Consider the following 132,500-nt stretch of genomic DNA (forward strand, 5'->3'; position numbering starts at 1 on the left):
CACTTGCCATGCACTTAACCAACTTAGCCTAACTTAGAGTAGCCCATCTGTTGAACATCCTCTCATCTCACATATCTGTTAACAGCAGCACTTATGATAAAACATGATAAAGGTCATTTTTTGGCTGGTTTCAACTTGCATTTTTATTCGGTTCATTTGTGTGTGCTTGTTGACATCAGACAAAGTTGACAACACACAACACTTAAATCACTTTGAACACGACATATGACAAGGCACTTTGACGGCAAACCAAGGCAAGACATCCAACCAACCGTCAAACTGTATTATCAAAATCAAATGACATCTGCCCACAAACAAGACGAAAAAGCTTTACGGGAAATTATCTCTCGACGTGTTAAAGGCAAAAATGACCACAAAATAGACATTGTCATTTACTATTGTAATAAGAAAATATCGAACTTTCTTATGAGAAACAGCCCAGAAAAACCCAACAAACTAAAATGCACCAATGTAGTGTATCAATTCCAATGCAACACCGAAGGCTGCAAACTTCGTCCCATACACTACATTGGTGTGACCACAACGACACTCTCACGACGCCTGACAATGCACTTACGTGACGGGGCGCCTCTGGACCACATGCGACAGGAACACGACATGACATTGACACAACAACAACTGACAGACAGCACTGACATTTTACAGACGTGCAGTGACAGACGACGCCTTCAAATTTGGGAAAGCATATTCATTAACGAACTCTCTCCGGCCTTAAACAGACACAAATTCTTGCAGAACTCGTGAACTACTAGGTGGTGGGCGGTGAGCACTTCTGATGTAATTGTGGCAATAGTGTTCCCATTGTGTCTTTGTGGTGTTCCCATTATGAGTGTTTCTTACATGTGTAAAAATGAAAATAGGATTCCGTCTTACTTCAATTAGTTATGCTTCATTTATGTTCTCCGCACCAAAAGATGTTTTCCAACAGTAGTGCACAATTTTTCATCCTTTAAAACTCAAAACTTATTTCTTGTGCAATTTAGTCTTCTCCGACGATGAGATAGGATCTCGAAACGTTAGAATGGAAGGAGCGATGAATATATGAGTAATTTTGTGCGAACCATCTTTAATCTAAGCGATGACGCCAAGCCAAAGGCCCGAAAACTAGAACGATGCATAAAGAAACTCGTCAATGCTGAGTCAGCAGTTATTTTCAATCAAACATGTATCAAAGAAGGGATTCTGCCTATATATATGTATATATATATATATATATATATATATATATATATATATATATATATATCAAAATACACGTCTTCAATCACAAATGGATCATATCCAGTGCTTTTTGGGGGGGTTTTACTACAGGTGGCCCTTTGTCAACCCTGTGCCTCCCTCGGCAAGGCTCTGGCTGCGCCCCTGATCCCAAATGACCTGACACCACCCTAGGGTTAAGCACACAAGACATTCAGCACGCACATGTTGTCTTGTCGCATTCTGATTTCTTTCGTTTCATTTAACGTTCAATTTCCTTTCTTTCACATTCACATCTTCACGATCGCTAACCAGCAACCTCTAATTTCAACAAAGTTGCGTGACAGAAACAAAACTTGAACAATTTTAGCACCACAAGGCACTTGTTTCACACCTTTTTGAGATTCGCAAGAGTTTGGAGGCAACGTTGACCCCGTTACTAAATGGCATCACTGATATACGACGTCGAACGTCGCACGTTGAGCTTTAAACCCAACCTTTTTACCTCTGCCCATTTTGTGCTTTGTTGCGTGCTTTTTCGTACATCTTAAAATGTTTGCGGATAGAAGAAATACATTGTCGGGTGTTGTATCTGGCAAGTAAGTCACGCATCCCCATAGAACGGGAGGTGCTGCCATCCTGCCGGCGACGGAAGAAGCAAGAGAGGGCAGGCAAGCTAATGGTCGTGTCGGTATGAGTATGAACGAGTGGTCGTTTGGTTCTTTAGCGTGCGAGCGGCAGCCAGAACTGGCCTCGTGAAAAAGGAAAAATCCTGAATAATCTCTGGGTCAGACCCAAGAGGTTACGTCAGAATCAAAAGAGGCAGGGCCAGCGGTGCATATTGTAAGAGGTGTGACCTGGAATGATCCTCCCTTCGTGGCACTGGCAGTTATCCTTGATCCACATGCGACATTCCTCCCAAAGACCAGCTCCATCCATTTGTGCCTTACGCCAAGGCTGCTGACAATGTAAAGCGGACTTCTCAACTACATAAACGTTGGAAACCCATCCCCTCCGCTTTACCATACTGACCTGATCGCGAGGCGGCGTGTCCGCCGGCGCCGGGCTCCTCCGACTTGCACGTGCTGCCGCCTGGCGGCGCCGCCTGCCCGGATCGGGGGCGCCGTCTGCGCCGGCTGAGCAGACCGGAGCCGCCGGCGCCGCAGCTGGCCGACAGGGGCAGCAGCCGGGGCGGCGGGACGCCCGCGGGAGACGAGTCCCAATGCAGCTCAGCGCGGTGGCCTTTGGTCGGTGGGAGGCGCGGGGAGAGGGGCGGGGAGAGGGCGGCGGCGCCGCCGTCGCTCGGCGTCCTGGGCGGCCAGCCCCAGAGCTCGGAGCACGCCTCGGTTGGAGGGGAGAGGGTGGAGGACTCAGAGAACGGCCAGGAGGACCGACAGGTGGAGAGAGAAGAACTGGAGCCCGTGTGGGTGGGGGACGGGAGGTCGGATGCGGCGACAGTGGCCACGAGGCGGTGATCGGTTCCGATCGGATTATCTCGCAGCACAGGACGGCACTTCCTCGGCACGGACAGGGGACCAGCGTGGGCGCCTATCGGGGACAGGGGACGGCACCGCCTCGGCACGGACAGCTGACTGGCACGGGCGCCAATCGGGGGCAAGGGACGGCACTGCCTCGGCACGGACAGCGGACTGGCACGGGCGCCAATCGGGGACAAGGGACGGCACTGCCTCGGCATGGACAGCGGACTGGCACGGGCGCCAATCGGGGACAAGGACAGTGAGCAAGGCTGCCCGCTCCATGGCTCTGTCCGTCCTCTCAACGGACGCGCTGCATGGCAAAGATAAAATTAAAGTCTCTTGTTAGAGGGACTCACGGCGTACGTCGTCGTGCAACATACAATGGCGCGCAGTAGATGTGGCATCAGCGTCCCCTCCCCCCCCCCCGTCCCAGCGTCCCTGTTCACGGCCGTGTAAGTGGCGTATCACGCAAAAAGGGTTCTAGGAACAGCCAGGTACTCAGCACAAGAAAACTCTCCGAATCGTCCCGTAAAACACCATTACCACGCCGGAAAGCTGTCTTGTCAGTACTTAAACAAGGACACTGTCATATTTGTTTTCTGCAGTCATTTACGTCGATGACCCAGCACGGTTCAGCTAGTCCTGTAGCAAATGAAGAGCTTTCGGCGCTGCAGTGAACGCCTCGCTAGGCCAAGGCTTAACAAAAATCTGGCAAAAACGAGCACTACATGGAAACCGTAGCTGAAAAACAAAACGTTTTTTTTTAACCACGTACCGCATCACTAAAGCAGTCTGTAAGCTATGGGGGACCAAATACGAAGAAAGTATATTTTACACGTGTTTGACCAGTAGCGAAATTCTCTGTGCGCTACCATGGGACTGACAATTTCCTAGTGCGTCTGAAAGAACTGCTGGCCACGGGTCACGAATTTCTGGAACTGACAACGTACCAGAACAAGAACCTTTTAGTAGCTCTGAAACCAACGCACGACGCTTTGACTTAAAAATTACGAACTGGCGTATCTTCTTGTGCGAAACGCTTTCAGTCACACCAACCACACAAGAACCATGCAACTTCAACTATACTAAACGGTGTCAAATAAGACCAGCTGTTTGCATCAGCATTTGCCTGTCACTGAAAGAGGTCGCCACGCTGGCTCTGTTCTGTCAAACGTTCGTTAGGCTGGTGACAGGCTCGGGTTCATATTGAGATGGGTATTCACAATTTTGAACTGTTATCGGTCCCATAAAGCTGTATGCTGGTATCTGCTTTTGTGCTCGTGTTTAGTAGGCCAACATGAAATTTTGCAACAAATCTTCAAGTATTAGCATGTTTTGCAAGAACTGAAACGGTAAAAAACCGAAAACTTCTTCAATGATAACACTGTAAATCCCCTAAAACTCCGGAGTCGGTAAAGAAGTATGACCTATAGGGAGTTGTGCGCCTTACTTACTTTAATAATTATTAGAGGGAGTATTCCACAATCGTACTGGGGTTTGAACTTAAAAGACATCTTGAAGATAATTCAAGGCAGTTCTCAGACCTGTCTTTCTTAAGACCTTAACGCTTCTAGTTTCTGAGCTACACGTCCGTGAAGATGTGTAGAGTATTTCGGGGAGACTGTTTCAGGGTCACCCAAGCATCCATGAAACCATAATAACGTCATTCCAATCCTCCAATTTGATAGCCATCCGGTGATCAAGGCCAAAAAATATAATTGCCGAATCGTTCAAAGCCGGCGTTCGTGAGCACGATTTCCAGATAAAGCAATCGCCAATTGGCTCTCAATCAATGTCATGCGAGACAGGATGACGTAATCAAACAAAGACGTATTGAGGGCATTTTCACCAAACATAGAAATTACGAAATTACGTTTAGAGAAATTACGTAATTAGAGAAAACACGTCTTTGTTTGATTATATATATATATATATATATATATATATATATATATATATATATGCAGATTTTCAGGCAAATCAAAAACATTCTGCGGGACGGATATCGATCTGAACATAAGCCCGAATCCGTTACTAACATAACAAGCGTTCTATCATGTCAAACTCTTCATGGGCCTGTTGAGGTTAGAAAGTAGAGTAAGACTTTCCACAGCATCGATTCAAAAACACTTCTAACCCGCACATTGTCTTACGTGAGTAGCCCACCATCAACGTGTGACCGGTGGCCGACCTCACCCGTCACGCGACAGCGGGCACGATTCTCACCTGGTTTGTTCCGATGAGGCACACACTCCTGGCAGCCCGTGAGCAGCTCTGGCTCGTGCCGATCAGACGGCCGGTTGGGGCTGCGTGCACCCAAGGCAGGCCCGGATGGCACCGGGCCGTCGCCAGACCAGGGCGACCCACCAGGCCATCCGCGCCCGGCGATCGGACCAGGTCCGCGCGTCCCTGCGGCGAGCCCGGCTGGAGCGGAGTCGCCTCCACGCCAGGAGAGCCCACTAGCCGGGCCGGGCAGGTCAGCCCGTGGCCACCCTGTCGGCTGGTCCGCCGCGAACAGCCGGTCGATCTCCCGGCAGATCCAGTCCATGGTCGCGCCACGTGCGGTGCCCTTGCCTTCACCAGAAACGGTGGCGAAGTGTGCGCCCGGCGCCTCCGCTGCCAGAGCTGTCACCCGAAACGAGTGCGCGCTCGTCGCGGCCGTCCCCGGGCCGTCCGCGCCTCGGCCCCGGATCGAGTTCCGCACCGTCCCGACAGAGTGCCGGGGCAGGCGGATTCAAATTGGAGACGCATACCGGACGAAGCAGCGAGCTATATTTCATGCTTGATTGACGAGACGTACTGCCGTCATGAAGTGCTATGGCGATACTTTCCTGGCGGTTAGTGACGCAAGACCTGTAAGGTCATGAGCACTGCTGTTGCTTTTTCGTTTCATGCGGATACGTGCGCCACAAAACTATTTTCAAGGCGGTGAGGGCAAATGCAAATTTTTCGGAACTCATGCGGGTTGTGACCAATTCCCGCGATATCGCCCAGTATCTTGCATATTGCCAGATATCTTAACTAGATCGCCCAGTACCGGTGGCGCAGGCAGAAGGCAGGACTCAGACAGGGGAGCATAGGGGCCAAAGTCCCCTTCATTAGGTTCCGAGTGGCCCGAAGCGTCACTCGGGACCGTCGATTAAGGCCCGAAAGGCCGGTCGGAGGTCATATTCAGAGACCCCGACCCACAGGGCCGGGCATTCCAATGCCAACCAGAGGGCCTTTTGCGCTGATCGGGGGCCCCTGAGTCGATAACGGCCGACATGTCGGTTCGACACCATCAGGACCGCACAGTCGACTCCATATCGGCATGGGCCCGAGAGCCCATTTCCCAGGCGAGGAAAAAGCCGGGGCCAGCGTTTTTCACTGATCGGGGACCCCAGCCTCTCAGAAGCCTCTCAGGGGCTCACAGTGCATAACAGGGGTCTCTGTGTTGGATTCCGTATCGGCCAGAGCAGTGTTTGAGGAGGCCCGAAGAGAGCCTGGAGGGCCACCGGGACCAACAATCAAGGTCCCGATTGAAGGCCCTGAGTGCACGATGGGCAGGTCGGAGTCTTCTTCAGAGACTCCGGCCGCAAACCGGAGTCCGGGTCACATCATCAGATCCGGGGACGGATCATGAGATGACAGCCAGGGAGGAATCTCCGACCTTTGCGCCGGTCGGGGACTCCTGAGTCGATAAGGGCCTACGCGTCGGTCAGGCACCACCAGGTGCCGCACAGTCGGCTCCGTATCGGCATGAGCCCGAGGTCGTCCTGAGGAGATTGGGAAGTCGGCCACTTCCTAACCAGTGACAATGCCAGGGCCAGCGATTTATGCTGGTCTGGGCCCCTGGGGTGTCAGAGGCCCACAGTGCCTAACAGGGATTTCTGTGTTGACAAGGGACACGTGTCGACCAAGAGTAATGTTCAATGAGGCCCAAAGTGGCCGGGGTGGGGGGGGGGGGGGAATGTCACCGAAACTGGCGATAAAGAGCCTGGTTGAGTGGTACAAACAAGGATCTGAATGGCGAGCTGTAGGTCATATCAAAGATCCCGGCCCGTAGGTCCGTGCCCTAACCTGACATGATATCGGTCAGAGACCCTCTTGCATCGATTGATGACCCCTGAGACAAAACGTTCGCCCACACATCTCGGTCAGAGACCATCAACACCGAACGGTGAGGCTAAGGCTTCGTGTCGGTCGGATCGCGGGCAGCCCATTCCCCAAGCAGGGGCACGGCTAGCGCCCACGATCTGCATTGGTCTGAGTTCCTGGAACATTGATCGGAGGCCCTGTGTCGGTCAGGGGCCAATGTTGCCTAACAGGGAGTCATGTGCCGGCAAGTGGCCACAAGTCGGTCGCGGACTTTGTATGGGGAGGTCCGAAGAGGGGCCGAAGGCCCCTTCGAACCCAAGATCAAAGCCCGATTAGAAGGCTGAAGTGACTGAAGGGCCTGATTGGAAGGCTGAAGTGACTGAAGGGCCTGATTGGATGGCTGTAGGGACCGAACGGTCCTTATTGTCACCGACCGTGGGTCACAACAAGGACCGTTCCCACTCGTAGAGCCATGACCTCAGATGTCAGTCGGAAAGCCTCCTGTACCGATTGGGAACCCATGGGGCAGTGCAGGACTCTTTTCAGTCAGACGCCCTTAACATCGAACAGTCGGCTCCATTTAGGTCTGAGTCCTGGGGGCTCATTTTCCAAGCACGAGGAAGGCGAGGACCGCGATTTGCATCCGTGGGGGCTCCTGAAATGATTAGAGAATCGACCAGGGATTCATAGTGCCCACCAGGGCCCTGGGTCTGTAATTGGCCGCGAGTAGCAAGGAACCGTGTTTGAGGGGGCCCGAATAGGAGCCTAAAGGGTCTATAGAGATCAAACATCAAGTATCCTGTTTGGGAGGCTGCAGTGCCCAAAGGGCTCGCTAGTGATCGTACTAAGGGGCCCTATGTCGGTCAGGGCCTACCAGTACCGAACATTCGGCTCAGGGTCAGTCTGGGCCTGAGGGCCCATTTCCCAAGCAGGGAGAAGGTCAGGCCCGCGACTTGCATTGGACCGAGGCCCCTGCAACAATGTGAGGCCCCTGTGTCGGTCAGGAACCTACGTGCCTAGCAGAGTGTCCTGTGTCAACAAAGGGCCTCGAGTCGGCCAGGGAAACATTTGCTGACGGGGCGGAGACAGGACCCCGAATGCCAGAGGGCGTTGGTCCGAACCCTCTGACAATGGTGGGAAACCTGAGAACTTATGGACGAGAGATCACTTTGAGGCAATGGAAGGGCCCATATTGGTCAGGGCCCCCAGTACTGGACGGTGGGCCATCCAGCCCAATTCCAGCCATGGAGCCGTTAAAAGGAATGCTCCACATTTGAAAATATCGAAGCACGCATGAGGCATGATGAAGTTAGCTTATTTACAACTATCAGTATACTTTTAAGTCGAAAAAATCTTATCCAGGAACGCAATCTCCCTGTTTCGTAAGTAGATTACTTTTATATAATTTGAAGCGGAAAAGAGTAATTCAGCCCATACAATCTCTCTGTGTAGTAAATGTTCTACTTAAAACGTCAGTGTTGGATCATGTAATCGTACCTTGCAGCACATTGGTTCGGAACCGATTGGCGGCTGTTATATGTCGAAACTGTGTTCACGAACGCTAGATATGAACGATTCCACAATTTTATTTGCCTTGGCCTTGATCGCCGCACGCGCAATGGAATGACAAGATTTCAATGACGGTATTTTGACGCCGTGGACGCCTGAATGTACTTAGATATAGTCTCCCCGAACGTTTGCACATCTTCGCGGACGTGTAACTCAGAAACTAGAGCTGTGTAGGCTTTAAGAAAGGCAAGACTGAAAACTACGCGGAATGATCCGCAAGATGTCCATTACAGTTCAAAACCCCATACAAATGTGGAACACTCCCTTTGCAGGGAGCATCCACCTTTTTGTACTTTTCACTTATTATTACGTCATACGCGTACAATTTAAATAGCAACAACAGTTTTTCCGACGTTCTTCTGAATAGCTCAGAATTTTTATTCAAAGTAGCCGACCCTGCGGGAGAAATCCATTTGACTTCATGCTCACGATTATGAAAGTAATACATTGTATTTACCTTGATTCTTTCAACACATGTGTTCAGTAATATTTGCAACACACTATTATGTCAAAAGGTTTGGGCAACAAATGCTACAGAAGCTTTAACGGAGTAATGCACAAGGACGCGAGCACCGGTGGCAGTCAGTGCAACTCGCTTTCCCCCAACCCCAACTTGAAAGCTCGGGGGCGGCGACCCCCCAACTTGGAGATCCTGTGGAGGGCCCATACAGCCATGTTAAAGGGAGTGTCCCACATTCGTACAGGGTTTTGAAATGAAACAGACATCTTAAAGGGAGTGTTCCACGATTATATGGGGGTTTGAACTGAAATAGAAATCTTGAAGACCTTTCGGTGCTGTTCACCGTCACTTTCTTCCCAAAACCTTCTCAAGACCCCGCTAGTTTCTGAGACAAACACCCGCATAAAATGGGAAAGGGAGTTTTCAAAGCGCTTTTTCAAGTTTTCAATTGGAGAGTATTTCAAAGTCCTGTTGGCTTCACGACGTCATAATGACGTCATTGAGATCTTGTCATTTCAAAGCCATGCGGTGATCAAGGCCAAACAAAAATATAATTGTTGAGGCGTCTATACATACATATATATATATATATATATATATATATATATATATATATATATATATATATATATATATATGGCGTTCGTGAGCGCGATGTCCAGATATAACGGCCGTCAACTGGCTCTCAATCAGTGTTGTGCCAGGTACGATGACGTAATCAAACCGTGACGTATTGAAGAGCATATTTTCTAAACAGATAATTGTGCTGTCTGGAGCAGTCTTGCCATTTAAAAAGTATGCTGACAATTAAGTGAGATTGTTTCATCGTATCTGATGTTTGCCTCAATATCTTCAAATGTGAAACCTTCCCTTTAAAGATCATTCGGTGGAGTTCGCAGCCCGGCTGCACTAGAGCCTATGTGACAATTATTAAACCACCTGCTTTTGAAACACAATAACAGTTGTCACATGCTGATGTTGAAATGCTGTAAGTGTATACATGTGCTAAGTTCAATCCTGCTGGCAGATTATGAACCCCAGAGAATTCTTCCATGAGGAGACCTGAAGACCTACAAGTATTTTCTGTCACCCAGGCTCATGTCTGGATGAGCACACAGTTGTAGAAGTTTCAAACTGTCTCACTTAGAGGGCTTGGCTGCTAGGAGGGTATGTCCAACTTGAGTGCTACTCGTTTCAGATTCAGCCGAGGGGCCGCGATGGGCAGGGAGAGCGAGAAGGCGCGGCAGCTGAAGATGGCGCAGCACGACGAGAAAGAGCGGCTGGTCACCTCCGGTATCTTGATCAAGCTGGCCAACGGCGTGCCCGACCTGATGGTCGAGCTGGTCGCTTTCCGACGGTACGAGCGGCACGGTGTGAGCGTCGTCTTCTAGCACCGCAACGTCGGTGGCCTGAGCGAGGCCGAGCTGGACGCCATATTTGCCATCCGTAGCGACAGCACGCGCGCCCTCTACGCCCATGCTTATGAGGCTGGAGCGACGGGGAGAAGCGCGGTGAGATGACCGAGAGCATGGCCAAGTACTTGGTCGCGCGCGGACGGCGACGCCAAGATCTTGGCCTTCTGTCACTTCGCTTCGATCTCGACTATGACGACGAGGCGGTTTACTGCTAGGAGATGCACCTGACGAAGTCGTACCAGCGCAGCGGGCCCGGCAAGCATATGATGTCGATCCTGAAGCTGATGGAATTGAAGAAAGAGGTGCTGCATGTGTAGCCTATGATCATAAAGCACAATTACGAGCTTGATACCACGCAGCCAAGCAGCTTCTACACGTCCTGCGGCTACGTGTGTGGCAAAATATGCCCCGATGACAGTATATATTAGACATTCTGCCACAAAGTTATCAGGAAAAATAATCCGCGGAGGGACGATATCAATGTTGAAAACGTCCCACAGATGAGTATCACTAAAAGTCGGCAGCAGAGCTGCGCCTGAGCGGTCAGCGCTGCGCTGCTGAGCTCCTCGAAAGTTGTCTTTTGCCAAATGCTCTCATTTTCAGACATGATATATTCTCTCCCTTTTGCACTTTTGGGTCTGGCTGTCAAGGTGTTACGCGCGACACATTTCTTTTAACTTAAAAGTTCGTTTGCTTCGTTTGTTTCTGTCTGCCTCCTCATACGTCCCTGCTTTCATTCAGCTCTTAGGCTGCATCTTACATATGGTCACCATTATGTTACGCAAGGTTTCTTTATCTTTTCTAAGATTCTTACTTTCTCCTTTGCTTTCGGTTGTTTTCTTGTTCAATTCTTGGGCGGCATCCTCCATACTAGCCATCAATATATTACACGGGATTTCGCTATGTTAAGACTTGATTTGTTCCGTTTGTTCTGCTTCCTTTCTGCTTTCTCGTTAACACGCGCCCACCTGGGGATCTGAGACAACCGTGCCCGGCTGGGGAGGGGGGGGGGGGGGGGAGAAGTTGACTCTCCTTGGGATCTCCAACTTCCAGACGGCGTACGAGAACAAACAAATGCTGATGTAAATGTTAGTCAAATCATGAAGAATGCACACCAAACTGTTGACCTTATGTCAAATGTGAGGTCACCAGACGTCATGAAAAAAACATAGCTTTCATAGATGGAATTAAAACATATATTGACATGTCAAGATGGATATTGAGTGCACATAAGTAAGCGTTAAGACAGTGGGGAGTCCATTTCGACCACTTTGATCCCCAAAAGAATTAGGTCACTACCGCTTAAAATTGGGCTATTGGAAGCCTACACGAACGATGGTTTTTGTTTTCTTTCACAATATGCTTTTCAGTTCGTTTATTTTATTACGTGCAGGTGCGGGACAAAGTATCCTGGACACAAAAAGTAGCATTTTAGGCTGACTTAGAGGCCAAATGAAGTCAAATCAGGTCAAATTCGTAACGCATTCAAATAAAAAAGCTATTGCTTACCGGGCCTAAGCGATCAGTACAATGCTGTTTTTTTGGTCAGATAAACATCTGTGGGCGGTTCAAAATAGTATATTGCACATCTCCAGGTGCTCAATATCGCATAGCACTTGTGTACATTATACAAAGTCCTTTGGTGCTTGGTAATGTCTTTATAACAAAATGAGAACACACGCATTGCTACATGAACTTAAAAGTCACCAGTTTCACACACACGACATAGAGGCGGTTGCACGCGGTGCACTCGTTCATCTAGCCTTTCCGCTTCCAGGAACACACGTCATCCATCTTGGATGACCTCATATGGCTGCATATCCTCAAGTGACCAATTGTGACCTCGTGATGCATGAGAATGGCATCATAACATGTTTTCAGTGGAATGGTCGTGTTATTCACCGTAGTTGCCTAACCAAACCGCCTATTTTAAGCCCTGTATGTGTTTTGCAGACGGGCGGATCCAGCCTGGAGTTTGGGGGGGGGGGGGGGGAGGGCCAACCGTTCGTCGCCAGCTGGCTGGTGTGGGATCCGAGGTCCAGTGCACTTATCAAACACGTTGTTTGCGCCGAGTGTGACTAAGCCACGTCAACATGCGTTTTGTTTTGATATTCAAGGTGACTGGCAACTTTTTCATGAAGTTTTTTTCCGAAACGGAAAGAAATGTTTGATACCGCACCATCAAAGTTAAAACAGACGGTAACTACACGTGAACTTTTATGAAGTACTGGGAATGTTTTGGTGGGGCCAAAACATACTCTCAGAGTTTCTTTTGGGCGATCACGGCCCCGTGCCCCCCCCCCCCCTCCCAGGATCCGCCTATGTTTGCAGAAGGCACCCAAAGAGGTAGGTCATGACCTGGGTCAATTTCGTGTTCTCTGTGGTCATGTGATGTTTGCTCATGTGAGGTGATACTCTTTTTCTTATGTAGAACCACAAAAACTACACAAAAAGGTTGAATCAAGGAGGTTGACCTCCTTGAATCGACCTTGGTCACTGACCTTATAAGATTAATGGTGCAACTTTGCACAAAATATGACAAGTTGATAAATGACCAGGCATTAAAACGTGGTTTTGCTGCAAGCGTTTGTTTTTTAGCTGTTCTTGAAAGCCGCACAGGGAGGTCAACTTTCCCAGCCGGGTGCGGGTTGCCTCCCTGCTTCAACTCTAGGAGACATTCGTCATGCCAGCCAACAATAAATGACGAGGGTATTTTCTATATCGCTGTTCCTTCAACTTGATTTTTGTCCTCAGTGCAACTCGGAGCAAACGCTCCTTCCTCCTTTCCACGCCATATAATCATAATTACCCGATGGGTTCCTCACCTGCACAAAACGGCAATCGCAATATTTCCGGAGCTCAACCCGCATAAAAGCAACAAGAGCCATGACTAACTTAATAATTTGGATGGAGTCCCTGCATGCGTTTTAAGTTACATAATCACGTATAACGTCGTGTCATACATATTTCCAGTACGTTTACCAATACTAATCAGCTAGGTAATAGGGCCACTTCGTCGAAATGACGCGTTTATTATTTTAAATTTAGTTGGTTAGGCTAGCTGTGCATGTAGCTGTGCATGACGGGCGGCATTTGATCCTCTTTTTGCCTCTCGTGTTGATACTGTCATTGGGGACTTAACGACGCGCTCAGCTGCTCATACTATATGACGTCACCTGCCTGTTATCCTGGCGCGACGGACGGCCACCGCCGGCCCACACTAGTCTAGAGATAGTGACTGCACTCTAATAATTAACATAATAAAAAATGCTCCTGGTGAGTAATACGTCTGCTAGCAATAAGCGTACTTGTTTGGATCAATTGTACATATTGATGTTAGGGGCGGCTGTTGGTTAGTGTTCCCGCTGCATCGATTCGCAGGTAATTATCATCGAGGCAATTCCCTGTCATAAACTGACTATTTAGGGGGAACTGCAACTGACAGCGAAGATTTTGGCTCACCGGCTGTATGTGGGCTTTTACAAAATAAATGGTTTCGTCCTAGCGTGAGTAGTAAACTTCACTTTACTGGGATTTCGCAACTAACATTCATTCGTTCACACCGTCTCATGCCTGCTTCTTTACCGGTCACATTAAAGGGAAGTCTATAGGATGGTCACTATGCACAGTCTGCGGGGCATGCGCGACGACCAGACCCCATAGTTATAAGTGGAACAGTACAGCCATGCATCACTCACGCCTCGGAATCCGTCGCCATTAAAAAGCAGCCATCCGGTGAAAGGCTCACTGCGGCATCACCACGTGGCCGCCACTATCACCGCTAAATTATGTTGGTATCACTCGTCGGCCGGCCGGACGTTCTCATCGGCTCACAACACTCCACCGCTGACCGCCAGCAGTCTTGCCTGTGTGGAGCGGCGGTGAAGTCATTGAGTAAAGCTTTTGCGGCGCATTCGGACCGCATCGTGACAGAAAAAAACAGGGTCCCTGCACTTTACCGTCCACGTCGATTTTATGGTCCAGTAATTGGTCTTAACTTAAAATGCGGCTTAAAGAACGCCGTGGTGTTGTTTCACGAAGGTAACAGCACATCAACCATCATTCTGTATGTCATAAGGGGTCATTGGTCTTGCGTCATTGTGCTGGTACTTCATGTAGTTCAAGCAATGTATTGTTTTATTGTTTTTGAACTCCTTTCGACCCACTACGTTCAACAATGAGACCTCTATTTCCTCCCGGGCGAGGGACCCCTTAAGCAGAACGCTCGGGGCACATTGCTGTTCCCGGTCAAGTGCTGAAGGGTCATTCCGCCCCACTGCAGGGTGTCTTCCGGTCAACATTCTGGCGACACGGGGCGGGATCCCCTGATCGATTCGTAGACCCTTAGAGGGATACATCATATCACATTGTTCCCCTCCCTGGCGCGGAAGGCTCTCTGACCCGCGCAGTTGGCCACGGACGCGCCGAGCTTCGCCATCCCCGCGACGACCGTCGCCACTGATGTCCACAGTTCCCATGCTGCGTGCGCCTCTGCCGGAGACGTCTGCGACAGCCGCTGCGAGTATCTTGCCGATGACCTGTATCCTAACTCTGGGCTGTCTGGAGCCGATGAACGAACATCGCTGCCCCGGCAGATGGGTGACCGTACCGATCGCATCGAGCGGAGAGGGGGCGAGTGCCTCGGCTGTTCGCCGATCTGGGGGATCGAGGAAGCAAACTAGGTCTCAGGAAGCGGAGTATACCGTTAACGGGAGTGTAATTTCCTTTATCGTTTTCGTAGCAGGCAGTGTAGCGCACGTGCACTTTCCACCACGCCGTGGTGTGCTCCGTACGCGTACACCCCCACGCGGGCCGGTGATGCTGTGGCCGCGGACGTGTAGCCGGTGGTTTGCAACCGGTCGCGGCCGGTGACCCAGCCGCGTCCCGCAGTGCTTGCTGAGGTTCAATACAGCGAGGTCATGTTGCTCTGGCCTTAACAGCATGCATTTCAACATTGCCACGATTTATCTGGGTGTGCTGTGGCGAACCAGCAATGCAGACAGTAGATTCGAGCTTTTCGCATGCGCAAGGTTCTCTTCAGATAACCTCTCGTCGTGAATGCATCTGAGTAAAGAGCTATCAACTGTTGTAATTTGTCCCACGCTATCCCCGCGCGTTTTGTTACATGCTATGCCAGCCAGCCACGTGCTCTGTGGAGTTGGCGACAGAGATTGACATTGAGTGTGACAGAAACTCAGCAACGTGTATATAATCTTTTTAAGCTACGAAATATACACGCAATCCAAAAACATGGTCAACTGCGGCGACATCGTATGGCGCGTCATATGGATGAAAAATGTCACTAACGTGAAATATCACTCTCCAGAGGCATTTGAGCTTTTGGTAGCTTTCACGAAACACGTCAAACCAGCCCCACAGCAAAGCGGATCCTGCACAGCCGGTCGCCTCAGCCCAGCATAAGCCTCTTCCTGCCGCGCAGTCGCACCTCGTCCAGCTTCCTGAGCACGGCGTCGGCGCCCGGCCAGGCGGCGCGGTACGCCTCGTAGACCCTGCCGGTAATCGGCGCCGAGTCCGGATGCGTGCTGAGCACGGCCCGCTCCAGCACGTACAAGTCGACGGCGAGCTCCTCCGCGCCACCGCCCGCGCCGCTCAGACCGAAGTCGATCAGCGTCACTGTGCGCAGGTCAGGGTCCACCAGCAGGTTGGAGGTGGTCAGGTCGCCGTGCACCAGACCGGCGGCGTGCAACGCGGCCAGCAGGTGGCCGACGCGGCCGGCCAGCGCGAGCAGCGGCGCGCAGCCGGCGCCCTCGGACGCCGACAGCCGGCAGATCACCTCGCGCACCGTGGTCGCCTCCGGCAGGTCCTGCATGACGATGCGCCGCCGCGCCAGGTCCACGTGGTACACGGTCGGCGCGTGCACGCCTGCCGAGGAGGTGAGGTGTGAGGCCGATCGGGCAGCGGGTGCCACGGGGGACAGCCAATGGCACACAGCCCAAGTGGACCTGGGGAACGCTACCCTGAGAGTGGTTGATTATGTCACTATTGTGTCCCGGGAATGAGTCCTTGGAACTGCACAGCGCTGGAGTGGAGTCTGAATCACTATTACATCTTTGCAAGACCCTGACCAAGACCCTGACCCTGACATAGTGAGTAAGATTAATGCTTCCAAGCTTAAGTTTAAGTAGTATTCATTGCCACATGTCTGGAGATCAATGATGCCTTCCCGAACAAAGCATTCAGAGAGGGTGTTAGGTGATCAGCATAGATAACATTGACTTTGCTACAGTACAATACAGCACTGCTTACTCCGGAGCTCCTCACATCATCCCTCACCAAGTTTTCTGCATCGGGCCAGCGCCCTGGCCTCAGCCTTGATGCGGTCCACTGTGATGGCGTCGTCCAGCTCCGGATGCCGGTATGTCTTGCGGAACCGCTCCTTGACAATAGCAGGCCGGCCACAGAATGCTTGTGCGGTATATCTTCGCCTCTGCTCCCTGCTTCAGCAACTCTGATTCCTTCATTATGCTTCCCTCGGTCAGGTGGATCCTCGCAAACTTGCTCACAATTAGGCAGGCTTAGAGTCTGGAACTGATGGGATTGCTACAATTAAAAGTCTGCTATGCAAATAGAGCATCTTCAAATTCCTTCATGGCTGAACTTTCAAACAAATCACTCAATATCAAAAGTGTGAAACACAATAACCTTTCTGCACTCAAGCCAAATCAAGGTAAACTACATGCAGGTTTCTCAAAATGTATCTTGTGCATTGTGCATCACTGGACATGACAAAGCCAAATCCACCACATATTTGGATTCTACCAGACCCTGCAATGGACTCTACTTCAACTTTACCAGATCAGCCTGGTCACTCTACCACACCATTTCAATCAAAATGCCTCACTTCATATGACCAGCTGCTTGCCCACTAGATGTCTATGGTGGTGGACATAACTAAAATGATAAGAAATCAGTGACGACATTAGACATCTTGACAAATGTAGAGTATGCAAAGCATAGAGTGACAGTTCTAAGAAGAAGCAGAGGAACTGGTGAAAGCCATTGGTCTCCCTCAGGATTCATACAATTCAACATAAATCGCCATAAATCATAACATAATTCAACATAAATCGCAACATAAGTCGCCTCTGTGGTCTTGGGGAAAGATGCTGGACTCGTAATCCAGCGGCACTGGGTACGAGTCCCAGAGTGGGCGCATTGTTTGACCCAACTGAAACGGAAAGGCCAGCTGGCAACTGGCCAACGAGGCTCAACCCAGACCCGAGGCGGCCGTGTCGCAGCATTGTGCGGCACGTAAAACCCTCCGCATGCCTGTCCGGCGAAAGGGCGGAGGCAAAATTAGCTGTTGAACTGGACGGCACACTTGGGTGGTGGGTTCGGGGTACACGCAACAAGCTATGCTTGGCAGGTACTCTGAACCTGAAATCACCCATACAAACAATTTGGGACAAATTTATTTTTTTTTAAAAATCTATAGTAATGTATGAAGGAAATGGATTTCCAAGGATGTGTCATTTGCTACTTTCATAATGTTCTGATATGTGCAGACCTGCTAAAGTGCAATGTTTGAATAATCCAAGGAGCCTCTGCCTGAATACCCTAAATTCATGCAGAAGAAACATCCAACCCAACCACCTGACTGCTGCAAAGACAAGACGGTCAAGTGCATTCAGAGTTTATAATAGTGCTACCTATTATAATGCACATAATGTAACCATAATAGCAGGTGTGCAACTAAGGGATGAAGGTTAGGGGGTGGGGTGGCCTACCTCCCTTATACCCATATTTTCTCCATGTTTCAACATCGTCTCCTGATAGCAGAACAGAAACTAAAATGATGAATTTTCACTTAGACCTGGGCCTGCCTTTGGAAAAAATCCTGGCTGCACTCATTCCAACTGCATAAACTATATTCCATGCCTTCAGAAAGTGGACAGTTTATATCCAACCATTTGAAAGAATATTGGCATCAACACTTCTTGGGAAAAGGTCATGCCACATCAACTCTGTGGCATCAGAGCATGACTATACTGCATGAAAATTGCAGCTTAACAAATTTTGTTACCCATGGTTGTTTAACCCTTCATGATGAGCAACATCTCTCACCCATACCATGGCAGGAAGCTTGGTCTTTTTCAAGTCAACAGCCTGCTCCTCCATTCAACAGCCAGCACCATGCCATATTAACAGTCTTAAACAATCAAGTGCAGCATGGTTGTAACAGTGTTCCAGTGCTCTGGCAACAAGGATGACTACATGACATGGTTCAGCATGGAGGTCAGGTGGACACATTTTTGTTCACTTCCTTCCATGCACTATCAGAAGTAAAATGCAATGTTGATTTCTCATGCATTCAACCACTGATATTTCCCACCAAAATTACATTCAGTATGGATGCATGTGAAAAAATATGAACTTTTGAATTGCATAATGCAAATCTTGATACAGAATATTAAAATCATTGCAATGCAATGCTTTTCTACTATAGAACCTTCACTAAGCCCCAGCAACTCTGACCCAAACCTCACCAAATGCTATGGCCCCATAAAACAGCCCACATATGCCGAGGCTGCATTTCTTCAATCCCTACCAAGGTATGTTGGTAGACACAGAGGTGTGGTTTTGTGTAAACCAACTTGGATCCAGGGTAATCCGCACCAACAGAGAAGCTTTTCAGCAGAAGCAAGTTATGGTTGTATCAAAGCTAGTGCTACCACTTTTGAGCCCACAAGCCTACAAGGCTATGACTTAAAAAGCCTGCAGGGCTTCTACCATGCACTGTTGATCACAATGCCAGCATCGGCAGGTTTAATCCATCTAAAATTATGCTAGTTGCGTGCGTGCGTGCTAAGCCCAGCACTCTGATTTTCCAAACTGAGGCCTGGCTAAATGAAGCTAAATCTTCAATCATTTTTGCACGAAGAAAGTATAAAAAATTATTCCCTGCAGCAGCCTGCACCTTGCACATTGACAAGTGTTCTTTACCTTTCGGCCGACAATGTTCTGAGGAGGGGACGCGTCGGCCGGCTTAGATCTGTAGTGACGACCGGCTAATCAGCTGACCAAACACCGCTGCCAGACCGGGTAAATCATCCCAATGATAAGTTTTGTGCTCCTCTTGACATCACTGATACGCATGTAAAGACTGTACTTCTTTTACTTCTCACATCACAAGGATTCACAAGCTGCTTATGATGACAACATTGAAAACCAAGCATGTATTTGTAATGACACGGGTCTTGCATCCTACTGTTGACGTCGCTGGGACGAATGAATCAGTCATCAGTTGAAAACTTTCAGTGGGACACGTTTTTCGGCTGTGTTTTCCCGCTGCTCACCACGTTCGGAGAGACTGTTACGGTGTACGTGCATCTACCTACGTGCTCGTGGTTTAGGTTATCATGGTGGTGCCATTTGAAAAAATGAAGCAAAACAAAAAGCAGCGTTATACCTGCTGCTCATGGTGTCACGTGACACGAGTTATGGTTTTCATTTCGTATCACTAGGGAACCTGATAATGGCGGGAAAACACCTTTCCCAGCAGCCTTCCTTAAGAAACTACTGCAAGAAGGTCCAAGTGATCCATGAACAAACTGCATTCAGATATGTCCACGCTGAGTTGCCAATAGGGCCGGAGAGTGGCATGAACTGGCTGTATGTTTTCGGCTACCAGCATTATGTGTCTTTAACAAACATTCCAAAGCAGTATCCATCGGCGCAACCACTGCTGGACACCATTTTGACACGATTTGGATGGCGATGGTTTCTCCTGGACTTGATACATGGGTTCCGTGAGCGTTATGACACCCTCACCATTAGACACTTTCTGAGAATGTATGTAGGGTATTAGCGCTACGGCAATGGATGGGAAGAATCGATTACAATATGACTCTGAGCACCCTTACTTTCTGAGACGTTCGTCCGTCTATGATTCGGGTGCCAACGCCAGACCTTGTATTACATTTGCATCCCAGCTCTTCAATTTACCTTCCGGCTGTCCGCTATGAACTCTCCAATCTCAATGCGTGACGCTGCTTTGCTGCGTTTAAAAACAATTTCAATGCGTTTAAAATCATTCCTGAACAAAGAGCCTTTTAGGTGAGACTACTTCGAGTTAATATGGCTGTTGGTGGGCATAATAGTAGATTTCACCTTGCGGCCGCCAGCCTTATCCACGCATTTCAAATGCGCCGATATAGTTTCAATCTTCGTAACTGCCAACAACACCCTTTTAAGAATATGTAGATAATCTCCCTCATATGGTGGAGAAAATGACAATCATTTCCGAACAAGATTTCATTCGAGTAAGCCAATCCCAAATTACCAACAGAGTCGTTCATATACGTAAGCGGACTCCTCACGTTTCGGCCGCCAGCATCATCTGATCAGATCTACACACCACCACGGCCTACAAAGCCCATACAGCGCACATTGAGGCCGACGCAGGACCTAGTCCTTGCAAGGGTGAACAAACGTTATTTTGCAGCTATAGGCAGTATACCTCCCATGAAGCGTGCTTATCTGACAAATGAAGGACAATGGTTGCACATGGCGAAGCAGAGGAATATCCTATGGAAATGTGCGTATGGCTCCTATGCCGAGGAAGGCCTGAGTGCAACGGCATCTCCACTTTCTGAGAATGTAGAACATCAAACTTATGGAATTTGATGGGAAGAATCACCAACAATATGACTAGGGCGACCGCCCACCCTCTCTGAAACGTTCCTCTGTGTATGTTACGGGTGCCAGCGGCAGACCTTTCATCGCTTTTGCTGCCAAACTCCTCAACTTACCTTACGGCCGTCTGCTTTGAAATCTCTAATTGAACTGCATGAGATGGCTTTGCTGCATTTGGAAACTACTGCAAGGTGCTCCAAATGATTTCTGAACATAATGCCGCTAACGTGGCCTGGCCTCTGGGTTCCATTTTAAAAATAGGGGCATGGCTGGCACCTGCGATTTACACTGACTGGGGCCCCTTAAGTCAACTAGCGGCCTACTGCATCGGCCAGGGACTCACCGTGACGTACAGTGAAACACCGTTTCATGGTATATGCATAAAGCCGCATACACACCTTGTTGCAGGCCCGCGTGCGGTTAGGTGCTGCACCGGCCCAAATAAACGCTGTCGTTTCGTGTCCTATAAGCCGTGGCGCCCCCCGGCAATAATCGGCCGAGGGCCAAAATGTTGTTATTGCCCTGACCACGATGCCCGAGTTTCACATCAGCGCATGTCTCATGGTATCTGCACATAGCCGCATTCACAGCTTGTTCCAGTCTCGCATATAGTTACATACAGCGTCGGCTTCAACGCATGTTGCGATGTACCCAGTAGGTCGTGGTGCTCCCCGAGCACGACCTGCTAATGATGGAATGTTTTAATTACCCTTTTGAACAAAAATGGTTTCCGGTTATGATCGCACCGATAAAAACTAAACTGCAGTGTTTGATATGGATAGACCATGCTTGCCCCGAAACGTAAATAGCTGCGTTTCAAGCCTATGACCGGCCCTATTGGTAACTCTCGTTTTATTATGCTTGCTGGGATGTGTACCGCTTTTCCGCCTGCCATATATGATCGTTGGACTTGATTTTTCAGGTAAGCATACCTGTCATGGTATATACATTTAGCGGCATGCACATTGTGCCTCACGCTCGAATGCGCGTGGGTGTTGCGTATGTCTTATCGCACGCTCTGGCTATGTGCCCTGGAGGCCGCGGTACTGACCGTGAAAAGCTAAGCGGGGCTATAATATTTCAGATGCCGTTTAAATAGCTTTAGAAGGATGTCCACTAGCCGTTGCACCGATGGAAACTATATTGACACGTTTGAAATGGACAAAGAATACTGGCGGCCGAAACGTAGAGTTCGCTTTACGCCTATCATCGGCCCTATTAGTAACTCCGAGTGGGCATACCCGAACGACATTTTGTTCAGGAAGGATGGGTCCACTGTCTCCATGATGATAGCGAAATTGCATGCGTAGTTTTAAAATTGTGTTCCAAGTGATATCACCGATTTAAACTACTGGCACGTTTGAAATGGACAGACAATGGTAGCGGCGGAAACGTAAAGAGTCCACTTATATCTATCAATGGCCACTATTAGTAACATCGATTGGACTGATTTTAATGCAAGTTTGTTCATGAATCATTTGAACCACCAGTACTTTCTAAATGTGGCAAAGTTAGTTCATGGGGTCAAATTGAACATGTCATGGCAGGCGGTCGCCATGGAAATGAGCATTGTTTCGAGGTGGTGATTTGACGACCGGCGCTATCAGCCGGAAGTGGACTTCCTTATTCATTTTCCTGCACTGACGTGGCGTTTTCTCTGTTTTGTAATGTGTGACCAATGCGTTTATGGTATATACACATAACCGCATACAAACCGTGTATCAGGCTCGCAGGCAGTTAAGTATTGCGTTAGCCTTAACGTGCGCTGTGGCTTTGTGCCCAAGGGGTCATGGTGGGCCCCGGGGAATAGTCTCTGGAGGCTGCAATGCTTTCAGGGTCCTGACCATGATATCCGGCGTAATACCCAGGCTGTTTGGTATTACTTCGGACAACTGGGCACATGGCGCGCTGCTCCTATTTGCCCAGTTAGCATCGCTGGTCCCCGGGAATAGCCCGCCAACAATAACATATTAATTGTCATTTAGGCACTTTTGGAATAGTGTCGGCTAGTGATTTCACTGATGGAAAGTAAACTGACACACTTGAAATCGGCAGATAAATCGTAGAGTCCGCCGAATCGTAGAGTCCGCTCATACCTATCACGGGCCCTATTGTCAACTCTGCTTCTCTTGTGTGCTCGTTGGGATGTGTGCTTCGTTTCAACGTGTCACATGTGGCCGTGGGACTTAATTTTTCAGGTAAACATACCTTTCATGGTAAATACATTTAGCCGCATACACACCGTGTTTCACGCTCGAAGGCTCGTGTGGGTATTGCGTAAGCCTTAATGCACGCTCTGGTTACGTGCTGAGAGGCGGTGATACTGTCCGTGAAAAGCTAACCGGTGCTATAATATTTCAGGTGTCATCTAAACTACTTTAGACTTATCTCCACGAGTCGTTTCACCGATGGAAAATATGCTGACACGTTTGAAATAGTGTTGAAATAGTGGGTAGATAGTACTGGCGGCCGAAACGTAGAGTCCGCTCATGGCTTTCGCCAGCCCTATTGGTAACTCGGAGCGGACTTAGCTCAATGACGTTGTGTCCAGGATCCATTTGGAGCACCTTCCAGTGGTTTATAAATGCAGAAAAGCTATACCATGCAGTGAAATTCGAGATTTTACAGGAGGCGGCCGGAAGGTAAATGGAAGTACTTGGCTGGAAAGGTGATATGTGGACTGGCACTGCCTGCCGAAACCCAGGCAGAGGTACGGGTCAGAAAGAGTTGTCGCCCATGTCCATTTTGTATTTGATTTTTTCACTGGTTGCCATAGGGTAAATCTCAACAATCTTGGAAGGTGGGTGGGGCGGGGGGGGGGGGGGGAGGGGCGGGTTGCCATAAAATGTAGGGATCCCATGTTTCTACGCTTGCAGCCCAAAAGGCACAACGTGATTGATTTCCCCGTCCCAAATGTGATGGCTTCTCCCTCATGTCATGCGTGACTATTACACTAGATTTTTGAAACAAACACGCGTCTCATAACATTCATATATAGCTGCGTGCGAGCCTTGTGCCATGCTCACAATAGGGTAGATATTGCGTCGGCCTGAACGTACGCTGTGGGTTTGTGCCTAATAACCAGCGTTTGTCCGCGGTAGTGATCTGCTGAGCGATGCATATTGCATTTGTTCTCTAAGCATTTTTAAAATAATTTCAACATCACTCAACATCATTCAAAATAACGTAAGCTGTTCAGTGCATTAGCGAGAAACATTACTCATATAGAGAAGACAGAATTCGCCTTATTCCCCGGAGAAAAACCAGGACAATGGAAATATAGTTTGGTTGATATTTCGGCAACAAGCTTTATCGAAACAATAGCAGAAACAGCCTTCAAATAGCAACAGCAATAGCGATTCAAAAACAAGAGCAGTAGCAAACTTCTGCTATTGTTTCGATCGAGGCATGTTGCCGAAATATCAACCGAACTATGCATCCGTTGTCCTGGTTTTTCCGCGAGGAATAAGGCTAAAACTATTGTCTTATCACCATCATTCAACTCCGCGGATTAATGTTTTTTTTGTATATGTTTGCGGTTCCTCACTGAATGATGAATGGCGTATAAATTATAATCTGCCATCGAAACATGTGGTAATTTATATATATATATATATATATATATATATATATACATATATACATACATATATATATATATATATATATATATATATATGTATATCTGTATATATGTGTATATATTACTTCAACTTCAGATCGACGCAATACTTAACCGTCTGCAAGCCTACAACAAAGCCTGAGAGCGGTCATATGTGTGTGCTATAAAGCGAGTGTGTCCCCCCCAAAAAATCAAATATGATTGTTGCACATTATGTAGCAGAGAAAACAACAGACATTGGACGTGGGAATCAATAAAAATGTGCTTTGTCTCAAAGGGGAGGGAACGGCGGTTACATGGGTGATGTGTCCCACCCCCTTCCGATAATTTTTAGCACGAATCGTTCGAGAACAAAATAAGTTTGATCAACCCTTACCTTTCTGACACGTTTCCCCGCCCATGTGTCCGCTGCTAGCACAAGTCAAGAAATTACTTCCAACCAAACGTTTTTGTAACCTTACCAAATCTTACGACGCCTGCAATGAAATTCAAATTTTACCGCATGGCCAAACTTTGCTGCGCTTAAAAACTTTGGCAAATGGGTTCAAATGATTGAGGAACAGCTAAGTTCACTTTGAAATATCGGGGCCGGTGATAAGCATAGACGAACTATTTGCTATTCGACCGCCAGCATTATCTGTCCGTTTCAAACTGGTCAGTAAAGTTTCCTCCGGTGCAGTCATTCGAGGACACCATTTTAGAACTGTTTCAAAGTAAATGAAATATATACCTATATGCACACACACACACACACACACACACACACATATATATATATATATGTATATATATATATATATATATATATATATATATATATATATCTACATATATGTATATATATATATATATATATATATATATGTATATATCATCGTAGCTCGAGTGAATTACGTTCCGTATAGAAGCGTCCCCGTTAGCGAACGGTGCCAGCATTGTACTCTTGTGAAACTTCTCAAAAGTGCCTCTTCTTGCTGTGTCATGCACTTTATGTTATTGCCGCATTGGGTATCAGCAATGATGCCTCGTGACAAGCTAATTGTTATGCTGTTGATAATTGCAGTCATGGCAGGCGATATATCCGCTTCCCTCCATATTTGTTTGCCCCTTGCCTGACCTCACCTAGATCCACCTCCAAAAACCAACCCATGCGCCAAGGCGTGATCTGTTCGCGGTCCGGTCCGGTCATTGGCTTTGACGCTTTTGGAACTTCCCCCGCCCGGCCAATTAGAACAGCTTCATGCACGCGCCAAAATGCACACGTTTGACGACAGCCGAGTTGGCGCGAACGAAAATGGCGCGAACGATCAACTGATCGGCCAAGGCCGTTGGTCGCCGTAACAGCGTAGGCCAGACTGCGGTGAACCCGGCATCGCATAAGACTGAGGGATGTATAACAATGATGCAAGAATGTATAACGTGTATGAAATAACAAAGTCTTGCATAAGCACAGTTCGCTCCACTGTTTTACGAAGTCTTTAGTAATGGAGGTGCGCTCAGGGCAAGGGCAGCAGAGAGCAGCTTTGTGGTGTTTATTGCAAATTGTCTTGAAATAGGAACCGCGATAGAATACGCGTTAGGCGCCTAGCAGCGGACCGTATGTAGCAACACCGCGTCAGATGCCAGAGTATTATGATACTGTCGACATTAAACATCATGCGTCACGAGAGAGGGAGCGAATGGTGCGTTCCGTTAATTTTGAGGAAGCGTGCGCTTAGAGACTGGGTGGGGAGAGGGCAGAGACACCATAGGCCAGTGACGCACGTCTCGTGGCAAAGAGGCACCAGTTGCATAAAATGTAGAAATAACACTGCGGAATATGTAAAGGTGATTTCCAGCCATAGACCCAAATAGTACGCAATCAGATCCACACGGAAAAGCTAGCATATAAGGGCTCATGCATGGAGGCAAATGACGAATGACGAAAAAATGACTAGTTACGCATTGAGGCGGTGAAGCGCGCATTGTTAGCCGGCCTTGAATAAAGTTCTTAACTTTGATTTGATCTGTGGTGGGCAATTGCGAGTTCAGATGGCCCATCATGTGTCTAATAGCCTATATATATATATATATATATATATATATATATATATATATATATATATATATATATAGCCACAACCGAGCATCGGAATGACGAGAATGGCTGCACGGCTAAGGTTTGACGAATCGCCAAGTATTTGGGATTGCTCGTTGTGTACTGTTAATACGCTTTTGTAGTGTTGATATCCCATGTTGATGGTTGGACTGTCATTATGGAGTATTTTACCTTTCAGCACCCTTAGACTTCCAATGTAACGGCAGCAAAGATGAGGTTAGTCAATTGGCAACAACACTGCGAAGATCATTAGCATGTGTGATGGGCATACAGAGGCGTGTAGTCCGTGTTAAGTCCAGAGCACCATGAGAACACCATTTCCACTGACCACCTACAACACTTCAACCCGTATCGCACCAACGCACAGCGAAGCAAGTGCGAGTTCTGTGAGATTCGTCTGCCTGTCGTCAAAAATAAAACTTTACCTAGATATATACATATGCTTGTATATATATATATATATATATATATATATATATATATATATATATATATATATATATATATATCACTACATGCTACTACTACACTAATAAGTGCGCTAACATACATGTACATTTCATTATTTAATGGGTGGCCGTAAACATTTATGAACATGATAAATTATTAATTCACGGTCTTGAACGATGCTGAAATGTTGAATGATTTTGAAATCATTTTGAAAACGCTTAGATAACAAATACAATATGCATCGCTCAGCAGATCGCTACCGCGGACAAACACTGGTTATTAGGCACAAACCCACAGCGTACGTTCAGGCCGACGCAATACCTACCCGCCTGTGAGCATGACACAGTGTTCGCATACAGCTATATGCGAATGTCATGAAACATGTGCTTGTTTGAAAAATCTAGTGTAATAGTCACGCATGACATGAGAGAGGAGCAATCACATTTGGGACAGAGAAATCAATCACGTTGTGCCTTTTGGGCTGCAAACGTAGAAAGTGGGATCTTTACGTTTCATGGCACCCCCCCCCCCCCTTCCAAGATTGTTGAGATTTACCTTATGACAACCAATGAAAAAAATAAATGCCAAATGAGTATGGGCGACAACTCTTTCTGAGCCGTAGGTCTCGGCAGGCAGCGCCAGTCCACATATCACCTTTCCAGCCAAGTACTTCCATTTACCTTCCGGCTGTCCCCTGTAAAATCTCAAATTTCACTGCATGGCATAGATTTTTTGCATTTATAAACTACTGCAAAGTGCTCCAAATGGTTCCTGGACACAATGTCATTGAGCTAAGTCCACTCCAAGTTACCAATAGGGCTGGCGAAAGCCATGAGCGGACTGCTTACGTTTCGGCCGACAGCACTACCTACCCACTATGTCAGCACTATTTCAAACGTGTCAGTATAGTTTCCATCGGTGCAGCGACTCGTGGAGATAAGTCTAAAGTAGTTTAGATGACATCTGAAATATTCCAGCCCCGGTTAGCTTTTCACGGACAGTATCACGGCCTCCGGGCACGTAACCGGAGCGTGCGTTAAGACCTAAGCAATACCCACACGAGCCTTCGAGCGTGAAACACGGTGTGTATGCGGCTAAATGTATTTACCATGAAAGGTATGTTTACCTGAAAAATTAAGTCCAACGGCTACATATGGCACGTTGAAACGAAGCACACGTCCCAACGAGCACACAAGAGAAGCAGAGTTGACAATAGGGCTGGTGACAGATATGAGCGGACTCTACGATTCCATCGTCAGCATTATCTGCCGATTTCAAGCGTGTCAGCTCAGTTTCCATCAGTGAAATCACTAGCCGACACTATTCCAAAGCTGTCTAAATGGCGATTCATATATTATAGCTGGCGGGTTATTCCCGGGGACCAGCGCTGCTAACTAGGCAGATAGGAGCAGCGTGCCATGTGCCCAGTTGTCTGACATAATATCTAGCAGCCTGCCAGCCGAAGCTCGCTTGTTTTCGCTATACAATGTATCATAGAACGTGTGTTCATCTGAACTTCCATGCATCACGGTCAGGACCCTGAAAGCATTGCAGCCTCGAGAGATTATTCCATGGAGCCCACCATGACCTGGAGAGATTTTTCCTCGGGGCACAAAGCCACGACGTACGTTCAGGCCAACGCAACACCTCGACGGCGCGCCTGATACATGGCTTGTATGTGGTTATGTCTATATACCAAAAAACCCATAGGTCACACATTACAAAACAGAAAAAACGCTACGTCAAGTGCAGGAAAGTGAAAAAGAAAGTCCACTTCCAGCTGGTAGTGCCGGCCGCCAAATCACCACTTCCAACCAATACTCATTTCCATTACGACCGCCTGCCATGAAATATTCAATTTCACTCCATGGCCTAACTTTGCTACATTTAGAACGTACTAGAGTTCCAAATGATTCATGAATAAACTTGCATTAAATTCAGACCAATCGATGTCACCAATAGCGGCAATTGATAGACATGAGCGGACTCCTTACGTTTCAGCCGCTACCATTGTCCGTCCATTTCATACGCGCCAGCAGTTTAAATCCACGATATCACTAGCAACACCATTTTAAAAATACGCATGCAATTTCGCCTCTATCATGGAGACAGTGGATCCATCCTTCCTGAACAACATACCATTGGGGTATGCCCACTCGGAGTTACTAATAGGGCCGATGATAGGCGTAAAACGAACTCTTTATGTTTCGGCCGCCAGTATCCTTCGTCCATTTCAAACGTGTCAGTATAGTTTCCATCGGTGCAACAACTAGTGGACATCATTCTAAAGCTGTTTAAACGGCATCTGAAATATTCTAGCCCCGGTTAGCTTTTCACGGGCAGCACCGCGGCCTGTTGGGCACATAGCCAGAGCGTGCGTTAAAGCCTATGCAATACCCACACGCCTTCGAGTGTGAAGCACAATGTGCAGGCGGCTAAATGCATATACCATGACAGGTATGCTTACCTGAAAAATCAAGTACAACGATCATATATGACACGCGGAAAAGCGGTACGCATCCCAGCAAGCATAATAAAGCATAAGGAGAGTTACCATTAGGGCCGGTGATAGGCTTAATGCACAGCTCTTTACGTTTCGGCCGCGAGCACGGTCTGTCCATATCAAACGCTGCAGTTTAGTTTTTACCGGTGCGATCACAACCGAAAACCCATTTTGTTTAATAGGGTAATTGAAATATTCCATCATTAGCAGGTCGTGCTCGGGGAGCACCACGACCTACTGGGTACATTGCAATAACATGCGCTAAAGCCGACGCAATATGCAACCGTGTGCGAGACTGAAACAAGCTGTGTATGCGTCTATGTAAAGATACCATGAGACATGTGCTGACGTGAAATTCGAGCATCGTGGTCAGGGCAATAACAACATTCTAGCCTCGGCCGATTATTGCCGGGAGCGCCACGGCTTATAAAACACGAAACGGCAGCGTGTATTTGGGCCGGTGCAGCACCTAACCGCACGCGAGCCGGCGACAATGTGTGTATGCACCTTTATGCATATACCATGAAACGGCATTTCACTGTGCGTCACGGTGAGTCCCTGGCCGACGCAGTAGGCCGCTAGTTGACCCAGTCAATGTAAATCGCAGGCGCCAGTCATGTCCCTATTTTTAAAATGGATCCCAGAGGCCAGGCCACGTTAGTGGCATTATGTTCAGGAACCATTTGGAACACCTTGCAGTAGTTTCCAAATGCAGCAAAGCCATTTCACGCAGTTCAATTGGAGATTTCAAAGCAGACGGCCGTAAGGTAAGTTGAGGAGTTTGGCAGCAAAAGTGATAAAAGGTCTGCCGCTGGCACCCGTAACATGCACGGAGGGACGTTTCAGGGAGGGAGGGCGCCCCTAGTCATATTGTTGGCGATTCTTCCCATCAAATTCGATAAGTTTAATGTTCTACATTCTCAGAAGGTGGGGATGCCGATGAACTCGAGCCTTCCTCGGCATAGGAGCCATACGCACATTTCCATAGGATATTCCTCTGCTTCCCCATGTGCAACCATTGTCCTTCATTTGTCAAATAAACGCGCTTCGTGGGAGGTATATGGCTATAGCTGCAAAATAGCAATTGTTCATGCTCGCGGGCGATTAGGTTACTGTGTCGGCCTTAATGTACGCTGTGTATATGTGCCACACAGTTCGTGGTGGTGTGCAGTGGTAAACTGCCGAGGATTACCCATTTTAATTGCTTTTAAACACTTCTAAAAAGGCATCCGCCGATGATTGCACCGATGGAAAATGTACTGACATCTGAAATGATCAGATAATGCTGGCGGCCGCAATGTAAAGAGTCCGCTTATGCCCATGAGCAACTCTGTTGGTAATTCGGAATTGGCTTACTCGAAAAACATCTTGTTCAGGAATGATGACATTCTTTTCCACGAGATGAGGGAAAATATGTGCACATTTTTAAAATGGTGCTGCTAGTGGTTGCATCGATTTAAACTATATTGACACGTTTGAAATGGGTGGATAAGGCTGACGGCCGAAAGGTAAAAAGTGTGATTATGTCCACCATTGACCATATTATTGACTCGAGGTGGACTCGCCTAAAAAGCATTTTGTTCAGGAATAATTTAAAATATCCTGCAGTCGTTTCGATACGTAGCAAAGCAATATCACACATTGAAATTGGAGAGTTCATAGGAGACGGCCGGAGGGTAAATTGAAGAGTTGGGGTGCGGATGTAATACAAGACCTGGCGTTGGCATCTGAAACATAGACGGACGAACGTCTCAGAAAGCGAGGGAGCTCATAGTCATATTGTAGTCGATTCTTCCCATCCATTGCCGTAACGCTAATACTCTCCATACGTTCTCAGAAATTGTCTAATGGTGAGGGTGTCATAACACTCACGGAACCCATGTTTCAAGTCTAGGAGAAACCATTGCCATATCAATCGTGTCAAAATGATGTCCAGCAGTGACTGCACCGATGGAAACTGCCTTGGAATGTTTGTTAGAGACAGATAATGCCGGTGGCTGCAAACGTTGAGCCAGTTCATGCCTGCCTCCGGCCCCATTGGCAACTCAGCGTGGACATAGCTAAATGTGGTTTTTCATGGATCACTCGGACCTTCTTGTAGAAGTTTCTTCAGGAAGCCTGCTGGGAAAGGTGGCTTTCCGCCGTTATCAGGTTCCCTAGTGATAGGAAACGAAGACCATAACTCGTATCACGTGACGCCATGAGCAGCAGATAAAACGCGGCTAATTTTTTTACTTCATTTTTTTTCAAGTGTCATTACCATAATAACGTAAACCACGAGCACGTAGGTACATACACGAGCCAGAGCTGAATCAGATATTTGATTTTCCAGCCTGCATTAGTCGTGAGACAAATGATTCAACACAAGCATTGGGTCTGAACTGAGTCGAATTAAACTTTGGCACTAGACGTGTCCCATACCACGGCTGATCGACTGGACGTGCCCGACAACACGGCTGAACAAGTCCGACCCTGGTGCTAGACGTATCCGATACCACGGCTGGTCACGACTGGACGCGTCTGAAAACACGGCTGAACAAGTCCGACCCTGGCGCTAGACGTGTCCCATACCACGGCTGATCACGACTAGACGCGTCTGACAACGTGGCTAGACACGTCCGACCCTGGCGCTATACGTGTCCCATACCACGGCTGGTCACGACTGGAAAATCTCGGACGGATCTAGATAATTATTTCAACGTGAGGGTCGATGTCGAGTGTTTGCAATGATTTTCATTGTTTTTCAACTGGAATTATAAAAAAAACACATGGAATCGACTTTCATCAAATTCTTACCCAGTCGGTAAAACAGTGTTTTCCTTATCGGCATGGCTTATTTTCATGATTTCAACGTCTGCACACGTCATGCGGCAGCAGTTGTCCCGAAATTTTCATTGACTCAACCGTACCTTGTACCTCAAAACCGGCACCGGCCCGTACTTGTTGTTTAGAAACAATAAGACAAGGACAGAGCATGTTTCCAAAAACTCACACACAATGATAAAACGTCATCAGTCAGAATGATACTTCAGTTCACCAGCTTCTAGATGAGATGGCAGTGCAGATTAACCGGATCACCGTCCTGAACATGGTGACAGAAGTGATGTAAAAACGAATCTTGCGACAACAATGGAACAGATCACAAATGTGAAATAAAGACGCTCTCTGTTGCACCACGAGTTTCATACCGACAACAAAAAATTACGTCGGAAGGCAACCAAAAACCGCAAAAGAAATATGTGCGCGGCCACACGATCCACGGAGGCGTTGAGTAAGCGAATCGATGGAGGCTACACACAGGTCCGACACAGGTCGACTTCATGAGATGATCATTTCGAGAGACTTTGCCTGGGGCACGCTCCCGTTTCACCTTACTCGTCCCTACCTTTACGTCGCTTCTCAGTATGGGACGAACGTACATGATAGTGACCGCGCCGATACTCGAAACGGCATCCGGCCTGACATGCAGCGGCTCAGACACGCACGGGCGCGGCGCCGGGTGAAACCGGAGCTGGATCCGGGGTCGGAGTCGGCGCTGGATCCGGAGCCAGAGTCGGTGCTGGATCCGGAGCTGGAGTCGGTGCTGGATCCGGAGCCGGAGTCGGTGCTGGATCCCGACCCGGAGCTGAAGCCGTAGCTGGAGCTGGAGCTGGAGCTGTAACTGGAGCTGGAGATGAAGCTGGGCTGGAGCCGGAGCCGGAACCGGAGCGTCATCAGGGCAGTTTAGGCGCGCACCGTCGCGGCGCTGGGTGAGGCTGGAGTTGGAGCCGGAGCTGGAGCCGGAGCTGGGGCCGAAGCCGGAGCCGGGGACGGCGGCGATCCGGGTCTCGGACGCTCCGCCTGCCGGTAGACACACAGCTCTGCCAGAGGTTACAGGGAGGGAACTCCGGGGCGCCAGGCCACCCACACGGCGTCGACAGAGCGTCACGCCACAGCCGCCCAGCTGAACAAGCCGCGTCAGAGGCCCGACAGGACACGGGGCCCTTCTGGAAAGCAATCGCAACGTGGACAATGTTCAAGGTATTGCAGTCGTGATATCCAGCCATGCGACACCATAAACATGATCTCAGATGTCCGGTGATCTGAAGAACAAATCAGCCCGCTGTGTTGGTGATTGCAGCTTCCTCATTTATCATACAATCACCAAACTACATTATACTTCCACTGACTAGTTTCGCACTCATTATATGTTGCTATATCTTGGTATCAGGCACTTACATATGACGTCCGTTTCACAACATGATCTAAGTGGCGGTTTCTTGGCAGAAAATGATGATATAATAGGTAAGAGAGTCATAACTGTAATGGCTTTGTAATCTTAGATAAGCTAACTTATGTGCACAAGGCTCAGGCTATTCTTCACGGCGAAGACGGTTACGAAAAACTGAATAAGGATCCGGTCCCTCAGGTAGAGGCTAAAATAAAAAGATCTCTGAAGAGCACAGTTAGCGGAAAACTTTCGGAAAAAAACATCAAAGATCTAACACACGGTAGTGCGCCTGTGTGCTATGGGCTGCTGAAAGATACTAAACCTGCAGTGCCCCTTACACCCGTGATACCTGCTTCCCAAGCGTCTGTGGCACAGCAAGCCTTTTCAAGGGCTTCCAATCATTCACAGGTAGGAGGGCTGCCAAAGGGCAGCATTTTCTTCCGTGTAGATGTTGTCAATTTATATGGCAATATACCAGTCAATGAGGCTATCGCTGCCGTGAAAGCTACGGTACACGAACATTTCCATGAAACTGATGCTTCCGGTTATCAAAAGAGTATATCTGCGATCTTTTAGAGCAATATCTTCAGGATTATGTTTTCTCGTTCGGGGATGACTACTATGGACACAAAGTGCGCGTGCGCCCCTCCTCTGGCGATAACATTTTTAGACCGATCTGAAACGAAGGCCCGGGCCGCCAGCCCATTGGAGTCAACTAACCTAGCTTTAAACATCGATGATTACGCTGGAGTATGGACGCACGGACAGCGTGCTCTCGGATAATTTTTAGAGTTCATGAACAATCAGCATCCCAATTTAGCCTTTACGATGGAACATACCGGGGACGGAAAGTAGACACATATTTGGATATATTAGTGTCGGTAGAAAGGAGTAGCAACCGCACAACGTTAGAAACGGAGTTCTTTATCAAGCCCACCAACTCTGGTACAATTCTGCACTGCCAATCTGCGCATCCAACTTCCATTAAGCACAATTCAATTCGAAGCATGTTCCATAGGGCTCTTAACAATGCAAGTAGTGAAAAGAAGGAAACAACATATACAAAGCATGGACTTTGCTGTTGGCCGAGGAATGTTCTCCACAACTTTTAGGTAGAACGTTGGCAGAGGTCAAAACATCCAGAGCACGTGGGGGGAGGGGGAGGGCGGGACGGGGACGAGGACAAGTCCTGTCGAGCGACAGATTCCTCACATTGCATTACATAGGTGAGCAGTTGCTTTGGAAAATCAAACATACCGTTCGGGAGTCAAAACTGCGCGTACGCATAACTTGGAAGAACGATACGCTTGAAAAGCCTCTGATGAAATATTCTATCTCGGATCCTTAGTTAGTGTCGGGGGACGATAGGTGTCATTTATGCAAGTCCGGGTTTCAATGGGTTTACACGCAAAACACGTGGTTTACGAAAACAAGTGTTAACTGTGTGAAATACAGCGGAGGGATATGACAGAGGAGGTCTATGTCAGGAAGTCCATGCGCCCTGTTCGTCTGAAATATCATGAACACCTGCGAGATACTAAAAACAAAACAGCGCATACGCCTTTCGGCGACCCTTTTTGACAAAAAAAAACGTAGACTGAAATCCAGGGAGGTATGGGCGCGTCATCCCTTTTAGAGCTCAAAGCCGGCTACAGAGCACAGGACCATCCACACAAGAAAATAAATGAATCTGTTCTTATAAGAAGTCAGCCACCAGACCTTAACGTACAACATCAAGGCCGATTATACGAATGTGATTAGTGCCTTAATGTACAATGTGCGCTACTTGAGAATCGTTTACATGTATGGGCGATGCCTGGCGCGTGATACGCGATACCTGTTTAACTGAAATCGTTTACATGCATAACTGATGCGAGATGCCTAATGCCAGTTTACTTAAAATTGTTGTCTTGAAATCGCTTGCTTGCATGAATGTTGTGTTATGCGTGATGCCTGGTAAGCTGAATTCGTTTGCGTCTACACGTAATTTTCGCGTATTTTAATTCTTCGATGCGTACTTTATAATAGAAATGGCCGGCAATTGCTCCCTGTTAAATCACCCCAATGTTAGTTATCTATATGAACTGTGGCTCGCTGTCGAAAAAAGAAAAATCGAGCACGGTCGGCATGCAATTTTGAATTTACTGCTGCTGTTTGTCTCGATAAGGGCATGTAGCTGAAATATAGCATCTATCTCTTCATTCTCCCGTTCATTCTACGCGGAATAAGGCTATTAATACTGTCTCATCTATATGCATGCTCCTCGCAACTGCACTTAGCAACTTGGGCATCGAGATTATTACAAAATCAAACACTTGTTTTGCAATGGCCACTACATCACCCCAGTCGGCAGCACGTGCCGGCTTCAAAACATGAGGCACGAGGCCCAGAATGTCCCAACGGCGTCCAAGGGTGGCCGACAAGCGGCGGCCGGCTATGGCGCCATCCACAGCTGGAGCCAGCGGCGTCGCCGGGCCGGACGCCCTGGAGCTGCGCTCTCACCTGGCGCGTCGTCAGCAGGCCGACGCCCATGGCCTTGCGCAGCGCGGCGGGCGCGGCCACCCGGCCGGGCGGCGCCCGCCGCACCAGCTCCGCCAGACTGCTCGCCACGTCGTCGGCTGTAACGAAACAACCAGCGCCGGTTGATGCGCGTGCGTGCCGGGAGGGGCGCGCGCTTCGTAAACGTGTCACGGGCGGCGTGCTGGGAAGATCGGAACGGCGTCCAGGTGGGCGCAAAATGAGGCACAACTATTGGCGCAACTTGAAGCAACAATCACCCAACAATCAGCAACACGTGCCTGTCATTGGTGCGCATGCCAGACATATGCAAAAGTCAAGTTGAACTTCCAGCAAATCTGTCAAATCTGACCGAGGCACAAATAGCCAGCCTTGGGACAGTTTTGGCGTCTGCCCGTAAACCCTCGGCAAGATGTGTACTGAATGGCATGCAGCCCGAACGGTGGACATTCGGCATTTAACCCGAGAGCAATAGAGACCCCCATTTGCATGGGTCAGTTCAAACCAATCGCCAAAGCCGCTGGGGGAAAATGATATACAATTCAGGGTAAATACAAACCTTCCAGCCCATTGTCATGTGTCATTCCAGCAGGGCCAAGCCATCTGGCATTCGCCATAAGCGCAGTATTTGCTGATTTCGGTTTTGCCTCGGTCATATCTATATCACTCAAAATGTGTCTAGGGGTTCGAGACATCCCAAATTATCCGCGCGTGCGTCACTGTAGCGGCAGATGCCTGATATGATGCACAAATGACGAACCCGTTTTCTTCTGCCGTACATCTCCCACCGGTCTCGCACGGAACCGTGTGTGCTCACCGAGTTGGACCTCGTGCTGGGAGGGCGGCAGCGGTGCCGCCTCGGGCGGCTGGCTCAGCCGCCGCACCTGGACGGCGTTCAGCGAGCTCAGCAACTCGGAGGTCTGGTCTAGGCGGTCCTGCGTGTCGCGGTGGCGCCGCTCCTCTGCCTCTGTCGACCCAGCCAGCGCCCAGGCGGTCAGCGGCGGCGGGCGGCGGGCGGCGGCCAGCGGCTCCGCGCAACACTCGCGCTAACCGACCACGCGAGCCGACACGGCCCCTCGAACGGGCGTGGAGACAGACAGGGCCTTCTCTTGAGAAAGGAAGCGACCAATGGTGGTGAGGAGGCCGTGCCGGCTCATGGGCTGGGTGCGAACTAGCTGCAAACAAACGGCAGGAAGGGGGACTGACCACTGAACCGGGATGCAGAGACCAGTTTTTATCAGCTCTACCTTAATATTGAGCTCGCAGCAGATACCGCGATGGCTAAAAGGTATCACACCAGTGCTCGGCTCCCCTTTCCAAGCCCCTCTAGTACAGCTAGTTCACTGGGATCACGACCGGTGCACACTCAGCCCACGATGGCCGTCTGGCGGCCCGCTCTTCCCTGCAGGCCGTCCGACTCACCGAACTGGTCCAGAAAGCCGACGTCGATTCCGAGGTCAGTGAGGGAGCGCAGGGCCGAGAAGTCGACGGCGGGGCGGCCGGCGCTGGCGGCGGCGGCCGGCTGCCCGAAGGCCTGGTCCTGCTCGGCCAGACGGCGGCGCTGCTCCGAGCGCCGGTGCTGGCCGTCCGTCAGCGCGTCCAGCAGGCTGTCCACCATCTCCACGGCCACGTCGCAGTCGTCGGCCGCCTGGCGCACGCTGCAGACCGACGCGAAGCAGTGTCGGACGCGCCGGCCGCGACGGAGTACGGTGGCGACGGCGAGCAACGGGCGGGAACCGACGCCGGGACAACAACGCGGCAGCCACACCACATCGGGCCGGTCTGGCTGGTTCGGTGTTCGGCTGAGCACGCAAGACTGAGACACGGCTCCCGCTGCCGCGCATTGCGGCACCAGCTAGGAGATGGGCGCTCACTGGAAACCATCGCGTACAGGCCTAAGGGCCGGAGCATGGCCGGATCTGAGGCGAACATGGAGCGTAGCCGATACGGTGGTGGCGGCTGCAGCTGTCCCACCGAGTCACCTGCGTGCCAGTTCTCCAGTCTGACCGCCCGTCGGTTACCTGTGCGCCAGCTGTCTGGTCTGACCGTCGCCGCACGCCTCGAACAGCAGCTCCGACTCGCTGTAGCTGATCGTGGCGAACGTCGAGTCGTAGTTGGGCGCGAACGAGCTGTACGCACCGTAGTACAACGGCTTCACTGCCGGACGCACAGCAGATTTCCAGTCAGTGTCAGCCGGGCCAAAAAGATCGCGGGGACTGTCGCTGCCTCTCAGAACCACCCACCGCTGGCTGGCAAGCGTGCCAGGAATGGACAGGTGCACCCACATCCTAGGGTAGGGCTTTACGACCTGCGTGAGACCTTTAGACGCAATCAGCAAGAGATACACAGACTATCACTTTGTCCGAATGGTAGCCGTGCCATTTTTATTGGAATGGTGTAACAAATGGCCCAGTTCCCCTGCACCTGTGACGACAGAAGTCGTCCCACTGCAACATGCACATGTGACGACAGAAATCGTCACACTGCAACATGCACATGTGACGACAGAAATCGTCACACTGCAACATGCACATGTGACGACAGAAATCGTCACACCGCAACATGCCCATGTGACGACAGAAATCGTCACACTGCAACATGCACATGTGACGACAGAAATCGTCACACCGCAACATGCACATGTGACGACAGAAATCGTCACACTGCAACATGCACATGTGACGACAGAAATCGTCACACTGCAACATGCACATGTGACGACAGAAATCGTCACACTGCAACATGCACATGTGACGACAGAAATCGTCACACCGCAACATGCACATGTGACGACAGAAATCGTCGCACTGCAACATGCACATTCCCAACGCACATTGCTGCGGAGCAAACCCTAGACGGGGCCGGCCAGCGCCAGCACCACAGTCCGCCACCGTTCCAGCGACCGGAGGCCGAGACTGGGGGGGGGGGGGGCAACTCCTCTGAGCGACGCGGAGCCGACTCACCGGGCTTAGCGACGTTGCGTTTGTCGTCTCTGTAGGGAGGTAGATGGGGCGCACCCTGCGGCAGGCGGCCGGCCAGTGCGCCGACCGTCAGCACACGCTCGGCGCGCTCTCCGCCCACTGGCGTCACGATCGCTAGCGATGTGGTGCCATCTATCCGCTGGCGCAGGAAACCCAGCTGCAAACAGCGACCACCAGGGCGCGTAAGGACGCATTTCAGCCGGCGCAAGACGAAGTTGCAGAATTCATGCAGTTTCTAGTGCACTGTCTTGGCATTTGGGCCATCGAAAAAATTGTGACGACACGCCACAGACGCGCCGCAGACGCCGGGTGCCGTCCCGACAAACACACAACGCAAACAGACACACGGACACGGGGCGGGCAAATGCCAAAATATTTTGGACCCTCAGACTCTCGGATTTTGGTCCACCATGCTCAATTCCACAGCGTCTTCACTCAAACTAACGGTCGTACCTTGGCGGATGCGGCGGCTGTGGCGGCGGCGGTGGCTGTGGCGGCGACGGCAGTCCCGGCTGTGGTGGCAGTCCCGGCTGTGCTGGCAGTCCCGGCTGCGGTGGCAGTCCCGGCTGTGCTGGCAGTCCCGGCTGCGGTGGCAGTGCCGGCTGTGGTGGCGATGACCGAGGCGGAAACAGTGGCGGGGGCGGCGGCGGAGGCAGTAACGTTGGCGGTGGCGGCGGTGACGGCGGTGGCGGCGGTGGCGACAGTGACGGCGGGGGCAGCGGCGGCCGAGAGCTGGCACACGGACTCGACGGCGGACGGCGGCGGCGGCCGCGTCTGCCTCTTCTCAGGCGGCTCCGGCGGCTCCGGAACTGTCCTGGCCGCTCTGGTGGCTCGAGCCGGCCCCCTACACGACATCGACCGTCATCATGAGATCCAGCCTGACCGGTGACGAGCTCAGGCTTTACCTGCTGCCTAGCGCGCCATTTAGGAACCCGTCCTCACATGTCGCACATGGCTTGGTCAGGCGAGAGCCTTCCATCACCGGGTGTGGAAGAAGTTGCGGAGCAAACTCAGACTCTGGGTGCACCCAGCATCCCAAACATTCGAAACATCAGAAAACTTGTTCTCGAAAAAGCTACCTGAATAACGTGGATTTGTTGTGGTGAAGCCTACCAAAATGACCAGTCTGCCACCCACGTGGATGCTACGCGGTTGCAGTGGCACCTGGTTGTCTGTCGGAGGCTATCACTTCCGAGCTATGAGCGGCTGATCCAGTCATGGAATATTCCTGAATATCGATGCGATTTATGAGGCCTGACTTAAGGTTGATGATAATTTATACACTTAAGCATAACACGCATCTGTAATGGAATGAGTTCAGGAATGGATTGTGCATGTGCTGGAGTGAATGCACATGTGAATCACACTATTGCATATGCGCATGTGTTAGTGTGAACTGGTGTGCTGTGGCGTTGAGTTGATTTGCAGGAATTACATCTGCCACTGGTTGATGTTCGCATGATACAATTATGATCTATTTTCAGTGCAACACAAGTTTTATAATGAGACACTGCTGCCGATGTACTTCGACGTGATGTGATGATGGGACGAGTAGATGTGAGCTGCATCCACACGTCTTTTAATTGGCGCTCTCCGTGTGGTAGCTCTGATCCCGCTGTGGAGCCACACAGCAGGCCGGGGGCACCTGAAGTTGGCTACACTTTACTGATAGGTGTTTTGATGGACGAAAGGCGCAGACCTTATTATAGCATACAGGGAGGAGGGGGGGGGGGAGGGACCACGCCTTAAGGCGATTCCACACCTCATGTGCTCGCGCAACTCAGTAACATAGGGTGATAATTAAAGTTGGGAATTCGAATTCTCAGGATATGAATACACTATAATTCGTAAGTTTGAAAACAAGGAATCGAATCTTGAAAGCAAGGACATTAGGAGTACAGTCACGAAAATCACAGTTGAATCCTGACAGACGTCATTTAAATATGCTAACAAATGCAGCGAAATCTTTTCGGTGCTCAAATCTACTTCAGATGAACTGGATGGACTGGATATAATACGTATATGCCACATCGGACTGCCTCGCCCGTCCTACGTGTTATTATATTGAACGCCGCGGAAGTGGGGGGGGGGGGGGGGGGGACGCCTTTGAGCGACTAAAAATCTACATAATCGGTTTAAAACTGGAAGCTACACGACGTCAAAGTTCCGATACCATGAGGTAAGATGCTCGATTGTTATAAAAACAATCCGAATCTTTAAGCCCAACCAGAATCTACCCACTTGGAACCCACTTGCCTTGGGCTATCAAATTGTAGCGAGTCGTCATCTTAACTGGTAACCAAGGACGCCAAATACAGCTACTGATCACCGCCCACAATCTCCTGTAGCTGACCGTTAGGTGCACCAGATCCCAATTTATCCACATCAAATCATCAGTTCGCCCTCTCGAAATTAGCGGGATTCCAGCCGGATCTTCCGCTTACGAGCTCAGCATTCTGCCAGTGAGCTGACCGAGGAGACCCCGCCACGAAGCCAGCCAGGAAGCCTCCCCGCCTTCAGAGGCCTTCGCCGCCAGCTCAACAGTAGTCTGCCTAACTAGAAATCAGAATAACCCGGTTCGAACGCTGGCAATGCCAGCACAAAAATCTGGGCGCGTACATAATCGCAAACGAGACACCATACATTCAGTCCCAAGACTCAGCAGAATTTGAAGAAGCCCGATAATTAACTGGCCAAAACGTTGGACGATGGTCCCAAGACTTAACTCATCCGCAATGCTTGAATTCGCGTTCACTCGGTTAAGTGGTCGCCTGGATCCAGCTCCCCACTGCAAAACGCCATCTAGAAGTATTAACCTGCGACGTCATAGAAAAGTGCGTCACAACAGGTTCTACGCCTTGGATTGCAATCGTTCAGTGTATCGTCAGTGTAATCGTACAGTGACGTCAGTGTATGGTGTAGCCACTTGTGAACCCATAGCCCATAGGTGTCGTCGTAGCCCACAGGTGCCGTCGTAGCTCACAGGTGCCGTCGTAGCCCACAGGTGCCGTCGTAGCCCACATGTCCCGTCGTCGCCCACAGGTCGCGACCTCAGGCAGGTACTTTGCCAATGAAAAGTTGTCCCCCAAGTTTCGCCCAAAACTCAACGACTTCGTCTCTGGATGGCCTTGCACGCCAACCGGTCAAAGCACCCGCGGCGCTGCTACCAACCCGAATCGCCAATCGGAGGACCCTGCGCTCACAGTCCTCAGGCACGATTGTATCCGTATACCATAATAGGAGCTGCCGTTTGTGAGGTGTGCGAGACCCACCCTGGCGTGACCTCGACCTTCAATGACCCCTACATCACCGCTGACAAATCTCAGACAAACTGGTTCATAACGTGACGTTTTGGGAGAGAGGAGCGGGTCTACTTCCAGGTCTGATGAGATGTAAACTTCAACTGAAATTCCCTTACACACCCGCAGCACAGCGATACTGTTCCTGATGCACCTTCAGCGCAACTGGATAAGACGCAGTACACGCGGGGCGTCGCAGGCGCCGTTTCTTCCCAATTTTCACAGCGTGGATTCATGCGGACGAGGTCCTGGGTGCCTGACATGGCTAAAGCCTTCAACTTCCAGGTCACACGTAAAAGGTTGGAAGCTCGGATACCCAACATAGCAATCTAATGTTCCTAATAGTTTCTAACAGAGACCAGACAGCACAGCATCTGTGGGAACTGAACGGGTGTCTCCTCCCGCGCTAGCGAAGGTCGAAAGCAATGTACAGAGCGCAAGAAGCTTTCGTGTAAACACTCATGCCTATGGCAAGCCGATATATATATATATATATATATATATATACATATATATATATATATATATATATATCTACATATATATATATACATATATATATATATATACATATATATATATATATATATATATATATATATATGTACATATAAACACTACAATGTCCAGCGACGTGTTTCGCTATCATACCTTCGGAATGATCTCAAGCCAGCTCCAGCATCTATCTTTTCTAAAACAAGGTGCGGCTGTTTCATTGCCAAAGCGCTGAAATAGACAAGAAGCGCCCATCTCACACGACAGCCAAAATCAAACCAAGCAAAGGGAAGGAGCGCTCCACCACACCAGGCCTATCAACATGCAGTAGGAGGTCAACGCGCCACGAATACAGGGCGACCAAGGGAGAAACACGGGCAGCAATGGCATCAGTAAATGCATAGCGTAATATGCAGCTCGCAGTGGAAGCATAATTACACTAATCACAGGAGAAGCAAACAAAGATGTCCGCCTGTCGTCGGGAGACACGCGGACAATGTAATCCCCACAGCCCGCATAGCATAACCTGTTTCGTGGGTTGAGCTCTGACTGGGTCTGGCTGGTGATGGTTGCGGTAGCGGCGTGGGACAGGCGCTGCACATTCACTGCCGAACCCAACCGGCCGCCTGCCCGCCGAACTGACCTGGCGACGCTGTCGGACGGATCGAAAGTGTCCATCGGCTCCGGCTCCGGCTCCGGCACCGGCACCTGCTCCGGCTCCGGTCTCGGGCGCCGCTCCGGCTGCCGCCGCCGCAGCTCCACCTGCGTCATCGTCGGCTCATCCACCGGCGCGCCCGACGGCTCATCGGCCCCCCGCATGGGATCAAGCTCAGCCTGCTTCGGCCCCGAAGGCCGCTGCAACGGCTCAGGCTTTTCCTGCTGCACCTGTTCGGGCTTTGCTTGCTGCGCTGGCTGGGCCGACTGAGGCTCGGGCCGCTGGGTCGGCTCCGGCTTGCAGTACTGCTCCCGCGCAGAGCCGGCCCGCGTGGTGCGGGTCCCCCGCACAGGCCCCGAGGAGCGACGCTCGTCGGCCGCCAGCCTCGGGCCCGGTTCGGCCGGCTCTGGCTCGGGCCGCTGCGCCGGCGCCGCGGGCTCGGCTGCTATCGGTCGCGCCTGGCGAACCCCGTCCGCGCGCCGCTGCTGGGCAGTGTCCGCCCGCCGTGGCTGGGCAGTGTCTGCCTGCTGGTGCTGGGCAGTGTCCGCCCGCTGCTTCTGGGCAGTGTCCGCCCGCCGCTGCTGGACCGTGTCCGCCTGCTCCTGCTCCTGCCGCGGCGTGTCTGGCTGCAGCGGCTGCCGCTGTTGCTGCTCTTGCGAAGTGTCCGGCTGCTGCTGCTGCTGCTGCTGCTGGAGAGTGTCCGGCTGCAGCTGGGTGTCCGGCTGCAGTTGGTGCTGCTGGTGCTGCTGGTCGCGGTCCAGCAGGTCTGCTTCCACGCCCAGCACGTCAGGAGGTAGATCAGCCATGTAGGGCAGCATGGAGCGCAGCGCGATCACCTTGTCCGAGCTCATCATCTGCCAAGGGCCCAGATAGCGAGGCGTGGCATGACGTCGCTCGGCCGAACAGACGCCAGGGTACAGGCGGGGGGGGGGGGGGGGGGGCAGAGTCAGAAGGGCCCACGCCCGTCCCAGCAGCGCAGTAGCCAGCCAATGGCACGAGCGTCTCGCAAATACGCAGATTACGACAAAAGACGAAAGGGTAGCTGGTCGACTTGATGCAGTCCAAAAAACAGCGATTTTGGTCCACAAATATCCACAAATATGTATCATCCCCATGTATCCACAAATAAGAGGCAATCAGAAAGTCACAAACACACAGTGTACGTAGAAATACATCACTACGTTCAACTGAACTTGCTCGCATGCGGTCTCCCTGTAAGTGCATTTTTTTAGAGAGAGCGACCATTTTTCCAAGGGCACCAGACCAGCACCACAGCGTTTAAACCCAGTTGCTTAGGCAAGGACACCGACCTTGGAGCCGATGTGCAGCAGTCGCTTGGCGGTGCGGTAGTAGATGGTGTCCATGCGGTTGTAGGTCATGGCGTTACAGCACATCAAACGAAAGTCCTCCTGCCGAGCACACCACAAAACATTAGCTTTAACGCCGACACTGTGGAGGAACACGCGCAGGGGCCTAACCAACCACACACACGCACCCCCCCCCCCCCATATATATATATATATATATATATATATATATATATATATATATATATATATATATATATATGCACTATCAGTAGCATGTTTTTTGCGTCAGGCCACGGTGATCTGATCCCAGCAGTGAGTGTTATGGCCACGTCGATGAAAACAAAACTCACGCAAAGGTAGGCAGTCACCCCTTGAAGTAATGAAAAAAGGTTCGGTACTGGATTCGAACATGACTCTCTCATGAGTTTGGCTAGCACAGTCCAAAACCGTCCGTGATTTGTGGGTTGTACATACGCCTACACCACGCAGCAGGCTTCATGGCTTTATCTGCTGATTGTCAACATCTGACGAGAATCCCTAAACACGACAAAAACTCAGGCGCAGCCTGGGTCTGTGGCCGGCAGCGCGCACTGGTCCGCACACATCGGCCCGTAGTCGAGCCAGCACGAATTATCATTTTCTGGTCAGTTCTAGTCAACCTGGTGTCGCTGTGACGTCAGGCAAGCGAGATACGGACCTGTTCCTAGTCCGTGTAAGATCCAGCCCTGTTCCTAGTCCGTGTTAGATGCGGACCTGCTCCTAGTCCGTGTTAAATATGGACCTGTTCCTAGTCCGTGTTAGACCCGGGCCCGCTCCTAGTCCGTGTTAGATGTGGACCTGCTCCTAGTCCGTTTTAAATATGGACCTGTTCCTAGTCCCTGTTAGACCCGGGCCCGCTCCTAGTCCGTGTTAGATGCGGACCTGCTCCTAGTCCGTTTTAAATATGGACCTGTTCCTAGTCCGTGTTACATCCGGGTACGCTCCTAGTCCGTGTTAAATCTGGACCTGCTTCCAGTCCGTGTTAGATCCGGGTCCGCTGATAATCCGTGTTAAATCTGGACCTGCTCCTAGTCCGTGTGAGATCCGGGCCCGCTCCTAGTCCGAATTCTTCAGTCCTTTCAAAGTTTGGAAGTGTTTTCTTTCCATGTCAATGGAAGGGAAAGGTGAAATCGAGGTGATAGTTGAATGTTGCAGGGAAAATCGTCCTGATCAGACATCATGCATGCAAACGGTCAACGATCTGCGCATCATCACTTTCGACAAAAAATTACGCAGCCCATTAACTGCAAGCTGTGAATGACCAGTGGCTGCAAAAAGTAGCTCCCAGCAAACGCGACGGCTGGGCCGGCCCACTCCAGTTACAAAGTGTACCATAACCATTCCCTCTGCAATCCAAAAACATCCCCTGCCCTCTTCGTGCGCAATATATCGACAACCAAGATTTTCATGAACAAGCTGCGAGAAATCTACAGCAAGCCACTTAAGATTTTCTTCAACAAGCAGCAACATTGCTTAAACGCTGTACTTAAGTCTTTTCCAGGCGTTTCCATGCCAGCTTTTCCGTCAAGCTTCGTCTTCGTCCAATATTCCAGTATGGCACAAATTTATATTTAAAGAAGAAACAACGCACGTCGCTGTGAACCCTTTAGTGCTCGGCAACTCTAGGTTGATAAGTGTTCGGATGAATATATCGTAAATATCCGATTCGTGTTTATAAATACCGTACCAATGGCACCAAAACGTCGCCAATCAATCTAACGTCCCATCAAGGTCTTTCTGTCATATTGTAAAATGACATTTGATGCGTAGAGACCGGTTCATCTCACTTGATGTACCAACACCGACCATTGGACTAACGAACGGTCGCCACTGTCCCGGCCTGAGCTGCGCCCGAGAGGGCAGCGGACTGACCTTGAAAGCGGCCAGGCCGGCGTAGTGCCCGGCCTCCACATTGGCGGCGATGGTGCTGAAGTCCATGGGCGTGTCGATGATACTCGAGTAGCCTGGCGCTACGTCATCAGTAACCGGCACACTGAAGAAGCCCCGCGTGTCCTTCTCGCGCAGGCCGCGCAGCAGGTGTTCGAGGAAGCGGCGCAGCGGCGGCCGCCCGGCGCCCTCTTCCTCCTGCTCCTGCTCCTGCTGCACCGGCGGCGGCGGCGCCTCCTCGTCAGCGTCCATGGCCAGCGGGGGAGCCGAGCCGGCCGGCTCCGGAGACGAGGCGGTGCCCTGGCTGGGCGCCTCGGTGCCCGAGCTCTGGTCCTCCATGCCGGCCGGCGACAGCTCCTCCTGCGGCCGCCGCTCCGCCTGGTGGCACCAAAGGGAGGTAGCCTCGCGCCCCACAGGTGGAGTCACGCGCGCGCGTACCTGGCGGACTAGAATGACTGCGCCTCATGGACATCTCGAATTATGGACATTAGTCCCTAGGTCCCTACGCGCCGACTGGCAAGAAATAACAAACAAACAAAAGGTATATCAGCCCACCTACTTAAGGCGACTTCCAAGGCCCCTGGGTGGTCACGCACACGGCAATTACGTAACCGAGGGCAGGAGAGGGGGGGGGGGGGCATGATGATCAGTGTGATGTTTTCAGCTGTTTATACCGTTATCAAATAGCCTGCGAACTACACAACACTGCTGCATGCCCCTTACATCAAAGTCAAACCCATGGACAACGCAACAAACACAAAAGTACAGAGCAATTGGAAAACGTCAGATGAACATGCCATTGTTCGGACTATTCAACACCTCCACACTACATCGAAGCAGCGGTAGGAGCACACACACCTTCTTGTGTTTGTGCTTTTCTTTCTCCTTCTTTTTCTTCTTTTTATGGCGGCGCTCCTTATGGTGCGTCTCGGCCTCGCTAATGGCCGCCATGCTGAGCCGGAGCGGCGCCACGGACGGTGGCGGTGTCTGAACGCGCGGGTCGCCGCCCTCGGGCACCGGCGAGCTGCCCACCTTCAGCACCAGCTTCAGGCTTGGTGGCCGAGACACGGGCACCTCTGTCGCACACACCGTCCCGGTCACTCAGCCGCGGAACATAAGCCTTTGTCGCACGCACCGTTCCAGCAAGCCCATGACGCGGGCACCTCTGTCACACACACAGTCACGGCCATACAGTCACGACACGAGCAACTCTGTCGCACACACAGTCACAATCATACAGCCACCACACGGGCCCCTCTGTCGCACACATAGTCACGATACGGTCATACAGTCGCGAAACGGGCCCCTCTGTCGCACACACAGTCACGGCACGGTCATACTGTCGCGACACGGGCACCTCTGTCACACACACAGTCACAGTCATACAGCCACGACACAACAATTCTGTCGCACACACCATTCTGAAGCGAGGCTGCGACATGGGCAGCTCTGTTGTACGCACAGTCCCGGCCACACAGATGGGACACAGAACCACTGTTGCCCACACAGTTCCAGTCACAAGGCTGCGGCAATGCAGTGTAAAATCATGCATATATGCATTTTTATGGTGTTGTACACCCTAGATGTGGGTAATCATATATTAGATGTGATAAAAGCATTGACAATGAGGCTACTTTAAGATGCAACTTAAACAACATTACAAGGTTTCCTTGCCTTATAAGAATAGCAAGGAAACCTTACCAAATAAAGGTAAGTTTGGTTTCACTTAGTTCTTTTCTGCTGCTTGTAATGGAGAGGCTGTGACATACTAGGCTGGAAGCAGAGACAAAGACTGATTTCTACTGTTCCTCTTATGTCCATTGTCCTCCCCCTACTAATCTAAACATTCCTGTGGCTTCTCCATCCTCCTCTACATTCCTCAAAGCTCACCTCAAACCTTCTCCAGCCTCCTTCAAAATGAAAGCTGGTTTTCCAGAAAAGTTTGGGTGAGACTTCAGTAGACATCAGTAACATGGTTTACTCACATGCTATGCTGGTTCTATTTGTTACCGCAAAACAAAAATGGTGGACATGTGCCTAGACTGGTGGAGGTAGATTAATTCTTAAGTTATTTTTACAGACATGTGCATACATCTGAATGCCCACATACACAGTGTCATGTCTAAAGATGCATAGATGTGTATTTTGTCTAGATGTGTTCTAATAAGCTTAGCAAAAAACTATTTTACATAATCATCCTCTTTAAGGCAAAATATACAATGAGTGATATAATGGATTCACTTACACCTCTACCATCAAGCTTTACAAATTACAATAGCAACAGTCAGAACGCTCCAGAGATGCAGCACACCCGATATAGATGTCATTACAACAGTACAATTTAACCCACAATTCCCCCCAAAAATGTCCTAACTAGGCATATTCTATGCTTCTAAGTAATCTAGGTATCATCTCAAATAACCAGAGCTGGAGTCACAATATATATCCAGTGGAAAAAAATAACACTCCTAACCAGAAGCCCAATTTTAGCCTTCAATCTTACCTTCATAACGTTCCCGCTTATCAGGCTTATGTTCTTTGTGCTTCTTCTCCTTTCCCATTCTGAGCCACTGACCTGGTACATGGACACTGGGTTATCATGAGTGGCTCATTAAGTAACCAGAAGCCAGTTTGCATATACAATTGACCTAATTTACGTCTGTTCATTGCTTAGTTCATTAAGACACGAAATCCCAAACCGTTAATTCAACCCGTTTCATAGCATCAATTCAACCTCAGCCCGGAATATTCAAGGCACATCGCGAAACGCCGGCGTAGGCCTCGCATCTCTTCAAACGGCCTGAATAAACTCAAGGTACTGCGAAAACCGTACAACACTGCCATAAGTAAATACACCAGGCGTTTACGAAACCTTCAGCACCTTTATTCAATTCGATGTGTGATAAAATGTTCAAAAATAGCGTTTCCCCATAGACTTGTCGCACTAACTCCGCTCGCGTATGCGTATTTATTTCGGTATATAAAAACACCACTGGTGGATAAAATCTACGGCAACGCTACCAGTTATGAGAGATTTCCCTCGCTTGCGCCCTTTCTTTCGCTGGGCTATGCAGAAAACCTTTAGTATTTGGTAGCTTTGCAGTGTATTTTTGCCACAAAGGGCGTTTTTTTTCAACTGGAATAAACACGCGTTCCGTTTTCACCACTTCTAATCGCTCTGTGGTTGTGTACATGAGTGGGGTGCCGGACGGTGGGCCCGACAAATATATGGTAATGGATCGAGGAAAGGCTCAGAGAGACATAGAGATAATGTACGGTACAATATGTCACTTGTTATTATATTTGGTGGTTGGAATGTTACACTGGTACGAGGATATTCTTTGTTTGAAAGCCTGAAGGTTAAGGAAACAGTTGCCTTGCAAGTGGGAGCGTGGTACATCATCCAGAATTTGCGAGATGAGGATTCAGGGCATTTTGAGTTGTTTCTATGCGCTTTCATAAACCCGGTGCTGGTTTTTTTAAAAAAAACTACTGGAGGGTTAGTATGCTTCAGTAAATTGATGCATTCTTCAGCCAACATGGGCTCCAATTACAGTGACTGATAAGGGGATAGTTTGAGAGCTGACCAATCTGTAAAAATATTATCTGTGTTGCCTCCATGCCATCTGTTCACTGAAATAGGTGCAGGTGTGAGACAAGCTGAGGGCTGAGAATGCTGGGAGTGGGGCAAATGGAGGGAGTACTTAATGTATTTTGCATGAAAAAAATGTTTCAGGGTGTTTGTGCAGCTTTGGATTACCCTTGCAACACCATAATTTTCTGATACAGTGGCTCTCTGCATGCTGAAGTAAGTGGGGGTCATGGAGCTTGCAGATGGCAAAAGTTTATGGGTTGCATGGCCTGAAGTCATTGCAGCAGTTTTGTGGCCTTGCCATGCTGCACAATATGCATCATTTGCATTGAGTGTCCTGTGTCCACAACATAAGTGGCTACCACAGTCCATGTGTATTTAGGTTCTGATCAGAGCAAAATGTCTTCAATAAAACACGTGCATTGTAGGGGATTTTGATGTTAATGAATTGATGATAATAATTTTTAAAGTCAATTCCACTCATAATTGGAGAACCTGGTCTTCACCCCCTCCCAACATATGCTTAGGCAGGTGCCTTCCCATTGGTAATACCTTTCCCCTGCTCTTTTCAATAACCACAACTTGCAAGTCAGTTTTATGTCTGGGGGACACTGTTCCAAGTTGTGGTGCTGTTAAAGGGAAAGTGATCCTCACTCATTTCTTGCCCCTGCTTAGGAAATGGGCCCACAGAGCTTAGACCAATATGGAGCCAACTGTTTGGTGTTGGTGATCTGTGGTCGAAATAGATAAATGCTATACATGCTATATAAATGCTTCCAGGGTCCTCAACCAATACATGAGACCCTTTAACTGACATTTGAGATCACAGCCTTGGGGGGGGGGTTCTTTACGTGACCTAGAATCATCCCTTAAAGCTCTTTAGCCTGCCAAGTGGGCCCTTAATCTTTGGTTTTGAGGCCCTTTGCCCCTCTTTTCGGACCTCCTCAAACAAAGTCCGTGATCGACGGGGGGCCACTAGCCGACACACGACCCCTGTAGTAGGTACTGTGGGCCCCTGATAGCACAGGGGCCCAATGATTGTTCCAGTGACCCGGACCAATGCAGGTCGTGGCTCCTGGCCTTGCTCCTGCTCGGGAAATGAGCCCCAGGGTTCAGACTGACAGGGAACCAACCGTTCGGTGCTCGTGGTCTCTGGCCGACCGAGACAACTGCATTGTCTCAGGGGTCCTCAAACGCTGCGAGAAAACCTCTGACTGATAGGTCGCAATGGTCACAATGGTCATAGGTCACTGATGGGGCGTGATTCTTTGCGCGACCTACTGCCAGTCCTTTGGGCCCCTGTGCCTTCCAACCGAGTGCTTGATCATCGGTCTCGCTTGGCCGTCCGGGCTCCTCTTCTGGCCTCATCGAATACTGCCCCTTGGTCGGCTTGGGGCCCCTTGCGACTACAGAACCCTCTGCTAGGCACTGTGGGCCCCTGACGCCTGTAAGGCACTGTGGACCCCTGATACAGGGGCCCCGACCAGTGTGAATTGTGGGCCCGGGCTTTGTAGTTGATGGGAAGTGGACCTCCAGCTCCATACCGACACGGAGCCGGCTGTGCGGTACTGGTGGTGCCTGACCGACATAAGGTTCATATCGACTCAGGAGATCCCCGATCGGCGCAAGGGGCCGTCTGACTGTCATTTGGGGACCCGTCCCCGCAAGTTGGCGCCCCTGAATAAGACGACCATCCCTCCTTGCTCTTAAGCCCTCCAATCGGGCCCTTGATCTTTGTCCGCGGTGGGCCCTACAGCCTCATCGGGCCTCCTAGAACTCTGCCTAGGGCCGGCTCGCACCCCTTGCCATCACAGGGTCCCCTTTAAGGTGCTGTGGAGCACTGCAGACTCTGGGGCCCCAACCAATGTAAATCGCTGGCTCCTGTTCTGTCCCTGCCTGTGGATGAGCCCCCAGGCCCATGCGGACGCGGAGCCGACCATGCTTATTGGTTGTGTCTGACCGGCATATGGAAGCTTACCAACCCAGGGGCCCTGAGCAGCCCGCAGGACCCTCCGGATGGCATTGAAGTGTCCGGCGGGCCGGGACCCCTGACTACAACTTCCGGCCGGCTTTCTGGGTCCTTCGGGTCCACAAATCGGTCCCGTAACTTAAGGTCGCGAGGAGCCCTTCGGGCCCCTCGGTATCTAAGCGGGGGACGTGCCCCTGTGCCCCCTGCTTGCGCCGTCATGTGTGAGCCCTGACCCCTACCATCCAATTGCGCAATTCCAGGTTAACAGTAGAATTTGGTGGTGAAAGTTTGACGTGCTGCCGTGCTTGGGAATTATTGATTGCCAACATTTAGTCACGGATCTATTTATGTCATGCATTTGGTAATGCACGTGCCCCGTGGGTACTGTGCGTGCACGCCTCTGGCAATTTGAGTTTTCACCTTTCCCTGAGAAATGCGTAATGTCAGTGATGATGTAGGCACGTAATAATTTATGCACCTCCCTGCCCGGTGTTAAATGAGGTGCTCTACATTTGTACCGGGTTTTGAACTAAAATAGCCATCTTGAGAACCATTCGGTGCAGCTCACAACTCTGCCCTTCTCTGACCTACACCTCTCTAGTATCTGAACTGCACTGTAAAGCAAAAAAAGGTACTGGTTTTCCTGCATGCTCGTGTGCTTTTCCGCGACTTGTCAGACAAACAGTTCCATTTCCGATCTGGTTTGAAAGCTTATGTGACTGTGAAGGTTCCAAGTCTGCGATCAAATGGGTACGTAGGCCAGGGTCCATGGACTGTTGAAAATATAATAGGGCTTTCACTGGATTGTTCATCCAGGTCAAGTGTGATCACAGCAAATGGCATGTTTCAAGCCATCTTATTTTGAGGCAATGACATGCGTGATGTCATTCATTTGCTGTTTGGTATGGCATTACCACCGTGGTGCAATGATCAGACAGTGGCTGAGAATTAAGAAACCCTTGCCCTCCCCCCTTAAATGCCCCAGATGTTATGTTGCTGAAGTTTTGTACTACTTTAAAATGATTCACAAAACTAATTTTTAGGGAACCTACTAAGGACGCAAAATGTCGTTCCTTTGTTGCAGAGATGGCGGTTAACTTCAAGAAGTGCTCCGTTCAGCTGGTGCTACATCTCATCATCGGGATAGCATTGGTGTTGGTGCACATCTTCCAGTCATGCGTGCTGAATTACTACATCATCTCGCCTAAGAAGGACTCGCTGATCGCCTACTTTTGGTTCGCGGCCGACTTCGTCATTCTGTTTCTGTTTATCGGCTCTCTGGCGATCGCGCACCGGTACCTGCGCTTCAAGCACCGTGACCGTCAAGGCGAGTTCCCGTACTCGCCGAAGCGCCTAATCCGGCGCTATCCGCGATCCAAGCTGGGCATCCTGCCTCTTAGCTACGCGTCGTGGGTCGTCTACTCGACGGTGGTGGTAGCCAAGGTGGTGGTGATCTTTACATCAGAGATCCCGAACACGCTGCAGCCGACGGATCGCTGGGGCCCACAGCTGCTCAAGATCGCGATCGCCTCGTCTGGCGCTGTGTTCATGCTGCTGGTGGAGGGCCACCACGACGCCGAGCCAAACTCGGCGCGCAACACCTACATCCGCCTGCTCTGCGGCTCGACCGCGTACGAGATCATGGACTCGGTCCAGTTTCTCAGCCTGCTCATCCTCTCCGACAGCGGGATGATTCTGCCGTTCACGTTGGAGAACACAGTTCTCGTGCTGGCGGCGGTCAACTTCCTGTTGCCCACACTGACGCTCTACAAGCTGAGTCTGTCTGACTTCGGCCTGGAGACCGGCTCGCCATACATCGTGCTCACCTACAAACTGTTACACCTGGCGCTTGTCAACGTCGCGTACATGGTGATCCGCATCAAGCTGTGGGTGTCGCTGGGCGGTGACATCTCCCTCTTCCTCATGAAGAACATCCTGGGCGTGTTCACGGCACTGTACTCGCTGTACCCGGACTTGCTACGACTGTGCGCCGCCTGCCGCCGTGCGCCGCCGCAGAAAGCCGAGCCGGACGAGCTGGAACTGGACGACGTGCACAGCGTGCCGCTCAACCGCGGGGAGCACGCCACGCCGGCTCCGCTCTGAGCGCGCGCGGCCAGGTCGGGTGTGAGGCTGACGAGCGGGGCGCAGCGTTACTCCGAGCGCTAACTGGAGGAGACTGAGCGGGAAGCTGGGAGCGCAGCGTGCATTCGAGCACGAGCTGGGGTACATTGGTACTGAGAATGCAGGAAAGTGAAAATGCAGGAGTATGCAGTTCACACCGCGCCAAAGAACGGGAAGCTCTGAGTACATCCACCTGGGTTGGGTGATAGGCTCCGAGCCTTTCTTCTGACGTGAGTTGCGAACCTGAGAACGCACCTCACGCCGAGCTCGGGAGCGCTGACACAATGTGACCCTGAGCACAGGAGTTCGGAGCTCGCCATAGGGTATACGACCTGACGCTCGATGATCTGCAGTGACACCGTGTGACGGATCGCTGGTTTGTTGGTGACTCACTGCAATACTGTGATGAATGCAAGTGGACTTAGCTTTGTTTTAGGCATGCTTTGCATCCATAATTCTTTGTGGGTTAGTGTGCTGTTGGAGCTTATGCCAAGTGCTAGGGCGTGGATGGACGGCGAGTGAATTAGTTGAAGCTAGGTACCCTGTGGAATGCGGTCTGGATTTTAAGTGTCGTTGGAAGGGGGCAGGACGTCACAAGACATCAGACATCGGCGTGGCTCGTTTGTTGTCGAGACCTCATCTACGTGTTATCACACCTACGTGTCGGGCTAGTCAGCAGAGCGCAGATAATCAAAACGTCTCAGCCAGTTTGTCGTTGCCATGGACAGCACCGCGCAAGTGGTTTTGACCGCGGCAGGTTCATTGCGGCATCGTACAAACAGCACGTGCTGTCGCCGGGCAACGGACTGTCTGAGGCCCAGGTGCGTGTTCTCCGGCCCCGGTCGGAGAGCGCGTGCTGCCGCCGTCCGGGTCGGCATGGTTGAGGCTGTGGCGCGATCGTCTAGATCGCTGACGCAGCGCACAAACGTACTGGGCAGAGGCTGGTTTCCGACACTGCCGTCTCGGCCCGCGTGCTAGGCCGCTGATCACATGCGCTGATGGCGTGGACCTGGAGATACTGAGGTGCCGACCTACCTTTTTTTGCGCTTGCCCTTCGGTCTGAGATTATTTACGTTAGCGTGCAGTAGGAAGAGTAGAGTTGTTAAATCGTTAGCAAAGCTTGCCCATTCATACGTGTTCTTAACACGGAGCGCGGTCCATCTAGAAGTCTCACTTTATTCGCAAGTAATAGCGAATCTCAGGACGGTTCGCTGTGGCAAAACCTGGGGTGTGCATGTGGTTGAAACACGCCCGATCTGCTTAGACGCGTGAAGCTCGTAACGCTTGTGTGCGCATCTTGCACCGATTGTGGCGTTGTGAGGCGATCCACTGTTTTGCTGCCCGCGTTGGCTTTGTCGTGGCCTGGTGCTGTCGCTGCCGGCTCAGGGAAGCGCGCTCTACGCCGTGCTCACGTCGGTGGGACCAGCCGACAGCCAGCACAGCGATTCGAGATGACGTTCAGATGGCGGCGGGTCACAAGTTGATGCGTGGTGTGTCGTATGCAGAGTACGTCTGATGGCGACGTACATCTGTGGAGTGCGTGTTGCTGTGGTGCGCAGGAAACTGGCCCAGTCGTCGAACAAGATTTGTTACTCTGCTTGTCGAACCAAAGCTGGCGGAACTATCGCCGCCCTCTACTTTTGCGTATTGTTGAATTTGGAACAACATATATATATATATATATATATATATATATATATATATATATATATATAGTTGTCTTTTTTGCCCTCAGTCTTGCGGAGGCCAGATACGTCAAGCGCCTAATGCTCACACCCGGAAATCTGATGCTTCTTTTCTACGGGACGTAGTTTTATGTGACACATCTAGACCGCTGCCAGCTAAGCTATGTCAGGATTGTTTGTTCTCTGCGTACTATCTCTTTAATAGCATTGCTGAAGGTGTTGAATTTCTGCGCGACGTTCAGACGGTACGTTATTGGGTCTGACGAAGCATTGTTTTTTTTTTAATTCCGTTATAGATAGGGGGTTTCAGCGTCCCATGTGTCTATGGCGTCGTTACTATTCGCTTGCCCTCACTGTCACAATGACCGTTAAGTTTGACTTAATCATGCGAGGGACAGGGTACCGATCGTCACACTTCGCGTTAGTACTGATTCCTATCTAGCTCAAACCCGCTTTGCAGTGAATTGCGGCGGGCAGATCAGACTGGTGGCGAAAAGAAACAAGGCATGGGAATTACGAACGTGTCGCAACTCACCTTACCTGCAGCCAAAAAATCGTTTGTTGGTCGGCCGTATCCATTCGGTATACTTTATTTGCAAATTCGCTTGAGTCTGTGTGTTTCCGCTTTGCGTTGTCACACGTTGCTACTCTAATGCTATTCGTTTGATTTCTGCACGGTCTTCCACCGCTGTGGTGGCCTGTTCCGCGCACGGTTTTGTGTGACGCGGGGAGGGGCGGCTGCGACGCCGGCCAGCGACGGGCGCGGGCGCTTCCCTCGGGCGCGCGTTGCGCCCCCGTCCGCGTTCCGCGCCGCCGTCGCGCGACTGCTCGCCTGCTGTTCCGGCCATGTCTGCGCGGGCGATGTGCCGCGCATGCGCATGGAGATGTCTGGGCTCAAACTCGCCTGACAATGCATACCGACATCTATTGTTTACCTTGTCCATCGCGACCGCACGATGACCTGCGCACATTGCATTTCAGAAAATATACAGGAAAGAACGGCCTTGCAGCGTTTTATGGCGCCGAACGGCCCCAGTACTTGCCGCCGCGATAGTTATTTATAGCATCGTTTGCAGCATTATCTACAGGTGAGACGCCGTTGTATTTTGAACGCCACATGGGGAGCTACGGACACGTGTGCACTCACTTTTCCAGCGGTTCGGCGCGACGAAGTCGCTGTGCGGGTATGGTGTGATGGGATGCAGGACCAGCTGGTGGCATCGCATGCCCAGCGCTGTGCGGGTATAGTGTGATGGGATGGGGACCAGCTGGTGGCATCGCATGCCCAGCGCGGCGGTCCGATAAGCAGCTTACGATTGCTTTGAGACAGGGGTGTGGTTTCTTGTTCAGTTGGGGCTCCAGCCTGCCTCGCCCCGCCCAAAATTTGGAAGCCAAATAGACCAAAGTCCGGGAGAAACCAGTTTGCTGGCGCGTGCTGGTGGTAAGTTTTGTCATTTTTCACCACGTCCCATCCCCAGCTCGTTTTGTGAAACCACGCTCCCGCGTGAAGTTCTTTGGCAAAGGACCTACCTGAGGTAGCTACCCATGATGACGATAGCTGCTGACGTAGCTACCTATGACGACACAAATGCCGACGCCGCACACACGCCACTGTGCTCCAAGGCGAAGGAAGTTTGAGTTTGAGGAGCTGATGTGACGATTTGAGGAACTATTAGAACGGAGTGAGGAACGTAGGAGCAGTGATGCGATAGACGTTTTGCGGATAGCGACTGACAATGACGCCGTCCTTTGGACTTGGACAAGGACTTGCGTCATCATGAGATGACGTCTGGCAACGGCACCAGGTCCGCGTGGAGAAATAAGAGAAAGAAAAGTGTCTGTGGCTTGGACGCTCTTGTTGCATAGGAAACAATGAAGTGTCTGAGACAACATAGGAATTTATCCGCGAGTGCATGGGTGTAACAATCGGCGCAGGGGAGGGGGGGGGGGGGGGGCGGAAGGGACAGAGGGGGCATGTCCCCTACAATTTTTCCTTATTTAGATTTTGTCCAACACTGCAAGTTTTCACATTTTCCTGTTCAAAAATATTATTTTGGGCCAGGCTATTCCAAAGACTCTAATTTGGACCATCCAATCCTGACCTTGCCCTTACCCTTCCCCGACCCCGAATGTCAAGGGCGCAGCTACCCATGCTCTACTGGACGTCGCCACATCTTTAATATTGCTGCATCCATTTGTGCTTGATTGTATGTGATCACATCATGAAAATTGTCGAATCTGCTCAAACGTTATTGGGTTCTGGATCCCATCAAACCCAGTAGTACGTTCGCCCATGCCGAATGGGTGGCTGTATCAATGTTGACATCCCCCACCTGTCTTCTAACAAAACGACGGCACACAAACAATCCACCCACGAACCCAACATGTACACAAACCTGCCACACATGAGATCATAGGCACCCGACAAGCCTCACTGTACATCAACATGTTTATAAAGGGTTGTCTGGGAAAAGAAGGACGGATTCGGTGTCAACCCCAGCCTCGTGTGGACTCGCGTCCGGGTACGCAGACGTCGTCTTGTGCTTTTGTATGAATGCGTTGGTGTGCGTGTTTAGCGGAGTTGTCTATCATTGCTGTTGTCCCTATGATTGGACGTGATCAGTATTTGGCATGCTATGGAAATGTACTAATGCGGCTTTGTTTCTGTGTGTGTGTGCGTGTGTGTGTCTGGATATGAAGGACGGATTCGGTGCAGCCGAGTCTCACACTGGCAGTGCACCTGCCAGTGTCTGACTCCTGACATAGCGCCTCTAGCCTGGCGTTTTTCCATGAAACCGTGCGTGTCTTTCTCAAGCTGGCTGAACGTAACGACAGTCTGCCCAGACCCCCTCGTGTTCTGTCTGTGCCTACGCGTGTGTCTGATTCCCGATGGGTGGACGGAACAGGTGGAGCGTGCTGCCAGGCGCCCCCGCTGCTGGCCTCTCGGCTCCGGCCAAGGCCGTCTTTGCCGCCGATAGCTGCAGAAGCAGAAAGTGCGGTACCCCAAGTCCGACCACGTAAGGGCGACTGCGAGATGGTCGTAAAATGTCAGTCTGGACGCGACGCCAGCGCGCGGCGACGTCTTGCCTCCGCCTGATAGCACACGATGGAGACGTCGCCGATCATTTCTTTTTCTTGGCATCGTCCAGTCGAGATGTGGACGCTGCCTTCTTCATCTTTCCCCTGCAAAAATTAACAGGTGTTGTAAACCTATGCGTACAAGGGATCCATGCGCGTCATTTCCCGTCGGAAAATGCACTATGTTGAAGCAAGCAATCCACAGTTGCATGGAGTTTTGAACTGAGACAGCTATTCTTAAGGGCATTCGGTGCAGTTCACAGTCATGGCCTTCTCAAGACCTAAAATCCTTTAGTTTTTTAGCTACACGGCCACGAAGATGTGCAGACTATGCAGTTAACGTATTTCTTTTTATTACAGGTCTTAGAACATTTGGACACTTGTGTTTGAGGTCAGCGTTCATCTGCCTACCAAAACGTTTCCACAACAGCCCCTAAACACAAAGCCATTTCTACCAATTTCAGAATGACCCACACCTGTTACGGCTGCTAGTGTCGTGCAAATGGCGTGAGTAGCCGGTAAGCGCGGGGACGGAAGCCGGCGTCTCTAGTTCCCAGACCACAGTGATTGCGTGCAAGATACCAATCTAAATATCCGGCAGCTTTCAACACTTCTTGCCAGAAAGCGCGGCTTGACCTGTTTTGCTGCAATCTTTGCACTTTTAAAAGTGTCATTTTAATTAAAACACCCTGTAGCAACAGGGAACCGGGGCAGTACATCACATTGCTTCAAGCATGCAAATTAGGTAGACAAAAAAACAAGAAAATGAAAAGGAGGGTGAGTGGATGCGGACGATCATCGCGCCGAAGTGGAGGCGGATTATCTGTGGATGCGGGGAACGCGATCCCCACATCGTGTCTCTTTGTGCACAGCCATCGCTGATGCTAAATGTTTCCTGGGATTTGCGGTGGGGAGGGGGCAGCTGTCTCGCCGCTCGCGGGAAGCGCCACGGCTCGACTCACTGTGCCAGTTTCGTGGCCCGGTTCGGTGACGCACCGGCGCGTCTACGACCCGCGACGTCATTCTTGATGGCGTGAGACTTGGGCTTCTTGCCGTCCGCGCTTCGGGAGCCGGAGGTATTCCGATGCTGGATCTTGTCCTTGATGTCACTGCAAAGGGGATGTGGTCAGTTCAGCTCATCGGACCCTGCCGTAAGACATTCCTTTTCGCTCCCTTTTTAACATAATCATTATGGGCTGACAAACCTGGGTTTTTGCGTGAGCCTCAGTCCAGCCAGTACAACAGCAACGATCCGCATCTGTGCCTGTTGCTCAGGGCTGAGGCGCATATAGCCCGTCCTGCCGCTGCCATTGATGGCACGCGTGCCTGCGCAGCCACCCTGGTGGCGTTACGCACATGCGTTGCTTTTGCTGAGAGGTTTCGTCCCATAATCGTTTTCTACGGAAAGCTAGAAACGTGTGGAAATGGTGTTACAAATGAAACGCTTCGCTTGATATTGGGCAGAGTGCTTTACTTCCTTCGCATTACCATCACGTTAACTTACATCGAGGATCAAAGCTATGGCGGGAAAATGTGGAGTGGAGAAAAACGTCAGTAGTGGAGAAGCTAGGCGAACGAGTGCGGCGCACGTAACCTCTTCCTTCTCATGTTTGTGAAGCTGAGTACGTATAATTTCATGTACCAACGTGCTTGTTCTCAGTTTGTTACAAATTCACTGACAAATTTCGCTGGGACTATGCATAGTGTAAACAACAGCTATCCGATCTTGAGTACCTGTAGACGTACAACATGCTATTTTTAACCCACAGAAAAGCATTGTGCTGCTCGCATAGACCCGGTGAGCTCTTAAATTTTTCCGTTGGAATGGTTTATGAATTTGTAACTCTCCGATTATCTCTGGGTAGCTTAAAATTGTATTTTTATGTCTGGAATACTAAATAAAGTCGGGCGAGAGCACACCGTGAAAGTTTCATTCTGTAAGCCACTGGTAGACCAACTCTGAACGGTTACCTGACTTCTTGGACTCACTCAGTTCCTTTGGTGATTTGCCTCTTCTCAAGTTCCTTGTCGACAGACCTGGGGACTTTCTTGATGTTCGATGGCTTGGTCATCGCCTCCTTATTCTTGTCATCCTATAAGCAATGCACACCACCGTTTAAGCTTCAGGCCTCCTGCCGATTATAAATCGAATGCAAACACGCCAACCACTTAAAGGCGCTTCAGCTTTTGCGTTCACACCGTGGTACCCATCAGGCATTGTGAGGCAATTTTCATCACCACCACCTCTTGGTGTCATGGCTCTAACCACCGGTGGGGGGGGGGGGGGGGAGGAAAAATATCCTATCCAATTTTCGCAGTGACATTTGGCACCCTCCTACGTCAGACACGTGGTTACATTCATGTTAGTGTGGTTTTTAAATGGCGTAGTGTCCATGACATTGCTGACAACATGTGCTTTGTTGATGGCATATCCCGTCTAGTTTAATTTTCACGCCTTTGTTGGTCTCAAAAGACAACATCATAGGCCGATGGGGTGGAGCGTTAAATAGCCCTCCGTCCAAGCTGGTAAACCCCCATAATGATGTCTAGCACCATGGGTTCACCTTTATCAAAATTTGTAATGCGCCATCATAAACGCACGAGGATAACGCTAACTAAAACCTGAGCCAAACGCTTGCACGGCACGTACAGATGTCTTCCGATATGATTATGCGTCCAACCCTATGAGAAGCCAATCCGCGGCGGTACGGAAGGTCAGCATCGAATCATTCAAGACTTACAAGTTATAATGCACACTCCCGCGACGCACTCAGGGTTGGTCCAGATGTTGAGCAAACATCTGCACCAGGGGCGCGGACAGGGGCCTTGTGTAACGCCTGTTGCCAGCGGTGTTACCATGGTTTCACCGCCTTGGCCATCAAAATCATCGGTTTGTTTTCGGTTTGTATCGGTACCAGAAGAACCAGTCTCGTACCCAGGCGGGCTGGTTGGTTCACGAACAGGACTGTTTGGTACCCAAGCTATGAAACCTGGTGACGCACTGCTCAGCTCCATTCACGTAGGGCGGGGTCATCCGGAGTATGACCTGACCTAGCTGCACTCACGTATCGCGGGTTGGTCCAGACATTGACTTGGCCGGCAGCGGCGCGCTCAGGCGTGTTGGGCAGGGAGGAGGGCTGACTCACGCTCTGCAGCACCAGGTCGGCCGAGAAGGACGGACGCGCCGGCACGATTGGTGAGCGGCTGCACGTACTGAAACAGCGGTCAGTTGTTGGCGCGGGCTACTACGGGCTGCCAAAACGACCCTGTTTTGAATTTTCGGTTTTGTTACGACGATGAATTTTCTCTTTTGTCACAACCAATCACATATATCTCCGGCGCGATACCACTGATAGTTCTGAGTCCTAAGCATGTCCAGTGTCCTAATCAGGAGGTCCTGTGATGACGAAATCTTCGTGAAGTGCAGTTTTAAAGACCTTGAGAAAACATTCCATACCCGGCACTGTTCGACTACCGGTCACTAACTACCAACAGATATCGACCATGTATAATCTGGCAATGTGCGGTGGGTCATCCCTGACGCCGTACGGCGCCGCCATGCTGGCTGGTTGTGCTCGCTGCGAATGCTGCTGAAGACGCGGTCGGCGTCGCCAGGCCACCGCGGCAGACACACCTGTTGATCTCCTCCAGCTTGCGGAGGAGGCGCTCGTTCTCCTTAATGACCACGTCCTGGTCGCGCATCAGGGCGTCGCGCAGCGTGTGCATGTCCAGGTTCTCATCGCGCAGCGCTGTGTTGTTGGCCATGTACTCCTGGAGCAGCTCGATCAGCTCCTCCGTCTTCAGCTCCTGCAGCCGCTCCTTGTCGATCGCCAGCTTCTGCTCCGAACGACGCCGGCCTGTCGGGGGGATGGTCAGCATGACAGGGAAACAGGGCTATTTCTGCCAGACACGGGGTTCGTTGTCAGGCCGCACAAATAGCACCGCTGCGCCGACCGCGGAGTCGGGTCAGCTGTCAGTACGCGTGAGCGCGGGCAGACAGGCACTGCCAAACGGAGGTGGGTGAAATTGCAGTCGGGCTGAAGGTCGGGACAGGTCAAACAAACCCCGGGCTGCTGAATATAGCCCGTCTGCTTGGACCCACGCGGGCCGGTTTCCAAGGAAAAGAATGTCAACCCAACAGCTCAGCAGACACGGAAGAGAACCACGGAACTGTCAGCCGCTTCTCGCAGAAACGCAAAAGCTGCACGATGTTCTCAGTGGTGACTGGGATGGAACACCACGTCTGCAGTTAGAACGTTGCTTGCGTCCGTCCAATAAATTAGCAGTCACGCCAAAAGGCGATTGCAACATATCCCCGACTAAGGAGCTGGGTCGACTCGGTGTTTAGCTCCAGTGGCAACGCACAGTCCGGCTCGGGCGTCGCCCCGTGCGCTAAGAGGAGCCACCAGCGGGCAGGGGATCACTGACGGGCGGGGTCTCCGGTGCCGGGCGTGCCGCCGTTGGAGAGCGGAACCGTCTCGCCGTGGGCGCCGATTTTGACCAGTAGCTTCAGATGGTCATTCTCCTGCTGCAGGATGTGCACCTCGCGCTTCAGACTGAGGATGAGTGCCTCGCGCGGGTCCTGCGGCCGGCCAACGAGCAGCGTCAGCAGAGCCAACGCCCGCGCGGCCGCTGACCGCAAACAGCCGAGAGCCATGCGATCAGCGAGCACCAGTGCCCATACGCATACGGTTACCACACACTCGAAATGGGACAGATGCAGTAGCCAGGGAACAAGCATGGTACAGAGTTGCGCCCTCAGCGGCCTAAGTTAACAAGCACATATACACGTGAATGAAAGTCGGTCGGATTGCAGCTACACGGCTTGTCAGTTGCGTTCCGGACTGGGAGGACATCCAGGCAAGAAGACAGGCCACTGACATATAGCAACACAGGAAATCTGTAATTTTCCTTTGTGTGCGACTAAGTTAACCAGATAAAGGATTGAGTCAATTAGGAAACATTATGCTGGACATGGGCACATTATTCCAAAACGTCTCCCAAAATCACCCTAAGCGTCTCATAACGCAAACCTTTCAATTTTTGCACTTCAACATTTATATCCATTTTTCACATGGGTCCTGTCAGGCACTGTGGGGCCCCCAATCGGAGTCTGCTGCATCAGCGATGTACCGCCATAACAGAGCATTTCCTCCTGGAGCTCGAACCCGTGTCGATGGACCTAAGGAACTGGATCGCATTCTCTCGGACATAGAGATGCCGCTTACTTATGGGCATGGTCCGTCATTGTGTGTCTTTTGTAAAAGTTTGTTGTGCGTCTTTTGTAAATACCTCAGTCTCCTTCAGTCAATATTCCACGTATGGGTTGTTCAATGTTTGCCAAATCCCAAAATTCGGTTGAAAAACTGTTGCTCCACATGCAGCTGTGTTAACGCAGCTCATGTTTAGCCAGTTACGTTTATCCAGCAGACCCAGTAAAGCTATCTGCAGATATCTGATATCTCATATCGGTAGGGGTATCCGCAAAACATCGCGGAAGTAACACCTCGTATCCGTAGAACTGCACACACGCAACTCTCTACGTCGCATTTCTTCGTATTGTTTTTTTTTTGTACACGATTTTTCATCACATGTTTTCATATACGCAGGCCTTTGCATGAAATACGATGCACTGAGAACAAAATCAATGATGTACCACGAAATCACGAAAACTCTCCTTCCACAACACCAGAAATGGCACGCTCCTCAACCAAGGTTGGTGTTCTAGGCCAGGTGGAGACGTCCCTGATACAAGATTTCGACCCACTGGGAATCTACCAGGGAAAGTACTAGGAAATGTACCAAGAAAGTTTCTCGGGCGGGCGCCCACCTTCCCGACAGGGGTATCCCAATCGGTAAGGTGACCGGGTGCGGTGACCGCGATCAAGCCCATGTACAGCGCAAAACATCAACGGGAGGGGTTACTACTGCCTTATCTGCGAAAATATATCCGGCAGTGGTGGACATGTGCTCTGACCGAATCTGCGCGCCCTGTATTATGCCAGTGGGATGCAGAATGGAAGATTCAGTCTCCTAAGAGAAACGTGCAAAAAGCTTCCATATGCGCCTTAGCTGAGCACAATCGAGGACTTCCGTAACTTAGTCAAATGGATAAGGGCTCTGGAAGATTTAGTCCTCTACGAAAAACATACAAAAAGCTTCCAACTGCGCCTAAGCTGAGCCCAATCGAAAACTCCCGTGACTGAGTCAAAGGGAAGTGTTTGGGAGGCCGCCCCTAACCACCAGCTGGGACGCCGCGTTCGCCGGGTACTGCACGGCGTGGATAATAGGGCGTCACGCAGCAGGATGTGTGGTGGGGGAGCGTGTGCGTGCTACGGCACCGTATGCAGTGAATCGTGTTCTTTATTAATATGCCGCACTTCACATTGCTCTTCTTCGCGTACAGGACAAGCTTAACACGCGCTCGGGTGGGGGGGGGGGGGGGGGTCAAATTGATCCCCCCGAAGGTTTTTTCCAGAATGGTTTCCGAACGACGCTGCATAGCCGCGCCACATTTTGCGTAGCTGTAGACGACTGAATAGCGGCTCGTTTGGCATCAAAAATGGATACACCTTGTAAGGTCGCTGACCTATAGCAGGTCAAAGTCAGGTCATGGTTTCGGCGAAAGCAATTGCTAAGGAATCCTTCAATTTGATCCAACAACGGAGTGTTAGACGAAGTCATACATATCTGAGATGCTTTCTTAGGTAACAAAACAACTGAATAAGCAAATTACATTGACCTAAGGTCAGGTATGAAGGTCGCACCAAGGTTAAAACCAACCTGTTTTGTTACTCTAGGGCTTGCTGTGTGGGATAGTTTCCAGTGTTCATTTCGAGTTTATTTATAGCAGGAACCACATAATACGTCTTCCATGGACTTTTCAGAGGTCAGAATAGGTCATTGACCTAAAAAGATCCAGGTTAACATTTTGTTTTAGGAGCATATTGCCTGATGTAATCTTTGTCGCTTAGTCAAATACAAAACTCAAAGCAATCTTGTACGATTTTGGTCACCTTGACCTTCAAAAGGTCAAACAAGGTCACTGACCTTGAATGAGCATGTGACCTTTGCTTAGAAACGGTTATCTCCGTTCTGAGGCACTTTGGAGACCAACCTGGAACTTGACCTTGTTAAAGCTTTTTACCCGAAGGTCATGACCTAGGAACCTGAAACTTTGACCTAAGTAAATTCACATACAGGTCAACACACCCTGTACATTTGGTGTCTCTAGCTTTCTTAATTCTCGAGAGCTCAAGGGGGTCAAATTGACCCCCACCCGAGAGAAGGGCATCTAGCCGGCATCTAGCCTAGCGTGTTACTGACGGTGCTAAATACAGTGGAGATTCTGTTATTCGAACATTGTTCATAAAGTGACTGATGGCCTACATTTGCTTATTTTCCCTGTTGTTGCGTTGTTCGTTACCGCCGTCCCTTTCTTTTCCAATTCCGTAGTCATAATATTACAACCATACCTGGAAGAAATGATCTTGTAACCCTAACATGTTTATTATGATGCTATTTCTAAGCTAAACCATGCGTAGCTGATGCATGCTACAGTCAGTCCGTCGTCCCTGCGGGTATGCGAATGAGTTGGTAAAACGCCACTTGTGAGCCAATGCGTGATAATCGTTGTAGTTGGCCCCCTGAAACCTGCAAGATCCAAACGTCTGGTTGCTGCAGTTATGATTATCTGGAAACATTTCTTTCGATATAATGAGATTGCGTATGTCATCTTACCCAGTCTTACATCTGTGAATTTTAGGACTACGCACGACTTATACATTAACTTACTCACTGTGTGATCAAGCCCATTCCACTGGGGAGTGGTTAGTTCCGGCTAAAAGCTTGCAAACTGAAATATTTGCGATGGAAAGAACAGCGCGTACCAAAGACTGGACACAAGGAGATGCGTATCGGGAGAAATACGGCGCAAATAATTGTGTATGAGAACAATGGCGGTGCAAAGAAGTGCATGAACGAAGAAAAGCGTGAGCAGGAGAAAAATGGGGAAAAATGTGGATGCAAAGAAATGCGAAGCAAGTTATCATAAACGAATCAATATGAATGCGTATAAATGCGATGCAAAGCAATTCAAGTACGACGAAATGCGATATGAAGAACTATGTATAAGAAGTTTTGTGACTGCAAACTTTGCGGTTATGAATATCTGTCCACACACATGTTTGGGGTTTACGAAGATTTGTGCTCACGAAAATTTGCGCACAAGGAAATGCTATACAAATGTACACAATACGAAGGCATGCGCACAAAGTCTTGTGTTCGGACCCGAAACTCCCTGCTCGATGTCGGAGATCATACGCATACAACTAAGCAGCGCCAATGACCGTACGGGAGCCCGTCATGGCCAGTCATATTTCTACTTACCATGACGATGATAGGCTTGGTTTTGATCCGCTTAGCCCTGGATGCGTACCTCAGCGTGTTCAGGGACTCACTGATGTTACTCCGCGCCGGCGAAGCACACGCGATCTGAGGAAAGACGTTGCGATGTCAGACAGCTGTGCTTGGAGAAGGCTTTGTTGTAACCCTCTGACGATGCAAAACATTCGCAGATTTTCGGAGAAAGAAAAAAAAGAGAGACAGAGAGAGAGAGAGAGAGAGAGAGAGAGAGAGAGAGAGAGAGAGAGAGAGAGAGGAGAGAGAGAGAGGACGAGAGAGAGAGACGAGGAGGGAGAGAGAGAGAGAGGGGGGGGGGGGGGACAGAGGAGAGACAGGGGGACAGAGGAGAGAGACCGGGGACAGAGAGAGACAGGGGGACAGAGAGAGACAGGGGGACAGAGAGAGACAGGGGGGACAGAGAGATGACAGGGGGACGAGGAGAGACAGGGGGACAGAGAGAGACAGGGGGTCAGAGAGAGACAGGGGGACAGAGAGGAGACAGGGGGACAGAGAGAGAGAACAGGGGGACAGAGAGAGACAGGGGGACAGAGAGAGACAGGGGGGGGACAGAGAGAGACAGTGGGACAGAGAGAGGAGAGACATGTGACAGAGAGATTGAGAGACTGAGAGACTGAGAAAAAGAGATACAGAGAGACAGAGAGACAGAGAGACAGAGACAGGAGGACAGGACAACAGATAGAGGGTTAGGTTCACTGCCGACCGAATCGATCATCTATTGGAGCGAGGATATGGCGGCCAAGTTTGACCCATCAGTGTAACTCCGCTGCCAGCCAGACTGTCTGCCAACAGTTTGGTCAGCTTGCTGTCCCGGTACGGAATGTGGCCGGTCTTTTTCTTGGGGTCACTTAGGTTGGATATGCACGTTCCTGAAACGAACGAAGGGATTTGCGTGACGCCACGACCCAAATGCGCTTTACGGTATCCTCCACGTCTATACACACTAAAATGCGGTTGCTAGGTTGGTCGGAGAGGATAGGGGGAAACAGGCTGTTCAGTTTGCTTGCGGGTCCCAAAGTTTTAATTGTTCCCTATGCAAACCCACGAGCGAAGGTGAATATATGTCGACAATGCAAATTGCCATAACTTGCACCAAAAACTGCAACGCATCAATAATGTGGATACATTTGACGGCCTGTTAAAGCCGTCAAATGTATCCACATTATTGATGATATAAATTGATGAAAAGGCGCAAAGTTGGTAAACTCCAAACTTTGACAAAACTATGCACGATCCAATTCATTTGCTGCTGAGTAGTGGGCTGTAAGCCGCAATCCGTTCATAGCGCGAGTGGCTGCACCCTCACATATTAAGGACATGCTGTAATTAACAGCTGCCTGTGAAGGTCCGTGGGCATGAGCTGCGTTATAAGAGACAGGGGAAGAGAGGCGGGTGGTGTGTATGTCCGGATAGTAGCGGTTGCTCCTGCCCCGCGTAAGCGGGGAAGGAGCCTATCCATTGCTTTCAATAGCGATAGTTCTGCCCAGAGCCATGTGGGCTGGTGGGAAGACTGGCGATTGGTCTGCCCAGAGCCGTGTGGGCTGGCGAGAGCACTGGCGATTGGTCTGCCCAGAGCCATGTGGGCTGGCGGGAGAGCTGGCAGTTGGTCTGCCCAGAGCCATGTGGGCTGGCGGGAGGACTGGCGATTGGTCCGCCCAGGACCATGTGGGCTGGCGGGAGGACTGGCGATTGGTCTGCCCAGAGCCATGTGGGCTGGCGGGAGAGCTGGCAATTGGTCTGCCCAGAGCCATGTGGGCTGGCGGTAGGACTGGCGATTGGTCTGCCCGGAGCCATGTGGGCTGGCGGTAGGACTGGCGATTGGTCTGCCCAGAGCCATGTGGACTGGCGGGAGGACTGGCGATAGGTCTGCCCAGAGCCATGTGGGCTGGTGGGAGGACTGGCGATTGGTCTGCCCAGAGCCATGTGGGCTGGCGGGAGGACTGGCGATTGGTCCGTCCAGAGCCATGTGGGCTTGCGGTAGGACCGGCGATTGGTCTGCCCGGAGCCATGTGGGCTGGCGGTAGGACTGGCGATTGGTCTGCCCAGGACCATGTGGACTGGTGGGAGGACTGACTATAGGTCTGCCCAGAGCCATGTGGGCTGGCGGTAGGACTGGCGATTGGTCTGCCCAGGACCATGTGAACTGGCGGGAGGACTGACTATAGGTCTGCCCAGAGCCATGTGGACTGGTGGGAGGACTGGCGATAGGTCTGCCCAGAGCCATGTGGGCTGGTGGGAGGACTGGCGATTGGTCTGCCCAGAGCCATGTGGGCTGGCGGGAGGACTGGCGATTGGTCCGTCCAGAGCCATGTGGGCTTGCGGTAGGACCGGCGATTGGTCTGCCCGGAGCCATGTGGGCTGGCGGTAGGACTGGCGATTGGTCTGCCCAGGACCATGTGGACTGGTGGGAGGACTGACTATAGGTCTGCCCAGAGCCATGTGGGCTGGCGGTAGGACTGGCGATTGGTCTGCCCAGGACCATGTGAACTGGCGGGAGGACTGACTATAGGTCTGCCCAGAGCCATGTGGACTGGTGGGAGGACTGGCGATTGGTCTGCCCAGAGCCATGTGGGCTGGCGGTAGGACTGGCGATTGGTCCGCCCAGAGCCATGTGGGCTGGCGGGAGGACTGGCGATTGGTCTGCCCAGAGCCATGTGGGCTGGCGGGAGGACTGGCGATTGGTCCGCCCAGAGCCATGTGGCCTGGCGGGAGGACTGGCGATAGGTCCGCCCAGAGCCATGTGGCCTGGCGCGAGGACTGGCGATTGGTCTGCCCAGCACCAGCTGTGTTGGCAGTGGCGGGGTCCGTGCGGCGCCGGCGGGCTGCTCGGCGCGCCGGCGTCGGTATCGACAGCCAGTGACCGTCACCGGGCCGGTGGACGCCAGGTGTCCGGGCAGATCGATACGCCGACACCGCCGGCCGCCGCATGGTGGGGGAGCGTCACGGCCCGGGTGAACGGCCTGTCGCCGCCGAGCGTCACGTGACCCGCGTCGTTCGTGTCGGCCAGGGCGAGGAACGGGTTCGGGCCGAATGGGGGACGCCGGCTCTTATATTTCACGGCGAGTGCACCATCATTAAGATAATGAGTTGATAGCCTTTGGACGAAGGCTTGATTCACAACGTCCCAACAATTTTCCAGAACTGGTAAACGTTATAATTGAGTTGCACTACACGGCTGCCACGCCCAGCTCCCATGCGATAAACGAAATGACAAAGTTAGCATGCGATCGGGCGGAGTGGGGTGCATCCCCAGTAAGGTTCATCCTCATAAAAATTGAACGGAGCGGCGTGCCGACGCAAAATTTTGGGCAGTGGTACATAGTTGGCAGTCATGGTTCTCGTATCCAAAATAAGCGATAGCCTTTTAAGGTCGTTGACCAGGTCGATGCCAGGGCAGGTTATTACCAGGCCATGCTTGTCAACTAAGGTACAACGACGGAGAAACTAAGACATCTGCATCGTTTCTTGCACTCACAGTACCGCAACACAATGGGATGCAGTGTTATCATTACGTGGTAGCGCGGTCGTGTACTGGATTCCCAAATGGACCCACGTTACGGCCGAAAGTTAGCGGACATGTTGCAACATTTAGAACGAATGACGGGCAGACAGGAAGATTTGTCTTGGCCTCCTGTCCCGCCCTGTCCCTTCCAAAACATTTTCTCTGAGGATTTGTTTGTTAGGAGATGCTGCAGCCTTGCAATATGTAACTAAAACGCAAAAGCTCCACCATGCTCCATCAACTTTAAATCAGACTGACCAACAATAAAGCGTCAGTTATGGCCCAGAGGAGGGGAAAACCGATGGTTCGTGACGCACGGCCAATAGGCACCGACCCAGGACAAGCTTAGTTCATGTGGTGAAGTTTCAAGTGTCTGAAAGATGCATGACTTAAAAGGTGTTAAGCGATCCTGCTTTGTTGATAATGTGAACCACAAGAGATATCCCTAGTTACATCGAAGTTCTACCTGGCTTATTTTTTGCTTGCGCACAGAGCCAGATTGTAAATGACTAAGTACCGCCTCCCAGCCAATATGTTTATTCGCACTGTAAGATAATGGTGTACTCGGCATACTAAAAACACACTTGCCATTGATCCCATTCGGTTTTGACGTCCACTGCGCACATGACAGAGACGTCAGACGTACACAAAAGGCAAGCACACGAGCGCAGGTGACTGGAAGAGACACAAACTAGAGTGCACCCCGTGCACGACCAACCGTTAAACTGAGTGGGATGCGATATGCACCAAAGCCAGCAATCTGATTTCGCGAATGGCGCAAGATGTTCTGAGTCATTTCGTTAACGCCGATACCGAACACCAGGGACAAAAGGCAATATGTCTAAATGGTACAACTAACCGAGGACCATGAGGCTTTTGTTGATGTTGTTGGCTTCCTCAAGTGTCTTGCCCTCGCTGTTGGTCTTCTTCGTCATCTCGCTGCCGGCCAGGTCCACGAAGTTCAGCTTGCCCAGTTTGGATATGTAGACGTCCGAGTCATCTGCCGCCTGTGCTCGCACAGAGGAAACCCGGCGATGAAGTAGAACAGTGAATAACATGTGCAGACGTGCGCATGACGGGTCTTTATATGCAATCAATGGACCATGGCATGCTTCGATGCGAGGTCAGCAGTGGTGAACACAGCGCATTTTTACACCGGCACTGTTGCTTTGGAAGATTCGCATATCTTTGTCGGAGGTTAAATATAGCTTCCTGAGTATTAATCAATGAAACAAACGTACCACAGCCTGAGCTATTCCGGCGCAGTCCAAGACAATTCAAGAGAGCAACAAACCTTTGACCAAGTTTACTTCCATGAATTGGACATTGGAACCCACGAAGACAAGTTTAGAGCATTATTATGTAGGCTTTGAGGTTGAGATCTTAGAAATGCCACATCAGGAAAGTTATGGGATTAATGACGACATAAATTCAGCTGGTAAAGGGCGCTTTGCCACAAGAGCGTGGTTTGCTGAAGCGGATAATGACGAGCAATATTCTACTGTATCGACAGCACAGGGCCTCGACCATTAACCAGTAGAAGAGATCTCTTGGTCAAAGTGCCGAGACCGATTACCTTCTGCTCTGAAGTGATGTATACTGTGAGGATCGTGTGACTGCGACTGGAGAACTCGTTCATGTTGTGACTGGCGACTGCTCGGTTGCGAAGCCCTGTAACCAGGTGTGACAAATGCAGTCAGCTACAGCACAGCCCGGCTCGTGCCGATCAGTGCGAGGTGTGGACATTGGACAACCCTATCTTGACAGTGGGCAGCGTGATTATGCTGGTGTGCATTTGTAGAAGCCGTGGGCCCGTCATACTGATTTCAGTTCTGAGCACTGGTATTCATATTTTGGTAAATACACACACGCACACGCACGCGCCAGAAGCGAGTCCAGGAAAGGCAAAAAGGAGATGGGGTCGCAGTACACGGAGACTGTGGTCATCAACAGCGGGCGGTCAGCTGACGGTCGCGGCACCGAGGCACGCTCCAGTCACGTATCCGTACTTCCTTCCTCTAAAAAACTAGACAGGCGCATGGCACCTGCCCACATCACGTTATGTACGTGTCACAAAGTTCATTCAAGCACAACAGCAGTACATATAATATGAACTACTAAGCCGATAATTTCAGTGCGATTCTCGCCTGGATGTTCTGACCGTTTACTAATTTCCTGATTAGCGAATACTTAGGATCAGCTCCGACGACGAGGCATTTCAATTGTGCTTTTCAACCTGTTCACGATCAGTTCCCAACATGCCCCTGGTGGGTAGTTCCCAGAACTACCTGCGGCGACTACGCATTCAACAGGAACGCAATGAGGTTACGCAGTGCATAGGAACTCTGTTTTCGCGTATGACAAAATGTTGGGTTATCCCTCATTTTTAAACAATTTTTTCAGCACCTGGTTTCGCATCTCCTGGATACGCTTATGAATTTTCACTTTAGAAAATTTTCAACACATCAATGTTGAAATTCTTGTCCATCGATGTGCGTTGGTTGCGTTAAAAACGGTTGATAAACGTGGCAACTGTGTCCGATGAGAATGTCTACTCGTGTTAGGTCCCCGATTTCACCTCCAAGGTTACGAATCTGCCCTCACTTCTCGCCCAGAAAAGGTGTATCGGGGAGTCTACCCGGAGCAGGGTTACAGACGATCACCCAACATATTACGGAGCAAGGACAGACCTGAAGGACCAGCTGATTCAAACACCCATCTATCAAACATCAGGCAAAAAAACTTGATGAATCATTGCGTTCTCATTTGCTTTAGCTCACTAGAGCACGGAGTGGGCGATACAACATTTATTAGTTCGGATGGAATGTGTAGCATAGATGCGGTGCACGGGAGGCTCAATATCTATTGCAATTTTGCTTGCACACACACATAATATATATATATATATATATATATATATATATATATATATTCTTACATATACATGCGCACATACATTAGATATTCGTATACTGCGCATATTGGTTGCATAATGCAGATAGAAATATTGGGAGCATTGCCTCTTCAAGGATATTAGAATGAAAGAGTTTTTATTCGAATGTATATATTTCGTTGGCTATTCGATACACGTATGTATATATGCCTACATATATACAATATGCTTATGTATATATATATATATATATATATATATATATATATATATATATATATATATATATATTATATACAGGACAAAACTTGTGCACTTCTAGAAAAGCATATTTTGGCACGGAGTGCAAAAATTGAGCATGACCAATGGAAGTAAGACAGAATACTAATTTTACTTTGATGCATATAAAATACACTCAAAATGTGAACGCTACAAAGACACCAACACGTTGCCACAATTACATCAGTGGTGCTCACCGCCCATCACCTAATAATTAAACCGGTGCACAAGAACTTGCTTGTCTGTTTTGGGCTGGAGAGAGTTCGTTAATGAATATACTTTTCTAAATTTGAAGGCGCATTCTGCCATTGGATGTCTGTAAAATGTCAGTGTTGTCTGTCCGTTGCTGTCGTACCCGTGCCCTGTCATGTTCGTGTCGCATGTGACCCAGACGTGCCCTGTCCCGTAAGCGCATTGTCAGGCGTCGTGAGAGTGTCGTGGTCACACCGGTGTAGCGTGTAGAACGAAGTTTGCAGCCTTCGATGTTGCATTTGAATTGATACTCTACGTTGGCGCATTTCAGCCTGTCGGCTTTGTCTGGGCTATCTCTCATAGGAAATTTAGATATTTTCTTATTGCGATACTGCCACCGGCGTCCATCACACAGACTGTGCTTCACGACGCTGCCGCCAGCGTCCACAGCACAGACTGCGCCACACGACACCGCCGCCAGCGCCCACCACATAGACTGCGCCGCAAGACACTGCCCCCTCCCCGGCGCCCAACGCGTAGACTGCGCCGCACGACACTGCCGCCAGCGCCCACCGCTTAGACTGCGCCGCATGTCACTGCGGCACTGCCGTCGCCGAGCCGCCCTACCCACGGGACGAGACGCTACGTGAAGGAAGGCACGAGGCGCTACATGGGGGAGGCGCAAGACGCTACGGGAGGAGTGACACGAAACGCTACGTGAGGGGTGAGGGGGGCAACACGCTATATGAGGAGTGGTGCAAGACGCTACGGGAGGAGTGGCACTAGACGCCACGTGGTGGTGGTGCAATACGCTATATGAGGAGTGGTGCAAGACGCTACGGGAGGAGTGGCACTAGACGCCACGTGGGGGTGGTGCAATACGCTATATGAGGAGTGGTGCAAGACGCAACGGGAGGAGTGGCGCGAAACACTACATGGGTGGTGGTGCGAGACCCTACGTGGGGGGCGATGCAAGACGCCACGTGAGGGGTGGTACGAGACACTACGCAAGGGTGGCGCCAGACGCTACATGAGAGGTGGCGCGAGACGCTGGATGGTTTGGGCCTGTTTAGCGCGCTTTAAACCGCACGTGTTGCAGAAAGATATGAGTCTGACGACAAGCAGCCAAGCCTGACAGCATCGTCCAGAAATCAACAGGTAACAGTTTTGTACCGAAGCGAGGCTGGGTGCAGGACTCGCCGAGCAGGCTGCCCGTAGGGCGGTAAGTCTTGGTGAACTATGTCCACGTGCTAAGTACTGAGAACAAATGCAGGGCTATTGGCATCGGAAAAAGTTTCGTTCTGTTCACTGACGCACACTGACGTTTGCCGACTACTTCTGCTATGAACGTTCCGAATGTCTCGGCCCTACTTGTCTTGGGGCATGATCAGTGATCAATGACTGCCATTATAGGGGCCAATCTTGTTTTGGGAAGTTGAATGGCCTTAGAGGCTTGCAACGGTTTGCATCACCCCGCACCAGACAGCCTCATGAAGTGGTTTATACTATCGCAGCTGACTAGACCAGTGGCATCTGAGTGTGATCATCTGCAGTGTAATTATTTAACAATCTTTAATACTCTGCATTAATAATATAAACAGCTGGAGATCCGAATCATCTCGATAGGCTGGTTTGTCGGAGGACAATCCGTAGCACGCGTGCAGTGTGCAATGATTTCGGTGCATGCTGCACATTGCACACTGGTCTCCTTACAATAGCAGCTGAAAAGAACAGATTTATTTCTTCGGCCACTATCGCCCGCATTGATGCCACAGTACTTTTGCTAAGAGAGGTTCAAGATCAGATGTCGTCCGTGGTAAGGCCGGCAGTTCTTTTCCGCACTCAACATCAAGATAAGCGAAAGGAGACTGCATTGTTGAAAGTCGCTGGTTTTGTGTAAAAAGATTACAGACGTGCATAGTTACAACGTGGATCAGGTGGATCTTTATATTCATTTTTTCCTGCGTTAACCACTGCGCGTCTGGGAAACCAGAGGTACGGGGTTCGATTTTCCGCGGTGCCCGCCCTTTCTGCCAGGGTGAGAGGCAGGCGACGCCATTTAGCCTCAGCAGCTGAGTGCGTCGTAAAGCGCCAAAGACACACTCACTCACATATTTATTTTGCCTATGTCCGGCGGGTGCACCAGTGCTTCTGTCTCTCAACACTACAGCTACCTTGCTTTCAAAGCACCCTAGTGTACAACCATGTGTTAACGTCCCTCACGTGACCAGCGTGACTGTACAGCACACAATCATGCTGTGACGTTCACTGGACGGTGACACTGGCCTCAGCTTTTAACACGACCCGCAGGTCGTTGGTACTCTGTGCCACACACCCGGGCAGCTGCCGGACGGCGAGGTCGCTCGATAAATCCATGGTGACCCGGCGGACCGGCCGTCGCAGTAGCTCGACACAATGTAACCGCCATCGACCGGCACTGGCAACACACAAACTGGGCGCCAGCCCGCGCCGCGGGCACGCACCCCCAGCCTGGGCATGGAAGCTCTTCCACACACTTCGGGCCAAGAAGTCTGATTCAGAGCCTGAACGGGAAAATTAAGGCTTGTGCATTTGTAGTTAAAAAATAGAAAGCGCAGCGAACTGTTGTAGTGATGGGATCGCTCCATGCAGTTTCCAAAACCGAGTTTGAGCCACGTCTCACAGGAAAGACCAGCAGGGTGGTGAAATAAACAGGCGATGGAGTTAAACAAACTTAACGGGATCATGCACGAAGGGATTGTTTAATGGAAGCCGCAGGGCATGGGTCCTTCCTCCCGAGTCGTTGTACGAATCGACCTTAAATCAGAGCCTCAGCAACACATTAACGGTAGAAATGAACTTGCCTGCCCGCTTTTGTACCTCTCAATGATGGATATATCAGACGCGTCCAATTTGATTGGCATGATCAGTTTCCTTGAAAACCTTCTGAATAGCTCAAAATTTTGTCTTGAAGTTGCTTAGCCCGGAGAAATGCTATCGAATCCCTGTTTACCACAACGAACGCAATATGTTTCAATTACTTAACTGTTGTTTTCACTTGTGTGTTATGTAATGTTTGCAATGCACTCACTTGCTGGAACACCTGTGCAATCAATGTCATTAAGGCCTAAAGGCTCTATTTATGGAAAAATATAGGCGAGTACAGGGGTGAAGCTTCCCATTCAATTGGGAGGGAATTCGCCGCCCTCATCCCCCCTCACCCCCCCCCCCCCTAACTTCGTGACGAAAGTGGAAAAATTCGTGGAGAACCCCGTTTTTGGCACACGTTTGAGGCAGGTTGGGTTGCTTTTTTACTGTTTAACTCCCCTCCCCCCAACTCTATTTAGGGGCGTAGATTTTGGTCAGTTGCCAATTGGTCACAAAAATATTTTTGCTTCTTTTGAAGAAAATTTTCAACAGCTGATGTGCAGACTCACTAGGGGAGATGAAGTGTTGGATCTCGTATCGACTGACAAGAAATGGTGTATAGATGTTTTGACAGTAGGTGAGCCACTGGGAAATATTGGCCATGCTATGGCAAGGTTTTCATTGTGTCTAGGTTATTTAAGGCAACGCTAATCATACCCTTACTCCAAAGTTTGCTAGAGGTAAATTTGAAGAACTTGCAGTCTTTTTCGCTAGCTGCCAGTGGAAAGATATCCCTATTGGATTCACCGCATATCAGGAGCCTGATATGCAGTGAAGAAACTCTCCACACTGTGTGAGCACTCCTCCACAAGGGAGGAGTGTTCAAAGATATTCTAGAAGCAGGTCAGGAAAGACACATTCCCTTTAGGAAAATGTGAGGAAGTGGCTCACGGAAGCTACCATGGCTGACACAGATAGTGCTCAATTTGATCATATCATGGGCAAAAAAGTAAGACACAGAAAACAACAAGGCAACGTACAGGATTGCTTCAAAAAAGCTAAAAATAAAATTAGGGTGGCAAACAATTATTAGAAATACAGCTACAAGACGCTTGCTCTAGCGATGTTTAGAATCGTTTTAGCCACCACAAATTTAAATCTAAGGGATCCTCTATCGGCCTCTTCGAGGAAGATGGAAGTCATTAGTGGACGACTGGGATATTGGAGATGCTCTTAGCAAACACTTTTCTTTACTGGTTACAAAGCAGACTGTGCGTGATCTACCTGGTGAAAGGCAAATCTGCCTGAAGGCAGTGCTGTGGATTTGACGGTGACCGAGGGTATGGTAAGGTAAGGTAAGGTAAGGTAAGGTAAGGTATGGTAAGGGATGGCTTGCGGTGAATATAGCTGGATAGGGAGCCTGGATCTGACCAGATATATATTAGGTGGAGCGCTGAATAAACACGCTAGTACTTTAGCTTGTCCCCTGGTGCAAATATTTAATGGGTCATTGAGCTCCCCAGACTACCCGTGGACTGGCACAATGCCAACTTAGTACCGATATTTCAGAGGGGAACCAAAGAAGGGCTAGCAACTACAGGCCTGTCAGTCTTACCTCACTAGTGTACAACATTATAAAGAAATTTATGAAGGCTAGCATTCAGTCACCTAAGATAGGCATCAGATGATAACTAACAGTCAGCGCAGTTTTCTTTCTAGAATGTCTCGTCTGACAAGTCTGCTGGAGTTCATAGAGCATGCTACTAGTTAGATTGATAAAGGCAATAGTTTGGATGTTGTTCAACTAGGTATTACTAAGGCGTCTGATTAGGTGCCACACCAGCCTCTGCTATATCGATTAAAATTGTATGGCATTGAGTGAAAACTCCTTGACTGAGTGAGGGCTTGGCTGCTAAACAGGAAATAAAGCGTACTGCTGAATGGCACGAAGTCTCAATGGTACCTAATAGAAAGAGTGACTCAAAATCGGTCGGTTTTAGGCGCTTTGCTCCTTATCACTGTCGTGAATAATATTGAGATAGGATGATAAAGCAAGACGCTAAAATTTGCTGACGTTATTTAAGCAGAAGAAATATCGAAAAAGACCGACGGCGTGAAGCCTGAATTAGAGAAATTAGTGAACTGGGTTTCTCTCTGGCAGATATCATTTAATTATGACAAGTGTAAGGTGATGTATTTGGGTAGTTCTAGCAGTGGGGACGTTAGTTATAAAACGTAAGTTCGGGAGTCAAACCATATCGAGAAAAGAAGGTTTCAGTGATACAAATTTTCAACAAATTTAGGCTCAAAAGTTAAGTGGGGCTGCTAAGAGCGAGGCGCTTCGGATGCCGGGAATTATTATCAGGGATGCCCATTACAAGTGTGGGAATATCGTCAGAAGGCTGTACTACGCTTCTGTCGGACCACACCTAGAGAATTGTGTACAGGCTTGACCCCCCACGCTTCCAAAAACATATAGAGGCTGGAAAGGGTACAATGAAAAGCAACTAGGATGGTTAATGGGACTGGTAGCTTAGAAGATAAGGATTGGTCTAGGGGCTTTGGTTTGTATTCACAGAAATATCGTAGGCTTAAACGGGATCTGATTGGGGAATTCAGTAGTATGGAGGTCATAGACAAGGCAGATCTACGAAGAGCACTGGAATTTAGGCTGAACAAGCCCTCGCCGGGGGGGAGATGTTCATGACATCCTTAACTTTTTAACCTTTAACCTTAACTGAACCTAAGCTTACCAACCTCAGCTTAACTGAACCTAACCTACCAACTAGTTATTACGACTTAAAAACTTCACAACATTAACAACACAATCCTGACGCACATCAAGCTTTCGTGAGCGGAAATCCGGATCAGTTTTCCCGCCCGATCTGTCCTTACTGCGGCTGGCAGGTGGCAGCACTTCCTGGCAACAGGAAGGGGCGGAGCCTAAATTATCGCGCGTGAATTGAATGCTGAAGGCGTTTGTACCAGTTACTCTTGCATGGTTAAAACAGGCATGACAAATTACAATTCATGCTGCCAGGGTATTGTGTGATGAAATTATAATAGGAACACCCCCTCACATTGCCCCACAACGACAAAAGACTACCACAGAGCCGGAGCAAAGCTGAAAAACGACCGTCACGCATCACGCCGCAAACCGGAAGGAGAGCTGAGTATTGTTCTTGAGTGTCTTATTTGCGCCAAGATTTTCAGGCCAGAAATTAACTCAGGTGCTTCAAAGAAAGAATGAAATTTAGGGCCGTCTGAAAACGTTTCACTGCGTAATTTGAACTATAAAATAATTACAATATACTCGATTACAGAATCTAGCTGATGCTGCAGTGGCACTAGCCAGTGCTCTTATTAGACATAACTGGTCATGAGGCTTCACCAGAGTACATTTTGAAATGCGCCCCAAATGTGCCACGCTCCTTTTAATGGCAGTGCCAATCGCTTTGAACTTGCTTCACACGGCAAACAAATACGATGCTCAACATGCTACTGAGGCCCGGGCCGTGCCCGCCTTAGCGCGTCGCGTGCATGTTGACAGCCTTTGCAATACGTTTTAAGTGGCCATTCGGTTCAAAAATGTGGGCTTACCCCAGTCTGACCTGAAAATTGTACCCTGGTACATACGCTACTTTGATACAACATTGTGATGCGTGCGATATGCATTACCAGCACTGAGCATCCTGAGTTCAATGTAACTACGGTATCACTTATTTAGAAATGGTAGATCGCTATTGCGTTATTAGATTGCGTGAAATATAAAATGTGCAACCGCGTTTCCGGTTAGGTGCTTTTTTCTGGTCCGGGCCGTGAATCAGAACAAATCAGACAAGTGGCAGAACAAATCAGACAGAATAAATAAGAACAAGTAGGTTCGTTCCAGAACCAATGGCAATACACGCTCTCTTACCTTCTTCGAGTACCGCCAGAAGGTCATCCAGCTCTTCACACTCTACTGTGAACAGGTTTTCGACGAAGAACGCGCGCTTTTTCTTGGACCACCGGACCATCAGGCTCCGTGGCCTTTTCCCCGGCTCAGGCTGGACCGGATTCAGGAGATCGATCACCTGGAGAGCACAGACAGTGGCTCACAGTGAGAGCAGGAGACAGTGGCTTACAGTGAGAGCAGGAGACAGTGGCTTACAGTGAGAGCAGGAGACAGTGGCTTACAGTGAGAGCAGGAGACAGCGGCTTACTTCTGTCGCAAGGTCCCATGGAGGACGTGTATGAACTCGATTTTGCCCAGCGTACGGCCGCGCACGCGGTCATAGTGGCAGTCCATGTGTGAAAACGAACACGACTGAGGTGTCTGTCCAAAGTACATGTGTAAAAACAAACACGACTAAGAACGCCTGTCCAAAGTACATGTGTACAAACGAACGCGACTGAGAACGCCTGTCCAAAGTCGATGCGTAAAAACAAACACGACTGAGAACGTCCGTCCAAAGAAACCGTGAGCGGCAGCACGGGGCAATCTTTCCAAAGAGCCTAACAAATGGTCAGTTGGCTTAGGGTGGCCAAGGGAGAGTGTACCTAAACTACCTTCCACTTTCCACCCCAGCCGTTAGCCATCACCGCCTAATTGGCATGTGGCGTGGGAAGCTTCGTTTATAAAAAAACATCTGAGCATTACTACTAATTATTTCAAACCAAGGCTGTTTATATACTGAAATGATGAAAATGAAATGCAGCCATTCGTTTCTCCAATTTCCTTTATATTTTACGGTTCGATGCTGACGGTGTTCCCCATGAAAGCACGCACCTTTTCATTGTAGATCTCCAGGTAGGACGCTTTCAGCAGGAATTCCTTGTCCTTCTGCTCGTTGATAACTTGAAACAGGTAGACAAACGACCGGAACACCAAGCCGTGCTCTTCAGAAAACATGTCAGGTACCTTGCGAAACTGAAACATCGTACGGAGACGTCCAGTCACATACAGTACAATGCTGTCTGGCATGCGCAGAGCGCAGCTCATCCAGAACCTTAGCAGCAGCCGGCAACTGTCATGCACCTACATGCGTTGTGGAACATTTGAACCGATATTGTTTAGGAAAAGAGCTATTGACAGTTTCCTTTGACGATCAGAGAATCGTCACTCGCTATTTTTAGCAGCTTTTTTAGAATGCACGTTTAGGTTGTCAATTTAGGTGCGTGTTTGCCACCACCAGTTTCTATACGCTTGCAAGAATCGCGGCTATCACATTAACGCTACATTGGTTCTCGCAATGCAACGTGAAGAATGGAGGGTTATCATGCGCGTAAGTCCTATTTGGTCTGGAATCTTATTCTTCTACGAAGCGATGACACAAGATCACAACACTTAACGTTTCTTAAGTAAAATAGTAAACCTGCCTAACAAGCAGCAAGCGAGCGCATCCCTGTGGGCATCAATGAATATTCGACACATTGGCCCATAGCACATACCCATGCATCATGCGCGCCACGTGAATGGCCTACGAGCGATTATCGACTGACATGAATTCCACAGTGCGCCTCAAATCCCGCTGCGAGCGGCATGCTGGAATTAATAAGCCCGTATGCCACCCGGAGACCACGAGCATTCCGCGATGCTCCAGGAGGGGAGCGCAAAGCATGGGCCGAGGAGTTTGTCACCTCACGAAACAGCGCAGTTCGGTCTGGATCAGCATCAGACAGATAATGACCTCGCATGTAAGCACACCGTTTCAGGGACATTACAGCACTCTGCACTGTGGTTGAGGGCGTCTAAAGATTGTTGTAACTCGTAGCTAAATAGCAATGTGTATAACTCCTTGGTGTGATCATATTAAAGCTTTACAAGGCTCCGTTCACTGCTTTAGCGTCACGGGAATAAAGGGAGAGCCAATACTTGTTTCATAGCAGCAACTTACCCGAGAGGGAGCTTTACCATGTCGGCGACGAAGAAACGCGGGTGTCGCGGATAGCAGCCAGTGTCTTTTGGCCGTCTGAACGTTGACGCCCACAGCAAACTCCAGGTATCGAGAGGGGTTGTGATATCGGATTACGCGGGGTATAAGACAAGTGGGTATATGGACATACGGGCGGTTAGCAATGACCATCAAACTGCATGCACTGGGAACTGCTCGGCATGCACGTAGAAGACGGATGATTACGAGCTGCTCTGTATCTCCTTTGTAAACGACACGGCTGGCAAAAGGTAGGCAAAAGCGTAGCTGTAATTCCTCAGGAAACAGAAGCTTAGGATCATCCAACACCGCAGTGCCTGCATCTGCCGGGAACAAACCACTCAAATGCATCCGCTATAGTCGGGGCGCTGCTACCCCAGCGACGCACCCTGCTTTAGGGTACGCTACTCGCAGCACTACTGGCCACCGGGGCTGTATTGATGTGGATCATGTCCACCTCCACTGAACCAAGCGCCGTTTGTGCACGTGTTCGCACACACGCATCGCTTTTGAACTGCGCAGTCAGTTTCAAGCTTGCCGTGCTATTGTTCGTCCCATTTTCGGGTGGACTGAGCTTTGCTGTGCTCCGAGAAATGCTGCCATGAGATCCAGACGCCCCCGGCTGTGCCCCTCTGTAGAAATCCAGACGGCCCCTGGCTGCGCCCCACCGCTGAGATCCAGACGCCCCCGGCTGCGGCCCACTGTAGAACCGGCTGCGCTCCCATCGCAGAGATCCAGGCCCCCCGGCCGCGCCCCACTGTCGAGATCCAGACACCTCCTGGCTGCGCCCCCACCGCAGAGACCGTGCCGGTGGCCGAGGAGTGACGAATGGCTTCATGAAGTTCAACTTCACGCTCGCTTCCATTGATGTCGAGTGCCGTCTCCAGTGCATGTTTGTTGGTGACAGCTCATACGTCATTCACATGAACGAGGCCAGTTCAGCTTTCAACGCAGCCTATCAGCTACAGCCGCTGCCCGCATCGTGTCAATGCCAAATGCCGGTAGATGTTTGTAGCATGTGCATGGCTCTAATTCCGTCGATGCTCAAAAACGAGCCTAAAATAAACACATTTTGTGACAAGCTAATTGAACATGTTATCTCTAGGTCTTCTGTAAGCAAAAATGTTATGGCACCAGTCCTAGCCGACCTTCTCTTGTTAGCAAGCTCTATGGTAAGCTCAACGTGGAAGGCTTAGCTACCACTGGATGCACGCATCAAGACCCAACGATACCAGGTAGGGTCTTGATGGTACGGGTTAGCCGCCACTCGGTTTGTTTACCCTCTGCGCGGGCCGCTGCGCGACGTCACTACGAGACACTTCGTCAGTGACCCGGAACGGGCACCGAGTGACCAGTCGAGACTTTGGCTGTCGGATGCCTTAGACTATACCCTGATTTCTACGGATTTTAAGTATTTCAACATCGTGCCCCGAGAGGTATGCGGATCGTACATGTACGGTTACACTGGCAGATACGCTCGCCGGGCAGGCGTACCAGGCAATCTCACCGTCCGCCGAAGCTCGTGATGCCGTTTCCCCCGCCCCGAAACTCGACCGGTCCCACAGACCTGTCTTGGAGTACTGCACGAGATCGTGTCGTCCAGCACGGAGGGGACTCAGTGAGCCGGCGCTGGCGCCGTCGCGCTTCAATGGGGCCGGACCGGCACTATGCTGCTGTCTGGTGGTATGCACCCACCGCCCGCTGACCTAGTCTCCGAACGCCCGGCAATGTGCCGGCATGGCCCACTGCTGCCAGTGGCCATGTAACACTTGAGCAGGCTAGCAGTCTTCTGCATGTGAAGTGTTGCGCAGCTCCAGCAGACCGTGCGTCCATGCCAGGCGGGTTGGTCTAACCGCCTGGCCCGTGTCGGCTCACGGATCAGGCGAGTGGGCGGCGTGTCGTGGGTTCGGATCGTGGGTTCGGATCGTTGTCGGCTTACGGATCGGGCGAGTGGGCGGTGCATCGTGGGTTCCCTGGCGACGATGACCATATCTTGTTGTTGTTAGGAGAGGCGCTCAGATTTAAGCGTTCCGCTTATGCGCCAGTCCACTCTTCATGTTATGTGCTGCTTAATGTCCATAACCGAAAATAAACATCAAATCAAATCAAATCAATCCGCCGCCCCCGACTAAATGCTGTCACTCGGTCGGCGGGCGCGGGACGTTGGCCTTTGAGAATGCTTGGAAGATGAATCAGCTAGTTACCATGCGAAATCCCTCACAAATTATCCCACATTTTCTTTTTTCAGTCGTCCACCCTTTCGGTAAGAGCCAGTTGTGTGAAGTGGGGTGCCATTTCCTGTTAGAAATGTGCACGGTCTGCAAGAAATCATAAACGCCTGAAAGAGACTGCTGGCTGCCCGTGCAACTCAGTCACCTTTTTCGTTTTCCATCAGACCCGTCAGTTCGAAAGCGCGCATTGCCCAATTCGCAACTGATTCCTTTGAACATTTGCGAAACCTAAGCATTACTGGGTCTACATCGCCATCGCCCGACCGGTCCTGTATTGACCAGTGGGCCCGCCTGCGGGCGCCGTGGCTACGACATCGGCGGCCGGTGGCCACCCCTGCGGCCGCGTAACGACTGCCGTGTTTGACAGACGGCAGCGGCCACTGGCCACCACTTCGGACGCGTAACGACTGCCGTGTTTGACAGGCGGCAGCCGGTCGCTATAGGCCGCGGCGCACGCTGGCGCTCTTCGAACGCAACAGCAGCCGACTCGGCCAACGCGTCGTCATCACAGCGCACTCACTAGAGAACGCAACCGGTGGCTCATCAAGGCCTGGCACGCGCTGTCGGCAGCCTCGCGTGGCAACCTTGCTGATGACTGTTGACTGACAGCGCAGGCTCGATCTGACAGCCGATGGGCTTCAAGTGGCGCTACTCCGAGGCTGGAGCTGAGAAACTGTGACGCGAGGAGCCTCAGGATCGAGTGGTCGAGTTGGCGAGCACCGAAACCATGTTTCCTACGATGGCTCGTAACGCGACCCAGCGTTAATGCTTGGGAAGTTCACATCGCTGAATTCGTAGGCTTGAGTGAGGGTCATGGTGATATGGAGGGACACGAGGTGGGTCGTTTTCCTCCCGTTCGTTATTAATTTTGACAGTTCCAGTGGCAAAGGCACAATCACAACATAAATGAAGTCTGCCGCAAGCTCTAGTGCGCCTTAACTCTTAAAGGTCCATTCTGGGACCTTGCGCTACGGCGCAGCACCAAGCTGCTGTCCGGAACAGTCCTGACCCAGCCGCATGCCCTCGGCGGCAGACAGGTCAGAGAGGTGGAGGGATTGGTACGCGACCGATCCGTTTGATGGTGTGAAGGTAAAGCTTGACCTAAATCGAAATGAGCTGAAGAGGCTGCTGATTGGTCGGTTCTCTTCGCATGCCAGGCGAGTGGATGGCAAGTGGTCATCGTCACTTAACCCTGATTCGGCAAGATAAACTAGGTAAAATCGATGGCAACATTTCAGTTTCGTTTCGAATTTTTAAATTTAGTCCTAATCTGTCATTGCAAGGCAACGATCTTTAGAATTAAATTTAGAACTAGATTTAATCATTGCAACAAATCTCTAGACCCTCTGGGACGGGGGGGGGGGGGGGTTCGACTGACAGTGCTAAGCGTGGCCGCACGTTGAGCTTAAGCCGTTTATTTCTTAAATCTTACTTAATCCGGGCGGGTGATGGATGCCTGCCACCTGCTCACCAGGTATGCGAAGAGAACCGACCGCACACAAGCCTGTTCAGCCCAATTCTATCCCGGTCAAGCTTCACTGCCACACTATCGAACGAATGGGCCAGCGATCAATCACGCTACCCCTCTGACCTGGCTTCTGTCGAGGGCGCGCGCCTGGATCAGGGCTGTTCCACACAACAGCCTTGTGCTGCGTTACAGGCATAGGTTCTAGGACTGACCTCTGAGAGCTAAGGCGAACGGGAGTGCTAGGGGACTTTATTTATACTGATTGTACATGTTTTAATAAACCTCTGAGCGTGGAACCTACTTTGTACCGGCCCAGCGTAGCATGCTGGACATCAGGGCTGACCAAAGAGGTTTATGATTTGCTTGACCACACCCGTATTCGTGACCGAACTGACGAAACCAGCTCGCTAAGCTGCACGCCATACAAGCCTTCCCTAGCGTTCTGAGAACACTCTTTACAGCTTTGCTAGTTCAGAGAAGCCAATTAATCCACACATCGTGACTAATTATTCGAAACATGCAGAACAAAGAAGCATTAAGCCATGCGGCAAGAAGAGCACAACAGCAAGGTGCTAGCTAACAGCCCTGGTGTTCCTAATTGGAAATTGTATATGTATATATATATATATATATATAAATATATGCATATATATATATTACTAGTGACACGTAAGGAAACATCACAACGAACTCAACAAAATAGTGTTCCGACGCCGTTAACTGGACAACCTAGCAATCGGCGGCAATATTTTCGTTACTTAGTACGTTTTGGGACTGAAATGCTATTATTCAGGGCCCAATTTTCTCTAGCAGCGATAGGAACGCCCGAGAAAGCATTTGTATTGGCAGGTAAGCTAGATATCATTCACGAAACGGTTACCTGCACAATGGCAAATCGAAGCAACGCGGCGACAAAGCAGCACTAACGACAAACGACTTCTCATGGAAAGAAGAGAGGAAAACTTTTTTCTCTCCCCTGGTCGTCTCGGGCATCCGCCTTCTCTAGGCGTCACATGCTCACGCGTGCTGAATGTAATTACTCGCAATGTAAAATTAGTTTGGGCCCCTGCTCCATCAGAAAGTCTGCTAAAAACAATAACAAAGGCGTTTTCAGCATCGCATTGATACTAACGGCGAACCCGAAGTGCCCAAAACGTTCCAAACAAGCATCGGTTATGCCTGTCTTAAGAGGAAATCATCTATATTCAAACCTTGTCATCGATTTCTAAACCATTTATAAACAGCTGGTAGAAACCGTACCACAAAATTTCTACGTATGGAACCATCTCAGTGCTATATACGTTTACAATCACCGGAACATTATGAATTGGAGCGAGTGTATGAGAGCAGTATTGTCAACAAGAACAATTTCTATGAAGTCCTCTGGTAAGATGCTTATGCATTTTGCAAATTTGGAAAATTGATAATAAAAAAACAAACAGAAAGGCGCATGGCGCTCGTCGTTACAGCTTCAATATGTAGCGCCAGCGACCTTGAGCCATGTTAGCGCTCAAGGTCATGGCACCGCCGGGATTCAAACCCAGTCGCCACGGCACACGCAAGGGTGTCAGCTGCTCTACACCATTTAGTCATTGCGCCTCCAGAATTAATTATCTCTGGTGACATCCATGATATAATTCGGCTTCAAAGCTAATTGTCTCCGGTGACACCTAGGACATGATTTGGTAACGCCATCAGATCCATCGCACTATGGGATGTTTGAATATTTCATGTTCACATGTCTGGCTATTTGTGTTCGGTTAAAGTAGGACTTTTTATTGTCAAGAGTTAAGACTTGCCAATTTCATTGCAGACGGTAAATATTGTCAGCCCAGGAAACATGAAAGTTGCATCACTTATTGGAAGGATTGACCAGTTACACGTGTATATTCAATGTTAATGCACTGTGATTCATATTTACTATTTTGCTGATCTATGCGTTATACTGCCCGCGCCACTCGGTGTGCAACGTTCTGAATTCTGGAGGAAGCCTGCCTAGGTTGTTACCTTACAGTTGAAACACAAGATTGTAATTACCTTAAAGTTGGCTACAGCTTACAGTTGAAACACAAGATGGTAATTAAGTGCAAGTCTCAACTCGCAAAAGCATGTGTGACTTGGTTTAGCGGAATAGCATTCAAAATGAACTCATTTAGCAGCATCGACCCAGCGTGGTCTGGTCCTGTGACGTGCGAACACTGCGTCACTAATGTCGCGCGTGCTCGACGTAAGGCGATGTTTATGCCGTGTGGCATAGCCTTTGCATAAAGCTACAGAGCAACTATTTACTACTATGCTTATTGTCATGTCATTTTTTGTAATTTCTTATGCATTATTATCTACCTAATGCGTCCTCAGGCCTATGCGCCGCCATTGCTGCATAAGAAGCCGCTTCGAAATCAGACGTGTGGCACCACCACAAAGCGCAGAGAAGCGTCAGATAGTTAACGAGCAGATGAGAGGGTTAACGCACCTCTGGCCTCCGACAGCCATGGTAAGCTTTGTTGTAAAACTGTTGGGAGTCGAGGACAATGGTGTGAATCGAATGACTCGCGTCCACTGATATTGATGAATTGCGCTTTTATGGATAGTTTTAACAAAATTCTTAACTGAGCGGAATGCTTGGTTGGTTTAATGAAACAGCAATGCGATATGTTGTAAACGGCCGCAAAATGCATGACAGCACACACTTAAGGCAGTTAAGCCCATGGGCTATTCTGATATCTAACATCGGGGCCAGTCTTAAGCTTTCAACGTAAAGCGCCATGGGCAAAAAAATGTGATGCATTTCAATGAGTAAAAGCATAACGAAACCCCCAGAAGCACAAGACATTTGACATCCACAAGGGTGACACACAACTCTGTTCAAATGAACAACTTCGGTGCAAGGCCGTGATCGCATTCTGGGTGTTCGGACAGGCAACAACACACCTGCCTTCAAGCCGAACCGAGATGCAGCGCAACGGCTACCCGCTATGCCCACTCACAAACAGTTATCCCTCACACACCCCGCAACTGCCCAGCGTTCCTTCAAGATCAAGCCAGACCGGGGCTTGCAACGGCGCGTGACACGCCGCATGCAGCTCGTCCCGAGCGTTGACGGGTCGGCCGTCGGCGGCGGTGGCGGCCGCGGGTCTCGCCGCACGCGACTCACCAGGTGCGGCGGTCCCGTCAGCGTGTGCGTCTTGCCGCTGCCCGTCTGGCCGTAGCAGAAGATCGTGCACGGATAGCCGGCCACCGCCATCTCCACCATACGCTTGGCGCCTGCCGGGAGCTCGTGTCAGCGGGGAGGCGACGCTCTTACGTCACGTGCCTACACGTCACACGTCATCGTCACCTGTTACGCCGGGTGGGGAGCGAGGCTGGGCGTGATCCGCCGGCTTCTGGACAGTTGTTCCGAGTGAGCTTTATGGCACGATCTTGGCATATATAAGCGGCATCCGAGTTGGCCTTTAAATATGTTGTTGGCATTTGAGCTTGTGCAGACCATGAACACGACACCGACCAAGGGCCAGGGCAGTCATGCAGCATGGGTGGATGAGTTACGTTGACAGTGGAATCGCGTGTAGCCTTCACGTTCGTTAAACGACCACGCGCTGTATCATTGGTGAACACGGACATCCGGCTACGAAAGAATTGACCCGCTAAGTTGAGGTCCAAGTTCATTTCATTGATGAATCATTCCAACAAGTGGCTTCTTGTTTGATTAGGTGCAAGTGTAAAAGTAGTACAAGTCCATTATTAGATGACAGCAACACGATCATATTGGCATATTTTCAATTATTCCTTCGGTCACAAACTTCGTGAAAAACACGATCATAAATCGTCAAAACATGTTACACAACGGCAGGCACATCGTCCAGTTTGCTAAGAAGTGCTTTGCGTGCGCGAGAGGCGGTGATGGTCGGCGACAGGTCGCTCCATGATGAGGCCGCGCGATCGAAGAAGCCCTACGTGCCACAAACAAGCAGAGAGCTGGCAGATCGAGAACGTCCGCCGCCGCCGCCCTGGGCGGTACTGGCACCCGTGCTAAATACACATAAGTGCAACATATGCTCCTGGTCCAAACTGCATCCTCTTGTCAGGATTTTTTAACGCTACAACTTTTCAAAGTTTTGATCCTAGCACTTGCCCCACGGAAAGTGGATACCAGGCGATAGCAACTATATTTGGCGCTCATTAGTGCATAGAGTTTCGGTGGAAGGCAATGGAAGAAGTGATTATCGCTCCGTTGTTTGATTTGTTGCGGTGGTTGGGAAACTGCCTCCTAAATCCTCTGTCCTCTCTGGAAAAATAAGATCGGAAGCTTTTTTTGCAGAGCCCAATCTCCTCGAGCAAATGATGTCCTCGTAATGCTACACATAGAAGTGTGCGCAATGGCTTAACTGGGACGATTCAGGGCTTCCATGTGAGTTAACCGGTTTCTACTACATGCTGAAAGCTATGGCTACCGGGAGGAGCAATGTGGCTTGTAGCTGGTGCTCTGTGCAAGTACTGTGCTGCACCCTTTGAATGGATTGAGCCTACGTTTGAAGAAAACTTTGCAAACTGAATTGCTTTCTTTGAGTGAGGCGAGTGGGCGCAGAATGACCATCGTACTCGACGCGCTCGACAACATCAATACGCAAAAATAACTAGGCGAAGTTTGTGGTCGCGAAAAGAGTTAAAACCTCTAATAAATTGAGAAAAGGAAACATGTCCCCTTTTCTTCGGCACACGGAGCGCCCAGACGCTTACTGAAATTACTACGGTCGTTGTGGATACCAATATAGAGGTCGAGCTTAGCCCACAGGTTAACTCAAATATATTGCGGAGCACGGATTAGACGATCGGCGAAAAGAAAATAGACGTATGAATATATATATATATATATATATATATATATATATATATAATTATTATGTATACACATTATATATATATATATATATATATATATGTACATCTATGTGTGCATTTTACCGGGCTGCTCGGCGTTTCAGCAGGCTCGTACGACAGACACTGGCAGCGGGGAACGTAACCACAGGGGTGGCAGCCGCTACCGAACCAGCGAGATCGCCAGCTCGACCGGCATTCTCAGCATAATCCCGTGCAGCGGTGATGTTTCATCCGGGAAGCAGTGGGAGCGAAGCCAGGTGTCACAGGCCTCGCAGGTCTGAGCACAGTCGCCTGCAGGCATCATGCATAAGAGAGTGCGGCATCGTTAGCACACCCCATCGTCCAGCGGCGCCGGTGTGCCGACATCAGTTCGGTCCGAGCGAAGCCCAGTGTTACGTCCGCATCCCGCCAGGCCCGGCGCGAGCTCGTTGGCATGTGGCGCGCGCTGGGCCAGTCAGCCACACAGACGCCACGGCCGCACACGCACCCCGGGCTGCCAGCGCATGCGTGTGTTATGCGAGGGCAAAGATATGTCGACTTTCATCTCTGTGGGTGCCACGGCGCCCTTCGCGAGCGCGGAACGAGTCAGGAGGCTCAGCCAGCACTGATGAAGAGGCAGCCCAGCCGAGACTACCGAAAGCCAGCAGAGAACAGAAGAGGCAGCCCAGCCGACACTACCGAAAGCCAGCAGAGAACAGAAGAGGCAGCCCAGCCGAGACTACCGAAAGCCAGCAGAGGACGTCGGCGAAGCGAGCGACACATGCAGAGCTACACTGTATGAAGAGCTGCGAACTCCGACACGAACCGGAATGATTGAGTACATCCTCCTGGGTGGCCTCCGGCTCAAACAGAATATTGAATCGAAACTGCTTGGACTTGATGTTCGCAGCTGGCGGCTCCAGCTGTGAACAAGGCACGAGCTGTGACAATGCCGGATCTCCGGGCGGATCGTGGCAGTTTGGACGTCCGATGTCAGCAGCCGATCCCAGAGCCCGCATACTGTCGGCGAGTGACCCTGCAGGATGCGTAGTATGCTTTTGGGATGCACGCACACATTTGCTAGCGACATTTTTCTGGCTCATGAGACCCCTGGTTTTGCTAGCCGCGCTACGGGCATCGGCTGCTAACTTCGGAAGCACGCGGTACAGGACACGTTACCTGAGTGCAGTATCACGTCCTCTTGGCTGGCATCCGGGCCCAGACATATGTTATACCTGAATGGTTTAGGTTTGGAGCCGTTGCCCTCGTTGAGCTGCAACGTGGGCACGATACACCTTACGACAGACACACAATCGTCGCCGTTCAATCAAGAGCAGGGTTACAGGCCGAGTGAGCATCATTTGAGATTCATGGCAATTTTTTAAACATGGGCGTCCCGGCACCGACCTGCCGACACACTTTCTAGAAACAAATACTCTTTTTTTGCAACCGTAGAGTACCGTCGACGAGTAGTGAGGGGGTGGCGGGCAGCGTAACATTACGCGAAGCGGTAATTGGAAATCCGGGTGGATTCACCATTGATATTAAACACATTTTCACACTCGCTCATTGATATGTTTTTCATATTCGCTTGACGAGAGGTTCCCCATAGACCTCCCCAAAAGCTCAGCTAGCTAGAGCCACCCAGAAAACGTCATTGGAAAACACCTGTTAAAATGTATGAGGTGGATTTGTATAAACACCGATAACTATAACCTTCCACGTGTCATACGACGTTAAATGAGTAAAATTCGCATGTTTACGGCATTCTTGTTATCTCAAAAATTAATCATGGTAAAACCATGCGGAAGGCGGTGCTCAAGAGCGCTTGGCAAACTATCATATGGATGCTATTGGAAATCGACACATATAGCCTGCGATGTAATTTTAATTCAAAGGAGAGAAGGTGATTGTTGCACTGGCCTGTACGGCTATATCAGCAGCTAAACAAGCACATCAATTTTTTCAAAGGATTGGCCACGCTTTCCTGTGGTCCCCATGGGACTTCGCTCCCCCTCCCCCCCCCCCCTCCCACATCACAAAGAGTCTCCGAATTTCGATCACTTACCTGAGGCGAAATCACCTAAAAAATTCGTCATTTCATATATACCGAACTCCTGCATGTGTAATTGTATGGTCACGTTAGTAGCCAACCAAATATGTCAGGGGTACGCGCAAGTTTGTTGTGGTAAAGGATTAGTCTTATTTGAGCTGTCCTCGATGGTAGTTGTAACGCACAATGTGTCGCGTGTCTCAAAAAGGTGACCTAAATGAACCGTAACCATCTAAGTATATATGTGAGTTACCTATTCAGATTTCCATCAGTCGGCCATTTAAAACATGATTATCAGGCAGCTGAACTACAATTTTGTTGTGCGCTGAAGCGGAACAATTCATTTCCACATCGTGTTTGTATACTTGTATGCAGTTACATATGTACCTATCAGCAGCAATACTTCAGCACCGCCCTCATCGTTCACACCGGTTTAATTACGGGCGTGTTGAACAGTTACAGTTGTTGCCTTAAACTTACATCGGTTCAGTGGCGACGGATCTCACTGCAGGTATTGTCCGATGTGAAGCGGACGTTAGTTGCTGTCAAGAACCACCTATGTTACCAAATTTGAAAAAAGAGGGCGCAAGGAAGAACGCTCTCCCCTTTTGACTGCGCGGACCTGGACCGATCTCCGGGATTTCGTGAAGGGGATGCACAGTCACTAGCCAGGGCCGCAGCCAGAGTCACGTTAGGGCACCGCAGTTAACCAGGGGGCCCTGCTGGTGACATGCAGCATGAAGTCCAGTCCTGCACATCACCCCAAAAATAATCCGCTGGCTTTAGCCCACTTTTTCGCGACATCAACTGCTACTTTTATTTTTCATGTTGGGGTTCTTCAACAGAAAGGCCAGAAGATAACAGAGGATACAATTCCGCTTGCGTCTAGAAGTGAACGGAATGAAATCAACCAGGACCTTTGGCCTTCCCTTGTAAACAATAGCAGCCAGGGTCATTTGCGGATTTTCTCGAGGTTAAACAAGAACCTTGAGCGGCACGTGGATTGAACGCCAGCGCAGACCGACGCGGGGTCCAAACGTGCATCGACATGTCCACCCCTCGTTCGCCAGGACAAGTTGATCGTTTCTTCAGCATCAATCGGCGAAAAATTGAATACAAAAATTTTAGGCACGTGCCCTCGTGGTCTAAAGAAAATAACACCGGTACCCAGCGTCGCAGTTTCCACAGACCGCGCACCGTTTGTCCCGCAGGGATATTTATCGCGACGGTCAACGGGTGGGTGAAAATGACTATGTCTTAAATTGTGTGCTTTGAGACGGTGAATAAAATCAGATCTTGTACGTGTAGAAGTCATCTCAAGTCGTACATTTTACCCGCGCGATTTTTAGATTGATTCTGGGAACGAATAAGGACGGACAGCTCCCCAAGCTCATGACGCAATGCTTGTAATTTCTATTGCTCGTGTTGCAGCCGTTCAGAGAACCAACCCTCGAAATCACAAGGGTGGCATTTCCTGGTCAGGATCTGAAGGGACATTCCGTCACAGCCCGGGTCCTAAGCCAGCTTTCATTTCGGCGATACAGGTCCGGGCCGCCCTGGTCAATACAGAGGCCCTCAGAGGGATATAACATACACCGGTCCACTCCCTGATGCAGCAGGCCATCTGACCGGGGAATCTGGCACCGGATCGACGCAGGGCGGTCGCTGACGTAAAAGGATCCCTTACCGACGCATGGGGTCTAATACAATTGGCACCAAGGGACCAATGCGGCTTACCCACCCCTGGTTGAAACGACGCGAAGGGACACACGTTCGGCGCTGGAGCCTCTGGCGGATGCGAGGCCTTTCCGCCGTCTCATTACCAATGCTAACCCTCGCACTGTCATATTCCACATCCCCTTTGATTGCTTCCATCCGCGTTGTATTGTTCGGCCGGGCTCAAAATGATTGCAAAACAGGTTCACTTGAGGCTATGACCTAGACTGACGGCGCAGAGTTACGGGTCGTCCGCCGCATCTGGTACATTCGTCAAAATCACGGATATTCATTTGACCTTGAGGCTATGACCTAAACTTACGGCGCCGAGTTACGGGTCGTCCGCCGCATCTGGTACATTCTTCAGAATCGCGGAGATTCATTTGGCCTTGAGGCTATGACCTGGACTTACAGCGCCGAGTTACGGGTCGCCCGCCGCATCTGGTACATTTGTCAGAATCGCAAAGATTAATTTGACCTTGAGGCTATGACCTAGACTTACGGTGCCGAGTTACGGGTCGTCCGCCGCATCTGGTACGCTAGTCAGAATCACGAATATTCATTTGATGCACCCATCTGCTGTATGCCGCCGTAAAGGTCCGTTCACGAACTCGATTTAGGTATATATATGTGCATTCGGTGTTGCTTAACTGGATAATACACTTTCGTTACCACCATTTCGGCGAAGAAAACGACAGCGTCAATCCATTCTGCATGTTCTTAATACTTTCTCTTCCTTCAAAAAATGGACAAAGTTTCCCTGCGATTGTCGGTGCTTCCCTTCGATACCTTCCATTGTTCAGGCGAGCTGTTGATAAAAACCAAGTTGGTTACGTGAGTTGGTTACGTTACTGTGAGCATACGCCGTAAACAGCGAGTGTTTTAGCCTCTCCAAAATATATGGTTTCCATCATTGATCCCTGAAATCATTAATGATCTATGCCCACTGCTGGATGGCTGACATTACAAACTTCGCTTGATTTAATCATCCAAGCGCTTGCTACTCATGTGTTCCACGTCAGTCAAGAACCGGTTAGAAAATTGGTTCCAGACTAGTAATGCATCCTTCCACGGATTATTGGTTATCTTGCTACTTAAATATTTCAAAATGCAGCCCTCTTATCCCAAATGCAGCTCGAGTTGCTGGAATGGAGGATGTAACCTCCAGCTATAGTCCACGGTTCTGTGGATGTGAGGTCTCTCTTCATCAGTCATATTTAGAGTGCTGCCACGTTTTTTTTCTTCAAATTTGCCACGTTCCCTCCATTAAGAGCATCAGGAAGAAAGCCCCTCTTCTCACTTACCCCTCCGATCATTCAGTGTTAATTAGAAAATCCGTTTTATAATCGCTTAAACGTCATTACATCGTTCGAGGCACTTTGTAACTAGATCCTAGAAGCGTGAGATATGAGAATGGGGAGTCAGGGATACAATGTCGGGTTTTGTCACCGGGATTTCGACAAATGCCTGCCAAAAAATGCCCAATATGTTACGCAAAATGGTTTTAAGTACCCCAATAATGTCTCAAAGTTGGCGTAACTGGTAACAAATACTGACGGTCCAGGTAGCTCTCACGCTCATTTTGGTTGCTCTAAGAAAGTGGACGCATAACTAAGATTGATAGAAGAAGTGGAGAGTGGCATCTCTGGTGGAAAAGTTGTGTTCTATACGAATAGTTCCGAACCAACGATGTCCCTTTGCTGACATTCACTAAGGTAATTTCGATATCACTGCAAGAGTAATGTTTCCGAGGATTACATGCAGCTGGTACAATGGTAAAGCACTACATTCTGCCCCGCCTCGGAATTCGCTCGCTCCGTTTACTTCCACGGTATGCTACGGCCGTCGAAGAGCGATGCCGAATCACGCATGGTAGTAGGGCTTGGGCTCATAGCATTCACGACACGTATATGCTACTCACCATCAGCTGGCCTTGTCCTGGAAAGGTGATGATGCTGTCATCACCGCGTTTATTTTCCCTCTCATTCAGGGGCCGCACTCTGCAAAAGGTCACCGGAAAATAATTCTTAGCCTTGTTTTACGAGCCGCAAACATTCGTCCATTTTGATAGAATGCGTAAGCACAAACAATTTGGTTTTGTTTCGTCTAATGCTATTCATGTGTGGTCGTCGACAAGTGACACCTGATTGCGGACAAAGCCCAACTCAATGAGGGTTTCCCACGCAAGCCAGCAAATATACGCCTTTAAAGTGGCGCGCGGATCACTTTTTAGCAAGGCATGCTAAACCGCAATAGTATGTGGTGCGATACTGCCGACACTATGGGGCTGTAGGCACGCGTGGAAATGACCGATGCCCGTGCGTGTTGACAAGTGACATAACATCATAACATATGGTAATAACATAGCATACATGACATAACAACATAACATACAACATAAAAACCTACAACAGCATAACATAACATAACATAACATATAGCTACGTAAATGATCGAATGCATGAGTGACAATGAGCCTAGTCAAACCACGACTCGTTCTGTTTTTCGACTAGATTTTCATTTTCATTTTTGACCAGATTTTCATTTCATTTTCGAGTGACCAGACGGCGTATATTTAGCATTGTTGATCTATTCTTCCTACCAAAATTGTCGCGCAAAAACAAGATGCAGTGTTTTATGCTAAATGCTTTGTTGTAAGTGAAGATGACTGACATGGAATGATTTGGATCTGAATGAAGAAAAGGTTTCTGATTTCTAAGCTAACAGTGCAATTCTGAAGCCCTCTCACTGTGTGCTGGTTGCAAAGCTAGGTAGCCGTTACTACTGGTGCTACAGTGCCCCAAAACTTTATGAAAATCTTGCCCAGCAAGGTGTGACGTACACAATTTCAGCATAACGATTCCGGAGTAGGGTTGATCGGGCATTAGTCAGGGCTTCGGTTGTCATCTGATTTGTCCCGATCGGTCGATTGGATCCTGAATTAGAAGCTGTTTTTTCCCCTTCCAAATCGCTCACGACCCCCCACCCCTGTGTATGACCCTACACTGTACCCCAGGGGCAAAAGCGCGCGACCTTCTGCAGCACAGAGGACAAGTATCTACAAGAAGGCAAGACAAGAAGACAAGAAGACAAGAAGCATCTGCGATGCTTAGTGGTATGGTGGAGTTCATTTGAAACTGCAGGTTTTTAATAAAAGGGTGACGGTCAACTGCAAACAGCCAAGAGCGTTGGAGGTGGAAGTGAACGAGGGCGGCTTGCGAGGAAATTGAATATCTGTCCACAGGCATTTGTCATTGCGCCCCTGCAAACAAATGACATTTTAACGCCCATCTTGGTTCCCTGTAATGATGGGGTTCCATTTAAGAACATTGACAAGGAGGTGACCTAAGAACTGCATTTCCCTATCCATATATCTCGCAAGAATCATAGAATTGCTCTATCGTAAAACATTCCTGCGTTCGGACTTGGTTTCCTTTGCCGGGTGCGAAATAGGCCCTCGCCAAAAATTCCACACTAAGAACATGTTCCAAAGACCATTTTTGTCATGTTCCTTTCACAATTACAACCAGCAATACGGCCCCAGCCCAACGGAGCCACAGATCGTGAAGACCGGACCCTGCCTTTGACCGCCAGCCACACCAATCGATAATACAGCAAGATGTTTGGCGGCGTCTAGTCTCAGAGGCACGTGAGACAGTCGGTAAAGGACAAGCACCGGCGGTTCGGGCGCTCGGCGCAGGGCCGCCAGGTACTTGTATCTGCTGGCGGGGACGGAGGAGCCCGGCCGCGCGCCGCCGACGCTGCCTTCGTCCCACTACCACTCGCCTGACTACCACGTTGATGTTGTCGCAGTCGTCGGCGTCATCTAGCGAGCCGATCGAGCCGTTGATGGACTTGCCGAGGGAGTTTGCGCTGCCGCGATTGCTGCGGAACGGAGCAGTGTGAGCGCTACTGGAGGCAGGACACAGTCGGGACAGCGAAATGTCTGCTGTTGATCAGCGAACCTAGCCGGCAGTAGCAGACATCACTCAGCTGCCGCCGCTTTATGAAGGTACCCTCCAGATGTCGACCACAGTTGCCTTACACCAAATGTCACGCAGTATCTGTGTAAACGTGAAACAACATTCTATATTGTGCAGGCCCTTGGGGCGGGATTCCAGGTCAACTAGATTACCCGGTTGTCTCAGCTGAGACAATCAAGTACCACACAAGCTGCTCATAAACACGAGGTGGGCATAACCTCGCCAAAATCACATGGAACAATCTAAGTCTCCCTGTCCTCAACCATTTTCTACACAAGATAAAATGTACCAGCGCTGCGTCAAGTTTGTGAGTCGGACCAACTCGTGCCGTTACCCGACACAGATCACCGGCCTGTCAGAACATGTCGATGGACGCAGAGCTGTCGCCGCGCAGGCCAGCGGCCGCTGCCAGCCGGCCCGGCAGCGGCCACCAAGGCGCCTCACCTGCCCCGCGAGCCGGGCAGCGTGCTCTCGCCGCTGAAGGTAGCCGAGCGGCGCACGCCATCGCCGCCGCCGGTCGAGCCGCGCTCCCCGCTCTGGCTCCGGGACGTGCGCTCGGTGATCACGCCCATGTTAGCCGCCGGATCGCAGCCCCTCCATCGCGCGCGACCGTCACCGACCGCCAATCACACCTGGACAGGAATGCCGCGTCGGAAGCCACGGCCAGCTAGTGCGCATGCGCCGCGGTTAATCAATCAACAGTGTCCTGTGAAATCGCGTGGGGTGTTGGGAGGGTCCATTCAGTGGCCTCCCCTGCGCAGTGCAATGAATAAAACAGGCCAGAAGTCGATACTAGAACGGTCCGGGATCGTGCATGCGATGTGCGGTCGATGCCGGTTGGAACAGGGTCACAGTGACTCACTGCCGGGTGGTCGGATGTATTTGCGTGCAAACTAGGGTCAGGTTGGCGGGAGGGGCAGTCTGGGGAACCTCCGTAATCAGGATTCAAAAACAAATTTCTCACTGGATTTCAGCCTCTATGTCAATCTTGGAAATGCTTGCGACTATTGTTGTACATTTTGGTTGTGCATTATCATTTTGTTATACGTTAGTTATACATTTCATACATTATACACATACCTATACACATACGTCACTTGAACATACGCGTTTAGAGCACTATCGTACTAGGGATCTGAGGGTCTTGAACCCTCCAAAATTTTGTAACAACCGGGCTTACGGTGGTGCATGGAAAGAAACAATCCAGGGTGCCTCTTACCCGTTCCTGGCAGCCGAGGAAAAGCAACGAACACCTAAGTATCATCTCAAAAACAAGTTACTGGTGGACACTGAAATGATCAAATTGATCAAGGAAGGTACTGCGTTGACAGTCGGGACTGCTCTTGGCAGGTTGATAGATAACTTCTCGGATAGTCTCGATAAGGTAAATACAAAAATAAGAGAACAAATGGAAAGAGTGTGTAAAAAATGGAAGATGAACTTTTTATACAAGCCAAGACAAGTGTATAAATAAAATCCGAGCTGGCCTGTACTCACAGGAAAGAAGGGAAACTGGCCGAGTAAATAGATCCAGTTTAGTGGAGCCGTATGTTCAGCACGAAACGCGAGGGAAAAATACCCAGACTACAGACCTTGAAATACTCGGCCGGATTTCCAAACATCCACTGAAGGTGGAGGAACTTTCTGCTACCTGTTTTCTACTTTACGCTCCTAGGTAGATCAGACGCGACCGATTTGGTCGGTAGTACCTTTTTCCTCAAAATTCATGCTCAAAATATGCATTTCAAGCAGCCGCTCTGACGGGAGAGCTCTCATTGGACTCCCTGCTCACCGCCATGAAATCTATGTTCTCAATTTGTTTGAACCCGCCCCCCCCCCCGCCCCCCCCCTCCCTATGGGTCTCATGCAGTGTTTCCAATTCACCAATTGGCTGAAATGTCTGTGTAACAAATGATGTGAGTCTAAGCCCTCTATTTTAGCAAAATATGACCATATATGCGGCCATTATCACACGAACTCAATGAGCCGTTACACTATACCTTTTAATTCTTTGCTATGTCTATGTCTGTGGCGTCCATTTCACAGCGGCTCTTTTCGAAGGGTTCGTTGGCTCCGAGAAGCATTTACAAAGCGGCTATGCGCCAGCCGATTATGACGTGGTTTTATGACGTAAATGTTCCCAGTTCCACCAATGCGCGTGTCGCCATATGCTTACGCCACCGGTTGTGCCAATCACATGTTCGCTTCTGCTGACGTAGTTCGTACCAAAAACATACCCAAATGTGAGATATACCTATCTTTGCAATCATGGTGGTTGAAAAAACACGTAATATAACTCAACATAGATGGCTCCACTTCACCATAAAATAGTCTCATCATCAGCAGACCAGCTTTATCTGACGTTAAGTGATAATGAACAGAGTATCTTTCCTTAAAAATTCTACAAAATCACCCACGAAGCCAAAATAGGAGTTTGTAACACTGTGAACGCATTGCAGACGTTTGCACAACTGAAAAATAAGCCAAAATAGTTTAAATGAAATTGATTCAAACACATAAAAATATCATTTTATGAGTCAACTAACAATATAACACACCTTTGTCAACTAAGCCTGGTCCATCCATTGTTACATTGATGGTCACCATAAGAATGATTGTATGATTGGATGTGCAAATAAAAAACCAGGATTGCCCATTTGCATCTTACAGTGCTCAAAACTTAATTAATTACCTTAAAAGATGCAGCAACCACAAGCTTCATGCAGAACTTGGTTTAAGTGCACAGCTAGTCATTTAAGGGAATGTTCTACATCTGCAGATATTAAAGCAAGCATCAGATATAATGACATTTACAAAAACACACAGCTCCCCGGCGCCAGGACAGCGGCCCTTTGCATACCGAGTGGCATCCCTCATTAATGAGTTGCTTGTGGGTGTTCGATGACCAAATGCAACAAGTTTTAAGCCCGCTCCCAAGTCCTTTTTCGTGTGATAGGGTTGTCCGATATTGTTTATGTGTGACGCGCTCATGCGCTTTTTATCCCTTATCACTTACCTTTTTTACATACTGTTTCATTTCTCAGACTAACGACACATAATAAGGTAATTCAAATGTTATCATTCCACTGATCATGCGACGTTCAAGGTCAATACAAATATATTTCTCGAGCCGTTCATACTTGGCGTTCTGAGTACCATTTCCAGATTATTCGCCGTCCATTGGGTCTCAATAAATGTCGCGCAGGTTCTACAAGATTCTAATACGAATTACGACTTGTGCTACATAATGCAACAAATTATACGCTCTTTCTAGCTAATACGAAATTAAGACTCGTAACCGAACCACCTATGAAAAGCACGAGAACCGAGCATGCGAATGCAAATAAGCACCTAAACTCACGGATTAATATGCAAGAACACCGCGGTAAAGGGCCAGAACACAAGCACCTAACGATATTAGTTCAGCACACATCCAGCACTGTCATTACCTTCTTCCGAGGAGCTTAGTACTACAAGTAGGAGCTTAGGTGGCGATTCCGTATGGATAGGTTGGCAGCGCCTCAGCGTTATACAAAAGTTGCATGACGTAATCAAACAATAACGTCTTGAGGAGTGCATTTACTAGAAAGAGATATTTTATGTCTGGGGTAAGCCTTTTCACTGAAAAGCATACCAATAGTTATCAGTGAGCTCATTTCATCATGTCTGGTGCTTGCTTCGATATCTTCAAATGTGGAGCATTCTTTTAAACATCGCTGCGCGTAACTGTAAATGTCGTTTGAGGCTAAACACGCATGCATCCTCTTGGGACGTTACAGTAACGGCGTTTTTCCCGTAAAGCATGTCCCGAAATAGCTTCTTTCTGAAGTCAAAGGAGTGTTCTACATTTATATGGGGTTTTAAACTGAAATAGCCATACTGAAGACCTTTTAGAGCTGTTCACAATCACGCCCTTCTGAAGACCTACGACGCTCTAGTTTCTGAGCTACACACCCGCAAAAAAGGGGAAGGTATATCGAGGAGAATATTTCAAAGTCACTTTGGCATTCATAACGTCATAATAACGTTATTCAAAGTCTGCCATTCCATAACCCATGCGGCCATCAAGGCCAGGCAAAATATAATTGTCGAGACGTTTATATCTGGCGTTCGTCAGCGCGATTTCCGGACATAACGACCGTCAAATGTCTCTCAATCAATGTTGTGCAGGGTACAATGACGTAATCAAACTGTGGCGCACCGAAAAGCATATTTGCTAAGTAGAAAACTGTAATGTCTAGGGCAGTATTTTCCACTTAAAAATCATACCAATAGTTATAAGTAAGCTTGTTTCATCATGCCTGATGCTGGCTTTAATACCTCCAAATGCGAAGCATTCCCTTCAACTTGTCTTTGCTGAAAACCATTCCGCGGTAACCACGATGCTGGTGTATTTACTGAAAGCAGGTATCACAAGGCCATTACATATAACGTACCTTTTGTTGTATTGATTTTGCAAAGAAATAATTGCCAGGGCACCGCGTCTTTTATCTTTATTTTTAAGACAGCGGTAATAACCTTATTCCTCGGAGAAAAACCAGGAGAGTGAATATATAGTTGGGTTGATACAACATGCCTTTACCGAAGCAATAGCAGAAGTGAATTCAAAATTGGCTACCGATGATCCTACTCAATTTTTCAGTTTTTTTTAAACAACAAGCTACCGTTTTTACGGGACATCAACATTCAGGGGATTAAACAAAGACCGATTGCCAGCCATTACCACGAAACAGTACCTATGCAAGAATTAGATTAAACGAACATACGTGTACATTCAAACAAATTCAAGCGAACAGGCATCATGCATCACGCTTCACTCAAACATGTAAGCGAGTTGAAGTAAACAGGCATCACACATCGCGCTTCAATTATCGCACATCACGCGACAGGCATCACTTACACGTGTAAACGATTTTAAGCTAGCATACATCACACATAAAGGCACATATCACGTTCGCATAATCACCCATGATGAGCCCTGTATGTTATGATTTAGTCGCCGACTTTTTATCAAAATATATGCACTTATTTTTCTGTCTGGGTGGTCCCGCGCTCAGTAGATGACCTTGAGTTTTAACACGGGCATAGGGTCCATACTTCCCTCGATTTCAGCCTGAGCGTATTTTGCCAAAAACTGGTCATCGAAGGGGGTGTTCTCTGTTTTGTTTTTAGCGCCTCGCAGGTGTTCATTAGATCTCAAACGAATAGGATGTAAGGACTCCCCGACATAGACTATGTCCCTCCCATGTTTTGCGCACAGTCTACCGTTGATTTCGTTGACCACTTTCTAAAGTGCAAACCGCTTTAAACCCAGAAACTACATAAATGACATTTTTTGCCACCCGGGCTTCGAGATTGAGGATTTCACCGCACTTTCAAAGCTTATTGTCGTGCTTCCAAGCTATGCGTATGCGCAGTTTTATTTTTTAACAATGTCTTTGATTTTCCAAATCAAATGCTCATCTATGTAAGGTAGCGTTAAGAGTCCGTCTTCCGATAGGACGTGTTCCCGCCTCCTACCACCCATTCCCCAAGCGTTCTAACCTTTTTTTCCTTTTTTAACATTCTACCTGAAAGTCGCGGTGAATATTCATGGTCCAACAGCAAAGCCCATATTTTGTTTATGCTCTTTCCTTCCTTTTCATTACTTGATGAGTTGTTTAGAGCCGTATGGAATATGTTACGAAATATGTTGTGCTTAGTAGAAGTTGGATGCACAGATTCGCGGTGCAGAATTATTCCAGAGTTGGGAGGCTTGAAAAAGAGTTCGTTCGTAACGTTGTGCGGTTGTTCCTCCTTTTCACTGTCACTAGCGTATCCAAATATGAGACCCCTTTCCGCCCCCTGTATGCTCCATCGTAAAAGACGGATTTGGATGCTGGTTATTCATGAACTCTAAACACTCTTCAAAGGCACGCTGTCCGTGCGTCCATACCCCAGCATAATCATCGATGTATCTAGCTAAGAAAGTTGGTCTTAATGAGCTGGCGGCCAGGGCCTTCGTTCCAGATTGGTCTAAAAATATTATTGTCAGAGGAGGAATGCATGGGTTCCCCATTGCTATTCCCAATTTTTGTGGATTGAAGTTGTCTACGAGCGAGAAAACATTATCTTGGAGACACCGTTCATAAAGACCGCAGATATCCTCTTTTGATGGGAGGGAAGCATCAATTTCATGGAAATGTTTGTCTACCTTAGCTTTCACGGCGGCGAGAGCCTCGTTGACTGGTATATTGCCATGTAAATTGACAGCACGTTCACTGAAAAAAGCTTCCCTCTGGTAACCCTTATCCCTACGAATGATTAGAGGCCCTTTTAAAAAGTCTCTGGTGTCCCACAGATGAGTGGGAGCGATCTTCAAGAGCTGGTTGAGTATCTTATCTAAAAGACACGAAGTTTTTCTATAAGACCACCACATGCAGATATGACAGGCCTAAGCGGCACTGCAGGTCTGTGATCTTTAGGTAGCCCATAGAATACAGGCGTTCTGCTGTGTCTAGGTGTCAAGTCCTTGATGATTTTGTCCGAAAGTTTTCTCCTCACTGTGATCTTTAGTGTTCTTTTAGCCTCTAGCTGAGGGGCTGGGTTCCTCCATAGCTGTCAGTGTCGTTAAGTATAGCCTTAGCCTTGCTAACATAAGTTAGCCTATCTAAGATTACAAAACCCTTACACTTATCGCTCTGTTAAACTATGATATCATCATATTTGGTAAGGTCCCTGATAAAGTTCCGCTGATCAGCCGTGACATTAAACGTCACTACGTCACTGCAGTGACATAGTGAATAAATACCTTTCAAGTATGACGAAATTGGGCGTCAAGACCATCACTAAAATACCAATTTTGTAGTATTTCTTAAGCAAACAAATACCGCGGTAGATAATTTTTGGGGCGTGACCTTTTACCTTGAGAAATAACTTTTTCAAATGTGATCAAAGCAGACACCGCGAACTGCATGGTCAATACGACACAAATTTTGTTGCAGTTCTTACATGAACGAATTAATGGCAGGATATCGCGTTTTGTGTGACCTTGATCCTTGACTTGAGAGTTAGTTTTTCATATTGCGGCAAAAGCGGACGTTCTGTGCATCTATATCATGTCCATTTGGTGCATTTCTGAAGTAAAATAAGTTGCTGGGCATCGCGTTTTGTATCTCAGCCCTTAATCTTGAGGGATAGTTTTTCCCAACGTGTCGAAAGCAGACTCCTGGGTATCGATATGATACCTTTTGTTGCATTTCTTAGATAAGAGAATAAAGAGCAAAGCAATGCGTTTTGTGTGACCTTGAACTTTGACCTTTCGAGTAAGTTTTTTGCGTGAGGAAAGTAGATATCCTGATTATCGATGTGATGCCATTTTTGCTGTGTGCTTAAATAAACAAATAAGTTGTGGGGTACATTGCTTTCAGTGGTCTTGAAGTTTAACCTTGAAAAATGTTTTTTTGAAGTTGTGAGAAAAGTAGACATTACGAACATCAATATCAAACCCATCTTGTGGTGTTTTTAGGTAAACGAACATTTGCCAAGTTACTGCCTTAGTGTTACGATTATCTTTTACGTTGATTTGTTCTTGCGGCATCTCTTTTCTTATATCTCTGAGGTAAAGGCATGGCTTCTAGGGTAATGCACTTCGTGCGACCTTGACCTCCGATCTTGAAAGCTATTTTTTAAGATGCATCGTAAGAGGACATTACAAGCATCAATGTGACACCCTTTTTGCTGCACATTTTATGAGCGAATTCAGCTGGTCTTCCATTTTATGTGATCTTGACATGTGGCCCTGGTAGTTAATTTTTGTAGCGGTCACGGAAGTGAATATCAAAAGGATCGATATTGACCCATTTCGTGCGAACTGGTAGATAAACAAAGGAATGCCATGGTACCCATGCCTTTACCTGCCATTGACCGGTGGAATTCAAACTAAGCGACTTAGAGAAAAAAAAGCAAATTCGTAAATATGTCGAACTGGAAGAACGCGAATGGAAAGACGAGCTTGACGCTGAACTGGAATATGAATACGACGCTAACTTGGATATCAACACCGATTATGGTCTTTGCCAAGGTGGTCTCATACTGGTTTGATACAAGATGGCTTGATACTGGTTGAACTGAACTGTTAGTTCGTTGTAAATATGATGCTATATTGACCAAATAATTTGTGTGCTGAAATAACATACATGGTATTTAAAGAAGATCACTCATCTGCATGTTTGAGCCCGACACTAGACATATTGGTCATTTGCCCTGCATTTCCCAGTCCCAACGTCTCTGCTTCAAGTATATATATATATATATATATATATATATATATATATATATATATATATCACTGGTAAAATTTCAGCTGAATATATCCAGTTTTTTCTTTCGGAATCTAACAAAAATACAGGGTAGTCAGAGCTATTGAACATTTCATTTGTGCCATTGACACAGATGGCATACAAAAGACGATCTTCTCTCTCGCCTCTTAAGTGCTGTTTATGATGCACATTGATATGGGGTGACATCCGGACTGTTGTCCTAAGTTAGATATTTCAACTTGGTCTGTAAGTGCTGTTCTGCTGTAATTATCATTACTTTAGAGTGGCTCTTTTGTTCAAAGAACACCATTTTCTACTTTAAAGGATGAAACACTTTACTCCTTGTCAAAACCAAACATTACATTTTAAGCAGCAGCTTCTGAACGTTTCAGAAATATTTTTGCATCCTTATCAGTCGGCATGCAACTGGGTCAAGCACAAAGAAGCTATTCAGCATAACTGTGACCACCCGGTAGCCACCCAGTGACCCTATGATAAGCTTTTATGACCCAAGCTCAGTGGTAGCCAAGAACATTCACGGTGCAGTCGGCTTTTCGCTTGGATTCATTGTCGATGCCAATGCTCGCCATTGCCGACATTACGTCCATGCCCTGCCGACTGGTAAAAATGTATTCACACTTCGCCACAGCTCTTCGTCCGATCACACAACTCTGCCTGACTTCGTTGCACTCTTCAGGGATTGGTGATGATGTCGTTGTCGTCGTTCGTCTCCGTATTCGTTTCGGAGGTGATGGGGCTGTTGTCCACCGAGGTGGTGACCACCTGCGAGTTGTCTTCTGTCACGACGTCCGTGTTGGTGTTGATCGAAGTCACCACTTCCGCCGTGTCGTAGTCCAGTGTCTGGTCGGTGGCCGTGCCCGTGTCTGTCGAGTCGGAGGACGCCGTCGAGCTCGTGACGCGCGTGCCGAGTGACAGCAGCAGAGGCAACAGCGGTAACAGCAGGTAGTTGATAAGGCTGACCAGATCCAGGCTGAAGTTGAACTTGAACGGCGGGCGCTTCGGCTTCTGCGTCGGTCTCGCGTACATCCCGTACGTGCTGTACGCGCCGTCTCTGGCGCGTCCCACGGGACCGCCGGCCACCCCAGCCGGTCCCTGATTGGTCTGCGAGGTCTGTCGAGCTGGTGCTGTCGTTCTGGAAGCTACCGCGTCCAACCATCGCCTCCCGCTGTCCCCGGAACCCTGTGCCACCGCTGCGCTGGTTACACAGACACTCACGAGCACACAGACGACTGGCGGATAATGGACCATGGCTACCTCGCCCGAGCTGTCGGTCAGTGTCGGCACTGGTGGACGGCCGGTGCTATAAGTAGGCGCTGCCGCCGTGCGGCCAGACGACGGCAGGCGACGCGCCGCAGGCGGGGCCGCGCCTTCAGCTAACTGTCCGGAGAGCCGCAGCGCGCCGCGACGCCGCGGCAGGCAGTCCGGCAGCGGACCGACCACGCGCGCGAGGCGGTCGGCCGGACGGTCGACCGGACCGCTGCGGCCAGCCACAGACATGACGGACCGGACAACTGGCGGCTGGCGAGCGTGCCGTTTGCTGGATGATTGATGTTACACAATACACTGGGCAGAACGATTTATGTTTAGCGAGACTGACGTGCTGGTTTTGTGTGGTTATCAAATATATCGTAGTTGTCCCACAAAACGCTGGTTGTGCCACGCTGCGAACGAGCAAATTTGTTGTCAATTTCCAGTCAGGAAAGAGGTTCAACGACTGATGTTGGCGGCACCATTCATATCTCGCATTGCTTAGAAGTTTTTTAAAGCATTTCCAAGCGTCGGCGTGGGCATCAGGTTATTGACAAACAATGACGTCAGAAGTCAACAAAAAATGAATGACTAGCCACACCTTTGTTACCGGTGGAAGGCCGTGTCGTAGTCCAGTGCCCAGTGTGCAACTTTGAACATTTCTCGGAATGCGCGATGGCGGCCGCCGTCAACTTGAGTGTTAGTGTTGCTATAAAAGCGTTCATTCCACGAATTGGAGGGTCGCATGACACCGTATATCAGGAGTCTTCGATGGCAGGAAGTCCATTGCCGCAGTAATTTGCCATGTATGAGGTTAAAGTCAAGATCAAATTAAAGGTCAAACGTCAAATTTGATCATGATGAACAAAAATCACCTCTAGTGTTCGCTATGCGCCCGTCTTTGTTTTCCGGTACTCATTGTGCGGGAACCACTCGCAGCGGCAGCACGTTTTAAATACCATAATGATATGGGCATGTGTTCCATATACCACACATGTACCTGCTATAGACTTGGTTGGCTGCAACGGCCAGTTCATTTAGTTTTAACGAGACAGAGATCGGGGCGATCATACGATTAGCACACAGCTCCGCCAGGACGTAATAGACTAGCTCGCAAATCATTTTACATCGAGGAGCAGAAGCAATGCAACGACAAAGCTTTCGTGGTTTTCTTATTGGTGCTTCCAAAAAGCTGCTGAAGTTTCATCAAAGTAACTTTGATTTGAAGTGAGATCGTTTGTTGTCCGGGTTTGTTGAAATTGGTGCTGCCCTGCGAGTCGTTGTATTGGACCAAGCATGCGCTCTGATACAGCTGGAGGTCGACTGTGAGATGGCTGTGCCGCATCCAAAAGGCATTGAGAGTCTTTTCGAAACACACTAACGCAGACAGAATGGCGTTTAGGTGTCAGGCGGCGGGTCGACATCGGCCCGAACACCGCCAGTGCCTTCGGCTTCAGGACAGCGCCTACCGTCAGTCGGTCTTGCTAAGCCCATTGAAGCCCATCCACTCAGCCGGCTTGTCATTCTTGTGCACTTCCGACAGCTTTGCCGCGCTTCACTGCTGACTGAAGCTGTCGGCAGCCCACTGAGGCCGTGACTCCGCAGCGGACAAAGCCTTTGTAGGGAGCTGCGGTGAGGTCAGGTTCGGTGGGCCCCTTGCAGCGCTCCAGCTGCATAGCCTGGTGGGCGAGTCTCGGAAGGGACAACTCACTACTGCCGTGCTGCTGCAGAGCTTGTGCTCGAAAGGCGCCAGGATATACCAGCATATTTCAGCTAACCAATTACTTGAAAACGGACAAAGAGTACCTGGCCAGAAGAATATGAGTGGAGTGCCTCTTCAAACCTACAATTCTGGCGCTCATGCTCTTGCGCGGAAGGCGAAGCGATGACTTCATCCTTCAGCAGCGCTGTGTCCAAAGTTATGCTGTCGTATTTCTCCGTAGAAGGTCACCACAATCATGCTCGCTACATGAGCTGATGGAGATGTGAGGCAGACGCAGCACCATCCCCAACGTGCCAGGGAGAAGCTACTGGCGGCCGCCCACGCCTGGCACTCGGACAGCAAGACCGCTGTGCCAGCAGGTCAGATGCTGGTTGACGTCGGTGAGCTGCTCTGTGTGGCTAATCGCTGGGACTGCAGAAGGCCTGACTGCAAGTTTGCATACTCAACTGGCTACACTTCTATTGGCTGACCCACTGTATTTCTAACTAAAAAAAACAACAACAAAAAACATCGTGCTGTTCGACAAGTACCACCAACAAGCTTCTAACGTGTACTGCGTCAACGGGACACTAACGGGGCGTTACCGAAGATGGAATGCTTGTGTGGCGCATTTACTTGTTTACTCCTTTCCTGTGCTCATTATTAGATTAGCCGAATGTCGGTATCCGTAGTTGATTTATGCAATTGATTATGGCATAGCGCGCCTCTGCTACCTTGTTAGGTTTCTGCTGCCTCGTTAGGGCTCACATGTGCACTTAGAATTGCGCACCTTCGAAGGTTCTAGAACGCCCCATCCCCTGTATTGGAGGCCGCCCGCCAGCGCTGCCCAGCGGCCCCGCGGTATGGTAACTGCCGCATACTGCGTAGCGAGAGGCAGACAGAGAGCTAGGAGGCCCAGGCTAGCGTGGGAGGAGGTGCGGACGCGGTCCAACCACGACCAGGGTCGCGACGCTTTATAACTTAACAACGCGAGCGCGCTACGGTCGAATATAGTCAACCTTTTCACGCCGGTTCCCTGATGGACAAAAGTGAAAAGAAGAACGCAAGTCACGAGAGTGAAGCGTTACATACGCAAAAGGCCACAATTGGATAAGAAGAGGACGAACTTAAGATGCCCATTGAACCCTCCCCCTACTCCCTCCAAGAGCACACACACCCACACCCACACCCGCATCCACAGCCACACCCACGACCACACACTCACACCTACACCGGCACCGACACCCACACCCACACAGCCACACCGACACCCACACCGACACCCGCACCCACACTCACACCGACACCCACACCCACCCACACCCACACCTACACCCCCCCCCCCCCCACACACACACTTAATTCCGTGAAGCTATTTTTACATTGCCAAGAACACGAATTTCCACAAATTCCATGCGGCTTCCTCATCCAAACAACATCCAGCTCGTCAGCAAGCTAGACTGCGTCATCGCGCATGCTTTGACAGATGTCACCCTCTGCAGCAACATCTTGAAAGCGTTGGTAGACAGTGCCCAGGACATTCACATCCTTACTGATGACAACGAATCATTGGTCCTGCTGTTGTACTACACATTGAGAATACTGGTCGTCACCAAAATTCAACTGAAAGAGAAAAGTGACGATGTCCTGAACGTTAACGAAGCCACCGAGAGGCTCCGTGAGGCTCCAGTGTAACCAGCTCATCGGTGTCCACGCACTGTGGGAATGCGACGCGGTGTGACATCCCTTCGGAGACCGACACCAGTCGACGCTGAAGCTATGAGAGATAGACACACTAGTCTGGTGCTCAGAAGCCCGGTGCGACCCGTGAACAACTCGGAGCAACCGTAGACACAACGCTACAGCTGTGCGACAACAAACGCCGCGCGTGCTCGTTTCTTTCTTGGCATTAAGAAGCCTCTTCTGCCTGAGAAGCTGCCGCCGGCTAATGCCAGCCTGTGGGTGAATGTGGTCTGAGCTCACAGCAGATGATTTTGTAAAAGGTAGCCAACCAAAGTGACCCCTTCCCCGAACATGAGAAGCTAGATATATTGCCAACTTCATTTAGAGCATCGAAGTCTCCGCCGTATGCCAGCCGCTACAACGGCGCCAGTTATTGCAAAAGCACTCCTGGATCCAGTAACCTGCATCTGCAGATCAAGATCGCCAACCACTTTATTATTAACGGATTACCGAAAAACTGCCCTTATGAGGTAGATGTAGATTTGAACCCTCCTTTCGGTTTCTCTGATCACAGGACGTCAACGGATGTCTTATGTTGACTTCATGATGGTCGGGAGTAGTCATTGACCTGATCTCACTCCACCTTTTGACTTGAGGAGCACGCTATCGATAACAGTGCTTGATGCTGATCTAAAAATCAAATATCAAACAATTTTGAAGGTTGCTTGGTCACATTGACTCTCTGAAGGTCAAATAAGCTCACTGACCTGATATGTATGTATATGTAGATCAGTGAACATTTGCTTAGAAAAACTATCTAGCTGAAAGGTGGCTGTGTGACGAGGTCTAAAAGCACTTCGGTTACCAATCTGGAGGTCGACCTTGTCCGACCTTATTTGACCCGAAGGTAACGACGTAAAGACCTCAAAACCTGACTTAACTCAGGTCAAATAAAAGGTCGACTTACCCTGTGAATATTTTGCGTTTCTGGCTCTCTTAGCTTTTGAGATGTCAGGCGATCAAGTTGATCCAGCCCATCCCCACCCCTCCACCCGAGTGCGCCGCATACAGCCGGCCAACCGGGCGCGTGTGAACTTTGGTACGTCTCAAAGCCGATAAACCTCACATGATGGGCATCAACGCCCACAAAACCACAGAACGTCCCTCAGCGCGCGCCTAAGGGACCGCATGCTGAGGGACCTACGGGCTCTTAGTAGCCGCAAGAGTGAGGGCACCTACACTGTGGATTTTTAGTTTAATAGAATGGTAGCTGTTTTGGGTTAGTGGGTGTGATGCCGTCAATCAGGAGGAGAGGCCTTATTTACAGAATATGCAACGTTAAAACGACGATGGCTAAGTGGGTGATGACTTGCGAGACCAACTGCCATTCGGACACATCATGAACGGGTGTCAACATTCTGTTTCGTACAATGGTTTCGCTGCAATACAACACCTAGTGCTTCCACCATCGCAAAATGGCCGCTCCCGTAGACGCTCGATGGTATGCTGGATGTGTTGATAAACAGAGAGCGCAGTGGAGAAGACAACAGCGGGCTAAATACTAAAATTGTATTCTTTCCATAAAAACAAAAGCGTTTGTCTGTGGAAAACAATACGATCGAAATGCGCTGAGTTGTAGGTCTTGAGGGGCTAGGCTTGTTTTTGTTTTGTCAATGCCTAGCTCTCGGTTATGCCCCCCCCCCCCCCTCTGGGAAAAATATGTGGTGCCGCCCTTGGATCATCGCGGGAAGGGGACCCTCTGACTCCTCACAAAGCGGAGATGAAAAACATGCTATTGGTCGGGATTACATTCGCGAGGCCCGTGGGTTAAATTCGCGAGGTAAGATTTTCTTATTGCAGGGACCTGTGGAGAGGCTAGTTCCAGTCACTTGCAACGCAAAACTCTCCCATCTGCTTAGCACGGAAGGCTTGGAGAAAAATGCGCGCGGTTATAGTCAGCATAGGCCAGGTCTGCCATCAAGCTGATTTCGGGCTGGTCGCTTCACACCAGGCCGACTCGACGGTGCTAGCTAGGCCGCGGCGCCGGCTGGATACACGGAGTGGGTCCCTCAGTGCTGCCGACCGCCTCTCCGCGTCTAAAAGACCCGAGTGAAATCTTATCATGGAGGGCGCCTGACCGTGTACCCAAATGTATCCTGATCAAACTGCCCGTTGCAGAACTATCGCCTTTGCTGGAAAAAGTGCGTTGAGGACCGAGTTCTTCGGGATTTGTTTTAGAACGGGGGGGGGGAGGGGTAAATGACAGGAATTTATGACCCTTTCAAATGTTTTGGCTCACTCCGCCCGGGGGTTCATTGGTGGATAAGTTATACTGATGATTTTGTGTAGGTTGCATCGCAGCTGTTTTAACATTCGCTGCACGGGAGTTTTCATCTTCGCCCTAAGAGGCATGGGAGTCTTAGGTTTTCATAACGTCTCGAAAACTAAGCAAACTGGGGCCACGCCGAAAACGACAATCGAAATCTCTTGTAAAACAGCATTAGACGGTTGTGTTGAGTGGTGGTAAATGGTCCTTGACTGATAAAACCAGCTCCAAAATGTCAAATCAGCTCTTTATTAGCACCTCTATTATCAAGAACAAAGCATTCTACAATGGTGACACAGTGTGGACAGCTTTCGGAAAACATCAGTTAGGAACTGTTGTGCGAACATATGTGATCTGTGATGTTCTGTCAGGTTAAAGATGTTATTGCGATTGTAATATTGACCCGTGCGGCTGTATCAAGAACTAAACAAACCGTCTTGATAGGAAGCACACGGTTAGGAATGCCTTCCTAAGCGAGTGCATTTAGCGTGTTGATTGTTGCTTTTGAATAAAATATCACCAATATGACCTAGAAAAAGAGGTAATAGATCATGAACCGCGCAGGTCAGAATCTTGCTCCGAAGTCAGTTTTTACTAGAAAGTCGTACTCTAGTGAAATCTCAGGACTAGTTACGTATAATAGTAGCACAGCGTAGTGCCACTGCAGCACCGTCAAGCCATAAAAGAATATTAATGTCAATTATTTTCTCCACCAAATTACGCTACCGTGTGTCATAGTACTAGATTTTTCCCTGCAGTCGCGATCACCGTCGTCATGGCAGCCCTGGTCACGACAACCAGCGTGCGCACCCGTACTGGAGCAAATATTTAAAAAAACGTCCGTGATTGGCCCGTGGGCGAGGGCCTGTTAGCGAGGCGCGCTTTGGTTGAAGTCTGAGCCAGTGCGTCACATGGACCAAGTGATTCTACGATTCCTCAAGCCAACGCGCGACTCCAAAAGGGACGCTGTGATAGACGGCATAGGGGAGAAATAGAAGCCATAGTAGAGCGTTTCGTTAAGTTCGCGGGGTAACAGTTTCATGTTCGCATATATTCTAAATAGAGTATTTCAAGCTTTCGTAGCATTTACTACACAAATATTGAACACACTAGTGTGTTGCAAACATTACAGAACATATATGTTGGAGCAAGCAAGGCAAATAAATGTATTGCTCTTAAGATTTATCGGGAGTCAAATGACCTTTCTCTCGCAGTGTGGGCTACTTTAAATCAGAACTTTGAGTTCAAAAACTTTGAGAACATTCAGAATTTCGAGAACATTGGTATTTCTGATCAGATCGCACGTGTCTGATGCAACAAGAGCAGCGTACAAAAAGGTTGGATACACCCTGATATAACCGACGTAACCTTACAAATAACCTTGGTTATGCCGAAATAACCTTAGAAGAGAAGGAGACAAGGTCTCTTAGATGTTCCTCGTAAGGAGAGCGTTGATGTAGTTTTATCAATACATCGACTGTCTGTCGGTAGGTGATAGTCGCATATGCGTAGTAAAGGCTTTATAAATAATGACATTGGAAACATGACGCTATATCGGCATTCAGGACCGATTCCTTATTGTTAGTAACGCGATTTTGATGTAATACAGAAATTCAAGTGCGCATGACCATTTCCCACACTGCCGCATTTAAGCACGGGTAAGGGCACCAGTGTCGTGCCTTCCATCATGTGCTGTTGATCCCGTTGATCCATACCCTGTCATGTATTGTCTGGTATTTGGCCGTACACATTTGGTAGCACACTCCAAAATACCGACACACCAGTCAAATATATTCGGTACCCTACGCCGCGAAACCATCTACAAACTGACGCTACAAACCACATTTTCAAATCGACCACCAGGCTGGGGATCTCATTCACCAGCCTTCTGTGAAATCCTGTGACACACAATGCATGTCAAATACCTCGGAACTGCACTTATCGGCTATCAGACTTCTGAGAAAGGGCTGAACGCGCACATCGTCGATGCAGAGATTACCCGCGATAGTGAACCTTTCGGACTTCCCTGACATGTTGGCTGGAAATGTGTGGAGAGCGCGCACATTTTTCCAAACGAAGCTGCCCTGGCTGGGGAAAGCGTGCGTATTTTTTAGAAAAGCAAGCATATTCCCATCAGGCGCAAAGGTGACTCTAAGGGATAAGGTGACTCTACAAAGGTGACTCTAAGGGACAAGGTGACTCTACAAAGGTGACTACGGATAGGCTTGGAACTAAGCGGTAAGTTACACAGATAATTAAAATCAACCCAATTACTAAGTCCACTATCTGTAAAGACCCTGCAAAAAGTAAACGCATAACATGTACCTGGCTGGTATGGCACCCTGGCCGAAGCGAGCACTGGAACAACAATTCGCCTAAACCGTCGAGACGACTACCTCGCGATCGCTATGCCTCAAACGGGGGTAGTCCGAAGTCTTCGGGCCGAAAATGTTCCAGAGATGTCAGCACTAACGTGGCGGGCCGAGTCATTTCCTCCGGCATGCGCGGGTCGGGCACCATGATGCACGGCATGCCGGCGGCGCGCGCCGACAGCACGCCGTTGGGAGCGTCCTCGAAGGTGAGCACGTTCTCGGGCCGCGCTGGCGGCACTGCGAAGCGGCGCGCCGCCACCTGATACACGTCGGGCGCCGGCTTCCCGTTCGTCACCTCCGGTTCCGTGGAGGCAAGAACAGCGTGCGTGAAGAGCGCGAACAGCGCGCCGTGTCGGCTCGTCTTCAGCTTGAAGGCGGGCGCACCGCCGCCGGACGCCAGCGCCATGGGCACGCCGTGGCGGTGCAGGTGGCGCACGAGCCGCTCTGCCCCCGGCATCAGCTCAGTGGTAGGGAACAGCTGCTGCCAGATGCGGCCTGACTGCTCCAGGTACTCCTCCGGGGTCAGCGGCAGGTCCAGGCTGCGCACGATGTCAGCAGCGGCCTCGCTGCCCTTTTTGCCCATCTGCTGCAGCTTGAGCTCCCACGTGAATTGCTTGCCAAACTGGCCGACCACACGCTCCGTGGTCTGAGTGTACAGGCTCTCCGTGTTGAGCAGCAGGCCGTCGACGTCGAAGATGACGTGTGTGATGGCCGGAAGGCTCGGCTCCATGGCTGCTGCGGTGGTTCAGGCTGCAGGAAACATGAATGGGTCAGCAAGTGTCACCACAAGCTGGTCCAGTACTGGGTGTGGAGACAGTCACTGAGTCAGTTGATCCCCTGCAGGAATGTGAGCATGACCCCATGCTAGATCACACACAATCAAGTTCATTACCACAGATTGTCTAAAGATACATTCTGAGTGTTTGTAGCCTTTCTGAAAATGGTACCTTTACCATTGACATCTGCAGTTCCTGATGTGGCTCATTGTACCACTGTATATAGGTTGAGAAAAGTGATCCATAAACAACATGATAGAACTATGATAAAGATATGGAAGGCAGTCATTTCAATGCAACACACAACCTCCTGATGCATCCCATGAATGCTCAAAGGAGGTCTGTGGCAGGGGATGAAATGCCCATATTCTTTCTCTCCATGCAACATATGAGGAAAGTGTAATTTTTCAGGACATGGGGGGGGGGGGGGGCACTGGCTCCTTTCTCCTACACTTTGTGTCATTCACAGCCCTGAGACATGACTGTCACATGAAAATAGCATTCTGGTTGCTGCCGTGTTCCTGGCATGTAGTGTAGATGTTGAGTCAGGCAGATCAAAATGTTACACCACATTTAAAAGGCAATTACTGAAAGGGATTAAATCAGTATCATCACACAATACTAGTTATTACCATTCTAATGAACAAACTTGCTATTATGATTAAAACTATCTAAAGGATCCTATCAAAATGTTTTTCATGCAAATATGCTGAATTTCAGCACATTCACCTGATGCAATTAGCATTGTTCTTTTCAAGGCTGTATAAGGCTGAGGCTGTTTAATCTTTTTGGTACTGGAGCTTTCCACTTACACCAGCATGATTTTGTAGTTTTGTCCATTACATGGATGTTATGGGAGGCCAGCATGCACTGTGGTGCTTCCAATTTTGTAGTTTTTATACAGGTGCATACTTTACAAAATGAGTTGGGGGGGGGGGGGGCAGTGAAACATATGCCACTACCAAAATATACCAACAGGTTTCTCCAGATTTGGCCTAGACTCTTCCCAGTGTGTGTGTGGGGGGGGGGGGGGGGCAGAGGGCAATGCAGAAACCCAAACCAACTGAATATGAAACTACACCTCATACTTTTATCCCAAAACTTCATGGCAAAGACAAGGCACTGATGTGCCAGTGATTTGGTAATGAGTTTACTTGAGAAAAGAGATTGATGACCTTGAATCAGAATTTGTTGACCACTCCACAACAAATAGAATCATAGTTTCATAGGACCTTTGGAATTCCTTTCTGAGGCATTCTAGATGTTTCCATTACACCATTATTCACAAAACAAGACAAAACTGAGCTGAGAGCTTTCAATCCATCATTTTATATTTTCATTTGCTTGCTCCAAAACCATCCAACTTCCAACTTCCATCTTCCATCTTGAACTTCTGACATTACCTGCTGAGAGCATCCAACCAAAAACAATAATTGCATCACTAATGCCACAACTCAAGCTGCCCACAAAATACGTACTTTGTGACACATATCTAGGACAGCAGCATAACTGTTTAATAAATTCAGTGCATGTACACTGCAAATATAAGTGCTCCACATTTGTCACTTGGCTGATGGTAATTTCAACACATGCGAGACCACTGTTTTAAGGAATTGACAAGGGATGATAAATGCTAGCTTAAGCACCTCCTCAATGCAGCCAAATATTGTCCTTCAAAATACATTTGAATTGGAGCAGTTTATGTAGCATGACCTATGTGCGGCACAGATTGAACCCATTAATGTTGTTTAGGTGCCTGAGACGCATGAGGAATTTTGGAGGGACCAGGCTCCAGTCCGGGCAGTGGTGGCCGCAACTCCCAGGCCGCTCTAAGCATATCTTATTATAGCAGAACCTTTATGAAAAACTTAGTGCGAACATTCTGAATGGATGGACTTCTATTCATGGATCTCACCCAAGGCCATTGAACAGTACCTCACCTCACGTATCTCCCGCTCCGCGTGCCCTGAGTCCCGGTTGACGAGAGCCTCCGTTTAAAACACAAAAATCGGATGACGTCATCGCTCCCTGCCTTGGTACGAAAAGCAGTCTGGTAGGAATCACAGTCCTGGTAGACATTTTGCCAGATATCAAAGGCTCGTGACTAATTCGTGATAATTCGTGATTAATTCGCCAGCTTCGTGCATGCCATCCGCGTCTCACGATGCATGATGAGAACGGAGGGCACAATTCGCAACCTTTCGCTGCAAATGCGTCACGTACCACGGAAGCACGCGTTCTTTGTAGTATGCCGCAAACTGGTCTTGCATTTTCGTGATCTTCTGATTTGTATGAGTTCGGAGTTCGTGGTTTGACCGACACTCGCATTGCTTCAGGGGTTCCTGAAACGGTGCAAGAGGACCTCTGGATAATATTTCAGGTCCCTATCCCTACAGGCCGAGATTGTGTATACGACGTACAGCCAGTCGTTCGGGCCCTCATTCCCTCCAATCGGACGCTTTGACGGTTTCGGTGTGTCACCTTGCCCCTCTTCGGGCCTCATCGAGTACTTCCCTTGGTTGGCTCGGGGCCCGTACGAGCACAGGACCCTCTGATAGGCGCTGTGGGCCCCTGACAGATACAAAGCCGCCGACAAGTGTAAATTACTGGCCCCAGCTTTATGGTTGATTGAAAAGTGGACCCTCAAGCCCATATAGCCACGGGGTCGACTGTGCGGTACTGGTGGTACCTGACCGACATATAGGCCTATATCGACCCAGGGGATCCACGATCGGCGCAAAGGGCGCTCTGACTCTAGGCTTTTCGGGCTTCTTCGAACATGATCTCTGACTGACTCTGGGCCCCCTGACAACGCAGGGCCCCTGTTAGGCGATGTGGGCCTCGCGCAATGTAAAACGCTTGCTCCTGCTGTGTCTCTGCTTGGGAAATGAGCCCTAGACCCATTCCGCCACGGAGTCGACTGTACATGAGTGGTGGTGGCTGACGGAAATATAGGCCCTTATCGACTCAATGGGTCCCTGATGAACACGCAGGGCGCTCTGGCTGGAATTGGAGTGCCCGGCCCCTGAATGAGACCTCCGTGTGGACTTTCGGGCCCTTCGGGCCGTCAAATCGGGCCCTTAATCGTAGGTCCCGAGAGGCCCGCGGAACCTTACAGAGGGGGGGGGGAGGCACATGCCCCCCGCGCCCCCGCCTGCCTGCGCTATTGTTCGTCCACACATTGGCTGCGGCTTAGTGTTAGCTACAGGGCTGAAACTGTGCGGCCTACGGAGTCTGTCACGCCTGGCGTCGAGGTTTTTTGCTAAGATTTGCTAGCACGCCTGCTGAAAACTTCGTTATATAATTTGTATCACCTATCAATTACTACTGACTGTTGAACATTCCCCGACCAACATGACTTGGCCATGTAAATACACATTGCTGATCCATTTCGAGCTACAGTCGCGCGGTTTAAAAAAAATATATGTACAGCCCAAAAATGATTCTGAAAAAGCTTCTAAGTCCGATCGGTTTAGAGAAAGACCACTGTACTATTGTAAAATGAAGAGCTCCGGTGATTTATTCCATGTTATCGTCTAGCGCATGCTTTCTTCGGTTGATGGACTGTAAAATTCAGGGAGAATTGATCCCGCGGTAGCTTCGGCTTCCATGCCAGTTACAGAGGGTAAACATGAGCAGATATAAAAGCATGTCTTCATTAAGAGCTGAGCCATATTCGGTGCTTTTTTGTCTCGGTAGGAGGCTTTTATTATCAGAGGCTCTTTGTCGACCGTGAGTCCTCGCTTTCCAAGGCTGCGCGCCTGTACTTAATAAGAAGCCCATCGGTTTAGAAGCAGGTCTTCGTAGTCTTTGCCCCCCCCCCCCCCCCTTCCGCTCCAAAATTCAGATACGCCGCCCCTGCCAGGTGGGCCCCATGTGGGTTCCAGTTTGGACCCATACGGGCCCCATATGGGCCGTTCATGTGGGGACCCAGGTGGGCACCCATGACATGTCCACATGGTGCCGAAGTGGGCAGCCCTGATAGCCCCATATGACTGTCCATCACGGATCTACATGGGTTCCAGTTGGTTATGCTGTCTGGGGCCTTAAAAGAGAAAAGTCAGCCCACATTTTCCAAAGCTGTGAGAGCTGCGACTATGTTATAGTAAAGCCAACCAAACTGAATAGGAAATTCTTCCTTGTTAGCGCCTTAAGTGAACACAGTTTGTTAACTCGTTTGCGCTTCGAACATCGATGTTTATTCAGGATTTCATATTGCACGCACCTTGTCGAGAATTTAGCTCAGTTTTCTTCCGACTAAATTCTAAGTAACAAACTAAATCCGTCGATTATTGCCGCCCACGACTTGATACCTTGATCGCCGTCGGCTGCTGGAGGTTCCTTCGTGGGGCCCTGTGAGCGATTGAGGGAGCCCGATACTTCGCCGGTTTGCTTCATAGCTAATGGTACGATAGGGTCAGTTGCGGTGCAGTTCTTGTTTGATACCATGCAAGCTAGTATTACCTTGTGTTGCGCGCCATTGCCGATGTCACTTACCAGCTCACAGCATACAACATTTGCGTTTTCACGGTGTTTCGTCATGCCGCGCCGTGCAGATAACAAACGTGGAGTGCATTTCGACTCGGAGAATTACACCACCTGATGCTTGTGTTCAAGCGGTGCCCCTTGTAACGGAAGAAACGTCCACCATTGGGGGCCTTGAAGAATTAAGTTGTTTTTCTGTGCACTTTCATGGGCCTGGTGTTTAGTTTTCTCAAATTCTTTGGATCTAGACATCGATGGCCTTCAGATTTACTTCTTTATATTATAAATAGCATGAATTGACCTTAAGGCCAGGCTGAAACCAATGCTCATTTCTCTGGTGTAGCAGGAACATCCCAGCAACAGTTTCAGAGCATTTGTGTGCTTAGAATTTGAGAGCCCAAGTTTGGCATACAGTCACAATCATTTTAGCACATAGACAGCTGCTATTTCCAGGAAATGTGAATTTTAAGTGTGTTTCCAGCAGAAATACTCTTATGACCTTTTTCCAAGAAAAACTATAAGAACATTCAGCACAATTTGGCTTAGTCTAAATTTGGTGGCTTGCTGGAAAAACACCATAGGCACATGAAATGGGGTTTATGTGGTTTATCTTTTTGTGCAAGCACAGTACAAAAGCTTTCCTTAGGACTTCCAGCTGCAACCACATTCAATTATTATATCAAAGGCAGGAGTAATGTACATGGTTTTATCAGCAACTGCTCAGGGATTATTTGTCATGGGTCCTTGGATCAGGACCCTGGTTGGTGACCTCTGACCTGTAAAGCAAGTGCTGAGTGCTTCACCTGCTCTTTGATTTGGTATGTCAATTTATACATGTTTGTGCAAAGATTTGTACTGACTTAGTTTGATGGTAAATTTAAGTTAAGATGACACATTGGATAGACAAAAATTGTTAATGCTAGCTTCATATAAATCAAATGTCATTAAAATATCCCAGTTAAGCACACTGAAATCATGTATGCATCCAATGCAGTGGTTAGATTTTAGGCAGACTGGTATGTGACAATAATAAGGCATTATGGCATATTCCTGTTCAAAATACACTGTCCTGCACTTCACCTCTTGCAGGGCAAAGTGTGGGGTGTAACCATGGTGTGCAGTGCATTAGAGGCATGGGACAGGTTTACCTAATGCAGGCATACTCAGAATAAGAGCATTCATTGGTCCAACTGTTTGGAATGCATTGCACCACACACCACACAGCAAAAGGGCTGCCTGCTGCAGCAGCCTTGGAACTCAAACCTGTTTGGCTCAAAATATATATGCCTTAGTCTGAAGTGAGCAAAATTTATCATATGGTTAATGAAAGCTTGAAAATAAGTATCCATAGCTCAAGTGTTGGTGGTATACTGCTGATGACATGTGTTCATCCATGTACCTTAATTGGTAACAGAAGCTTGGTATAAAAGTAATGGAGGGTTAACCAAGAGAGATAAACAAATGTAAAAGCATGAACTGGAAATTGAAAAGAATCAGATTGATTTGTTTTCCAAGTTACATGTACTAGAATTATATGCATCACATTCTAACATCCAAATGAATTACGAAGCTACCTGTCAACGTTTCCCAGTAATTCAAATCCGACTGTACCTTACTTGCACCCAGCATGTTGTACAAGAGCTGCTTTATGTTTAGCTGAGTTGGCAATTTCTCGGCCAATTTTTCTGTTACCAATTAAGGTACACAGAGTTCTTAAATTATGCAAACAATGTGAGTGCAGCTGTGGATAAAATCATGTTGATCACTTATGCCTTTGATAGTAATCCTTTGATGGGGATGCAGCCACCAATCCTGTGAAATGCTTTTGCCACTGAGCTTGCAAAGGCACCTCCAAACCACCTCCTATTTTTCTGGTCAGCCTTATCCTCACCCATTCCAACATTGTGCAATGTTGCAGACAGCATCCCAGGCACAGCTCGCTGCTGAGGAGGCCCGGCCCAGGATGTCGGCCGTGGAAGCGCTGATCCCGGTGCTGAACAAGCTGCAGGACGTGTTCAGCACGGTGGGCTCGGACGCCATCCAGCTGCCGCAGATCGTGGTGGTGGGCTCGCAGAGCTCGGGCAAGAGCTCGGTGCTGGAGAGCCTGGTGGGCCGGTCGTTCCTGCCGCGCGGCAGTAGGCATCGTGACACGCTGCCCGCTGGTGCTGCAGCTGGTGCACACGCCGCTGTCGGACCGCGAGCACCGCTCGGCCGAGGATGGCACGCTGGACGTGCCCGAGTTTGGCCGCTTCCTGCACACCAAGCGCGTCTTCAAGGACCTGGATGAGGTGCGCAAAGAGATCGAGGTCGAGACGGACAAGCGCGCCTGGCACCAACAAGGGCATATGCCCGGAGCCCATCAGCCTCAAGATCTTCTCGCCGAACGTGGTGAACCTGACGCTGGTGGACCTGCCCGGCCTCACCAAGGTGCCCGTCGGCGACCAGCCCGAGGACATTGACTCGCAGATCCAGGAGCTGCTCGTCAAGTACATCACCAACCCGAACTCCATCATCCTGGCGGTGACGGCGGCCAACATCGACATGTCAACGGCCGAGAGCCTCAAGTTCGCGCGTGAGGTGGACCCGGACGGCCGCCGCACTCTGGCCGTCATCACCAAGCTGGACCTGATGGACGCCGGCACCGACGCCATCGACATGCTCTGCGGCAAGGTGGTGCCCGTCAAGCTGGGCATCATCGGCGTCGTCAACCGGTCGCAGCACGACATCCAGAAGAACAAGAGCATCGAAGACGCCATCCGTGACGAGACGGCCTTCCTGCAGCGCAAGTACCCGTCGCTGGCGGCGCGCAACGGCTCGCAGTACCTGGGCAAGACGCTGAACCGCCTGCTCATGCACCACATCCGCGACTGCCTACCCGACCTGAAGACGCGCGTCAACGTGATGGCGTCGCAGTTCCAGTCGCTGCTGAACTCGTACGGCGAGGACGTGTCGGACAAGGCGCGCACGCTGCTGCAGATCATCACCAAGTTCGCGTCGGCCTACTGCCAGACAATCGAGGGCACGGCGCGCAACATCGAGACGACGGAGCTGTGCGGCGGCGCGCGCATCTGCTACATCTTCCACGAGACGTTCGGCCGCGTGCTCGACTCGATCCACCCGCTGACCGGGCTCACGTCGATGGACATACTGACGGCCATCCGCAACGCCACGGGGCCGCGGCCGGCGCTCTTCATACCGGAGGTAGGCCGGCGCACCGGTAGTGGTGAGGCGCCGCTGCTTAGTGGTGGGGTCGGTGCTGGCGCTGGCGCGGTACGCCACGGACGGCGGTAGTATCGTTTGAAGTGGATCACGGTACATTCAATAATGTGTGGCCAAACAGTTCCAAGGTGGTATCTCATTGCTATCATTTTGGGATCGATAAAATCAATCGTCTCACCAACCCACCATTGTGTACATAATGTGCAACGTGGTTGTAATTATGATTGAAGAGTTTGCACTTATTGTGATAAATGCAAGACCGGCATTTGATTCATTTCTCATGCAGACCCAGTGGTCATGCCTTCTGAAGCAACGGATGCTCGTGTATATGCTAAAAAGAAAAAGATAGCATGCCAGAGTGCGTTTGCAATCATTGTGATAAGCGCAAGACCGGTATTTGACTCATTTATTATGCAGACCCAGGGGTCATGCATTCCGATGTAGCGAAAGTCTCGTGTGCATGCTGAAGAGAATTAGATAACATGCTGGAGTGTTCTCGCTACTTATGATTACAAAGGCACGCATGTCGCTCAGCACGTAGTCGCTCCAGTAATGGCGTTGGTGTTGACCAGCGATATCTTTTACTTTCTGATTACGGCAGACTGGCCATATCTGATGTTCTGCATAAGCCGTAATCTCTGTTATGTAAGCAAGTGGCGCTTTTGGATGCGGTGGTATTTCCACGCCCCCGTGCAGGATTACTGCCGGAGTCTTAGCCTGGCCCAAGCTGTAGAGCATTATGCCCGTGATTGTTATCAGATATGCCCTCCCCAAATCTGATCATAGCTTGAACCGAGGTGTTCGCTCATGCGGCTGGCAGGCTGTAAAATCATTTCGAACGAGAACGTGCGGCGAGCGTGTGCTTGCCCCCCATAAACAAACTTATTGCTAACTTGGTTATGCTTGCATGGCACCTGTTCCCCACGAAAAGTTAAGACGTCCAAAGTAATAGCGCGCGATAAAGTGGCTGCGTGCGTGTCACGTCATACAGTATTTCCGCGGATGTACGGGTCCCCGGTGGTCGCTGCTCTGTGTGCGTGCCCTGCCCTCTGGTGAGCGTTTCCGTGTTCCGCCGTCAGGTGTCGTTCGAACTGCTGGTGAAGCGTCAGATCTCCCGGCTGGAGGAGCCGTCACTGCGCTGCGTGGAGCTGGCGCACGAGGAGATGCAGCGCATCATCCAGCACTGCGGCACCGAGGTGCAGCAGGAGATGCTGCGCTTCCCCAAGCTTCACGAGCGCATCGTGGAGGTGGTGACGCAGCTGCTGCGCGTGCGCCTGCCGCCCACCAACCAGATGGTGGAGAACCTGGTGCAAATCGAGCTGGCCTACATCAACACCAAGCACCCGGACTTCCACAAGGACGCGGCGCTAGTGTCGTCGCTGATCAAGAACGCCGAGGAGGACTGCAGGCCGCGGCATCGGCCCTCGCGGCCGGCGCCGCCCGCCGCTGGCGGCGGCCAGGTAGCGCTGCTCAAGCCGGCCGACGACGAGCCACCGCGCAACCGGCTGGTCAAATACTCGAGCGACTCGCAGGTGGCCAACAGCAACTGGCTGGCGCAGCTTTTGCCGTCGCGCGGCGAGGAGAGCGGCGCCGGCTCCGCAGAGAGCACGCCGCCCGTCACGCCGCAGCACCAGGGCCGCGGCGACGCGCCAGCGCAGCCGCCGCCGCCGCCGCAGTCGCAGCAGCAGCCCTCCACGCCCGGCAAGCCGGTGAACCTGCTGCCGGAGGTGCCGTCGCAGCCGGGCCGCAAGCTGACGGAGCGCGAGCAGCGCGACTGTGAGGTGATTGAGCGCCTGATCAAGTCCTACTTCTACATCGTGCGCAAGTCGATCCAGGACACGGTGCCGAAGGCCGTCATGCATTTCCTGGTGAACTACGTCAAAGACAACGTGCAGTCGGAGCTGGTGTCGAAGCTGTACAGCCCGAGCGAGATCGACACGCTGCTCTCGGAGTCGCCGCACATCGCGCAGCGGCGCCGCGAGAGCGCCGAGATGCTGCGCGCCCTGCAGCGCGCCAGCACCATCATCAGCGAGGTGCGCGAGACGCATGTGTGGTAGTGCCGCGCGCGCCGTCGCGTGTCATCCGGGGACGCGCCGGCTCGTAGGTGGTCTAGTCGCTGGGGCGGGCGGCGGGGCGGCCCGACCCCGGCCGCAGCGGGTTCTGGTTGTTACTGCGCGCTCGGCCGGCCGGGCTCCCGGTCTGATGCACACCCGGCCACTGCGGGGCGGCTGTGTTGGCGTATTCGTGTATTCGGGCCTAGTATTAGGGTCGACTGTACGCGCTCTTTCCGTTGTTGTGCTGCGACTCCCCGATCTTTGCTAAGGACGGTTTTGGGGGTTGTTTGTGCCGTGAGTGCGCGAGCCTGCTCGTCCCCTTCTTCAGGTGTGGGCGCAATGCTAACGAAAGTGGTCCAGCCCCGGCCGGCCGCATTTTCTATGGGGGAAGGCGTTTGACCGTCTGCGGAATGAGTGCATGTACAGCCGCCTGCTGCGATACTCATGCTGTACAGCCACGGGATCAGACGCTTCAGCTCGACCATGCAAGTGAGATGTGTATTTGAACCGTTTGGTTACAATGGTGTGGCCATGACATTGCCTGCGAAAGGTATGGAACATATGCACAAATCTGGCCGCGGGAGGAGAGCTGGTGTGCTCGTGCTGCGTGTGCCCGGCCTCGCGCTGGCGTGCTGTAGGGTACGAGTGCTAGCTGTACGTTAGTATCAGTCGCAGGTAGCTGTTGTGCACCTTGACCACTTGACCCGTCTGTGGCTGAACTAGGGCGAACAATAATAACTCAAAAGCATGTAGTGGGCTGGGCAACGACCCTGATTCGGTATCTAGTCAACAACTGATTTGATAGTTGGTCAACAACACCGCCGGGTGCGTTGCACCGGCTAAGTGGCCAGTTTTTAGCCCAGATCTACTAGATATTCAACCACTAGGGTCCAAACATTTCGGTGTTACCAATGTATAAGTGTGACAAGTAGCGCGCTCGGCCAGTTGCAAGGCCCTGTGAGGCAGACCAGAGCATGGATCCTTAACACGCGCTCGGGTGGCCGGTTGAAGGCGACGGGCCCGTGTGAGGGGTCACTTTGTCCCGCCCCCTGCCCTGATGCTTCAAAAGCTGAGAACCGGAGAGAAAAGTTGCGTCTTACGTGGCACATTATTTGAGCTAGAAATGTCAAATTGGGTCTCGGCTGAAATGCCCGACTCGAGATCGGTGTCTGCTTTAACCCTGATACTGAACCTTGGCAAAAGATCACTTAGAGTGGTATCAGCTCCCAACGCCCTCGGATTTTTATTTTATTTGCTAGCTCAGATAACCCAGGCAGTGCGTTTCCGAAGTAAAGGGCGGATGGGAGTCATTTTCGATCATTGACTTTCACTGCCCCTCACGAAGTCATACGAAGAATTCCGTTCTCTTTGGACGTCATTGTGATCGGGAAATTGACAAGTAGATTAAAAGATAAGTTTCCCCCGTTTATCCGGTAAAACAAGTTTACCGGCAGAAAGCTGATTTCTTCTTTCAGCTGCTGACATTCATATCTGACCTGAGGTTGAAGGAAATGGTTGTAATCCTAATAACAGCCGTCATTATATAAGCAGCCAGATCGAAGTTGCGTATGACATCGTCCATAACTGTTATATCGGCTTTAAGATTTCCGAGGAGGTGTCGAATGCAATTTATCGAATGTGAAAAACCCGACGGCTCGTAGCCAGTTGCTCTGCCAGAGAGGGGCACATGCCCCCCTGCTTGGGTTCCGAGGGGCCCCTTGCCCCCCCCCCCCGGCACCTTCGATTAAGGGTCCAATTTGAGGGTCCGTAAGGCCGGTCGAGGTCGTATTCAGGGGCTCAGGCTGCTGGGCTGATCACTCATATGCTAGCCAGAGGGCCCTGTGCGCTGGTCTGGGGCCCCCTGAGTCGGTAAGGGCCAGATGTCGGTCCGACACCACTATTAACGCACAGTCCGCTCCGTGGCGGCATGGGTCTGAGGGCCTACGTCCCAAGCAGGGATAAAGCGGGGCCCAGGCGTCTGTCAGGGTCCCGCAGCGCCTGGAGCTGTCCCCACCCCAGGGCAAGGGGCCCTCGGGCCCCTTGTACTGTGTTGGCAAGGGGCCCGAGTCGACCAGAGGCAGCGTTCGAGGAGGCCAGGAGAGCCTGGAGAGCCCACTGGGTCCGAAGAGGAGGTCCGTATAAGCAAGTTCAGATACTCATCAGCGAGAACTGTTAAGCAGAAATGTCAGTGAGGCAAAAGCTAACTTGCTGAAACGGGATTTAGGCCAATGATAGACCATTCGAAAGTCACCGATTATTCAATCAACCGAATAGTTATGGTTTCTCTTGTCGGCTAGGGCCCCAAACCGATTTTAGAAGGTGACATGACACCCCGGCTTCACATTGACCTGCCACGGGCCAGCGACCTAGGAGGCAAACTAGTTGCGGATACCAAAACATCAGTTATCCACACATGTACGGCTCTACAAAGCTTAACGTTGTCACGCCGCTTCGGTCGAGAGATATCCTGAAAACACCTTCGTGAAGATTACCCCCTCTCTCCCATCCGGGTGCCCGTTAAACGATTTCAAGTGTTATGTCATGCTTGTGGTTTCCACGGGATCTCACACTGGGCGGCAATCGTGACGATGCAAATTTGTTGGTAAAATGTGGTGGAGCTTGTATACTCATGCTGGGAATACCGTGCGTTATTTGCCTTCATTAGAAGGTACATGAGAAAGAACCAAGCTCGAAGCTTCGGTTAATTCCGTTGCATCATCCTTGTCTTACGACAAACTTACCCGACCCGCAAAGGGTGCGGTGAATAACCTGCTCTCGAAAAAAAATTAAATAACCGTAGATCATGTTCCTCGCAGCCGGCGGGCGTTACTGGCAGGGCGAGGAGTCTAGGCCCACGGATGATTTCAAGGTAGCCGAACAGGATTTGTCCGGATCGATCCGGCTCGACTTGTAGGCTCTAGAGTGCCCGGTGAAGGCTCTCTCCCACTTCCAGGATCTGTCGGGAACCGCGTGGGCCGTGAAATCTTAATGTTGTTCGTTGTCCTGTCACACAGTGGTGTACGTGTGTATGTAGGCGGGGCCTTCTCATGGTCGTTTAACATGGTTGTTGGTACAAAGTGAAATTCGCCTGACAGGTTGGGAGAAAGCGTGCTTTACCACTGCGGTGGTGGAGGCCGTCAACGAAAACAAAGGATGGATGCCTTCGTGACCGTGAGTAGACATTTCCGGCAGGCTCAACATCCACGTTTTGACGATGGCACATGCCACTGCACGTGCTGGGTACCGCGCAGGGGTCTCCGCTGCACCGTTCGACCTCGCTGGAGGCTGCCTCAGGTGACTTTAAGTGGCGAGCTGACCCTCCCCTCCCCCCGTGATCCCGTCGCGCGTAGAGGTCAGCACGTGATCGGCTGGCGCCTTGACCCAGCTGGTGTTCCTGAACCTCGTCACGTGGTGGGAGTGGGGGAAGGGGGGGGGGGGCTTGCCGTGTGCGCTTGGTGCGATCTGTGGTCGAGGCCACGCCGGCGCTACGCGTCCCACCGGCTGGGACGCGTCGGGGTTTCCCCGTCCCGCAGGAATACCGCGGTCGGTTGTGACCTGAGATGGCAAACGAGGCGATGGCTGGCGTCGTCGGCCGGGGAACACCTGTCGCAGCGCGCCTCGCCGCTGAAGGAGGCTCCTGCACGAAAGGTAAATTTGAACAGACCTAACCGGCATTCGAACTGGTAAATGTAGCTTCCTTCCACTGGCAGTGCGCCAGGTCCCCCGCAATGATGTGAATCAGATGAATGGGGTAAATGAAAATGCCATGAGAAACCTAGCCAATCCACAACGCCAAGAAACCCTCATCCATTTTCAACTATAAGCCCTGGGAAGTCAGGGTGTCGGGCATTTCCACTCCCGTTTTTTCCACAATCCCCAGAATTCTGGGGTCTGGTGCCAGCTGACGCCTGCCAGTGAGGATCCCACATTCTGTCCATGGAGTAACGCATTAGCGAGAATGGCAACATGAACACATTGCCGGAGCGCTGACACGCGCACATTCGCCTCACAGGGGAGCACCGCATGAATACAAATAAGCCACGGGACTTCCAGGTCACACGTGCAGCAAGTGAATGATAACTGTACCCTACGGTGTGGTAAGCGTTGCAGAGAAAGCAGCATTTATCTCGCTGCGATAGTCCGTCTCTTACGCTTTTCTTTTTAAACGCTCGGTCGCTTTTTGCATGCGGGAACATTTGGATGTTCGATGCCTGCTTGCGCCTCAGCATAGTGTTGTGAAACTGTGACCTAGGTCGCTGAGCCAGGTATACGAGCGTCATCTGGCGTACCAACACGAGCAGCAGGCAAAATATGCTGATCTTTGAAAGGAACATATTTGTAAAACTGTGGGACGGATAGGATGTGTTTGGAGCTTGTAGCACATTATCAAAGACAGCCTTTCTAGGCATGATCAGGAAATATCAGCCTGTTCCAGGATGATAACACACGCACGCACTCGGCGTGCGGAAAGGCTGGCAAACGTGTAAGGTTCTCGTTCTACTGTGCTGACTCTTACGCTAGCTCCGAAAGAAAAGCCGACTCGACTCCCCATGTGTGGCGCTGTTGCTGAGCC

General features: G+C 50.0%; 7 protein-coding genes across 9 annotated transcripts in view; 2 read left to right on the plus strand and 5 right to left on the minus strand.

Annotated features, from left to right (window-relative positions):
* Positions 1 to 5,244, minus strand: part of LOC119090107 (nanos homolog 2-like) — a 14,557-nt gene extending 9,313 nt beyond the window's left edge. The window contains exons 1-3 of the mRNA XM_037212901.1: positions 5,189 to 5,244; positions 4,923 to 5,002; positions 2,251 to 2,310 (exon numbers count right to left, since the gene is read on the minus strand). Of these exons, the coding sequence (XP_037068796.1) occupies positions 2,251 to 2,310; positions 4,923 to 5,002; positions 5,189 to 5,244 (196 nt within the window). The remainder of the gene's footprint in view (positions 1 to 2,250; positions 2,311 to 4,922; positions 5,003 to 5,188) is intronic.
* A 9,935-nt stretch (positions 5,245 to 15,179) lies between these two features.
* Tcs5 (TP53 regulating kinase) lies at positions 15,180 to 19,235 on the minus strand. Its single transcript, XM_037213093.1, is given in 4 exon segments — positions 15,180 to 16,100; positions 16,512 to 16,641; positions 16,643 to 16,766; positions 19,182 to 19,235. Coding segments are annotated over 3 exon segments (663 nt in total). The 5' UTR covers positions 16,700 to 16,766; positions 19,182 to 19,235; the 3' UTR covers positions 15,180 to 15,624.
* Positions 19,236 to 36,290: 17,055 nt separating this feature from the next.
* LOC119090108 (bromodomain-containing protein 7) lies at positions 36,291 to 49,898 on the minus strand (the record flags this gene model as incomplete). The annotated part of the gene is made up of 14 exons (XM_037212902.1): positions 49,821 to 49,898; positions 49,443 to 49,514; positions 47,798 to 48,015; positions 46,925 to 47,317; positions 45,014 to 45,112; positions 44,361 to 44,557; positions 43,848 to 44,087; positions 39,708 to 39,825; positions 39,237 to 39,411; positions 38,295 to 38,430; positions 37,696 to 37,931; positions 37,091 to 37,240; positions 36,326 to 36,374; position 36,291 (listed from the first exon to the last, which is right to left on the minus strand). Coding segments are annotated over exons 2-14 (2,070 nt in total), but the record flags the coding sequence as incomplete, so codon positions are not given.
* Positions 49,899 to 53,586: 3,688 nt separating this feature from the next.
* LOC119089486 (uncharacterized) lies at positions 53,587 to 56,305 on the plus strand. Its single transcript, XM_037212211.1, has one exon. It carries the CDS (start codon positions 53,587 to 53,589, stop codon positions 54,601 to 54,603), a length of 1,017 nt encoding a protein of 338 aa, XP_037068106.1. The 3' UTR covers positions 54,604 to 56,305.
* Positions 56,306 to 57,211: 906 nt separating this feature from the next.
* Positions 57,212 to 100,353, minus strand: LOC119089485 (kinesin-like protein KIF12). Of its 3 annotated transcripts, none has more exons than XM_037212207.1 (17): positions 100,186 to 100,353; positions 99,545 to 99,643; positions 97,680 to 97,758; positions 92,816 to 92,912; positions 90,287 to 90,396; positions 82,290 to 82,430; positions 81,438 to 81,594; positions 72,884 to 72,978; positions 72,167 to 72,314; positions 68,556 to 68,674; positions 67,773 to 67,877; positions 63,813 to 63,966; positions 63,019 to 63,241; positions 62,450 to 62,597; positions 61,374 to 61,477; positions 60,347 to 60,493; positions 57,212 to 59,489 (listed from the first exon to the last, which is right to left on the minus strand). In XM_037212207.1, the coding sequence occupies exons 1-17, from the start codon at positions 100,311 to 100,313 to the stop codon at positions 59,429 to 59,431; spliced, it is 2,115 nt and encodes a 704-aa protein (XP_037068102.1). In that variant the 5' UTR covers positions 100,314 to 100,353; the 3' UTR covers positions 57,212 to 59,428. The 3 variants fall into 3 exon arrangements, with proteins under 3 accessions (XP_037068102.1, XP_037068103.1, XP_037068104.1); XM_037212208.1 differs by lacking the exon at positions 92,816 to 92,912 and adding an exon at positions 93,169 to 93,262; XM_037212209.1 differs by having other exon boundaries at positions 59,423 to 59,489; positions 60,381 to 60,493.
* Positions 100,354 to 116,743: 16,390 nt separating this feature from the next.
* On the minus strand, positions 116,744 to 120,161 carry LOC119089658 (pseudouridine-5'-phosphatase). Its single transcript, XM_037212452.1, has 2 exons — positions 120,110 to 120,161; positions 116,744 to 118,143 (listed from the first exon to the last, which is right to left on the minus strand). The coding sequence occupies exon 2, from the start codon at positions 118,121 to 118,123 to the stop codon at positions 117,428 to 117,430; it is 696 nt and encodes a 231-aa protein (XP_037068347.1). The 5' UTR covers positions 118,124 to 118,143; positions 120,110 to 120,161; the 3' UTR covers positions 116,744 to 117,427.
* Positions 120,162 to 122,488: 2,327 nt separating this feature from the next.
* On the plus strand, positions 122,489 to 128,675 carry Drp1 (dynamin related protein 1). The gene is given in 5 exon segments (XM_037213254.1): positions 122,489 to 122,575; positions 124,573 to 124,788; positions 124,790 to 124,981; positions 124,983 to 125,855; positions 126,953 to 128,675. Coding segments are annotated over 5 exon segments (2,262 nt in total). The 5' UTR covers positions 122,489 to 122,572; the 3' UTR covers positions 127,931 to 128,675.
* Positions 128,676 to 132,500: the final 3,825 nt, after the last annotated feature.

Source organism: Pollicipes pollicipes, unplaced genomic scaffold (genome assembly GCF_011947565.3).
Source record: "Pollicipes pollicipes isolate AB1234 unplaced genomic scaffold, Ppol_2.1 Scaffold_3087;HRSCAF=3621_pilon_pilon_pilon, whole genome shotgun sequence".
NCBI lineage: Eukaryota > Metazoa > Arthropoda > Thecostraca > Pollicipedomorpha > Pollicipedidae > Pollicipes > Pollicipes pollicipes.

What these genes read in the sequence shown, in the direction of transcription:
- LOC119089658 (XM_037212452.1), bottom strand. Translation starts at nt 118,123, where the DNA reads ATGGAGCCGAGCCTTCCGGCCATCACACACGTCATCTTCGACGTCGAC.
- LOC119089485 (XM_037212207.1), bottom strand. Translation starts at nt 100,313, where the DNA reads ATGGGCGTGATCACCGAGCGCACGTCCCGGAGCCAGAGCGGGGAGCGC. An exon ending in AACATCAACGTGGTAGTCAG is followed by an intron (nt 97,759 to 99,544) that starts GCGAGTGGTAGT and finishes GACCTTTTGCAG; the next exon opens with AGTGCGGCCCCTGAATGAGA. An exon ending in CAAATCACCAAAGGAACTGA is followed by an intron (nt 60,494 to 61,373) that starts GTGAGTCCAAGA and finishes TCCCCTTTGCAG; the next exon opens with TGACATCAAGGACAAGATCC.
- LOC119089486 (XM_037212211.1), top strand. Translation starts at nt 53,587, where the DNA reads ATGGCGGTTAACTTCAAGAAGTGCTCCGTTCAGCTGGTGCTACATCTC.